The sequence below is a fragment of the Bombina bombina genome, chromosome 4, assembly GCF_027579735.1.
Source record: "Bombina bombina isolate aBomBom1 chromosome 4, aBomBom1.pri, whole genome shotgun sequence".
NCBI classification, from domain to species: Eukaryota; Metazoa; Chordata; class Amphibia; order Anura; family Bombinatoridae; genus Bombina; species Bombina bombina.
In genome coordinates, this window is record NC_069502.1 from 294,620,359 (window position 1) to 294,764,537 (window position 144,179).

Here is a 144,179-nt window from a genome sequence, read left to right on the forward strand (position 1 = left end):
CAAACAAACAACAGACAAGAGCATACCGCTTTTACACATGCAGCACTTGTTTATATGTTGATTTCTATGGCAGCACTGATTTCACGCATAATTTTTGCCCATTCCTTTCCATAAATTTCTCTTTAACTAAAATCACATACATTATATTTGATAAATATTTTAGATATATTTATTTTATCTTGGAGAGCAACCAGATAAAGTGTATGTGTCACCTTCTTAAAAGCATTAGAGCGTGTTCCATCAAGCCAGAGTAAGTTACTTTTGAAATGCATACAGTTATTGCAAACGCCACTTCTGTGTTTAGCAATGGCAAGATATGTAGGTAGTGTGCGGCCCACGTGAGTTGCACTTCTATGGAAAATGGCCCACGACTCAAATGTTTTTGACACCCTTGCCTTACACCATGGCCAAGAACATTGAAAATCAAACAATTTAAAGGGACACAAAACCCACATTTATCTTTTACAATTCAGATAGAGCATGCAATTTTAAGCAACTTTCTAATTGGCTCCTATTATAATTTTTCTTCATTCTCTTACTATCTTTATTTGAAAAAGCAGGAATGTAAGCATTGGAGCCGGCCCCTTTTTGGTTTAGCACCTGGGTAGCACTTGCTGATTGGTGGCTACTGCTCCCAGAGAGGCTAGACTGTGTCCTGAATAATTCAGAACCCTGACTAAGCTACCTGCTATATAGTAATTGTTTGATCAGTGCTGGATCTTATTTATACACAGCAAAGGCAATAAAATAAACAAGCTGAAGCAGTCTTTTCAAGGTTTATGTCCCTGAGCTGTTATAAGACAGTCTCAAAGTAAGTAGTGAGAGGGTGTGACTTGCCATTTAACATGGCACTTGCCAAATGATTGCCTTGCTAGTGATGCCGTCATGCTCTGCAGTCTCCTGATCTTCTCTTTCACAGCTGGGGAAACCAGAGCAGGATGGGGTCTGGTGTGGCTATGTAGCTGAAAGAGGGTTGCAGAGTTAAGAGTCAGATAGGATTAGGTGGTTGAGAAAGGGAGGCAGGGCCAAGAGACTGTTGTGGGTGTGTGACTGACAAAGTGTTAGGATCTAATGTATGCTGCTGATGGTGGGGCTTCAAGGCCAGTTGTCTGTTAATCGAAGCAAGGGGCTGTAGGTCCAGGGGCTGGATCTGATGTGGGTTTGTCTAACAAAATGGCTGCTGGTGGTCAGAAGCCTTTTCTGTTATGGTTATATCTGATAGAGGTCTGCACTTTCCTGGCCATGAGCAGAATACAACAGCATTAAATGGAGAGAATGATGTTCTATAACATCTCAATCTGGAATCAATGGCTGAGTATCCCTGCTTACCATAAATCCATATGGGGTATTGCAAGTAAAGCACTCAGTAACAAAGCAAGAGAAAAGGGTAAGAGAGTGATAATGACCAAACTGATTTAAAAAAAAAAAAATCATAGGAAATCTCATATTTTACACTTTCTTTATTTTGTACCACATCTCACACCATACCTAGACAACGTTTTTAAAGCAAATTGACCAGGCAAAACATGAGCATACAGAGTATATGATTCCTCAGAAATTCTATAATGTTGTTGGTGGTATTGAAAATGTACTATTCAATTGGGCATTATGGGTTTAGATGTGGCAGACAGTTGCAGGTGAGGAATCCAGTCCTACAATCTAAAGTTTACTCACCTGAAAATAATTAATGAAAATTAGCAAATATTATATAGTGTGCACTAGGAATATTAGATAAAACATGTGAGAGTCAGAAAGCATGCTGAGCTGCTGTCTAAAGGTTCTAAGCCTGTAAATTTGTTATTCTGCTTTTGAAATTTTGTAGTTTGTATGGAATACCCACTCAACTTCAGTTAGGACTTCTTCAAGGAACATGAAACCCAATTTTTTTCTTTCATGATTTAGATAGAGCATGTGCTTTTAAATAACTTTCCAATTTGCTTATATTATCTAATTTGTTGAAAAGGATACTTAGGTAGGCTCAGAAGCTGCTAATTGGTGGCTGCACTTATATGCTTAATTGTATTGGTTCACCCAATGTGTTCAGCTAGCTCCCAGTAGTGCATTGCAGCTTCTTCAACAAAGGATAGCAAGATAATTAAGCAAATTGGATAACATAAGTAAATTGAAAAATTGTTTAAAATTGTATTCTTTGTCTGAAACACAAAAGAAAAATGATGGGTTTCATGTCCTTTTATGTCCTTTTAATGGTGTTTAGTAAGTGGTATGGTGAACGGTTTTGTGTTTTGTTTATGTTAAGTTTACTTCTGCAAATTGTCTGTAAATTAACAGGCCAGCCCTTGTAAAGCACTGCAAGCTGACCCCAGGACAAAATCCCAAAGAGAGGGGTGTTTTTGTCACAGGTTATACATCAAGTGTAGAAGAATTCCTCGACTATAAAAAAAAAGAAACAAAAAATTCTGTCTATGGATAATTATAAATGATCTAACTTCTAGAGAAAAAACTATATAGTTGTCATAGATCTCATAAAGGTAACAAAAGCCACTTTTCAATGCTTGTTTTCCTGCTTAAAGGGACATTATACACTAGATTTTTCTTTGCATAAATGTTTTGTAGATGATCCATTTATATAGCCTATACAGCTTTTTTATTTAAAAAAATGGTATAGTTTTGCTTATTTTTAAATAACATTGGGCTGATTTTTAGACTATAACCAAGGGCCTGATCCGATATGCAGCTTCACCCGCAAAAGCCGGAGACGCCAAATTTTGCGCTGGTTTGGTATAACATATACGGCGTAACATAGAAGTTACGCTCGTATATTTCACCCTTCGGCCGTAGTTTTTTGGCCCATAGAGTGATATACCAAACCCGCACAGTTTGGTATCCAATATACAGCGTAAGGACTTACGTGGCAAAAATTGAGAAATCTTACTCCATTTTCACCTCGCCACAAAATGCAGGTGTAGTAAGCCTTACGCTGAGTATTGGAGCCCCGTAACTCCCTAAACTACCTGCAAAATAAAACCTAACGCATGCGCAATGTCTATCTACCTGGTGAACATGGAAGATTGGACAGATAAGGGGTTTAGATAGCACTCATTCTCACTAACTAGTATTAGAAATATAAAACAATTAAGCTTTATTATTACTTTTAAAAACCGGGATAAACATCCCTGAAAACGGTTAAACTACCCACAACCATTAAACCACTATCAACTTTAAAAGCAAAAAAAAAACGCAAGTCGCTCCTCTGTCTCCTGGCCGGGAACTGGAAACACCGGCGTCAGGTGACTAGAGTGACAATGCGGTAAAGAACTCTAAAGTGTATATAACAAACGCGTTTCGGCTACAAGAGCCTTTGTCAATGTTTAACTGAAAGGTTCAAAATTGAATAAGCCGAGGCTCTCGCTTGCGCGGCTATTTATTCAGTACAGATTCATGCTGTTAGCCAATCCGGTGGGAGCAGGAAGACAAAGCCTCACTCTGTATTAACGGACGTATCATCTACCTCTATTCATATGATAGGAGTGCCTGGATTGTTTCTAAGATGAATACTGATAGAATAGCTTATGCTACGATTGGTTTACATATTACTGGGTAATCTATGGCGGCACGGTCCTTCTCTCAATTACGAATGGATAATGTTTCAATGTCATTCAAAACTAATAATAAAGGGTTCCAGAATGCAAACTGAAATTTCAACAGTAGGCAGACAGAACTCCGCAGTGTTAGATTGTTATTGACGAGAGGTAACGAAACAAAAATCCATGATCAATTGTATGTTCGCATATATTGAGTTTATCATAAGATTGTAACTTCATAAAAGCAAATCATTAGCAGTCAGTCTCTAGTGCAAGACATAGTATTAATAGCCCTTCCTGGGCCTCAGTCACTATAAACCTAAACACTGGCTAAGATGAGTGGAAATCATATGTACATTCTTGGGTAGTATATACACATAGGTACAGTACATAATCAACCCTTATTCCAAAATGTATTAATAAATCAGGGTTATACACACGGGTGACTAATCCAGTGAATATCACTATCCAAAATTAAATATTAATAAAAGTATGGTTATATAATTTCCACGCTAATAAGCTTCAAGCCAACTCCAATAAAGTCGCTATGTTAAGTCCTCAAATTTTACTCACTGTTTTCATATCTTCATAGATAGCGCTAATAGGCCTATTTTAAGGCATAAAAGTCCTGAATCATTAATGGGATCCTAGTCATTTAGACCCAATATAAAATAATTCCTTTGACTTTGTGAAGAGCATATCTATGGGCTTTTTAAATAAATAAACAGCAATCTTACGCATATATGAAATATAACGTGACCAAATGTTATATAATACAGGTCACTATAGGTGGTCCTTAAAGATTGAGGGTTTCTTAAAAGACAAATAGACGATTGTAACTAGAGAATAGATTTGATACCTAGATATATACCCAGTAATTATTGTACTCATTCATACCATTGGGTATGACAGTGTTAAGATGGAAAACCCATTTATTTTCCATCTTTAACAGTCTTTGTTCCATATCACCCCCCCCCCCTTATTCCTGGTTTAAGCATCTCTAATCCCCAACATTTCAAAGCATTGGTTTTCCCACTATGACATTGTAGGAAGTGCTTAGCTACACTTGTTATCGTTTTTTTATCCTCAACATCTTTGTGGGCTGTCCTTATGTTACTCAAATGCTCAGTAATACGTTGTCGTTTACCCAAGTTACGAGTAGTCATACCAACGTAATACAATTTGTACCCAACAACAGTGCATTAACATTCTTGAATTTAGTATGCCAGGATATTCTTAGTATTCAAGGCAATATTGAAACCTCTAGCTTTAATTTAAGCAAAGAAGAAATTATAGCACTTAAGCAATTATCTGAATTGAAACATGTTCAGATAAAAAGTAGTGACAAGGGGGGAAATATTGTCATTTGGCCTGATATCATGTATAGAGAGGAGGCTCTACGCCAACTTAATAATCCTCTTAACTACAGAATACTTCTCTGCAATACAATGGATATGTTTCTTAACAGTTACAATAAACTTATCAAATCAGCCTTAGCCAATGGTACCATAGACCAGAAAGAATTTAACTTTCTAGAGATCACACAACCCAAAATAGCCACACTCTATTTACTGCCAAAAATTCATAAGGATACCATCAAACCACCAGGGAGACCTATAGTCTCGGGAATTGGTTCCTTAACTGAAAAGGCCAGTAAATATATTGATGCCCGGCTGAGATACATTGTGGAATCCCTACCATCCCATACCAGGGACACAATGCATCTTTTAAATAAAATAAATGATCTCCAAATTGAAACTGATGCTCTGTTGGTAACCTGTGATGTGGAATCGCTCTACACCAGTATTAAGACAGAATGGGGGTGTAGAGCGACCACATACTACCTCAACAAGAATACCAATATGACTCAAGAGGTGAAGGAATTTGTGTTGAATATGTTGAGGTTTATACTCACCCATAATTTCTTCATATTTGATGACAAATTCTATTTGCAAACCTGTGGCACAGCGATGGGCACATCGTGTGCCCCGACATACGCGAATATATATCTGGGCTGGTGGGAGGAAACAGTGGTTTTCAACGAAAAACATAATTTATGTAAGAACTTACCTGATAAATTCATTTCTTTCATATTAGCAAGAGTCCATGAGCTAGTGACGTATGGGATATACATTCCTACCAGGAGGGGCAAAGTTTCCCAAACCTTAAAATGCCTATAAATACACCCCTCACCACACCCACAATTCAGTTTAACGAATAGCCAAGAAGTGGGGTGATAAGAAAGGAGCGAAAGCATAAAAAAATAAGGAATTGGAATAATTGTGCCTTATACAAAAAATCATAACCACCACAAAAAGGGTGGGCCTCATGGACTCTTGCTAATATGAAAGAAATTAATTTATCAGGTAAGTTCTTACATAAATTATGTTTTCTTTCATGTAATTAGCAAGAGTCCATGAGCTAGTGACGTATGGGATAGTAGATACCCAAGATGTGGAACTTGCACGCAAGAGTCACTAGAGAGGGAGGGAAAAAATAAAGACAGCCAATTCCGCTGAAAAATAAATCCACTACCCAAATCAAAAAGTTTCAATTTTTATAATGAAAAAAACTGAAATTATAAGCAGAAGAATCAAACTGAAACAGCTGCCTAAAGTACCATTCTACCAAAACTGCTTCTAAAGAAAAGAAAACATCAAAATGGTAGAATTTAGTAAAAATATGCAAAGAAGACCAAGTCATTGCTTTGCAAATCTGATCAACAGAAGCTTCATTCTTAAAAGCCCAGGAAGTAGAAACTTACCTAGTAGAATGAGCCGTAATCCACTGAGGCTGGAATCAACCCGACTCCAAATAAGCATGATGAATCAAAAGTTTAACCAAGATGCCAAAGAAAAGGCAGAAGCCTTTTGACCTTCCTAAAACCAGAAAAGATAACAGACTAGAAGTCTGTGTGAAATCTGAATAGCTTCAACATAGGATTTCAAAACTCTTACCATATCCAAAGAATGTAAGAATCTTACCAAAGAAGTCTTAGGAAAAGACAATAATTCCTCCCTAATGTTGATAGAAATCACAACTTTAGGTAAGAATTGAAATGAGGATAGCAAAAACCACATTATCCTGATGAATAAATCAGAAAACGGAGACTCACAAGAAAGAACAGATAATTCAAAAACTGTTCTAGCTGAAGAGATGTCTAAAAAGAACAATACTTTCCATGAAAGTAAATAATGTCTAGAGAAAGCATATGCTCAAATAGAAGAGCCTGTAAAGCCTTCAGAACCAAATTAAAACTCCAAGGAGGAGAAATTGGCTTAATGACATGTTTGATAAGAACCAAAGCCTGAACAAAATAATGAATAACAGGAAGGAACACTGCCTTATCCTGATGAAAAATCAGAAAAGGAGATCCACAAGAAAGAGCAGATAACCCAGAAACTCTTCTAGCAGAAGAGATAGCCAAAAGGAACAATACTTTCCAAGAAAGTAATTTAATGTTCAGAGAACACAAAGGTTCAAACGGAGGAGCCTGTAAAGCCCTCAGTACCAAGTTGAGACTCCAAGGAGGAGAGATTGACTTAATGACAGGCTTGATACAAACCAAAGCCTGTACAAAACAATGAATATCAGAATGAATAGCAATCTTTCTGTGAAAAAGAAGAGAAAGAGTAGAGATTTGTCTTTTCAAAGAACTTGCAGACAAAACCTTATCTAAACCAACCTGAAAAATTGTAAAATTCTAGGAATTCTAAAAGAATGCCAAAAGAATTTATGAGAAGAACACCAAGAAATGTAAGTCTTCCAAACTCGATAATAAATCTTTCTAGAGACAGATTTACAAACCTGTAACATAGTATTAAACACTGAGTCAGAGAAACCTCTATGACTAAAAATCAAACGTTCAATCTCCATACCTTCAAATTTAATGATTTGAGATCCTGATGGAAAAAATGGGCCTTGAGATAGAAGGTCTGGTCTTAACGGAAGTGTCCAAGGTTGGCAACTGGCCATCCGAATGAGATCCGCATACCAAAACCTGTGAGGCCATGCTGGAACCACCAGCAGTACAACGAACGCTCCATTAGAATTTTGGAAGAACTAGAGGCAGAAGATATAGGCAGAATGATAATTCCAAGGAAGTGTCAATGCATACGCTACTTCCACCTGAGGATCCCCGGACCTGAATAGGCCCCTGGGAAGTTCCTTGTTAAGACGAGATGCCAACAGATCTATTTCTGGAGGCCCTCACATCTGAAAAATTGAAAAACATATCTGGGTAAAGAGACCATTCTCCCGGATGTAAAGCTTGATTAACAGAGATAATCCGCTTACCAAATGTCTATACCTGAGAAAAGGACCACAGAATTTAGATAGGAGCTGGATTTAGCCCAAGCAAATATCCGAGATACTTTTGTCACAGTCTAAGGACTGATAGTCCCACCCTGATGATTGACATACACCACAGATGTGATATTGTCTGAAAAAAACAATAAACGTCTCTTCTTCAAAAGAAACCAACTGAAGAACTTTGGGAATGCACAGAGTTCCAAAATATCAAATGGTAATCTCGCCTCCTGAGATTTCCAAACCCCTTGTGCTGACAGAGAACCTCAGACAGCCTCCCAACCTAAAAGACTCGCATCTGTAGAGATCATGGTCCAGGTTGAAAGAATCGAAGAGACCTGTAGAACTAAAAGATGGTGATCTTAACCACCGAATCAAAGATAGATAAACATAGAATTCGAAGATTTAAAAAGTGAAATCCTAGAATCCCTGCACCATTATTCAGCATAAAAAACTGGAAAGGTTTTCTATGAAAATGAGCAAAGGGAATTGAATCCAATGCTGCAGCCATAAGACCTAAATTTCCATGCATATATAGCAACTGAAGGAAATAATAGAGACTGAAGGTACCGACAGACGGAACCCAATAAAAATGTCACTTGTCTGTTAGAGACAAAGACAGTGACACAATCTATCTGGAAACCTAAAAAAAGGTGACCCTTGTGTGAGGAATCAAGAGCTTTTGATAAAAAGATCCTCTAACCATGTCTTGAAAAAACAAAGTGAATCATATGAGATTCCGTAGTCTCAGAAAATAAAAATAATCTGAATGAAAACAGAAAATGAAGATATGCATCTATTGTATCTAATGAAAACAAATAATGCTATCACTGACCAAAAAAAGGCAGAATAGACCATATAAATACCAATCTAAAAGATGGTACATTTATATAATAAAAAGATTTTCTATCTTTGGAACAATGAATAGTTTTGAATAAAACCCCAAAACCCAGTTCCTAAAAATGAAACTGGAATAAATACCCCAGAAGTTTCCAGATCTGAGCAGCGCTTGAGCCCCAACAGGTGATCAGCCGCACTTCAACATTATCCAAAATATATAGGACTGAAACACATTAAGGAAAGTGTTAGCCTTACTGGAATAGCTGGAATATAATAGAGAGAATAAGACTTCTCATAGACGGTTTTACTCTAAATTTTATTCTGTACCCAAAATCTAAGAAATTTGGACCGAATAGAACCAAACAAATTTCAAAAAAATCTTAACCTGCCCCTTACCAGCCAAGCTGGAATACGGCACATACATGCAAATTTAAGGAGCTGATTTTGAACTAAAAAACTTCCAATTAAAAACATGTTACTTGGGTAAGAATTTAGAATTTTGTTCCTTAGTAAGAACAACCAAACTAAAATAAGCTTAAAGTTTTAGTCTTAGAACTCAATCTTGAAGCCCAGAGTAACAGTTAAGAATTTAATCCAATATGAACCAAATAATTGATTATCTTGGAAAAAAAGAAATAAGGATTTTTTAGAAATCACAAAATTCTTCTAGCTAAAACAGCTAAAGACATAGATTAAACCTCATTTGTGAAAATATTCAATAAAATGAAGATACAAATGAAATTATTAGCATGTTATCCAGTTAAAGGACCAGTCAACAAACCGGACTTGCATAAACAAATGCAAGACAACAAGACAAATGCAACAGCACCCAGTCTGAACCTCAAATGAGCAGTAGACTTTGTCCCTTAACAATGCTAAATAAAACATAATCTGATACTTGATCTTAAAGTAAACAGAAAAATGAAGCAAATGCAACATCATCCAAATAAATCACAGGTCCAAGAAAAAGTACCTGAAAATAAATAATTTTCCTTAAATAAGATACAACCATCTAAAAGGAAAATAAATACTATTTTGCAATAGAAACAATAGCATATTTTAGCAGGAGTAGAGATAGCCCCATTAAATTGGAGAACCCTCAAAATTTAAATTAACTGCCGGCAAAGAATATAATTTAAAACCTTTGAAGAAGGAAGAAAATTCTCAGCCTATTCCATTCCCTAGTATGAAGAACTGGAAAAAACCTCTGAAAACACAGAAGATAAAATATGCAGAAATAAAAAGTTAGCTAGTCTTGAAAAAGAACTAGTTACCTCAATATCCAAAATAATCAACACCTTTTCAACAAAAAACAAATGTACTCTAAAAAAAATAAAAAAGTAGATTTGTTAGTGTCAATATCTGATGAAGAAAATTCTGAATGAGAAAAAACATCATCAGAGAAGGATAATTCAGTATGTTGTTGGTCATTTGAAACTTCATGAATTAAAAAAAGAAGTTTGAAAAAGACCTTAAAATTTTAATAGAAGGCACAAAGTCAGACAAAGCCTTTAACATAGAATCAGAAAAATATTCTTATAAATTTTCCAAGTATATCTTGTACATAAGATGTAAAAAGAATAGTAATACATAAAGCATAAATACTAATGGATTCTGCATGTAAAAGTTTATCATGATAACTTATTACAAACCATAGCTAAAGATAAACATTCATAACATTTAAAATAAATGAACTTAGCTTTGGTAGGACTTTTCTCAGTCAACAGGAATCCCTCAGTATGTTCTGATCCAGGAACAGTTTATGGAAAATCTTGCAATATGTAATAGAAAAAAACAACATATAAAGCAAAATTATCAAATTCCTTAAATGACAGTTTCAGGAATGGGAAAAAATGCAAAACAAACAAGCCTCTAGCAACCAGAAGCAACAAAAAAGTGAGACTTAAATAATGTGAGAAAAAGTGGAACAAGAATGACGCCCACATTTTTGGCGCCAAGTATGAAGCCCACATTATTGGCGCCAAGTATGAAGCCCATATTTTTTGGCGCCAAGTATGACGCCACATCCTCTGACGCCGAAAACGACGCCCACATTTTTTGGCGCAAAAAAAACGCCTGAACACACATGCGTCAAAAAAATGACGTAACAACGAACAACTTCCGGCGACAACTACGGCACCAGAAATGACAAAAATTTTGCGCCAAAAAAGTTCGCGCCAAGAATGACGCAATAAATTGAAGCATTTTCTGCCCCCGCGAGCCTAACAGCCCGCAGGGAAAAAAGTCAATTGAAAAATTTTCAAGGTAAGAAAAAAATATTTATTCATATGCATTATCCCAAATAATGAAACTGACGGTCTGAATGAAGGAATACTGATTATCCTGAATCATGGCAAAAATAAGTTTAAAGACATATATTTAGAACTTTACATATAAAGTGCCCAACCATAGCTTAGAGTGGCACAAAAAATAAGACTTACTTACCCCAGGACACTCATCTACATATAGTAGATAGCCAAACCAGTACTGAAACGAGAATCAGTAGAGGTAATGGTATATAAGAGTATATCGTCGATCTGAAAAGGGAGGTAAGAGATGAATCTCTACGACCGATAAGAGAACCTATGAAATAGATCCCGTAGAAGGAGACAATTGAATTCAAATAGGCAATACTTTCTTCACATCCCTCTTACATTTACTGCACTCTGAGAGGAAAACCGGGCTCCAGCCTGCTGCGAAGCGCATATCAACGTAGAATCTAGCACAAACTTACTTCACCACCTCCCTGGGAGGCAAAGTTTGTAAAACTGAATTGTGGGTGTGGTGAGGGGTGTATTTATAGGCATTTTAAGGTTTGGGAAACTTTGCCCCTCCTGGTAGGAATGTATATCCCATACGTCACTAGCTCATGGACTCTTGCTAATTACATGAAAGAAATCTAAATCATCTTACCAAATATGTCTCCCACTGGTTCAGATATATATAGATGATATCTTTTTCGTATGGAATGGACCACCTGACCTTTTGACAGAATTCATTACGGTTCTAAACGATAACCCCTTTGGGCTTTACCTCACATCTACTATAGAAAAATCAAAAAAGTAGAATGTTTGGACCTATATATCCTTAAAAATTATAATTTAATAGAAACATCGTCATACAGGAAACCGACTTCTACTAATAATATTCTATATGCTAATAGTTATCATCACCCAGCAACTATTAGAGGTCTCCCAATGGGGGAATATATACGTTTGAGACGGAACTGTAGTACTATGGAGAATTTTAAGATCACAGCAAGGGATCTGAGACAAAGATTGCTAGAGCGTGGGTACTCTAGAAAGTTATTAGCAAAGGCTTACAATCGAGCACTACTGAAAGATAGAAGAGAACTTCTAACTCCTAAATCTAAAGAATCTAATACCCCTCTTAGGTTTATTACTACATTCTCGCCACAAAGTGATAATATTACCAGTATTTTACGCAAACATTGGCATGTCCTTACCCAGGACCCACTATTAAAGCCATTGCTACCTGATAGACCGTTGGTAACATATAGGAGAGCGAGCAACATCAGGGACAGATTAATAACTAGTCACTATGATAGAAACGCTAAGAAAACTCCTATATACAAGGGATCTATAGGATGTGGACACTGCAAAGTGTGCCAACATATGGTTAAAAAACAGAAGATAGTGGACAGATTTAATAATACGTGGACCATTAAAGAACACATTAATTGTCAAACCTCAAACGTAATTTACTGCCTATCTTGCAGTTGCAATTTGTATTACGTTGGTATGACTACTCGTAACTTGGGTAAACGTATTACTGAGCATTTGAGTAACATAAGGACAGCCCACAAAGATGTTGAGGATAAAAAACCAATAACAAGTGTAGCTAAGCACTTCCTACAATGTCATAGTGGGAAAACCAATGCTTTGAAATGTTGGGGATTAGAGAAGCTTAAACCAGGAATAAGGGGGGGGGTGATATGGAACAAAGACTGTTAAAGATGGAAACTAAATGGGTTTTCCATCTTAACACTGTCATACCCAATCGTATGAATGAGTACAATAATTACTGGGTATATATCTAGGTATCAAATCTATTCTCTAGTTACAATCGTCTATTTGTCTTTTAAGAAACCCTCAATCTTTAAGGACCACCTATAGTGACCTGTATTATATAACATTTGGTCACGTTATATTTCATATATGCGTAAGATTGCTGTTTATTTATTTAAAAAGCCCATAGATATGCCCTTCACAAAGTCAAAGGAATTATTTTATATTGGGTCTAAATGACTAGGATCCCATTAATGATTCAGGACTTTTATGCCTTAAAATAGGCCTGTTAGCGCTATCTATGAAGATATGAAAACAGTGAGTAAAATTTGAGGACTTAACATAGCGACTTTATTGGAGTTGGCTTGAAGCTTATTAGCATGGAAATTATATAACCATACTTTTATTAATATTTAATTTTGGATAGTGATATTCACTGGATTAGTCACCCGTGTGTATAACCCTGATTTATTAATACATTTTGGAATAAGGGTTGATTATGTACTTTACCTATGTGTATATACTACCCAAGAATGTACATATGATTTCCACTCATCTTAGCCAGGGTTTAGGTTTATAGTGACTGAGGCCCAGGAAGGGCTATTAACACTATGTCTTGCACTAGAGACTGACTGCTAATGATTTGCTTCTATGAAGTTACAATCTTATGATAAACTCAATATATGCGAACATACAATCGATTATGGATTTTTGTTTCGTTACCTCTCGTCAATAACAATCTAACACTGCGGAGTTCTGTCTGCCTACTGTTGAAATTGCAGTTTGCATTCTGGAACCCTTTATTATTAGTTTTGAATGACATCGAAACATTATCCATTCGTAATTGAGAGAAGGACCGTGCCGCCATAGATTACCCAGTAATATGTAAACCAATCGTAGCATAAGCTATTCTATCAGTATTCATCTTAGAAACAATCCAGGCACTCCTATCATATGAATAGAGGTAGATGATACGTCCGTTAATACAGAGTGAGGCGTTGTCTTCCTGCTCCCACCGGATTGGCTAACAGCATGAATCTGTACTGAATAAATAGCCGCGCAAGCGAGAGCCTCGGCTTATTCAATTTTGAACCCTCCAGTTAAACATTGACAAAGGCTCTTGTAGCCGAAACGTGTTTGTTATATACACTTTAGAGTTCTTTACCGCATAGTAACTCTAGTCACCTGACGCCGGTGTTTCCAGTTCCCGGCCAGGAAACAGAGGAGCGACGCGTTTTTTTTTTGCTTTTAAAGTTGATAGTGGTTTAATGGTTGTGGGTAGTTTAACCATTTTCAGGGATGTTTATCCCGGTTTTTAAAAGTAATAATAAAGCTTAATTGTTTTATATTTCTAATACTAGTTAGTGAGAATGAGTGCTATCTAAACCCCTTATCTGTCCAATCTTCCATGTTCACCATATAATTATTTATAGGGGCAGCACCGGAATTCATATTCTTTATCTCACTATTTCCTGTGTAGTGCCAGTTTTAGTTTTCTTTTCTCCTATATTAATGTCTGTCTACCTGTCAACCGCAATCCCCTACCACAATCCCTAATAAAGTGTTTAACCCCTAAACCGCCGCTCCCGGACCCCGCCGCCACCTATATTATATGTATTACCCCCTAATCTGAACCCCTACACCGCCGCCACCTATATTAAATATATTAACCCCTAATCTGATCCCCCTACCCCGCCGCCACCTATTTTAACTATATTAACCCCTAATCTGAGCCCCCTACCCCGCCGCCACCTATTTTAATTATATTAACCCCTAATCTGAACACCCTACCCCGCCGCCAACTATTTTAACTATATTAACCCCTAATCTGATCCCCCTACCCCGCCGCCACCTATATTAAATTTATTAACCCCCTAATCTAATCTCCCTACACCGCCACCATCTATATTAAATATATTAACCACTAAACCTAAGTCTAACCCTAACACCCCCTAACTTAATTATTATTGAAATAAATCTAAATAATATTATTAACTAAATTATTCCTATTTAAAACTAAATACTTACCTATAAAATAAACCCTAAGATAGCTACAATATAATTAATAATTACATTGTAGCTGTTTTAGGGTTTATATTTATTTTACAGGTAACTTTATATTTATTTTAACTAGGTACAATAGCTATTAAATAGTTAATAACTATTTAATAGCTACCTAGTTAAAATAATTACCAAATTACCTGTAAAATAAATCCTAACCTAAGTTACCATTACACCTAACACTACCCTATCAATAAATTAATTAAATAAACTACAATTATATCAACTAAAATACAATTAAATACACTAAACTATATTACAAAAAAAACAAACATTAAATTACAAAAAATAAAAAAAGATTACAAGAATTTTAAGCTAATTACACCTAATCTAAGCCCCCTAATAAAACAAAAAAGCCCCCCAAAATAATAAAATTTCCCTACCATAAACTAAATTAAAAAAAGTAATCAGCTCTATTATCAGCCCTTAAAAGGGACTTTTGCGGGGAATTGCCCCAAAGTAATCAGCTCTTTTACCTGTAAAAAAAAGAACACCCCCCCCCATTACAACCCACCACCCACACACCCCTACTCTAAAACCCACCCGATCCCCCCCTTAAAAAATCCTAAGTCTAACCCCCAAGAGGTCCTTACCTGTCCTGAAGACCGGCGGAGAAGGTCCTGTTCCAGGCGGAGAAATCTTCTTCCAAGCGGCGACTTCTTCTTCTTCAAGGAACCAGCAGGCGCGGAGCGGAGGAGTTGAAGACCAATGACTGCGGAGCTGAAGACCGTCCACTTTAATTCTATTGGCTGATTTGAATAGCCAATAGAATAAGAGCTACTGTAATTCTATTGGCTGATTAGAATAGCCAATAGAATTACAGTAGCTCTTATTATATTGGCTATTCAAATCAGCCAATAGAATTAAAGTAGCTCTCATCCGATTGGCTGATTTGAATTTGAAGGCTCAAATCAGCCAATAGGAATTCAAGGGACGCCATTTTTAATAGCGTACCTTGAATTCCTATTCAGTGTACGGCGGAGATCATATGAAGAGGATCCTCCACGCTCAATGGCTCCGGTCTTCAGTTCCAGCGTCGCCGATCTTTAGTTCCAGCATCGCTGGTCTTCAGCTCCGCGGTCATCGGTCTTCAACTCCTCCGCTCCACGCCGGCAGGTTCCTGGAAGAAGAAGATGTCGCTGCTTGGGGGGATTGGGTGGGTTTTAGAGTAGGGGTGTGTGGGTGGTGGGTTGTAATGGGGGGGTTGTTCTTTTTTTTTACAGGTAAAAGAGCTGATTACTTTGGGGCAATGCCCCGCAAAAGGCCCTTTTAAGGGTTGGTAATAGAGCTGATTACTTTTTTAATTTAGTTTAGGGTACGGAAATTTTATTATTTTGGGGGCTTTTTTATTTTATTAGGGGGCTTAGATTAGGTGTAATTAGCTTAGAATTCTTGTAATCTTTTTTTATTTTTTGTAATTTAGTGTTTGTTTTGTAATATAGTTTAGTGTATTTAATTGTGTATTTAATTAATTTAATATTTTAGTTGAGATAATTGTAGTTTATTTAATTAATTTATTGATAGGTTAGTGTTAGGTGTAATGGTAACTTAGGTTAGGATTTATTTTACAGGTAATTTGGTAATTATTTTAACTAGGTAGTTTATTAAATAGTTATTAACTATTTAATAGCTATTGTACCTAGTTAAAACAAATACAAAGTTACCTGTTAACTAAATATAAACCCTAAAATAGCTACAATGTAATTATTAATTATATTGTAGCTATCTTAGGGTTTATTTTATAGGTAAGTATTTAGTTTTAAATAGGAAAAATTTAGTTAATATTTACCCTATATAAACATGCCCCCAATTTAGGGGTTTAGGTCTATGATTACGGCCAATCTGGCTGTAACGCGTAAGACTGTGTTTTTCTACCTTTGCTACATGCTGTGTTTTACATTTGGAGAGAAATGTCTGATAAATGCTACAATCCTATCGGCACGCAATTTATTAAACAAAGGATGGAAAGCCTTTGATGTACCTATCATTGCAGAATTGATAAGTAAAATGCATACTGAAATGACAACAATAGAACTATTTGATATAAAGTTTTTCTCTAAGGCTCCGTCTAGATCTTTTTTTATCAAATGGATAGGAATTATCTTATCTTGGCCAGTTACAATTTATCTCACTAATAGCTTAGTCACGTCTCCTTTTATTAGCTATTCAGGAAGGATTTCTGCCTTCGTATTGGATATCTACTGATAAGGGGCGTTGAGAGAGATTAGAGAGCATCATGAGTGAGGTCCAGGAGGGGTATGATGTAGTTTATTTTAGTATATGTTGGAGTACTGTTGTGAATCAAAATAACAATGTTTATAGAGTTGGTTGATAATAACATGGAGGACTATTTTATTGTCTAATGTGTAATTGGTCTATATTTATATGGTAATCAGCCGTAGGCAAAACACACTATATATTCATTAATATATATAGACCTAGACAGTTAAAGGGACAGTATACACTCATTTTCATATAACTGCATGTAATAGACACTACTATAAAGAAGAATATGCACAGATACTGATATAAAAATCCAGTATAAAACTGTTTAAAAACTTACTTAGAAGCTGTCAGTTTGTCTCTGTTGAAAAGGTAGTTGGAAAGCCCACTGCAAGTGGCAAATAAGACACTCCCCCCCTCCCCCTTCTTTTGCATATGAAAAGACCCTTTACACAAACAGGAGCAAGCTGGAGTAGGTAGTCGAGCGTATTCACATAAAACTTTGGGGCTTGGTTAGGAGTCTGAAAATCAGAGCAATGTTATTTAAAAATAAGCAAAACTATACATTTATGTAAAACAAAACTTTATGGGCTATATAAATAGATTATCTACAAAACATTTATGCAAAGAAAAAATGAGTGTATAATGTCCCTTTAATATTGCTGAAGCATCCAATTTTGTTTACTTGGAATGGGAAAGGTATTCTTCCTCTTTTTTTTTTGTGTGGGATACCAGAAATGTCTCTAAGGTTAAGTGGGTACTGTATAATTGTCATTGTTATTGCATTTATGATTAATCATGTGAGTAATCTTATTGTACTGTTATCTTCTTATAATAAATAAATAAATATAAAAAACAAAACCGTTTCTAAGGTATCATTCCCAAATCTGGAGGGTAGATGACATGACCGACAGAAGCATACGTGCTACAACTTATGTTAGTCATTTTTATAAAATAAATTTGAAATGCACTAGACATCACAAGGAATATACCAATTAGATTTATCCATTGTAGCAGTATCCACTTAGATGATCCATTCAGCGAGGCTGCTTTAATTTGTATACTATGGTAAAGTTTAGTATATTTATTAGTAACAGAGAAACAGCTTTTCCTCTTTCTTCCATAGTAGTTGTGCAGGACGCTTTAAATGTTGCTATAACAACCAATGACAATGGATCTTTCTTTAGAGAGTACTGAGGGGCAGTATTGGGTTTCGATTGACAGCTAGCAACTGGCACAAGTTTTCAAAAGCTGTGCGTAGCTAGATACTATCAGTAATGCACATGTTCAGACTCACATCTCGATCGGGCGACCTGGACGGTCATTAGGAACTGAATCGACTAATTTAATGGGCAATGGAAGGTACATACGTTTTTATTAAAAATATATTTTTAACAAGATTATAGATTTAATTGGTATATATTTGAAAAATGTTATGCACATTACAAACTATTGTTTAATTCTTTCATTGAAAACAATTACAATTACCCTTGTACACACTTTTGAAAGTAGTGCTCACTGTGAATCCTGGATCATGTTTAATATTTTAGCTTTCTTTTATGTTCTTTTTCCAATGACTTAGTAAGCTGATACAAAAATCAAGAAGTTTATTGCATTTACCATTTCACAGAGCCAATATTAAGTATTAGTACAAAAGATTGGGCATGTTTAGCATCTTGGTCATCCTCCAAATATGCATATATCATTGTTTTCTTGAGAAATGTGGTTTCGTTTACAGAAAAAGTTCAATACAACAGAGCTTTCGGTTGCTGCCAACTTTACTTTTGTTTAAAGTACACAAGTACCGGTACTAATTATCTTTTAAACAGCAGTATGGTTTGTACTTGTAGCTAAAAACAACCTATATAAATAGTATATACAGATTATACAGGTTATCTTAAAGGTAATATTTTATTTACACTCAAAAGACAGAAAAAAGAGAGAAGATTCCACAAATAAGTGCAATCTTAAAGTCTAGGATCCTAGACTTTAAGATTGCACTTATTTGTGGAATCTTCTCTCTTTTTTCTGTCTTTTGAATATATAGTTTTCTAGGTTGCACTATAGTTACATTTATTATTTCAAAGGAGAGCTTTACTAAATAGTTTTTTGTGTGAATATTTTATTTAGATGACTAACAATGCCAAAATAAAAATAAAAAAAATGAAATGGAAAAAAATAAAAGTAAAAGAATGAAGACGCAGAATAAGATACCTGAAACTGGTCTGCACATACAGTATCTACTCTGCAATCACACAAGAGAAAATATTTCTTCCTTTATCTACACAGGTTCATGAAGCCATAAAAATAGATCAAAAAACAAAAAAAGGGTAAGGACAAAATATAGAACACTGACAGTGTAACAAAGTATGGTCGATGTCTAGTGCTACAGACCCCCCTTAAAATTTAAGAGTATAAACCAAAGGAATGATGGGAGTCTTAATGGTGCACAATACTATTAAACATTAACCCCTTAATGACCACAATGTACCCTGTATGTCACTGGTCTTTAAGGGTTTTTTCAGGACATAATAGCACAAGTCCAGCAAGAACACGCTATTAATTCCCTCCCTCCAGCAGGCTTTGTGGAATAGAGCAGTCTCAACGCTGGTGGCAAGACCACGCTATAAAACAATCAAGTCCCAAAAAAAGGCCAGCGACATACAGGGTACGTCGCTGGTGGGACATGAAACTATAGAAGATTGGTTACTACTCACTATTTGTTTTTGCTCCTGTACCTGCAGGAATCTGTTCTTATTAAGCCCATTACAGAAGCCAGTTGATAAAGCTCTGCATCTTTTATACTGAGTGCCAATATCTTGTAGCATTGTATGGCAGAAGCAGTTCGCTTTCACCGATCAGGAATGTTACTGGCTTTTGGCCAGCTCTACCTTGCACTTTAGCTTGCACAATAGAAAGTGGAAGCTTCACATTTCTGCAGATAATTTACACATTTTAATTAATTAAGAAATATAAAAAAGCCCTCAGTAATAATATAGAGCAATGCAGGCACTGCAAAAACGTACAGCTCCTGCTCTGTATTGCGCACGTTAAGCTGAGGTGCATGATATGGTTTTTCAGACGACACTAATCTTTGAATGTGTCGTGCTTCTGTGACAGGGTGCAAATATTTCAAGATGGCAGTTCCTAGTGTGGTGATGCAGAGCTTTACTAACCAGCACTTGTAAAGGATTAAAATAAGAGACGGGTGAGTTGTAACCATGGTACTGCAGTTGTTCCCAGAAGTTTATTGTCACTTTAAAAAATAACTTTTATTTAATTTGTTTAAACATTATTAAAAATAATTGTTAATGGTACAAGGATTTCAAGAAGTATGAAAATGTTCTACATAAGAGCTAATCACAGATGTCCCTGCCTTTTGGCTGTTAGCTGGTTATGTCAGCATCATGTGGTGATCTGCTTACTCTTTTCCTCAGAAAAGAGAATATAAAAAAAGGATCATGTTTTGGCCCACAAATGAGCTTTTTTAAAATCCCACATTCCAAAAAAAATAATCACATGCTCAATTCCGTTATTTAAAATTTAAAAACACCAATCAAAAAATATATTTTTAATTCCCTGACCTCTAACTGGATAATGCATAAATTGACGAATTCTATTGGCTAATCAATTACTTGTTTAATTTTCTGATAACATGTTACCACAAATGGGCATTTTAGATTGGTGACTTTATTAACCAATCACTGATGTTATTACCCCAGTGACGTAACTGCTAATGAACCAATTGTTTAGCATCTATGTTATGTTATGGTATACAAGTTAGCTCTCAATCATGCGGTATAGGATAGCAGCTTTTCAAGTCCTCTATTTTTTAAAGTGATAGCCATACACAGAAAAACAAGTTTCAATAAAGGATTATATATATATATATATATATATATATATATATATATATATATATATATATATATATATATATACGCATATAGAATTACTAGGGCTGCAACTAACGATTATTTTCATTATCGATTAATCGGCCGATTATTTTTTCGATTAATCGACTAATCGGGTAAAAAATAAATAATTTTTTCATATATTTCAAATAAAATCCACATACTGTTACAAATATAAACTTCAGACTAAAATGTTACAACTTTACATTAACACAACTATTGGTCCAATTTTTAAGCAGCAGAACAACTTTTTATAATTAAGCAAAATAAAACCACAAACTATTTGAAAAGAGGTAGAACTAGTAATAGGTAGACTACCAATGCTTATAACATTCTGTTATTCACTCTTTCAGAAACTTTGCATTGAAATGCAAAAATGTCACCATGTCCACATGCTCCTGGCTGAGGCTGGCTCTCTTTTTTCAAGCTATTTTGCATGCAGCAGAGAAGAGGCGCTCAGATGGTGTTGAGGTGGATGAGATGCATAAGTAGGGTTTTTGCCAATTTTACCAAGGTGGGCTATTTATCTTTGTAGCTCTCCACCATTGCAAGGGGCCTCTTAACAAAGTAAGCCTGGACTTCATTCTGACATAAAAATATCTTGAATATCTATATGCAATGGTAAACAACCAGCTATAAGGTTAGGGGAAAAAAATATTTAGTCCACTCTTAAACTAACAGATAAATACTTACAGAGGTTGAATTTGGTACATATTCCATTAATTAAAAATATAGAAAAAAAAAGGACACACAGGTAACAGGACACAGCCTTACACAATTATCTATAGAGTACAAATAATCAGCAATAGCAAGCGATCCGCTAATAATTGTGCAAACAGGTAATAGTGACATCAATCCATATAACAAATCCCATCAATCTAGGGCTAGGTGTAAATAACAAGCTGGGCACTATATCATGCAAAGCATAGTCCCAAATCACCTGATTTAATATCAACAATCCAAATGATAACTCCTATTTTTTTCTGGGTTGTATATAAGCCAGGAGTAGTTGTAAGCTTAAATAAAAACTGATAGTGTCCTGAAAAAGTGAAACATAAAATGTATGTAGACGTCCTTTAGGCTAAGGACATAACCATAAAACACAATACCATGTGCAGGAGCTCATCGGAGTGAAGCAGCTGGTGCGGTGCACAGACCAACTATATTGCTTGCAAACTTATTGAAAGTATTTTCCAAGCTTGCTAGCTTCATTGCTAGTCTGTTTAAACATGTCTGATACAGAGGAATCTGCTTGTTCATTATGCTTAAAAGCCGTTGTGGAGCCCAATAGAAATATGTGTACCAATTGTATTGATGTTACTTTGAAAAATCAATCTGTACCGCTTAAAAAATTATCACCAGACAACGAGGGGGCAGTTATGCCGTCTAACTCTCCTCACGTGTCAGTACCTTCGTCTCCCGCTCGGGAGGTGCGTGAGATTGAGGCGCCAAGTACATCAAGGCCCTTACAAATCACTTTACATGATATGGCTAATGTTATGAAAGAAGTATTATACAATATGCCAGAGTTAAGAGGCAAGCGCGACAGTTCTGGGTTAAGGACAGAGCGCGCCGATGACACGAGAGCCATGTCTGATACTGCGTCACAATTTGCAGAACATGAGGACGGAGAGCTTCATTCTGTGGGTGACGGTTCTGATTCGGGGAGACCGGATTCAGAAATTTCAAATTTTAAATTTAAGCTTGAGAACCTCCGCGTGTTGCTAGGGGAGGTGTTAGCGGCTCTGAATGATTGTGACACGGTGGCAATCCCAGAGAAATTATGTAAGCTGGATAAATACTACGCGGTGCCGGTGTGTACTGACGTTTTTCCTATACCAAAGAGGCTTACAGAGATTATTAGTAAGGAGTGGGATAGACCCGGTGTGCCTTTTTCCCCTCCTCCGATATTTAGAAAAATGTTCCCTATAGACGCCACCACACGAGACTTATGGCAGACGGTCCCTAAGGTGGAGGGAGCAGTTTCTACTTTATCCAAGCGTACCACTATCCCGGTGGAGGATAGCTGTGCTTTCTCAGATCCAATGGATAAAAAATTAGAGGGTTATCTTAAGAAAATGTTTATTCAACAAGGTTTTATATTACAGCCTCTTGCATGCATTGCGCCTGTCACTGCTGCAGCGGCATTCTGGTTTGAGTCTCTGGAAGAGGCGATTCGCACAGCACCATTGGATGAGTCTCTGAGCAAGATTAGAACCCTTAAGCTGGCTAATGCGTTTGTTTCGAATGCCGTAGTGCATTTAACCAAACTTACGGCAAAAAATTCCGGATTCGCCATACAGGCGCGCAGAGCGATTTGGCTTAAATTCTGGTCAGCAGATGTAACTTCTAAGTCTAAATTACTAAACATTCCTTTCAAAGGGCAGACCTTATTCGGGCCCGGCTTGAAGGAAATTATTGCTGACATTACTGGAGGTAAGGGCCACACCCTTCCTCAGGACAGGGCCAAAACGAAGGCCAAACAGTCTAATTTTCGTGCCTTTCGTAATTTCAAGGCAGGAGCAGCATCAACTTCCTCCGCTCCAAAACAGGAAGGAACTACTGCTCGTTACAGACAGGGTTGGAAAGGCAACCAGTCATGGAACAAGGGCAAGCAGGCCAGAAAGCCTACTTCCGCCCCTAAGACAGCATGAAGTCAGGGCCCCCTTTCCGGAGACGGATCTAGTGGGGGGCAGACTCTCTCTCTTCGCCCAGGCTTGGGCAAGAGATGTACAGGATCCCTGGACGCTGGAGATTATATCTCAGGGATACCTTCTGGATTTCAAGACTTCTCCTCCACAAGGGAGGTTTCATCTGTCAAGGTTATCAACAAACCTAGTAAAGAAAGAGGCATTTCTACAATGTGTACAAGACCTCTTAGTGATGGGAGTGATCCACCCAGTTCCATGGACGGAACAGGGGCAAGGGTTTTATTCAAATCTGTTTGTGGTTCCCAAGAAGGAGGGAACCTTCAGACCAATCTTAGATTTAAAAATCCTAAACAAATTCCTAAGGGTTCCATCGTTCAAGATGGAAACCACTCGGTCCATCCTACCCATGATCCAAGAGGGTCAATATATGACCACAGTGGATTTAAAGGATGCCTACCTTCACATACCGATTCACAAAGATCACTATCGGTACCTAAGGTTTGCCTTTCTAGACAGGCATTACCAGTTTGTAGCGCTTCCCTTCTGGTTGGCTACGGCCCCGAGAATTTTTACAAAGGTTCTGGGCTCTCTTCTGGCGGTACTAAGACCATGAGGCATAGCGGTGGCTCCGTACCTAGACGACATTCTGATACAAGCGTCAAGTTTTCAAAATGCAAAGTCTCATACAGAGATAGTTCTAGCATTTCTGAGTTTGCATGGGTGGAAAGTGAACGTGGAAAAGAGTTCTCTGTTACCACTCACAAGGGTCCCTTTTCTAGGGACTATTATAGATTCTGTAGAGATGAAGATTTACCTGACGGAGTCCAGGCTATCAAAACTTCTCAATGCTTGCCGTGTCCTTCACTCCATTCCAAGCCCATCAGTAGCTCAGTGCATGGAAGTGATCGGCTTAATGGTCGCGGCGATGGACATAGTGCCATTTGCGCGCCTACATCTCAGACCGCTGCAACTATGCATGCTAAGTCAATGGAACAGGGATTACTCAGATCTGTCCCCTTTGCTAAATCTGGACCAGGAGACCAGAGATTCTCTTCTCTGGTGGTTATCACGGGTTCATCTGTCCAAAGGAATGTCCTTTCGCAGACCAGATTGGACGATTGTAACAACAGATGCCAGCCTACTAGGCTGGGGAGCAGTCTGGAACTCCCTGAAGGCTCAGGGATCGTGGACTCAGGAGGAGAAACTCCTCCCAATAAACATTCTAGAGTTAAGGGCAATATTCAATGCTCTTCTAGCTTGGCCTCAGTTGGCAACACTGAGGTTCATCAGATTTCAGTCGGACATCATCACGACTGTGGCTTACATCAATCATCAAGGGGGAACCAGGAGTTCCCTAGCGATGTTGGAAGTCTCGAAGATAATTCGCTGGGCAGAGTCTCACTCTTGCCACCTGTCAGCGATCTACATCCCAGGCGTGGAGAACTGGGAGGCGGATTTTTTAAGTCGCCAGACTTTTCATCCGGGGGAGTGGGAACTTCACCCGGAGGTATTTGCCCAACTAATTCTTCGTTGGGGCAAACCGGATCTGGATCTCATGGCATCTCGCCAGAACGCCAAGCTTCCTTGTTACGGATCCAGGTCCAGGGACCCGGGAGTGGTGCTGGTAGATGCACTAGCAGCTCCTTGGGTTTTCAACATAGCTTATGTGTTTCCACCTTTTCCGTTGCTTCCTCGTCTGATTGCCAGGATCAAACAGGAGAGAGCATCGGTGATTCTGATAGCGCCTGCGTGGCCACGCAGGACCTGGTATGCAGACCTAGTGGACATGTCTTCCTGTCCACCACGGTCTCTACCCCTGAAGCAGGACCTTCTAATCCAGGGTCCTTTCAACCATCCAAACCTAATTTCTCTGAGGCTGACTGCTTGGAAATTGAACGCTTGATTCTATCAAAGCGTGGGTTTTCGGATTCGGTTATTGATACATTAATACAGGCTCGGAAACCTGTTACCAGAAAAATTTACCACAAGATATGGCGTAAATATTTATATTGGTGTGAATCCAAGAGTTACTCATGGAGTAAGGTTAGGATTCCTAGGATATTGTCTTTTCTACAAGAGGGTTTAGAAAAGGGCTTATCCGCTAGTTCACTAAAGGGACAGATTTCTGCTCTGTCTATTCTTTTACACAAGCGTCTGGCAGAGAATCCAGACGTCCAGGCTTTTTGTCAGGCTTTGGCTAGGATTAAGCCTGTGTTTAAAGCTGTTGCTCCTCCGTGGAGCTTAAACTTGGTTCTTAAAGTTCTCCAGGGTGTTCCGTTTGAACCCCTTCATTTCATTGATATTAACCTTTTATCTTGGAAAGTTCTGTTTTTGATGGCTATTTCCTCGGCTCGTAGAGTCTCTGAGTTATCTGCCTTACATTGTGATTCTCCTTATCTGATCTTTCATTCAGACAAGGTAGTCCTGCGTACTAAACCTGGGTTTTTACCTAAGGTTGTTTCTAACAAGAATATCAATCAAGAGATTGTTGTTCTATTCTTATGTCCTAATCCTTCTTCAAAGAAGGAACGTCTTTTGCATAATCTAGATGTGGTCCGTGCTCTGAAGTTCTACTTACAGGCAACTAAAGATTTTCGACAAACTTCTTCTCTGTTTGTCGTTTACTCTGGACAGAGGAGAGGTCAAAAGGCTTCGGCTACCTCTCTCTCTTTTTTGCTTCGTAGCATAATACGCTTAGCCTATGAGACTGCTGGACAGCAGCCTCCTGAAAGAATTACAGCTCATTCCACTAGAGCTGTGGCTTCCACCTGGGCCTTTAAGAATGAGGCCTCTGTTGAACAGATTTGCAAGGCTGCAACTTGGTCTTCACTTCATACTTTTTCCAAATTTTACAAATTTGACACTTTTGCTTCTTCGGAGGCTGTTTTTGGGAGAAAGGTTCTACAGGCAGTGGTTCCTTCTGTTTAATGTTCCTGCCTTGTCCCTCCCATCATCCATGTACTTTAGCTTTGGTATTGGTATCCCATAAGTAATGGATGACCCGTGGACTGAACACACTTAACAAGAGAAAACATAATTTATGCTTACCTGATAAATTTATTTCTCTTGTAGTGTGTTCAGTCCACGGCCCGCCCTGTCTATTTGAGGCAGGTTCTAAATTTTAAATTATAACTCCAGTCACCACTGCACCCTATAGTTTCTCCTTTCTCGTCTTGTTTCGGTCGAATGACTGGATATGACATGTGAGGGGAGGAGCTATATAGCAGCTCTGCTTGGGTGATCCTCTTGCAACTTCCTGTTGGGGAGGAGAATATATCCCATAAGTAATGGATGACCCGTGGACTGAACACACTACAAGAGAAATAAATTTATCAGGTAAGCATAAATTATGTTTTTTTTTTTTCATACGTGATTTTCCTGAGGAGAACATATATGTATAATATAATTGACAGCCTGCCACAATCAGCAGAAATGGAGCATTGCTGCATGAAATTACACTCTGAGCCTTCACTCATTCTACACTCATTTCTGGACACGTCGCCTTCAGGATGATTGGGGCGCATACGATTAAATCTTTCCTCCAATGCACGTGAAGAAGGGAGCGCGCACAAGGATCATTAATAAGCAGATTAGCAAGGCACTCGCTATTTAGAATTGGTGGCTGTTATTTTGACAACCTACTTTGGAGGGCTGTCATTTGACACGATTTCTCTAGAAATAAAATATATTTTTTATATGTTCAAAAGTTTTGTTTTTGAGAAAGAGTAAGTGCATTATAATTGTAATAACATGACACATGAAAAAAAAAATGTTTAAAATTATTCTTTTTTGTACAGTTTTATAATCCTGTAACACTCAAACACCACTTGAGCTTGATTTAACAAAAAACCTAGCATGAATTCTCCAATGTTTCTGGATTTGTATATTTTTATAAAATGACCGAAAGTATTAGAAACACGTGTATGGAAATAGACTATGCAGTTTTGAAACCGTGGGAATGATACACAGTTTATAAATGTTGCTAAGCAATGTCTATGCTAACTATAATACTTGGCTGGAGACGCCTCAAACTTTCAGTATTAACCCCATCCCGCTACAGACAAAAAAAATCCATTAGCATTTCCACAGGAAAACATCATATAGCAGTCTGGATTTAGTTTTGTTTTTTAAGTCATTCCAATTCAAAATAGCTGCTGATTAAAGGGATACTGAACCCAATTTTTTTTCTGTCATGATTCAGACAGCATGTAATTTTAAGCAATTTTCTAATTTACTTCTATTATCAATGCAAGCTTTGGTTCAGCAACTGGGTAGTGTTTGCTGATTGGTGGCTAAATGTGCTTGCTGATTGGTGGCTAAATATCTGTATCATGAAAGAGAAAAAAATTGGGTTCAGTATCTCTTTAAAGTAAGAAACTACATTTGGAAATGATATAACAGTAAATATATAAATGATACAACAGTAAATTATAATTAAGCATATGAACAACTTTATAAAACAAGTGTTATAAGCTAAACTGAAAGTAAAGGATACCTATAATTCAATATGGATGAAGACTGCTTTAAAGGGACAGTCTACACCAGAATTTATGTTTGTTTAAAAAGATAGATAATCCCTTTATTACCCATTCCCCAGTTTTGCATAACCAACACATTTATATTAATATACTTTTTGCCTCTGTGATTGCCTTGTATCTAATCCTCTGAGGACTGCCCCCTTATTTCAGTTCTTTTGGCAGACTTGCATTTTAGCCAAACAGTGCTGACTCCTAGGTAACTCCACGGGCGTGAGCACAATGTTATCTATATGGCACACATGAACTAATGCCTTCTAGTTGTGAAAATTTTCAAAATGCATTCAGATAAGAGGCAGCCTTCAAGGGCTAAGAAATATGCATATGAGCCTCCTAGGTTTAGCTGTCAACTAAGAATACCAAATGAACAAAGCAAAATTAATGATAAAAGTTAAATGGAAAGTTGTTTAAAATTGCATGCCCTATCTGAATCATAAAAGTTTATGTTTGACTAGACTGTCCCTTTAAGTGTTTAAATGTATTTATTTACATAGCTTTTAAAAGTGTATTCTGAGCTTTTTAACCTTTTTATTTTTAAGAAATGTGTTTATTAAAATGTGAAGTGAGGATGCACAGGAACTGTAAGTTGCTGTACACCTCCCAACCCTCACGCATCCTGCAGTATTGTCCCGAAGAGGTGTGTCCGGCGTCTGCCAACATATTTTAAGGGACTGACTATGCCCCCCAAGCCCATTGGTGGTTCTACCTCAAAACACATGTAGCACCACTGTTGAGCTGCAAATGGTTTGATATATTATGTGTGCTTTGTCTTCACCACTTTTGTTACCCCATTTTTATTCTAGAACTGTCACGGCCCAAGCACTGCACAGACATGCTTATGGACCTCTGGACACACACACATGTCTTCCAGCCACACCACTTACCAGCCTTATCCCCACCTATCCACGCATAACCCCATCCTTCCCACACACAGCCCTGCCCGCAAATACAGGACCAGTAAATACAGTAAATTTGCATAATCAACACGTACATGATAAAAAGACAATGCAATGGCACTTAGTCTGAACTTCAAATGAGTAGTAGATTTTTTTCTGACAAATTTTAAAGTCATTTCTCTTTCCACTCCCTCTGTATCATGTGACAGCCGTCAGCCAATCACAAATGCATATACGTATATTCTGTGAATTTTTGCACATGCTCAGTAGGAGCTGGTGAATCAAAAGTGTAAATATAAAAAGATTATGCACAATTTGGTAATGGAAGTAAAATGGAAAGTTGTTTAAAATTGCATGCTCTATCTGATTCATGAAAGTTTAATTTTGACTTGAGTGTCCCTTTAACCTCCCATATCCAGTTTTGCATAACCAACACTATTATATTAATATACTTTTTACCTCTGTGATTACCTTGTATCAAAGTCTTTGCAAACTGCCCCCTTATTTCAGTTATTTTGGCAGTCTTGTGTTTTAGCCAATCAGTGCTCACTCATAAATAACTCCACGGAGTGAGCACAACTCTATATGACTCACATGAACTAGCCGTGTCTTACTGTGAAAAACTGTAAAAATGCACTTAGATAAAAGACAGCCTTCAAGGACTTAGAAATTAGTATATGAGACTACCTAGGTTTAGCTTTCAACAAATAATACCAAGAGAACAAAGCAAATTTGATGATAAAAATACATTGGGAAGTTGTTTAAAATTGCATGCCCTATCTGAATCATGAAAGTTGAATTTTAACTAGACTTCCCTTTAATAAATGGAATGCTGGTGTGTAAATGTCGCCTCGCAAGTTATGCATTACTAATTGATTGGAATTGAGGTATTAATGTTCCTGTGAGTAGAAATAAGGCCACATTTAAAAATGCTTTTCTAAAGATTCAAAATCAGCTGATTATATATTTAACACCCATGCAATTATTTTTTATGACTGCCAGTGCCATAAACTCTCTGCAATAAAACTATTAGCCAATGCATAATAAAATACACCTACAGCACGCATCAAAGAAGTTCTATATCTTTTGAAATACTAACCTGCTCTTACAGACACTAAAGTCATTTATATATGCATCACATATATCTGCAATTAAGCACTGAAATTAGAAGGATCCTCTTACAAAATAAATTATTTAAAATAATTTAAAAATATTATTTAGTTGGAGAATTTGCACTGTTTATCCATCACCAGTCTTCTTGAATGTTGTTTATCTTATTTCCTCTGCTATCGCCATTTAGGGTGCCATGTATTAAATGGCGTGCGGACAGCTTCTCAACTTGAGATGTTGTCCACACGCCTTCACTGGATCTGTTTGTCCACTGGCCCGTATGCAGCATTACACACTCCGCTGAGTGTAATGCCCGCCCCTTAACTCGCCTGGAAGGGACTGTCAATCACCAAGAGCACGCGAGCGAGCTCTCTATGAATTCTCTAATGACCGCTGCTTCTTATATTGCGGGAAGCAGGCTCGCATATGCAAACATGCCCCACAAGGGCTCCGGAGCAGCTTACATGGAGCCATTGGTGTCAGATATAAATTAGCTCCTGGGTTTATCTAACTGTGTAGCATGTTGTAAGGTCATTTTATGAGGTCTGTAGCATTTACTACAGTGTATTTAGGGGCTATAAAAATTAGCATTTTATTCAAATGGAATTTACCTATAAAAGCTAATTCAACAAACCACGCTGATCTGCTACTAAGTCTCCTATTATTGCATATACACAAAGATCTTTCCTAGTAATAGCCCTTCTTCATAACCTCACTTGCCATGTCTGTTAGCCTAATTGATCTCATGTTTCTTTTTATCAGACATAGCCCAACATTACCCTCTGTACGTCATAATCTCCCTCCTTGTTTCCTTTTAACATGGTAACCAAATTATTAACCACATCAGTGCTTTTTTATAACAGCTACGCCTGGTATCAGTGTAGTCTTCCCTCCCACCTGGCTAACTTATAACTTGTGGGCAACTCCCACGTGTGTCCTGTTTGAGTTATAGCATTGTTTTTTCCTAACTGAAAGCTTTAACAGAGAAGACATCTACCAGGTACAGAAGTGAGCACCCAACAGAGAGGTAAGTGGGGTTTTATGAGGGTAAAATTAAGTTTTGCTGGTGGTGTGGCATTAGAGAAAACATAGGGCAACTTGTTATGTGTCCTAGGAATTAACTGGTGAGATTAATTTGAAGCACTCATTAATACTGGTTAGATGTTAAATACATTGGCATGTTTTAGGAATAACTACACTGCTTATTAAACAAATAGAAAGATAGTATCTGTAATACAAAAAGGAATATGATTTAACTATTTAAAATATGTACTTTTTGCATTTGAATATTTATTTGAATAAACTCAGAAGGTTAGATACAGCTGCAAGTGAAACTTATCAAGGTTGCTTCTATAAAATTTAATACAAGTCTAACATGTTATTGTAGACAAAACATAATATTAAATGTGCTGGGTGTTTGTTTATATGTTTAATATACAAATACATTAGTTTAGATAAGCAACTTTTACATTTTATTATTGTAAGGCACAATAATTGTCTTTTAATGTAATGATTTTATTTAATTGGTTACAAACTTTGTCTTCCAGATTTGATTTTATTCATAGCAGTGTAAGCATGACACATTGTTTGAATTATTCACTTGCATAAATGTTTTTGTTCTGGTAAACACTGGTGTAACATTTTGCTACTATGGCAATATGCTTTTAACTTTGGAAATCAAAGGGATATGGCGCTTAAAAAAAGTATGTAACATTTAACTTCTGTTCTTTTATACACAAGTACTTTGTAATGAAAAAAAGTTTAAAGGGACAGTCTACGCCAGAATTTTTATTGTTAAAAAAGGTAGATAATCCTTTTAATACCCATTCCTCAGTTTTACATAACCAACATGGTTCTATTGATATACGTTTTACCTCTGTGATTATCTTGTAGCTAAGCCTCTGCAGACTGTCCACTTATTTCAGTTCTTTTGACAGACTTGCATTTAAGCCAATCAGTGCTGACTCATAAATAACTCCACAGAGTGAGCACAACACTATCTATAATGGCACACATGAACAAGCCATGCCTTACTGTGAAAAACTGTTAATATGCACTGAGATAAGAGGTGGCCTTCAATGGCTTAGAAATTACCATATGAGCCTGCCTAGGTTTAACATTCAACAAAGAATACCAATAGAACAAAGAACATTTGATATAAGTAAATTGGAAAGTTGTTTAAAATTGCATGCCCTATCTGAATCGTGAAAGTTTAATTTTGACGAGACTGTCCCTTAAAGTAAAAGCTATTTGTAGCTCCCTATAGTAATAAGCTATCTCTGATACTCGCCTGTGCACCAGTATAAAGCTCACAGATCTGTCAGTGGTGTGTATTGTGCCTGTGAAGACAATTTAAAGGGATGTTAAACAGATTGTTTCATTGCTGTATTAAAAAAGCACTAATAGTTGCTTATACTTAGTAGAAATCATTGCAATATGTATTATTAATCTATTTAACTGGATTTTACCTTTTTATTTATTGTTTCTTACACTACACATTTGTACTTTCTGTCACAGCCCTACATGGAGGATGAGGCCTTTGCAGGAAATTTTATCTTAGCCTGAAGTCATATAACTTCTAGGCTTGTGAATAAATAAGGGAGTCAAATTTGCTCATGCCCAGAACTGACAGAATTATATCTTAAATCCTCTGCTCTTAAAACTCTGAGGGCAGTGGCTACACTGAGGATTTTGCTAATTTTGCAAGAAAACAAGTACATTATTTTGCTGTTTTTTACACAATCTTTTTCTTTTTATATTTACTTTAATATATATATATTTTCTTTTTATATTTACTGTTTAATATCTCTTTAATTAGTGTCATGTTTGAATACTAAACGGGCACTCACAGCATATGTGCGTTTGACAAACTACTAGAAGCATTTTTGCTAAAGGAAGTATTTTGCAAAAATGTTTTGTTTAACATTGAAATGCACCTATGCATATTTCAATTTTGACCCCTCTATGCCTTTAAAATTTTGTTATCCAAACTTGTAGAGATTTGCTATTGCAGCACAAACCGAGGTGTGCTTGGGATCCATTTTCAATCAGGTGCTTTACAGAAGGAATGGCATGATGAATTTTATAACCTCTCTGTACTTTTCAGCATTCATGATCCCATCAATTCAGACAATATCGCCAACGCCACTTGCAGAAATGCAGCCCCAAACCAGGACAGACCCTCCACCATGTTTCACTGAAGGCCGCAAGCACTCCCTAATACCGCCTACACCTATGCCTTATCTTAGCTATGCTCCCCTGAAATGCCCAGTTAACTCCGGCAGACCGTCTACGTCATGTTTTCCTTATACTCCTCCTGTAACGCCCGGCTAACTCCCAAAGAAAGACTACACAATATCTGCAATCTGCCTGACAAAAAACCCCATAAATTATGCTTAACTGATAATTTTATTTCCATCGTGGGGAGGAGAGTCCACGGCTTCATTCATTACATTTGGGAAATAAAGAACCTGGCCACCAGGAGGAGGCAAAGACACCCCAGCCAAAGGATTAAATACCTCCCCCACTCTCCTCATCCCCCAGTCATTTTGCCGAGGGAACAAGGAACAGTAGGAGAAATATCAGGGTATAAATAGTGCCAGAAGATAAATTAAATTTAGGTCCGCCCACCTGAGATGCGGGCAGGAGCCGTGGACTCTCCTCCCCACGACGGCTACATTCATTACTTTTGGGAAACATATACCCAAGCTTTAGAGGACACTGAATAAAACCAGGAGAGTAAAAAGGCAGACCCTAATCTGAGGGCACCACAGCCTGTAAAACCTTTCTCTCAAAAACAGCTTCCGCAGAAGCAAAAACGTCAAATTTATAAAACTTTGTAAAAGTGTGTAAGGAGGACCAGGTAGCCGCGTTACAAATCTGCTCCATAGAGGCCTCATTCTTGAAGGCCCAAGACGAAGCCACAGCCCTAGTTGAATGAGCCGTGATCCTCTGAGGAGGCTAATGTCCCAATGTCTTTTGGAGAAAAGACAGAATCCTGGATATCTTCACCTTATGCCAAGGACATCCGTGCTTCTCACACCAGGACAAGTAAGTACTCCACACCTTATGGTAGATGCGACGAGTGACTGGCTTCCTTGCCTGAACTAGATTGTCAATCACACTTTCAGAAAAACCTCTCTTGGCTAAGACTAAGCGTTCAATCCCCACGCAGTCAGCCTCAGAGAAACGAGATTTTGATGTTGAAAGGGGCCAGGCAGATCCCAGCGACAGGGTAACCTCCATGGTGGAGAGGATGACCTCCCCACCAGATCCGCAGCCACGATGGAGCAATCAAGATGGCCGAAGCTCGCTACTGCTTGATGCATGCCACTAAAGAGGTAGAAGTGGTAACGGTGGAAAAATGTAAACTAGGCTGAATACCCAAGGCACCACTAAGGCATCTATCAGCTCTGCCTGGGGATCCCTCAACCCGTATCAGGGTAGCTTGCAATTGAGTCTGGACCCCATGAGATCTATCTCCGGCATTCCCCATCTGAGACAAATCTCTGCAAACACTTCGGGGTGAAGAGACCATACCCACAGATGGAAGGATTGCCTGCTTAGAAAGTCCGCTTCCCAGTTGTCCACACCTGGAATGTGGATCGCTGAGAGAGAGCAGCTGTGGGACTCCGCCTACTCCAAAATCCGAGACACCTCCCTTATTGCTAGGGAGCTTTTCGTTACCCCGATGGTTGATGTAAGCCACCAAGGTAATGTTGTCGGTCTGGAATCTGATGAAGCTGAACGACCCCAGAAGAGGCCATGCCCTAAGAGCGTTGTAAATTGCTCGAAGTTCCATAATATTTATTGGAAGGAGAGAATCCTCCCGGGACCATTTTCCTTGTGCCATTCTGGCACCCTTAACAGCACACCATCCGGCCAGACTCGCGTCCGTGGTCACAATATCCCAGGACGGTCTCTAAAAGGATGTCCCCTGGGACAGATGCTCCAGACAGATCAGCCAAGAGAGGGAGTGCCTAGTCCAAGCATCCATAGATATCCTCTGTGATCTCAATGATCGGCGTTCCACTGTCTCAACGTGCACAATTGAAGAGGTCTGAGATGGAACCTGGTGAAAGGGATGACGTCTATGCTGGAAACCATGAGCCCGATCATCTCCATACACTGAGCCACCGAAGGGCTTGAGGAGGACTGAAGGGCAAGACCGGTGGACGCAATCTTCCTGCGTCGTTGCTCTGTGAGAAATATCTTCATGGACATAGAGTTTATTATCATGCCCAGGAACTCCACCCATATGCAGGGAACCAGGGAACTCTTTTCTGGGTTGATCTTCTAAACGTGAGATTGGAGCAATAAAAGAAGTGCCCTCGAATGATCCTCTGTGAGGCTGAACGACGGGGCCTGGACTAGGATGTCGTCCAAATAGGGTGCCACAGCAATGCCCCTGGATCTGACCACTGCAAGAAGCACCCCCAGAACCTTTGTGAAGACTCTCGGGGCCATCGCAAGACTGAAGGGTACTGGTACGATAACTCCTAAAGAGGAGAGATCCCTCACACATTCTAGAAAGGCCTTTCTCTTTTCCAGTTTTGAAGACAGGTTTGACAGGAGGAATCTGCCCCTGGGCGGATTGGACCTGAACCCTATCCAGTAACCCTGGGCGACAACCTCCAGAACCCAAGGGTCCTGAATATCCTGCAACCAGGCTTCAGAGAAGAGAGACAATCTGCCCTCTACTTGGTCCGGAGACCGGTCGGGGGCCGCAGTGGTGTCACTAGGAGGGTGCGGGCCGCACCCGGGTGACACCCTCCAGGGGGTGACACCACCAAAAAAAATATTTTTTTTTTTTAAATTCAAAGAAATACAATGTAGAGATACATATATTTTTTATTAGAGGAACCAGCATTTGTGAACATTAGAGGGACTGGGAAAGTTGTAGACACTTCATTTTTTTGCCCCTTGAGCCAGCGCTGCAATTTCCACAAATAGTTTTCCCGGCTTCTTTTGCTTGTTTGTACTTTGAACCTCCCCTGCCCAATTTCACTATGAATGTTGTGGGCGTTCCGTTGGGCTTGCAAAGTTGCGCTGCTAGCCTAAACCTACCTGCCTGCCTATCTGTGCTCACTGCTCAATGACGTGTGGAGTAGTGGAGTCACTCACTGCTGTGCTGTCTCTCTAAATGGGAACTGGGAAATCATAAGGGGGATGTCTGGCACCTGACTGCATGACTGTCTGACTACTGTCTCTAAAGTGAAGGAGCCACGTATGATGCCCACCAGACCGGTACAGTTACGGTACACTAAGTGCACACTGAAGAGGTAGGAGGGGAGGGTGGACGGGGTCTGGGGGTGGGCAGAGAGCAGAGGTGCTTGGCCATAAGAAGCGGTAGGCACGCGGCCCGGGGCTGTGCACTGACAGACTTGGAACAGAGTCAGAGAGCAGAATTTTCATAGTTTGCACGCCTAAACGTGTTTATCTTTCATTTGATGCTCTGCTGAACCAGGGAGCAACTCTAGGCATGAGCTTTATAATTAATGCAGTGCAGTTTACATATTTTGTATGTGTGTGTGTCTGAGTTTTTGTGTGTGTGTGTGTGTGCCTGAGTGTTTTTGTGTGTGTGTGTGTGTGTCTGTCTGAGTGTTTTTGTGTGTGTTTCCGAATGTTTGTGTGTGCATCTGAGTGTGTTTTTAAGTGTGTCTGAGTGTTTGTATGTGTGTGTGCCTGTGTTTTTGTGTTTGTGTGTGTCTGCTTTCTGGGGGGAGGGGGGTGACACCATAACTTACCGCACCGGGTGACACCAACCCTAGTGACGCCACTGGGGGGCCGCCCCTTCATGCCGATTTAGTCTTGGCGGGCTTCTTGTTTTCCTTGGACTTGTTCCAAGGCTGAGCAGGCCTCTGTTCGCTGGGACTGATCTGCTTTCCTGTCAGGCTGCTGGCGCTGGGCTTTTTCCACATGAAAGGGACAAAAAGTAGATCCTTTAGGCTTAGCTTTCTTATCCTGCGGTAGGAAAGCTTCCTTACCTCCCGTAACTGTAGATATGATCGAATCCAAACCTGGACTGAACAAAATCTTTCCTTGAAAAAGCAGGGACAACAGCCTCGACTTAGAGGTCATGTCCACAGACCAAGACTTTAGCCACAGAGTCCTGCGAGCTAAAATGAATCCTGAAACCTTTGCGTTCAGGCAAATAATTTGCATATTGGCGTCACAGATGAAAGAATTGGTGACCTTCAACACCTTAATCTTATCCTGTATCTCGTTGATGGAAGTCTCCCTCTCGACCATATCACACAGGTATTCACACCAATATGTTGCAGCTCTGGTTGAAAAGCAAACCCTGTGTGCTGAAACATTTTCCTTAACATGTTTTCCAACTTTTTATCCATGGGCTCTTTAAACAACAAACTATCCTCTAGAGGAATAGTCGTCCGCTTCGGGAGCGTAGAGATAGCACCATCCACCTTGGGGACAGTCCGCCACAGCTCGAGCTGAGAGTCCGGAACGGAGAACAGTTTCTTAAAGGAAGAAGAAGGGGAAAAGAAAGAACCTAATCGCTCCCATTCATTCTTAATAATATTAGAAATACTATACAAAGTCACTATGTATGAGTATTGATAGGGGGCACTAAAGATGGTGGCAATGCAACTGTAACAATAAACCTGTATGAAAATATAATATTAAGGTTTGATACTACCTATAGAAATAAATGTTCATGCCATTCATATTATAGCTCGGCATAAACAAATGCAATAATAGTCGAGAGTCCCTTTATGTAATTTTACACTTGTATCAGAAAGTCCACCTAATAGGACTCCAATTGTACCGGTATTTGATAGAAGGCTGCTCTCTCCTCACAAGTAGATGTCATGAGATGTGGAAAAATGTAGAGAACAAGAGAGGCGCATGTGTGTTCCAGTAACAGAATGGCAATAAGCCAATAGACGCCCTAATCAGGGTACTCACATTTGTGAGGAGCAATAATACAGTGCTATTGGAGGCAGGCTGGATGTTTGGCAGTGACCCAGCTCACTGTTCAGTCTTGATATACAGGAACACAGGATCCCAATATCTGAATATGCAATGAAAAACAGAAGGGGCACCTGTGTGTACCAGTAGTGTAATATGGTATTAAAAAAACCTAATCGGGGTACTCATAGACAGTGCTTTTAGGAACAGGTTCTATAGTTGGCAGCAACCCAGCTTACTGGTCACCATGGTAGGCCAAAACTCAGGAACAAAGAACCCTGATGGTGAAAAGATAACAATCTCTGCAGAAAAAACTCCCAAAGGGAGTGATGGAATATGGTAGGCTAATTGACTAAGGTTCCAAAAATGTTGCTGATAATAAAAAACAATTTATTAAAAAATGGATAAAATAAATAAAAATACAATGGAACCCTAAGGTTAGATATGCTAGCTGCCCACCTTAGCTTTATGCAACGTGTTTCTCAGCATGTCAAACCCTGTTTTCATCAGGCATCAAATGTGAGTACCCTGATTAGGTTTTTTTAATACCATATTACACTACTGGTACACACAGGTGCCCCTTCTGTTTTTCATTGCCTATTCAGATATTGGGATCCTGTGTTCCTGTTTATCAAGACTGAACAGTGAGCTGGGTCACTGCCAAACATCCAGCTTGCCTCCAATAGCACTGTATGAGTGCTCCTCACAAATGTGAGTACCCTGATTAGGGTGTCGATTGGCTTATTCCCATTTTGTTACTGGTACACACATGCGTCTCTCTTGTTCTCTATATTTTTAGTAGAGAAACTAATTGATGGTTACAGGAAGTGACTGATTTCAATTATTTTTTCCAAGAGGTGTGCTACCAAATATTAAATTGAGGGTGCCAATAATTTTGTCCAATCCATTTTTGGAGTTTTGCGTGCAATTTGTCACATTTGCTTTTTTTCTCCAATAGAAATAAACATTAGAATGCCTAAACATTTGTAATTGCAACAGTTTTCTGGGTGAAGTGGTACATTATCTGACAGAAATGCAGGGGTGCCAATATTTTTGGACAAGACTGTATATGTCTGTAAATACAAATATACACATATAAACATAAATACATATATACACACAAAGTTTTTATATATATATATATATACGCACACATACATTTTTAGACATGTATATGTATGTATCTCGATGTTAAAACCCATTGCCTGCCTTTTTTTCTAACACCTGAGACTTCATATCTTTGAGCCCTTATAACTTTTTTGTGCAATATTTTTTAAATAATTTTTTTCAGATAGTGTTATTATGAGTGTAACTGTACTTTGTAATGTATTTTTGATGTGTTTTGTAAAACTTTTTTTTTTTGCGAAACAGTTAATCAGAGCTTTGAGGTCGCACTAACCAGACACGCGTTAACTTCAATTCCGCTCAAGCGATCGTGTTTACTTTCAACTTGGTACATGAGAGAAATACCCGATGCGCACAAACACCCACGATAAACTCCTTTACGGTTGTGCATAACAGTTAGCGCTCCACTCATAATATAGCCATTTATGCAGACATTTTGTAATACAGTGATTTATGTTGCACATATATCACAAGATACTGGAACTACATGTACATGATACCACTCTATACTTACTGAATATATACCTGTTATTCTTTCTAAGTAATGCATTCAATTCATTGCTTACTTAAAGGGACAGTCTACACCAGAATTTTTATTGTTTTAAAAGATAGATAATCCCTTTATTACCGATTTCCCAGTTTTGCATAACCAACACAGTTATAATAATATACTTTTAACCTCTGTGATTATCTTGTATCTAAGCCTCTGCAAACTGCCCCTTTTTTCAGTTCTGTTGACAGACTTGCAGCCTAGCCAATCAGTGCCTGCTCCCAGATTACTTCACGTGCATGAGCACAGTGTTATCTATATGAAATATGTGAACTAACACCCTCTAGTGGTGAAAAACTGTTAAAATGCAATCTGAAAGAGGTGGGCTTCAAGATCTAAGAAATTAGCATATGAACCTCCTAGGTGAAGCTTTCAACTAAGAATACCAAGAGAACAAAGCAAAATTGGTGATAAAAGTAAATGGGAAAATTGTTTAAAATTACATGCTCTATCTGAATCATGAAAGTTTATTTTGGCCTAGACTGTCCCTTTAAGGTCTGTGCAATTTAGGAGAAAGCTTGCCAAAATACCATACTATCCTTTATAAAATACACAAACCAAACAATTATGAGAAAAAGCCCTCTTCTAGCTTTAACGTGCATTGAGAATTGTATTTAAAACAAGCCCTGTCAGGTTCTAATTTATGTTTGTATAGTAAAAAATTATTTTCCTGTTTTTACTGGCATAAGACATGTTTGATCTTTGGAATCCTTTTCAAATAATTTCTCATGATAAATATATATATATATATATATTTTATTTTTTTTCAGATTTAATATAAAGTTGAAAGATGGAAATGAAAGGTAATGTGGAGTCTTTGTCACATACATTTTTATATCAAATATCACTAATTAAAAAAAGTACTCGTGTTTATAGCTTTATTTGCACTGACAGTTGCAAAAAAATAAAGGATAGCTTTCAGTGGTAGATTCCATTCCAGTTGAAATCGTGCCACAACATTTATCTCCAAAATCACTTAAAGGGTCAGTCTGTCTACTCTGGAAATGTATTGTAAAAAAAATTTAATCCCTTTATTGCCCAGTCCGCAGTTTTGCATGGCCAACATGCTTATATTAATATACTTTTACCTCTGATTACTTTGTAACTAAGGTCTCTGCAGACTGCTTCCTTATTTCAGTTATTTTGAGATACTTGTATTTTAGCCAATCATCGTTGACTCAAAAATAACTCCATGGGAGCAAGCACGTTATCTATATGACACACATGAACTAGCACTGTCTAGCTGTGAAAAACTGTCAAAATACAGTTATAAGAGGCGGCCTTCAACGGTTTAGAGATTAGCTAATGAGCATACCTATGTATAGCTTTCAACAATGAATACCAATCGAACAAAGAAAATTTGATGATAAAAGCAAATTGGAAAGTTGTTTAAAATTGCCCTATCTGAATCATGAAAGTTTTATTTTGACTTAACTGTTCCTTTGTTTTATTTCTTCTACAAGATATGACGAGTCCACGGATTTCATCCTTACTTGTGGGATATTCACCTCCTGCTAACAGGAAGTGGCAAAGAGCACCAAAGCAGAGCTGTATATATAGCTCCTCCCTTCCCTCAACCCCCAGTCATTCTCTTTGCCTGTGTTAGTAATAGGAAGAGGTAAAGTGAGGTGTTAGTTTAGATTCTTCAATCAAGAAGTTTTTTATTTTAAAATGGTGCCAGTGAGTTCTATTTTTCTCAGGGGGAAATAGTCGGTCTATTGCTTCCCAAGAGGAGTGGAGACATCTTATTTTCTGCCCTGATGTTGATGATCTTAGCGAACATTATCTAAGATCCATGATGGTTCCCACAACACAGCTGAAGGTAGTGTGAGAAAATCTTCAGTGTGGAGAACGGTGTCTTGCTACAAGCAGCATTGAGGTATGTTCAGTCTTTTGTTTCTGGGGAGACTTGATGCATCAGAACAGGCTGACATTGTTCCCTATATGGGGAAGGGTAAGCAGTATGCACTATATGAAAAGAAATGGTGTACCTGAAATCCCTTTATTTTATTTTATTTGCCAAAGTATGTAAATATACCTTTGAGGCTTATATAGGGGTGGACGCTGGGAGTTGCGGTTTGCTTAAGGGCTGTTAACTTGATTGCTGGCATGAAGGAGTGCAGTGTTACGATGTTGTCTGCATATACAAGAGGGCACATGGCTTATGTTTTTTATTACATTCATCATGGTGTTTGTACTTGCGACCCATGCGGGTCTTAGTCAGGATTAGAGTAACGCCCACGGTGGGGCCTATTTTCGCGCGCTCAGATGCGCAGTATCATCCGAATCGCATAGCAAGCAGAGGCTGGGGCTCTGGTGGGGCCTAAGTTGTCTACAACCTATCGAAAGGTCTTTTCAAGCTTATCAGGCTACAGCAAGTGCATTCCGGGGGCAGGTAGGCGCCTCAGAAGAGCTGTGGCGTGGTGCAAGGGCCATATTTAGATAATAAATAAAATCCTGTTATAATCGATATAAATTGTCTTTTTACATATCTAAGCAAGTGGATGCAATATTAAGAGAGTATTTTGGGCACTTTAAAATAGTTTTTTCTGTTCCAAACACGTTTTTGCAGATATCAGAAAAATAGTTGCGCTTTTAAATTTAAAGGCGCAGTACAGTTTGTTTGTTTTTTTACATTAATTTTTTGCATACAATTGGAATTCAGAGCTCAATAGTTTAAGCAGGGTACGACTATTATTAATATTGCTAGTCTGTTTAACATGTCTGACACTGAGGAGGAAACTCCTTGCTCAATGTGTTTAGATGCCACTGTGGAACCCCCTCTGGTTTTTTTGTCCCTCGTGTACTGAGAGGGCCTTACAATGTAAAGCACAAATTTTATGTAAAGAAAATGTGTCTAAAGATGATTCTCAGTCTGAGGAGAATCAGGGAATACCAGTAACTTCTCCCCAAGTGTCACAACCTTTAACGCCCACCCAAGCGATGCCTGGTTCTTCAACCGCATCTAATTCATTTACTCTGCAGGATATGGCTGCGGTTATGTCAACTACCCTTACAGATGTAGTATCTAAGTTGCCAGTGTTACAGGGCAAACGAAGTAGGACAGAGGTCAATGTGAATGCTGAGTCCTCTGATGCCTTGTTAGCTATTTCCGATGTACCCTCACAGGGATCTGAATTGGGGGTCAGGGAACTTCTGTCTGAGGGGGAACTTTCCGATTCGGGAAGTGCGTTACCTCAAAAGGACTCGGACGTCATGTCCTTTAAATTTAAGCTTGAACACCTCTGTCTGTTACTTAGGGAGGTTTTAGCGACTCTGGATGACTGTGACCCTATTGTGGTACCACCAGAGAAATTGTGTAAGATGGACAAATACTTAGAGGTACCTGCTTACACTGACGTTTTTCCGGTTCCTAAGAGAATCTCTGAGATTATTAAGAGGGAATGGGACAGACCGGGTATCCCGTTTTCACCCTCTCCTAATTTCAAGAAGATGTATCCCATATCTGACACTGTTCGGGACTCTTGGCAAACAGTCCCTAAGTTGGAAGGAGCTATATCTACCCTGGCTAAGCGTACAACTATTCCTATTGAGGACAGCTGTGCTTTCAAAGACCCTATGGATAAGAAATTGGAGGGTCTTCTAAAGAAATTGTTTATTCATCAGGGTTTCCTCTTACAACCAACGGCCTGCATTGTACCAGTTACTACTGCGGCGGCCTTCTGGTTTGAAGCCTTAGAAGAGTCCCTTAAGACTGAGACTCCTTTTAGAGGATATTTTAGATAGAATTAAGGCTCTTAAGCTGGCTAATTCTTTTATTACAGATGCCGCCTTTCAGATTGCCAAGTTGGAGGCTAAGAATGCAGGATTTGCTATTTTAGCGCGTAGAGCGTTATGGTTAAAATCTTGGTCTGCTGATGTGTCATCTAAATCAAAGCTTTTGGCTATTCCTTTCAAGGGGAAAACCCTATTCGGGCCTGACTTGAAGGAGATCATTTCTGACATTACGGGAGGTAAGGGTCATCTCCTACCTCAGGATAGAACTGCTAAACTGAGGGGTAAACAAAATAATTTTCGTTCCTTTCGGAACTTTAAAGGAGTCCCCTCTTCTTCCTCTTCCTCCGCCAAGCAGGAAGGGAATTTTGCTCAGGTCAAATCCGTCTGGAGACCCAACCAGACTTGGAACAAGGGTAAACAACCCAAGAAGCCCGCTGCTGCTACCAAAACAGCATGAAGGGACGGCCCCCGATCCGGGACCGGATCTAGTAGGGGCAGACTTTTTCTCTTTGCCCAGGCTTGGGTAAGAGATGTTCAGGACCCCTGGACACTGGAAATCGTGTCCCAAGGGTATCAACTGGAATTCAAAAATTCTCTCCCAAGGGGGAGGTTTCTTCTTTCACGATTGTCTGTAGACCAGATAAAAAGAGAGGCGTTCTTACGTTGTGTAAAAGACCTCTCTACTATGGGAGTAATTTGTCCCGTTCCAATACTGGAACAGGGGCAGGGATTTTATTCAAATCTTTTCGTGGTCCCCAAAAAAGAGGGCACGTTTCGACCTATTGACTACCGTGGACTTGAAGGATGCATATCTTCATATTCCTATCCAAAGGGATCATCACCCGTTCCTAAGGTTTGCCTTCCTGGACAAACATTTTCAGTTTGTGGTTCTTCCCTTCGGGTTGGCTACAGCACCCAGGATCTTCACGAAGGTTCTTGGGTCCCTTCTAGCGGTTCTCAGGCCGCAGGGTATTGCAGTGGCGCCTTATCTGGACGATATTCTGATCCAGGCATCGTCCTACCATCTGACAAAGTCTCATACAGACATGGTTCTGTCCTTTCTGAGGACTCACGGGTGGAAGATGAATCTAGAAAAGAGTTCATTAATTCCACAGACCAAGGTTCCCTATCCATGAAAATTTTCTTGACAGAGGTCAGAAAGTTAAAGATTCTGAATACATGCCATGCCCTTCAGTCCAATCCTCGGCCATCAGTGGCCCAGTGCATGGAGGTAATTGGATTGATGGTGGCGGCAATGGACATCATTCCGTTTGCTCATTTTCATCTCAGACCACTACAGCTGAGCATGCTCAGACAGTGGAATGGAGATTATGCAAATTTGTCTCCTCAGATAGATCTGGATCAGGAGACAAGAGACTCTCTTCTTTGGTGGTTGTCTCAGGATCATCTGTCCCAAGGGACGTGCTTCTGCAGACCCTCATGGGTGATAGTGATGACGGACGCCAGCCTTCTAGGTTGGGGTGCAGTCTGGAATTCCCTGAAATCTCAGGGTGTGTAGACTCAGTCGGAATCAATTCTTCCAATCAATATTCTGGAATTGAGGGCAATATTCAATGCGCTTCAGGCGTGGCCTCAGTTGGCTTCGGCCCAATTCATTTGTTTTCAGTCGGACAACATCACGACTGTGGCTTACATCAATCATCAGGGAGGAACAAGGAGTTCCTTAGTGATGACAGAAGTATCCAAGATAATTTGGTGGGGGGAGGCCCACTCCTGTTATCTGTCAGCAATCTACATCCCAGGAGTGGACAACTGGGAAGCGGACTTTTTAACCAGACAGACGTTTCATCTGGGGGAGTGGGAACTCCATCCGGAGGTCTTTGCCACTCTGATCCTCAGATGGGGCAGACCGGAGTTGGATCTGATGGCATCTCGTCAGAATGCCAAACTTCCAAGATACGGATCCAGGTCAAGGGATCCTCAGGCCAAACTGATAGATGCCTTGGCAGTGCCTTGGTCGTTCAACCTAGCTTATGTGTTTCCACCGTTTGCTCTCCTGCCCAGGGTGATTTCTCGGATCAAGCAGGAGAGGGCTTCAGTAATTCTAATCGCGCCTGCGTGGCCTCGCAGGACTTGGTATGCCAATCTAGTGGACATGTCCTCTCTGCCGCCGTGGAAGCTTCCATTGAGGCAGGACCTTCTCATTCAGGGACCTTTCCAACACCCAAATCTAGTTTCTCTACAATTGACTGCCTGGAGATTGAACGCTTGATTTTATCTAAGCAGGGTTTCTCTGATTCGGTCATTGATACTTTGATTCAGGCACGTAAGCCTGTCACTAGAAAGATCTATCATAAGATATGGCGTAAATATCTTGATTGGTGCGAATCCAAGGGCTACTCATGGAATAGAGTTAGGATTCCCAGGATTTTGTCTTTTCTCCAAGAAGGATTGGAGAAAGGGTTATCAGCGAGTTCCTTAAAGGGACAAATCTCTGCTTTGTCAATTTTGCTGCACAAATGTTTGGCAGATGTTCCAGACATTCAGTCTTTTTGTCAGGCTCTAACCAGAATTAAGCCTGTGTTTAGACCAATTGCTCCACCATTGAGTATGAATTTATTTCTTAATGTTCTTCAAGGGGTTCCGTTTGAACTCATGCATTCCATAGATATCAAGTTGTTATCTTGGAAAGTTTTATTTTTGGTTGCTATTTCTTCTGCTCGTAGAGTTTCTGAGCTTTCAGCGCTACAATGTAATTCACCTTATCTATCTTCCATTCTGATAAGGTGGTTTTACGCACCAAACCTGGTTTCCTTCCTAAGGGTGTGTCTAATAAGAATATTAATCAGGAAATTGTGGTTCCTTCATTATGTCCTAACCCTTCTTCCAAGAAGGAGCGTATGTTGCATAACTTGGACGTGGTCCGTGCCTTGAAGTTTTACTTGCAGGCGACTAAGGATTTCCGTCAATCATCTTCATTATTCATTGTTTTTTCTGGAAAGCGTAGGGGTCAGAAAGCTACGGCTACCTCTCTTTCTTTTTGGCTGAAGAGTATCATCCGTCTGGCATATGAGACCACTGGACAGCAGCCTCCTGAAAGAATTACTGCTCATTCTACTAGGGCTGTGGCTTCCTCGTGGGCATTTAAAAACTATGCTTCTGTTGAACAGATTTGCAAGGCTGCAACTTGGTCGTCTCTTCACACTTTTTCAAAATTTTACAAATTTGATACTTTTGCTTCTTCTGAGGCTGGTTTTGGGAGAAAGGTTCTTCAAGCAGTGGTGCCTTCCGTTTAGGTCTCTGTCTTGTCCCTCCCTTTCATTTGTGTCCTGTAGCTTTGGTATTGTATCCCACAAGTAAGTATGAAATCCGTGGACTCGTCATATCTTGTAGAAGAAAAGGAAATTTATGCTTACCTGATAAATTTATTTCTTCTACGATATGACGATATGACGAGTCCACAGCCCACCCTGTCATTTTTAAGACATTTTAAGGTATATATTATATTTTTGTTAAACTTCAGTCACCTCTGCACCTTTGGCTTTTCCTTTCTCTTCCTAACTTCGGTCGAATGACTAGAGGTGGAGGGAAGGGAGGAGCTATATATACAGCTCTGCTGTGGTGCTCTTTGCCACTTCCTGTTAACAGGAGGTTAATATCCCACAAGTAAAAATGAAATCCGTGAAATCGTCATATCGTAGAAGAAATAAATTTATCAGGTAAGCATAAATTTCCTTTTCTCCTCTCTCCTAAAGGTTTTTTGCTGGCAAACATTCATATTGCTTTAGGCTGATAGGTGGATGTAGAATAGTCTTATCTATTAGCAAAGCCAGAAATACCTTCAAAGCACTTGTGCATTTGAAGATTTGTTACAGTCCATATATAGTTTTTCTATAGATAGTTTAGATTAAAAAAATAATATCCTAATGTAATACATTCATTTCATGTGGAACAAATAGCAATAAAACAAATTCATTATTCTCAAGGGCTTATTTTGGTTGAAGAAATGTATGTTTATGTTGAATCAATTTCTTACTGGAAAATGAATGGCATCTTTAAAGGGACACTGAATCCACATTTTTTCTTTCGTGATTCAGATAGAGCATGCAATTCTAATCAACTTTCTAATTTACTCCTATTATAAAATGTTCTTCATTCTCATGGTATCTTTATTTGAAAAGCAAGAATGCAAGTTTAGATGCCGGCTCATTTTTGGTGAACAACCTGGGTTGTTCTTGCTGATTGGTGGATAAATTCACCCACCAATAAACAAGTGCTGTCCAGGGTATGAACCAAAATAATGACTGGCTCTGTAGCTTAGATGCCTTCTTTTTCAAATAAAGATAGCATGAGAACAAAGAAAAATTGATTATCAGAGTAAATTAGAAAGTTGCTTAAAATTGCATGCTCTATCTGAATCACAAAAGAACAAAACTGGGTTCAGTGTCCCTTTAAACCTTATATAGAAATCATATTTCAGACAGAAGGTTATCAGATTATATGGAATACAAACAGGTATCCATATGCTTGTCATTTTGTATAACATTGTATTGGCACAGCTATGATTGCTCATAATCTTATATATTAGGTCCACAAGGTGCTTATGGAGGACCACATCCTGGCCAGCCAATGGGATCTGATGTTCCACCATCTGTCTGGATGCCAGCTCCTGTTCCAATCTCCAACTGCCCACCAGGGCTAGAATATCTAACACAGGTAATCTGGTGTCTGTGCTATAAATACACATTTGATTTGTTCTCTATTATTTTCCCCACAATATACAATTTTAAAGTAGGGTTTTGAAGGTAGTTGTGGTTTTTGCACCAGTGTTCTGCATTATTTTGCCTGTTCATATTAGTGCTTCCCCTTTCTATAAGTAAACAGAATTACCAATAACAATATCTTATGTCTTTTATTTATGCTTTTGAATTTTACTGGAAGTCTGGGCTAATGCTGTAATTCCAAGCACTTGTTTACCCAGTTTCAAGCTTCATACTGGTTCCACCAGTTTAACTAGTTATTGAACGGTTAACATAAGATGAAAAGACGTCCCATTTTTAATGGGATTGCCCCGTTTTTTTACACACTGTCCCCTTTGTCCCCAGAACTTTTGACTGTTTACTTATTTCATTTTTTTATCATATATATATATGTGATTATGCAACACTCACGCTGTATTATTTGTATGTCCATTGCAGCACTATCACATGCAATACCTGTTGCTGTTAGCTGCTCTGCAGTCGGGGCACTATAGTTCTCTGCATGCTGCAGTAGTGAGGAGGCAAGACAAGTTTGTGCACCTTTTTAGTGGTGTCTGGGAGTGGGGGGCAAAGAGATAGTTGAGCAGTAGAGACAGAGTTGATCTGTATAGAGAGAGAGAGAGAAATTGAACATCAGAGAAAGAGCTTAAAAGCAGACAAAGAACTGAACAGCAGAGAGAGAGTTGAACAGCAGAGAGATTACTCTAATTTATGGTTAATAACTACTAATGTATTTTATTATTAAGTGTTGTTAATATTATATTTATTTTATCAAATGTGTTGGGGTATGTGAGAGAAAAAATACCTTTCAAAATATAAAATAAAAAGAGTCCGGCCTAAGTTAAAAAAATAACCAGTTGCAACGGGTAGGAATTACAGTTAATTATGTTTTGTATATTTTGTTATCTGTATGTTTTCAGCAGTGCTCCAAGTGAAGTTATAATAGAATAATGGTGATAAAGATAGTCTAAGGCCATCTCTAGCTCAAAGGGCGCCTAAGCATGTGTGTAAGGTGTATGCAACATTGTTGTTAGTTAAAGGGTGGAGACATACCGAGGTTAAGAGGTGAAGATAACTTCAATTTGGCCTATTCTTTCTTTAGCGCCAATAAAGATGCTCGTTTTTTGGCAAAGGCTCAACCCAGGCTTGCTAAGTCCTTAGACAGTTAAAACAAATATTACTTAAAAACAGCATGCTGGATGACTCGCTGTTCCTAGCCATTGACAAGGGGAGTAATGCCTCCACGACTGGGCCTGGGGGTCTCTCCTTGGGTATGCGATGGGGCAAATAACTCATAACGATTGTAGTCTCTGTCAAAGGGCGTAGAAGTCAGACTCCGCTCTGTGTCACCTTGTCTAGGCCACTGACCATCAAGGCATGGGTTAATATTATTAATAGTTTAGTGCCGATTGCCACCACCTTTAAATTAAAGCTTTTATTACCTGATGTTGTTGTGTTGATTTTAATAAATGCGACCGTGTTAATGTGTTATTTGTTATACTAAGTTTTATGTAAGTTGAGCTTTGTCAAGCGAAGCTAAGGTAGTTTTAGTTTTTTTTATAGTTATATATTACTAATTAATAGGGCATGTAATCCCTTATAGTGGCAGCTATTATTTTCAATCAGTATTTAATTTAAAATTAAAGGATTGAAATGCCAAAACCTAGTCGACAATCCATCTTTTTCATTTTGAGTATGTTGCATGTCATCAATGAAGTGTCCCTTTTTTTCCCCCTCAGATCTGGTTAACATATAATAGAAACGTAACTACAAGGGCACTTAGAGACATGATACTCAAAAATCTTCTCTGGTCTATTTAAAAGTGAATGTTTTAAAATATATTACAGAGCTAGTGCATTGCTTTTCCTTCAATTAAGGATACCAAGAGAATGAATCACAGCTTTGATAAAGAAATAAAAAAAAGATATGATTCATGTCCCTTTAACTAATTCAATAAAATGTGTCACATTTTAATCACTAGCATTTTAGGTGTCAGCAGTGTTCCCTCTAAGGCCACATTTATATGAGCGGCCCAGAAGTGAAACTGTTCATTAGAGAACCACAGCCCAGTTGGCAAACACTATACAATGCAGACCACAAGGTATGGCTCCCTTATTAACTGTTTTACTGCTGAGCCACTCACAAAATGTAGCCTTAGAGGGAATACTAGGTGTCAGATAAGATAATTGTAAAGATGGTTTCAGAGGCTGGTTGATCAGACAGGAAGCAATTTGCTCAGTTTAATAGTGTGATTTCATTGATCCCCAGTGTGATCTGGAGACCAGGCTTAAAATAGTGTGTCACACTGTCTCATACTGTTACAGCTCTGCGACTAGAATACATTTGTGATTTACTTGTTCAGCAAGCCTATACACTGATATAGCAAGATAAGAGCAAATTTTCTTAACTTCCTGTCTGCAAATCTTGTTTACTTTATCAGTTGTTTACAATGTTCATGTAATATTTTACCCCTTGCTTTATATTTAATTACTGTGTACACTATTACACCCTGAAGATTATTTTGCTGATATGCAAATATTTGTGTTAGCCTTTGTCCCAACATTTATTACTATGACAATAATGTGACCTTTGTCATAAGCAGACCTATACATCTGAAATTACTATTGGGTACAATTTGCAAATCTTATGACACATTGTCAGTGTAAAAACTAAAATGTTACATATATATATATATATATATATATATATAGAGACTGTGTGTGTGTGTATATATATATATATATATATATATATATATATATATATATACAGGTGGCCCTCGGTTTACAACGGTTCAATTTACACCGTTTCAGAATAACAACCTTTTTTTCAGTCATGTGACTGCTATTGAAAAGCATTGAGAAGCAGTGCATTGATTAAAATAGCCAGTAGGTGGAGCTGTCCGCTTGTGTTGCAGCAAAGCCAAGCAAGCTGAAATTAATCAGTTTAACCAGACTTGAGCTATCAAGCAGATTTCAAAGGAACAAGATCTTCCTGTCTATAAATAAGTCCAGATTGGAATGCATAGAAAGAACTGTTTTCAGAAAAATGCAAGTAAAGTCTGTGTTGTGTGATTATTTTATTAGGTTTATAATGCTGTTTAGCAAATGTTTTTGTTCATTTAACTTAGTTTAATTATATATTCTGTGTTGTGTGATTATTTTATTAGGTTTATAATGCTGTTTAGCATGTAAAGTCTTCTTTTCAAAGCTTTAAAATAATGTATTAGGTGTTACTTATGACAATTTTGAGAGGGGCCTGGAACCTAACCCCCTCACTTCCCATTGACTTACATTATAAACTGGGTTTCAATTTACGAGGGTTTCGATTTACAACCATTCCTTCTGGAACCTAACCCCGGCGTAAACTGAGGGCTATGTGTATATGTATGTGTGTGTGTATATATATATATATATATATATATATATATATATATATATATATATATATATATATTGCCAGCATTCCACTGCTATAAAGTTTGGTCTTGGTATGGTTCACTTTTCTTCCGCCCTTGTCAAAGTTTCACAAAGTGCTTCACTATTGTTTTTATGGACCTGTGTGGGAAAATTTCACGAAAGTCATAATTGTTATATATTTATATACTGTATTTTATAAATATATATAAATATAAAATATATTATATATTTTATCTTTATTTTATATATATATATATTTAAAAGAAGTCCTGACTGACTCATCAACGCCCAGCTCAAACCGTTTAACATAGCAGCATGAAATTTGAAATGTAGGTTGTTTTTATGATGTAGGCACCCACCACTAAGGAAGGATTTTTGGAAATTACAACCCTAAGGAGGTGAAAAAGTGGGGTGAACTTTTTTAGGAGGATACCTATATCTCAAAAGCTGACAATGTTACAGATGTGAAAATTCGTATTTAGATTCTCCTTAACAATTAAAGATACACATGCTTTACCATTTCCCAAAAATACACTTAAGGGGGGTCAAAAGGGGGGGGTGATTTAGGTGAGAATACCTATAGCTCATAAACAAAAGATGTTAGAGTCGTGAAAATTGGTATTTAGATTCTCCTTGAAAAATAAACACATATTTCTTCTACAAGATACGACGAGTCCACGGATTTCATCCTTACTTGTGGGATATTATCCTCCTGCTAACAGGAAATGGCAAAGAGCACCACAGCAGAGCTGTATATATAGCTCCTCCCTTCCCCTCCACCACCAGTCATTCTCTTTGCCTGTGTTATACTAGGAAGACATGGTAAAGTGAGGTGTTAGTTTTAGTTTCTTCAATCAAGAAGTTTTTTATTTTAAATGGTACCGGTGAGTACTATTTTCCTCAGGGGGATATGGAAGAAGATTTCTGCCCTGAGGTTGATGATCTTAGCAGTTGTAACTAAGATCCATGCTGGTTCCCACAAGACTTCTGAAGGTAACCATGAGACATCTTCAGTGTGTAGACCGGTTCATGCTACAAGCAGCATTAAGGTATGTGCAGCCTTTTTATTCTGAGGAGACTTGATATATCAGAACTGGCTGGCATTTATTTCCCTGTATGGGAATGGGGTAAACAGTAATTCTATTTTATAAGAAGGGTATTACTGGAGTCCCTGGATTTTATTATAAATAGTTGACTTATGGGCATTATGTGACACTATGGGAATACATCAAGGTCCTTTCCAACATCCAAATCTAACTTCTCTGCAGCTGACTGCGTGGAGATTGAACGCTTGATTTTATCAAAGCGAAGATTCTCTGATTCTGTTATCAGTACCTTGATACAGACTAGAAAGCCTGTCACTAGAAAAATCTATCATAAGATATGGCGTAAATATCTTTATTGGTGTGAATCCAAGGGCTACTCATGGAGTAAAGTTAGGATTCCTAGAATTCTGTCTTTTCTCCAAGAAGGATTGGAGAAAGGCTTATCAGCTAGTTCCTTAAAGGGACAAATTTCGGCGGCTGCAATTTTGTTTCACAAACGCTTGGTAGATGTTCAGTCTTTTTGTCAGGCTTTAACCAGAATTAAGCCTGTATTTAGACCAATTACTCCTCCCTGGAGTTTGAATTTAGTTCTTCGAGTTCTTCAAGGGGTTCCATTTGAACCTTTAAATTCCATAGATATAAAATTATTATCTTGGAAAGTTCTGTTTTTGGTTGATATTTCTTCTGCTCGACGAGTTTCTGAGCTTTCAGCGTTACAGTGTGATTCGCCTTATCTCATATTTAATTCTGATAAGGTGGTTTTACGTACCAAACCTGGTTTTCTTCCTATTGTTTCAAATAAGAATATTAATCAGGAAATTATTGTTCCTTCATTGTGTCCTAATCCTTCTTCCAAGAAGGAGCGTCTGTTACATAATTTGGATGTAGTCTGTGCCTTAAAGTGTTACTTACAGGCAACTAAGGATTTCCGTCAATCATCTTCATTGTTCATTGTTTATTCTGGAAAGCGTAGGGGTCAGAAAGCTACGGCTACCTCTCTTTCTTTTTGACTGAGAAGTATCATCCGCCTGGCATATGAGACTGCTGGACAGCAGCCTCCTGAAAGAATTATGGCTCATTCTACTAGGGCTGTGGCTTCCACATGGGCTAAAAACGATGCATCTGTTGAACCGATTTATAAGGCTGCGACTTGGTCGTCCCTTCATACTTTTTCCAAATTTTACAAATTTGATACTTTTGCTTCTTCTGAGGCTGTTTTTGGGAGGAAAGTTCTTCAAGCAGTGATGCCTTCCGTTTAGGTCTCTGTCTTGTCCCTCCCTTTCATCCGTGCTGTGTAGCTTTGGTATTGTATCCCACAAGTAAGGATGAAATCCATGGACTCGTCGTATCTTGTAGAAGAAAAGTAAATTTATGCTTACCTGATAAATTGATTTCTTCTACGATACGACGAGTCCACGGCCCTCCCTGTCAATTTAAGACAGATTATATATTTTTATTATTTTCAACTTCAGTCACCTCTGCACCTTTTAGCTTTTCCTTTCTCTTCCTATAACCTTCGGTCGAATGACTGGTGGTGGAGGGGAAGGGAGGAGCTATATATGCAGCTCTGCTGTGGTGCTCTTTGCCACTTCCTGTTAGCAGGAGGATAATATCCTACAAGTAAGGATGAAATCCGTGGACTCGTCGTATCGTAGAAGAAATCAATTTATCAGGTAAGCATAAATTTCCTTTTTACCATTTCCCAAAAATCCACTTAAAGGGACATGAAATCCAAATTATTTATTTCATGATTCAGATGGAGAACACAATTTTAAACAACATTCCAATTTACTTCTATTATCGAATTTGCTTCATTCTTTAGTTATCCTTTGTTGAAGAAATCACAATGCACATGGGTGAGCCAATCGCAAGAGGCATCTATCTGCATCCACCAATCAGCAACTACTGAGCCTATTTAGATATGCCTTTCAAGAAAGGATATCAAGAGAATGAACCAAATTAGATAAGAGAAGTATACAGGAAAGTTGTTTAAAAATGTATGCTCTTTCTAAATCGTGAAAGAAAAAAATTGGGTTTCATGTCCCTTTAAGGGTGGTCAAAAGGGGGGCTGATTTTTTCGGATACCTATACCTCAAAAACCAAAGATTCTTCTTGAAAAATAAAGAAATACGTGTTTTAACATTTCCCGAAAATCCACTTAAGGGGGGGTCAAAAGGGGGGGGGGGTATGAGAATACCAAAAAAACTAAGATATTGCAGATGTGAAAATTGGTATTTCGATTCTCCTTTAAAAATAAAGAAATAAAACCTAGATTACGAGTTTTGTGTACGTGTTTTAACGCTGAATAAATGGTAATTTCAGCGTTAAAACAGCACCGCAGCCATTACAAGTCTTGTCAGTATAGCTGTAACGCAACGTCAGTCCCGTACTCGTAAAAATTAGGTTTTTTTCATTTGCCTTCCATAGCGCAGCCATTACAAGTTTTGCGGTGAGGCTAAAAAGCTTTCATTGCAGCCTATACCGACAAGGTCCGTTCCGCAATCTAAAAGCAGTAGTTATGAGTTTTACGCTACAAAACTGTTACATAAACCTCATAACTAAAGTGTTACAAAGTGCACATAACACCCATAAACTACCTATTAACCCCTAAACAGAGGCCCTCCCGCATCGCAAAACACTATTTTAAAGTTATTAATCCCTAATCTGACGCTCCCGACATCGCCGCCACTATTAAAAATGAACCCCTATTCCGCCGCTCCGACATCGTTGCCACTATACTAAAGTTAGTAACCCCTAAACCGCCGCCCTTCCGCATCGCAAACACTATTTAAATATTATTAACCCCTAATCTGCCCATATTGCCCCCACTATACTAAAGTTATTAAGCCCTAATTCCGCTGCCAGTATAATAAACCTATTAACCCCTAAACCGCAAGCCCCCCACATCGCAATAAACTAATTTAAACTAGTAACCCCTAAACCTAACCCTAACACCCCCAACTTTAACATATTTAAAATAGAGCTAAATTACTTTTTCCTTAGGATAGCCTTATGCATGTCCCAGGCATTTTTAAATTCCTTTACAGTCTTTGTGTTTACCACCTCAAATGGAAGTTAATTCCATGAATCCACCACCCTTTCTGTAAAAAAATGCTTCCTCAAATTTCTCCTGAATCTGCTACCCTCTAACTTTAGATTGTGACCCCTTGGAAGACTGCAAGAGTAGTGCCTATCCATAAAAGTGGTGAATTAACCTTGGTTACTAACTATCGCGCAATATCATGGCTCCCAGTATTGTCAAAAATCTTAGAAAAATGCATCCATACGCAACTATGTTCAATCAGGTTTTCGCCTGAATCACTCCACTACAACTGCCCTCCTAAAAGTTTGCAACGACATCCTAACAGGCATGGAACAAGGAGACCTAACTGGAGCAATTTTCCTTGATTTTGCAAAGGCCTTTGACACAGTAGACCACAACATACTACTGCTCAAACTAAAAAACTCAGGTATTGGTGATCGGCCACTAACCTGGTTTGGATCATATGTATCGGATCAATCACAGTATGTCTCCATTTCTGACAGCGACTCCCTCTCTCTCCCAGTCACGTGTGGTGTTCCCCAAGGTTCCATTTTCGGCCCCCTACTATTCACATTATTTATAAATGATCTGCCAAATGTCTGCAAATCCTCAACTGTACACATGTACGCAGACTACACGGTAATCTATGCAAACAAATCCGATCTGCCACAGCTTGAGGCAGTGCTCCAAGACCAGTTAACAGAGGTAGAAAAGTGGATCTCAAAAAACAAACTCTTCCTAAACACTGACAAAACTGTCACAATGATCTTTGGAACGGTACCTAAATTACACAAACTACAAAATTCCCATCCACTCATCAAAACAAAATCAAATTGCACACTGACCGCAGTCCACTCTTTCAAATACTTGGGTATGTTGTTAGACCCCAATCTACCTTTTGGCCTCCACGTAGAAAAACTTGCATCTAAACTCTATCCAAAACTAGGTGCCCTGTACAGAAACAAATCCTGCCTCAGCCCTACAGTAAAGGAAAAGATTGTACAGCAAATGCTGATGCCAATCATGGATTATGGGGATGTAGTATATGCACCTGCACCGCAAACTCACCTTAATAAACTTAATACATTGTATAATTCATTCTGCCGCTTTGTGCTACAATGTAACTACAGGACCCACCATTGTGACATGCTAAAAGAACTAAACTGGCTGTTGCTGGAATCCAGACGCACACCCTCCATCTTTCCAGCCTTGTGTTTAAGAGCTTTTCTGGGAAGCTCCCACCCTACCTGAGCAGAATTCTCTCCCCAGCTATTCCCACCTCCTATAACCTCCGATCCAGTACCAGCACATTATTTAGCTTGCCTCAATACAAAAAGAAAGCAGCTCGATCCTCCTTTTCCTACAGAGCACCGAAAATATGGAACGACCTCCCGCACACTTTCAAACCTTCCCCAAGCCTAAAATCCTTTAAGAGATCCCTCTCTACATATCTCAAAACAGAATGCACCTGTCATGGATGATTATATATTTTCTACCTGTTCTATGTTAAATTTTGCATATATTATGTATTAATATTGTTTTTGTATTTTATTGTACCCTATTGTATCAATGCAATGTTTTGTGGACCCAGAACATACATGAAAAAAATGGTAAAATATTTTATAAATAAATAAATGAATTGACTAACTACCTAGTTAAAATAAATACAAACTTACCTGTGAAATAAAACCTAAGCTGCCTTACACTAAAACCTACCATTACAAAAAATAACAAACACTAAAATTACTAAAAATAAAAAAAACTACCATTACACAAAATAACAAACGAAATTATTTAAAACAATAAAAAATATTCCTATTCTAATACCCTTTTAAAAAAAAAAAAAACACCTCAAAATAAAAAAGCCTAATCTAGAATAAACTACCAAGGGCCCTTAAAAGGGGCATTGCCCTAAATTTTAACAGCTTTTTTGCTACAAAACAAAACAAACACCCCGTAACAGTATACAACCCCCCAGCCCCCAAACCCACAAAATAAAACTAAAGTAAAAGCTAATCTACCCATTGCCCTGAGAAGGGCATTTCCCACCCAAAAACAAAAAAAATACATTACACAAAATAACAAATGATCAAAAATAATAAAAATGATTCCTATTCTAATGCCTATTAATGCCTATTAAAAAAAAACACCCCAAAATAAAAAACCTAATCTACAATAAACTACCAATAGCCCTTAAAATGGCCTTTTGTAGGGCATTGCCCTAAGTTAAACAGCTCTTTTACCTGAAAACAAATACAAAGTCCCACTAACATTACAAAACACCACCCCCCAAACCCACAAAATAAAATAAAAAAACTATCTAAAAAAACCCAAGCTAACCATTACCCTGAAAAGGGCATTTGTATGGGCATTTAGCTCTTTTGCATTGCCCTGGAAAGGGCATTTAGCTCTTTTATGAAAAGCCCAAAAGCTAAACTAAAAAAAAAAAACCCACCCAAAAAAAACCTTAAAAAACTAACTAACCCCCGAAGATCCACTTACAGTTTTTGAAGTCCCGCTTTAACGATCTTCATCCAGACGGCCTCTTCTATCTTTATCCAGAAGGCCCCTTCTGTCTTCATCCAGGTGGCATCTTCTATCTTCATCTCGGCAGCGCAGAGCGGGTCCATCCTGTAAACATCCGGTGCGGAGCATCCTCTTTATACAGTTGCCACCGTATACTGAATCTTCATTGCAAGGTATGTGATTCAAAATGGCCTCCCTTTGATTCCTATTGGCTGATTTGAATTTCCAAAATCAAATCAGCCAATAGGAATCGAAGGGACGCCATTTTGTGGGTTTGGGGGGTGGGGGTTGTATACTGTTAGAAGGTGCCGCCTGGATGAAGACTTCTCGCCGCCTGGATGAGGACTTCGCTGCCTGGTTGAAGATTGTTCAAGTGGGACTTCAAAAACTGTAAGTGGATCTTGTTTTTTGTTTTTTTTTAGTTTAGGGTTTGGGCTTTTCATAAAAGAGCTAAATGCCCTTTTCAGGGCAATGCCCATACAAATGCCCATTTCAGGGAAATGGTTAGCTTAGGTTTTTTTTAGATTGTTTTTTTTATTTTGGGGGGTTGGGGGTTTGTAATGTTAGTGGGACTTTTTTTTCAGTTAAAAGAGCTATTTAACTTAGGGCAATGCCCTACAAAATGCCATTTTAAGGGCTATTGGTAGTTTATTGTAGATTAGTTTTTTTATTTTTTTAATTTTTTTAAATGGGTATTAGAATAGGAATAATTTATTATTTTTGATAATTTGTTATTTTGTGTAATGTATTTTTTTCGTTTTGGCGTGGGTTTTTATTTTTATATTAGGGCTTGGGCATTTCATAAAAGAGCTGAATGCCCTTTAAGGGCAGGAAAAGGAGCTAAATGCCCTTTTAAGGTCAATGCCCATACAAATGCCCTTCTCAGGGCAATGGGTAGATTTGGTTTTACTTTAGGTTTATTTTGTGGGTTTGGGGGGTTGTAATACTGTTAGGGGGTGTTTGTTTTGTTTTGTAGCAAAAGAGCTGTTAACTTTAGGGCAATGCCCTACAAAATGCCCTTTTAAGGGTACCCAAAAGGCCCTTTTAAGGGCCCTTGGTAGTTTATTCTAGATTATGCTTTTTTTATTTTGGGGTGTTTTTTTTTTAAGGGTATTAGAATAGGAATAATTTTTATTGTTTTAGATAATTTCATTTGTTGTTTTGTGTAATTATAGGTTTTTTTATTTTTAGTTATTTTAGTGTTTGTTATTTTTTGTAATGGTAGGTTTTAGTCTAAGGCAGCTTATGTTTTATTTCGCAGGTAAGTTTGTATTTATTTTAACTAGGTAGTTAGTAAATAGTTAATAACTATTTACTAACTAAATTTTCATCAGGGACTGCCAATCCCAGTTTAGATATAAGAACAATAAATATTTTTTTTATTTTTCATAAGAGGCTGGATTCCATTGTCTTTCATTGCCTCATTCTCTTGGTATCTTTTGTTGCAGAAGCGGTGATGCACCACTAGCTGAATGCATTAGGTGAGTCGATAACTTGAGTCGATAACTTGAGACATATACGTATGTGCAGCCGCCAATCCGCAGCTCCTGAGCCTATCTAGGTATCCTTTTCAGTAAAGGATACCAAGAGAACAAAAAAGTGATTGCAGAAATAAACTGGAAAGTGAGTTAAAATCACATGCTCTATCTGAATCAAGAAAGAAACAAGTTGAGGTTCATGTCCCTTTAAGTGCTATCCTTTAAATGGCACTAAGCAACATAACACGTCTTTATACAACACGCCTACTATTTGGATGATACATTGAAATGATTTCATACATTGTTCTATGAAATGTTTCAGAATAGGGAGCATCAGTTTAACCCCTTAACGACCGAAGACGTACAGGGTACATCCTCCAAAAAAATACAGTTAACGCCTGAGGATGTACCCTGTACGTCCTCGGTCTTGGAAAGCGGTGGAAGCGATCCTGATCGCTTCTAGCCGATTTCCGGTTATTGCAGTGATGCCTCGATATAGAGGCATCCTGCAATAACCCTCCTTGGCCATCCGATGCAGAGAGAGACACTCTGTGGCCCTCTCTGCAGGGCCGCCACTAGAAATTTTGGGGCCCCTGACTTAACCATTGATCAGGGCCCCCCCCTCCTTTGACGTGCAATTTTTGACCAAGTGACTAAAACATATATGCACTTTTTTCTTAAGTGTCTATTTAAACTTGGAAATGTTGTAAAGGTAGTAACATACATTGAAACACACACACTCACACATAAGGATTCACATATAGACACTCTAGCAAACACGCAAAGAAACTCAGACACAGACACCAAAACAGACACTTAGCACTTGTTTACATTGACCTGACAAGTAATGAGGTAAACTACAGTTTTGTAAAAAAAGGAGATTTAGAAAACAAAATATGGAGTTCTTATTATCTTTTTGTAAAGGATGATGCCAACTAAATGATGACAACAGCATGCAGTAGCTGAAAGGAAGGGCCCTGAACTACCTAAACAATAATTTAAAGGTTAAATGGTAGATTGGTGACTTCCGGAAAGGTCTCATTAGTCTCAAAGTCTGTAGAAAGATGTGAATAATCAGTAGTAAGGTCAAAATGTCCTAAAAAGGAACAGACAATGGACACACACACACACACAAACTCAAACTTGCACATACACCCAAGGAAACACCAACAGAGACAGCCTCAGAAAACACACAAAGACATACACACACACACACAGAGACACCCACAGAAAACACAGAAAGACATACATACACACCCTCACTGAGACATCCACAGAAAACACGCAAAGACATACACCCTCACAGAGACACCCACAGAAAATACACACCCTCACAGAGACATCCACAGAAAACACAGACATACATACATACACACACACACACACACACCCTCACAGAGACATCCACAGAAAACACAGACATACACACCCACCCTCACAGAGGCATCCAGAGAAAATACACAAAGACAAACACACGCCCACCCTCACAGAGACACCCATAGAAAAAGCTCAAAGACATATGTACACACCCTCACAGACATCCACAGAAAATGCACAAAGACATACACACCCACCCTCACAGAGATACCAACAGAAAAAAATACATATACACTCATAGAGACACAAACCAAAGCACATAGACATAAACACAGACACCCACAGAAACACTCACAGGAGGAAACATTTATGCACCTTGCATCCCCTAAATCAACAGTGTGTGACATGCATGATAAAAAAAAAATGCAGAAATTAAGAGATCACTTTTTAAAGAATCATATTTATAAATGTGCAAACAAAAATAATTCTGTGAATTCAAAATTGTACATTAATGATCTGGGTAGATGGCTAGATGAAGAAAAGTACTTTTAAAAGGTTGACATGTTTGTTTGATATTTTCCCCAACCAAGAGCACCACTTCAAATATAGTGCACAAATGTTCCCATCTGTCAGCTGTACTTGTGCATTTTGAAAATGCTGTACTCTATATGGTCTTGGTGGAGCCATAAGCTGTGGTACTCATACCATTAGATCTGGTTATATGCAGGATTTAAGCTTGTTGGTATGCATTTCAAAATTAAGTCAGCTGTAGAGTAAACTGAACAGTTTTAAGTTAACCTATCTCATTTCCAACACTGAGCAATCTTAGTCTGAGAGTATAACATGTTATGCAGATGTAAAAATCTTAGATAAAATGCCTCCTTGTATCTGGAAAGTCCTTGCATAAAGGGGCAATAAACTGGAATGTAATATTTATCATTTGTGTATTGAGGAGGAAAAATTTCTGCATGGTTTTAAATATAGAATTTCTACAGCATTGTCAAATAATCATAAATACACTGCTGCTAAAAAATGTGTTTTTATGGACCCCTGGCCCCACTATACAACTACTACCACACTGAAGTTGCAATCTTAAATTGCACAAAGAAATAAAAAACATTTGCTAAGTAATTCCTACCTCCTCTGCAAATGAAAGTGATCAGCCGTCTGACTCAGGCGCACACGCTACAAACAAAGTGCCAAGTCTGTCTCACACTGTGCATAGTGGTTTAGTGCACACTCAGAAATCCTCTCAAATGCTAATACTTTTTCTCCTTGTAATAACATTTCCCATGCTCAATTAGCACTCTGCTGTAGTACCCACTGGTGGCTGCCAAATTTAAAAAAAAAAAATTAAATTTTTTTTTTAGTTCTTGCCTCATGGGCCCCCCCTAGCCCATTGGGCCCCTGACAGGAGTCATCCCTGTCACCCCTTGATGGTGGCCCTGCCTCTTTGCATCGGACATCAATTGCCGCAATCGTTGGTGGGTGGGAACCGAAGTGGGAGGCGGGTGGGCGGCAATCTATGGCTCTTGAGATGCAGAGGGGGGAAGGATCACGGGTGGGGTAACCGGGGGCGGGCACATGCACGGAGCGTGTGGGATCCGCTACACTACAGAAAATGTGTTGGGGAAAAGGAGGGGGGAGGCATTATAAAATGAAATAAATGACCTGGCAGGGGGTGAGGGGTTCATCTGTCTGGGGGGGGGAAGCTACACTACAGAAAAAAAAAATTAAAAATTTAAAAAAAAAAAAAAAAAATTTTGTTAACTGGGTACTGGCAGACAGCTGCCAGTACCCAAGATGGCTCCCAATAAGACAGAGGGGGTGGGTTAGATAGCTGTTGTTGGGGGGTCAGGGAGGTTGGGGGCTAAGGGGGGATCCTACACAGCAGCATATGTAAATATGCTAAAAAAATGTAACAAATAAAAGATACCTTTTATTTTAGTACTGGCAGACTTTCTGCCAGTACTTAAGATGGCGGGGACAATTGTTTGGTAGGGGAGGAAGAGAGCTGTTTGGGAGGGATTAGGGGTGTGATGTGTCAGGTGGGTGGCTGATCTCTACAATAAAGCTAAAATTAACCCTACAAGCTACCTAATTAACCCCTTCACTTCTACACATAATTCACGTGTGATGCGCAGCGGCATTTAGCGGCCTTCTAATTACCAAAAAGCAATGCCAAAGCCATATATGTCTGCTATTTCTAAACAAAGGGGATCCCAGAGAAGTATTTACAACCATTTGTGCCATAATTGCACAAGCTGTTTGTGAATAATTTCAGTGAGAAACCTAAAGTTTGTGAAAAAGTGAACAATTTTTTTAATTTGATCGCATTTGACGGTGAAATGGTGGTATGAAATATACCAAAATGGGGTTGTCTACTACACTACACTGAAGCTAAAATTAACCCTAGAAGCTCCCTACATGCTCCCTAATTAACCCCTTCACTGCTGAGCATAATACACGTGTGGTGCGCAGTGGCATTTAGCGGCCTTCTAATTACCAAAAAGCAACGACAAAGCCATATATGTCTGCTATTTCTGAACAAAGGGGATCCCAGAGAAGCATTTACAACCATTAATGCCATAATTGCTTAAGTTGTTTGTAAATAATTTCAGTGAGAAACCTAAAGTTTGTGAAAAAGTAAACAATTTCTTTTATTTGATCGCATTTGGTGGTGAAATGGTGTCATGAAATATACCAAAATGGGCCTAGATCAATAATATATACATGTCAAGGGATATTCAGGGATTCCTGACAGATATCGGTGTTCCAATGTAACTAGCGCTAATTTTGAAAAAAAGTGGTTTGGAAATAGCAAAGTGCTACTTGTATTTATTGCCCCATAACTTGCAAAAAAAAGCAAAGAACATGTAAACATTGGGTATTTCTAAACTCAGGACAAAATTTAGAAACTATTTAGCATGGGTGTTTTTTGGTGGTTGTAGATGTGTAACAGATTTTGGGGGTCAAAGTTAGAAAAAGTGTGTTTTTTTCCATTTTTTCCTCATATTTTATATTATTTTTTTTATAGTAAATTATAAGATATGATGAAAATAATGGTATCTTTAGAAAGTCCATTTAATGGTGAGAAAAAAACGGTATATAATATGTGTGGGTACAGTAAATGAGTAAGAGGAAAATTACAGCTAAATACAAACACCGCACAAATGTAAAAATAGCCTTGGTCCCAAACAGACAGAAAATGGAAAAGTGCTGTGATCATTAAGGGGTTAAAGAGAGGGTAAACACGAGATTGTAACAAAAAATGTAGGGCTAGATTACAAGTGATACAGTGAATCTTTTTTCGCAATTGTGAAAAATCTTATTTTGCACTAGCTTTAACTTGAAAAAGCTAAAAAATCCTAACTTGAGTTTTCACATGTACGCGCATGTATTCCCACATAGAAATTAATGGAGACAAAGAAGTGGGGGGAAAACTGGCACCCTACTCAGGCAAACTACATCGCATTTTACCACTCCCCATAGAAATCATTGGAGAAAAAAGTGAAGAAAACACTGTAAGCTTCTAGCCTAACTCAAGCCTGGATACGAGATGTCCCAGATCCCTGGACTGTGGACATAGTATCCCAGGGTTACAAATTGTAATTTAAGACTTTTCCTCCCAGAGGCAGATTCCTTCTCTCAAGATTATCTGCAGACCAGATAAAGAGAGAGGCATTCTTGAAATGTATACAACATCTTTCCTCCCTGGGAATGATAGTTCCAGTTCCAGTGCAGGAACAGGGTCTCAGGTTTTACTCCAACCTATTTGTGGTTTCCAAAAAAGAGGAAACTTTCCATCCCATTCTAGACTTGAAGTGTCTAAACAAGTTTCTCAAAGTTCCATCCTTCAAGATGGAGACTATACGCTCCATTCTTCCTTTAGTACAAGAGGATGATCAGTTCATGACAACCATAGACCTAAAGGATGCATATCTTCATGTTCCTATACACAGGGACCATCACACAGATTCCTGAGATTTGCCTTTCTGGACAAACATTTCCAGTTCATGGCCTTTCCATTTGGTCTAGCCACGGCTCCCAGAATTTTTTCAAGGGTTCTGATGGCTCTTTTGGCAGTGATCCGTTTTCGTGGAATTGCCGTGGCACCCTACCTGGACGACATATTGGTTCAGGCACCATCTTTTCAACTAGCAAAATCTAAAGTCTAGTCCTGTCTTTTCTTCGTTTCCACAGTTGGAATGTGAATCTGGAAAAAAGCTCCCTTTCCCGTGCTACAAGAGTAGTGTTCTTAGGGACCATAATAGATTCTCTGATGAAGATTTTTCTGACAGAGGTCAGGAAAAACAAAATAATTTCCTCTTCACTCTCTCTTCAGGCTTCTGCTCATCCTTTAGTGGCTCAATGTATGGAGGTAATCGGTCTGATGGTGGCTTCCATAGACATCATTCCCTTTGCTCGATTCCATTTGAGAGCTCTCCAGTTGTGCATGCTCAGACAATGGAATGGCAACCATGCAGATCTGTCTCAGAGAATAGAGTTAGATCATTCGTCAAGGGATTCTCTCCCGTGGTGGATTTCTCATGAACATCTGTCTCAGTGCACATGCTTTCGGAGACCTTCCTGGGAGATCGTGACCACGGACGCCAGCCTGCTGGGCTGGGGAGCAGTCTGGAACTTGTTGAAAGCTCAGGGCCTTTGGACTCAGGAGGAGTCTGCTCTTCCCATCAACATCTTGGAGTTGAGGGCGATTTACAATGCTCTATTGGCTTGGCCTCAGTTGTCCTCAGCCCAGTTTGTCAGGTTTCAGTCAGACAACATAACCTCTGTGGCTTACATCAATCACCAGGGAGGAACTCGGAGTTCCTTAGCCATGAAGGAGATTACTCGGATTCTTCAGTGGGCTGAGACCCACAATTGCTGTCTATCTGCCATCCACATCCCAGAAGTAGACAACTGGGAAACAGATTTTCTGAGCAGACAGACTTTTCATCCCGGTTCAAGGTCAAGAGATCTGCAGGCTGTTCTGATAGATGCTCTGGCGGTTCCTTGGGTTTTTAGGTTGGCATACATGTTTACCTGTTTCCTCCATTTGCTCTCCTTCCACAAATCATTGCTCTTATAACACAGGAGAGGGCGTTGGTGATTCTAATAGCCCCTGCATGGCCTTGTATGTTCTGGTTTGCAGATCTAGTGGAGATGTCATCTCTCCCACCTTGGAGACTACCTCTGAGGAAGGACCTCCTGCTTCAGGGTCCCTTCCTTCATCCAAATCTCATTTCTCTGAAGCTGACTGCTTGGAGATTGAACATTTTAATTCTGTCTAAAGTGGTTTTTCTGAGTCGGTCATTGAGACCATGATTCAGGCTTGCAAGCCTGTTACTAGAAAGATTTACCATAAGATATGGTATAAATATCTTTATTGGTGGGAATCCAAGGGCTACTCTTGGAGTAGAATTAGAATTCCTAGAATTTTATCTTTTCTTCAGGAAGGCCTGGAGAATGGATTGTTCTTAAAGTTTTACAGCTGGCTCAGTTTGAGCCGTTGCATTCCATAGACATTAAGTTGTTATCTTGGAAGGTTTTGTTTCTTGTTGCTATCTCTTCTGCTTGAAGAGTCTTGGAACTCTCAGCTCTGCAGTGCGATTCCCCTTACCTTATTTTTTATGCCGATAAGGCGGTTCTTCGTTCTAAGTTAGGTTTCCTTCCTAAGGTTGTTTCTAATAGAAATATCAATCAGGATATTGTTGTTCCCTCTCTGTGTCCTAATCCTTCTTCTTCCAAAGAACGATTGTTACACAATTTGGATGTTGTACGTGCTCTTAAATTTTACTTACAGGCGACTACAGATTTTCGCCAGTCCTCTGCCCTCTGTCTGTTTCTCTGGGAAACGTAAAGGTCAGAAAGCTACTGCTGCTACTCTTTCATTTTGGTTACAAAGTATAATTCGTTTGGCTTATGAGACTGCTGGACAGCAGCCTCCTGAGAGAATTTACGGCTCATTCCTCAAGAGCTGTTTCCTCTTCTTGGGATTTTAGAAATGAAGCTTTTGTGGAACAAATATGCAAGGCTGCAACTTGGTCTTCTCTACATACTTTTTAAAAAAAATTACAAATTTTATACTTTTGCCTCGGCTGCGGCTTCTTTTAGCAGAAAGGTTCTTCAAGCGATGGTGCCTTCTGTTTAGGACTGCCTGTCTTGTCCCTCCCTATTTATCCGTGTCCTCTAGCTTGGGTATTGGTTCCCAAAAGTAATTACTCAAGCCATGGACTCATCATATCTTAGGAAAGAAAAACTAAATTTATGCTTACCTGATAAATTTATTTATTTCCGGATATGGTGAGTCCACGGCCCCACCCTTTATTTTAAGACAGTTGTTCTTTTTTTTTTTTTTTTTTTTTTTTTTTTTTTATAAAAGCAGTTTTATTGAAAAAGAAAAGGGTATGATACAATTTGTTCAATGCCAAAAATACAAGTATATGTCTTTTCCATAATACATCTTATGTGCTCTTAATATACTGCTATTTAACATGAATATATCTGAACATGAAAACTAATATAACTTATACAAATTATACAATCTAGAATATTGATTTCAAATGACATGCTTACAATAATTGGATGTGCAGCAGTATAGACCCTATGATTTTAGCAGATGAGAATGTGACTTCCTGAGGTGAAATGTTGTTTTTAAACACTAAGTCATCCCTAATTGAGTGGGTGTATGGTCTTTGGTCTTTATGTGTTCTTCCCATAGTACCTTCATTTGGGTATAAGTATCTAATCTCTTATTGACTAAGTAAGTGTATTCTTCGAGGTCTAGAGTTTGTTTAAATGAGTGTAGCCATTGTGCTATACTAGGTATGTTTCTGCTCTTCCAATTCTTGGCCACCCATTGTTTTATGCAATTACTACCTATGAAGATTAGATTCCTCTTATCCTTTGGGGTCTTATTTGGGATAATATTGAATAACCAAATTCGTGGATCCGGGGGTAAAGCGATTCGCAATATCCCTGACATCTCTTTTGCTATATCTTCCCATAATTTTGCAATTGGAGGACATGTCCACCAGATATGTGACATTGTCCCTGGGTGTTCCCCACATCTCCAGCAGAGTTCACTACACGAAGGAAATAACTTGCTTATTCTAACAGGTGTGAGATACCACCTCTGGATTATTTTGAGGTTCAATTCGATTAGTTTGCTAGAGGCGGATACCTTAGTTACTGCTGAGAAAATTTGTTGTCTGTCTCTGTGTGTAAATTCTATTGCTAATTCTTTCTCCCAGCTATCAATGTAGTGAGGAATACTGCATGATGCTTGCAATATGGAGTATGTAAGGGACAGGGTTCTTTTAATGGGAGTGGTTGAGTTGCACAATACCTCAAAGGGGGTTAAGGAGCGTAATAAGTTGTTCCTCTCTTTATGTTTGTAAAGGTATGAATGACACTGTCTTAGGAAATACCAGTTATGAAATATGAGGAGCCCCTCCTCTATCAGTTCTTCACTTGTTCTCAAATGTTGTTCGTTCCCTAAATGTAACATCATGATGGGTCTCGGATTTTGTGACCTGTTGTGCGACTGTATTAAACCTAATCCTGGCTCAAAGTCTATATTGTCTAAAAGAGGAGTTAGTGGGGAGGCCCTGGATGATATGTGTGGATATTCTACTAGTATCCTGTCCCATACTTTAATAGTTTCCAGGATAGGTGCGTTTTGACTGATTTTATTTGACAGTGTTGTGCGTCTCTGCCAGCACAATGTACTTAGGTGTCTTTGCTCTGTGAGGTCATGCTCTAATCTTACCCACGCTTTGTATTCATAATACGTGGACCAGTCTACTACTCTTTGCAGAAAGACTGCTTGTCTATATTTTTTAAGATTAGGAACCCCCAACCCCCCTTCTTTAATACGAACACACATTAATTTTCTGTTTATCCTTGCTTTTTTTTTATCCCAAATGAAGTCGAACATGTTGTTCTGCAGATTAGTCAAAAAGTTTAGGGGTAAGGGGATAGGTAGGGTCTGTAAAAGATATAGAATACGGGGTAGGACATTCATTTTTATAGTATTGATTCTGCCTAACCATGTAATATGTTGGGAACGCCACGATGACATGTCAGCTATCAGTGACTTCTGTAGGGTTTTATAATTAAGCTCAAACATCTCCTGAACGGATGGCGCTAGCATAATCCCCAAATATTTTAGACTGTTTTTTTGTATACGAAATGTGCAAATATCTTGTGTTTGTTCAACTAGGGCCTTATCACATTGTAATGGGAGTAGCTCTGATTTGTTTTTATTAATTAGGAAATTAGATGCCACATGGAATTTGTCAAATTCTTCTAACAATCTGGGAACCGATTCTAAGGGGGATGTTAAAAAGAACAAGATATCGTCTGCGTACAATAAGGCCTTATGCTCTGTCTCTGCTATGTGGAGGCCTCTTATCCTATTGTTTGATCTTATTTTAGTCGCTAGGGTCTCCACTACGCATGCGAACAACAGGGGTGACAGCGGGCAACCCTGTCTGGTCCCATTTGATATATGAAAGGCCCTAGAGAAGATCCCATTCACTCTGACCTTGGCCGTGGGAAGCGTGTATAGAGCCATGATTTTTGAAATAAATGTTTCGCATATCCCAAATTTCCCTAGAACCCTGCGTAAGAAAAGCCAACTGACACGGTCGAAGGCTTTCTCCGCGTCAGTGGAGATCACTGCCGTTTGTATTTTCTTGTTTTGCAAATAGTTGATGAGATGTATAGCCCTGACTGTATTATCTTTTGCTTCGCGTGCTTGAATAAAGCCCACTTGATCACTACTGATGATGGATGGTAAAATCATGCCTAGTCTGTTTGCAAGAATTTTTGAGTATATTTTTAGGTCTGAATTCAATAACGAAATTGGCCGGAAGTTCTCAGGTCTATCTGGGGGTTTACCTGGTTTTGGGAGCACTGTTATATAAGCCTCTAGGTTATGTGTCGTGAATGGATACTTCTCTGTAATGTCATTAAAAAGTGTCAACATATGGGGGATCAATGTGTTTTTGAATTTTTTGAAATAACCATTGGAGAAGCCATCCGGCCCCGGCGCTTTGTTTGCTGGTAGTTGGGCTATTACGTCTTTTATCTCTTTGTGTGTTATCGGGGCTTTCAAAGTGTTGTTTTGATCTATTGTTAGTTGGGGCAAAGTTACATCACTCAAGTATTCCTGAATATACCCATTTTGATCTATGGGGTTTTCTATTTCACCCTTCAGATTGTACAATTGTTCGTAATACGCCCTAAAGGATTCTGCTATTTGGTCTGAGGTGTGTACTTCCTTATTTTGTCTATTACGAAGAGTGAGAATGTAGTTCCTATTTATTTTGCGTTTTAATTTCCTTGCTAGGATTGGGCCACATTTGTTGTCTCCCTCAAAGTACTTCTGTCTCAATTTAAAGGCACTAATTTTGCATTCTTTTCCCAACATGGAGTTGATCGAAGACCTACAGTCAGCTATTTTCTGTTGAATTATAGGGTCTGTGGGAGTCACTTCCCTTTGTTTCTCTAGTGTCTCCAGTAAAAGTAGTGCATCATTTAGTGTTCTGCTGGCTTGTTTGGCCTGGTATGATTGTATGCTGATTATTTCTCCCCTTAACACAGATTTATGTGCTTCCCATATGGATCTAATATCTAGTGTGGGGTTTGTGTTCGTGTTGATGTCAAAGTATTCTTCTAATAACTTTTCTAATTTCTGGAAATAGACCGGGTCCTCTAGTAGGCTCTCGTCCAGTCTCCATGTGTATTGTTTGCAGGGGATGTGTGGCCAATTTAGATCGCAACTGACTATTGAATGGTCAGACCATGAATTCGGAAGGATCTTCAGTCGTGTTACCCTGGAAAGGTTTGTGACATCTACCATGAAGTAGTCAATACGTGAGTGTCTATGGTGGGGATTAGAATAGAAGGTATACTCTATCCTGTCAGGGTATGTCACTCTCCAGGCGTCATGTAAGGCAAGGTCTCTCAAGTGTGACTTAACCATGTTGATCACTCGATGTGGTGTGGAGGAGGAGTGATTGGAGTTATCTAAAGTAGGGTTCAGGGTTAGGTTAAAGTCCCCTCCCATTATCACTGCTCCCCTAGCTATCTCTAAGAGTAAGTTAGAGAGTCTTTTGAAGAATATATCTTGCTTTATATTAGGGGCATAAACATTCACTAGGGTGACCATTGAGTTATACAATTTACCAATTAGAATTAGGTACCGCCCTGATTTATCTGCATGTTTTTTAATTAGGGTAAAAGGGATACCTCTCTTTATGAGGATACCTACTCCGTTTGTTTTAATGGAATTTGATGCATAATATGAGTTCCCAAATTTAAACGCAAAAGTTTTAGGTTCTCTCCCCTTGAGAAAATGTGTCTCCTGTAAATATATCACGTCACCTTTCTTCTGTTTAAGATCCCTTAATGCTATGTTCCTCTTGTATTGGCTATTAAGTCCCTTGGCATTAGCTGTGAGAAGATGAATGCTATTCACTGTGTTTGCCATCTTAGATAATAGTTAACTCTCCCTCCCAGACTAGGATTATTGTTTTAGGTAAACTAAGTTGAATTGCCTTAGTGTGGGGTGAGTCATTTCTGTGCAATATTGCCATACTAATATACTGTGCGGCTTCTGGGCCGGGTCTATTTTTGGTCCTAAAATCAGTGCCTATGTGTGTGCATCTCCAGCAAGTCACCATGTCAAATCTAGAGTGGTCATTTGAATTAAGTTGAAAACATAAACGATTACATAAACATAAAAGAAAAACAATAACAATAAACAAAAACAATAACAAATAACATTGCTCTTTGGAAGGAACTATCCTTCCGAGCCTAAACAACGTTAGGGAGTGTGTCCAGAGTTGCTCCCTTGTTGACATATTATCATCATTTTTTACTTTTCTTGAGGGGTTAGTGCAAACATACATTTGGAAATAACTTGACAATATAACAGTGTGGGCTATTGCCCTAAGTAAACTTCATACTAGGATCCCTGCAAATAAAAGTCCCGAACCTAGTTCATGTTTGTGCTCCAACATTTTTTTTTTTTTTTTTAGACAGTCTGAGTCCAACTGGAGCAAAATTTGAAAGGTGATAAGTATGATTCTGGTTTTATAGCATTTAACGTAATCTTACTGAATAGCAAAAGTTCCTATCTCATAAAAATAAACAAAGTAAACAGGAAAGATCTCACCCAGTGCTGGAGTCGTGTCTGTCTGATGTTAAATCAGGTCTCTGCTTCAGTTTCGGGCACGGCTTCACTACCCGACTCTTTCGTCTTCTTTCTTTTGGACGTAACTTTTGTCCATTTCTGAATGGATTCCTGCACGTTTTGACTGTGTTTGATGTTTCTTCTGTCCTCCAATCTCACATCAGATGGATGTGGTTGACGAAAAGCCAGATTCAATTCTTCTGTCAAGGAGGGTAAATCTTGTTCCGTTTTGTAGGTGATTGTGCGCCCTTCGTGTGACACAATTAGGCTAAAGGGGAAGCCCCATCTGTATTTTATTCGGTGTTCCTGTAGTACTTTAGTTATGTATCTAACCTCTTTTCTTCTTTGTATTGTGGCGGGACTAAGATCTAGGTAGATCTGAATGTTGTGGTCGACATATTGTATGGTGGGAGTAGAGCGTGCTGCTTGCCAAATTTTTTCTTTCTCTGTGTAGCGTAGGAACCGAATGATTATGTCCCTAGGCGGTGCATTTGGAGGGGGTGGAGGTCTTAGGGCTCTGTGTGTTCTGTCTAGTTCAATGTCAGGTATAGCCTGATCCTTAGCTATGAATTTAAATAGTCCTTGAAGATAGTTATGTATGTCTGGTTGTGCTATTGATTCGGGTATACCCCTTATCCTCAGATTATTGCGTCGCCCTCTGTTATCTAAATCCTCAATTTTGTCTTGTAGAGATTCCAGCTGGGCTTGATGTACATTAGTCTGTGTTGTTACTTCATCGAATAAGGTGTTCATGGTCTCTTGTGTCTCTTCTACACATTCAATCCTCTGCCCCATCTCGTTTAAATTTCTTTTCATGTTTGCTATATCTGTGGTTATGAGAGCTTTGAGGGCATCAAAATCCGCCTTAGTGGGTAGATTAGCTAAGTCAGCTTTTATCTGGGATGCGCAGGCTTCAGAAATAGCCATGGATAGAGCATTTGGGGCATCTAAACTTATTGAGCCTTGGGATGGAGTTTCTGCTTCAGATTGAGAATTTGCAGCGCTCTGAAAAAAGGTGCACACTGAAGCAGGTAGTTGGTTTTGGCTTTTAGGTGCCTTGTCTCCCTTGTTCTTAGCTTTGGAAGTCATCTCTGCAGTACTGTTAGACCAGAGCAAAGTATAGGGCTATAATGGCAGCGTGTTTAGGTATAGATTTTTGTGCTTTTAGTGTCTTTTGCCTCCACACCCTGTTAGTTAACTGATATGTCTCCAAACTAATGATCTTCCCGCCAGGCCGTTATAGCAATAAAAAACTGCCCTTTATTTTCTTAACTCCATGCGTGTGTTTTATTTCCTTGTCTTTAGCATATATAGTTCAGCATTTTAATAATATGTAGAGTAGGTACCTCTGGGTTTATGTTCGCACGCTATAGCCATCTGCCTGGATTCAAGTTTATCCTTTCTCATATGTGTCCCGGTTCACCTGCGGTCTAGGCCCTAATGGCGTCATACAAAATTTACATCTCTTCTCTGTTTGCAGTTAGAGCCGTGTAAAGGAGCGTCTGACTTAGCGACTGTAGTGAGCCACCTAATAACGCTTCAGCCTCTTTTGTAGGCTATTATGTTAGAAAGTCGGGTCTTACCCCTGATATGGTCCCCGAGGCCATATGTCCCAGCCGGTATCTTGCGATAGCTCTGTTGCGGTTCCCGCTCTGATTTTCACATTGTCCGGTGTCTGGGAGATGTGTATGGGATTAGCACCTCTTGACTGTATTGGGGATCCAAAATTTTTAAATAATACCCTCTATTATGGGCTATCAGGAGCAACTCTGGTGCCGGAGCTTCACACAGCAGCGGCCATTCACCCGCACAGCCAGGCTCCGCCCCAAGACAGTTGTTCTTTTGACTATAACCTCAGGCACCTCTACACCTTGTGTTACTCCTTTATCTCCATTTCCCTTTGGTCGAATGACTGGGGGTTGTGGGTAAGGAAATGATAGACAGTTTAACTGTGGTGCTTTTTGCCTCCTCCTGTTGGCCAGGAGTGATATTCCCCAACAGGCTGTTCTGATAGATGCTCTGGCGGTTCCTTGGGTTTTTAGGTTGGCATACATGTTTACCTGTTTCCTCCATTTGCTCTCCTTCCACAAATCATTGCTCTTATAACACAGGAGAGGGCGTTGGTGATTCTAATAGCCCCTGCATGGCCTTGTATGTTCTGGTTTGCAGATCTAGTGGAGATGTCATCTCTCCCACCTTGGAGACTACCTCTGAGGAAGGACCTCCTGCTTCAGGGTCCCTTCCTTCATCCAAATCTCATTTCTCTGAAGCTGACTGCTTGGAGATTGAACATTTAATTCTGTCTAAAGTGGTTTTTCTGAGTCGGTCATTGAGACCATGATTCAGGCTTGCAAGCCTGTTACTAGAAAGATTTACCATAAGATATGGTATAAATATCTTTATTGGTGGGAATCCAAGGGCTACTCTTGGAGTAGAATTAGAATTCCTAGAATTTTATCTTTTCTTCAGGAAGGCCTGGAGAATGGATTGTTCTTAAAGTTTTACAGCTGGCTCAGTTTGAGCCGTTGCATTCCATAGACATTAAGTTGTTATCTTGGAAGGTTTTGTTTCTTGTTGCTATCTCTTCTGCTTGAAGAGTCTTGGAACTCTCAGCTCTGCAGTGTGATTCCCCTTACCTTATTTTTTATGCCGATAAGGCGGTTCTTCGTTCTAAGTTAGGTTTCCTTCCTAAGGTTGTTTCTAATAGAAATATCAATCAGGATATTGTTGTTCCCTCTCTGTGTCCTAATCCTTCTTCTTCCAAAGAACGATTGTTACACAATTTGGATGTTGTACGTGCTCTTAAATTTTACTTACAGGCGACTACAGATTTTCGCCAGTCCTCTGCCCTCTGTCTGTTTCTCTGGGAAACGTAAAGGTCAGAAAGCTACTGCTGCTACTCTTTCATTTTGGTTACAAAGTATAATTCGTTTGGCTTATGAGACTGCTGGACAGCAGCCTCCTGAGAGAATTTACGGCTCATTCCTCAAGAGCTGTTTCCTCTTCTTGGGATTTTAGAAATGAAGCTTTTGTGGAACAAATATGCAAGGCTGCAACTTGGTCTTCTCTACATACTTTTTACTTTTTTATACTTTTGCCTCGGCTGAGGCTTCTTTTAGCAGAAAGGTTCTTCAAGCGATGGTGCCTTCTGTTTAGGACTGCCTGTCTTGTCCCTCCCTATTTATCCGTGTCCTCTAGCTTGGGTATTGGTTCCCAAAAGTAATTACTCAAGCCATGGACTCATCATATCTTAGGAAAGAAAAACTAAATTTATGCTTACCTGATAAATTTATTTATTTCCGGATATGGTGAGTCCACGGCCCCACCCTTTATTTTAAGACAGTTGTTCTTTTGACTATAACCTCAGGCACCTCTACACCTTGTGTTACTCCTTTATCTCCATTTCCCTTTGGTCGAATGACTGGGGGTTGTGGGTAAGGAAATGATAGACAGTTTAACTGTGGTGCTTTTTGCCTCCTCCTGTTGGCCAGGAGTGATATTCCCCAACAGTAATTACTCAAGCCGTGGACTCACCATATCCGGAAAGAAAGAAATTTATCAGGTAAGCATAAATTTTGTTTTTTATTTATACTACTCTAATGCACCCCCCAAAAAAAAACAAAATAAGAAAAAGCCCTATTCTAAAAATCTTTAAAAAACGAAACAAAAAAAAAAACTAACCCTTTTAACATTACAACCCCCCAAAAGAAAAACCTAACTAAAAAATCCTAAATTACCAATTGAAAACAACAAACACAAATGGAGTCCAGCCATTGTCAGTACCAGGTTTATTGATTGTAGGGCATACAATCAGCAGAAATAATCCAAAAACACTGATGCGTTTTGGGCATGCGCACATTCTCTTCCTCAACTGACAACTCTTTATATCTATGAGTAACCAATGATTGAGGTCAGTACTAAGCACACTCCTCTTGTCTAATCCTATCTCATTGGTCATTCTTTTAAGTAATATAATCCTTAATGATTGGTTACTAGGACATAAGTATAATTTTCTAGCAGATAAATAATGAAACATGGTGATACTATATGATGGGGCATTCAGCTCTTTCGCTGGTCAAACAGTAAAAAATATCTAACACTTACCCTATAAAGATACTCACCAATGATAATGATGGTGGTGCTCCATCTTCTTCATCCAGGCTGCGGTCTATTTTCATCCAGGCGGCAGTCCATCTTCTTCATCCAGGCAGCGGTAGCGGCAGCAGTGGTCATCCTCTTGCGAACTTCAACATGGAGATCCTCATCATACGGTCTCCAGCTGCACTCTGAATAGTGAATGTGAGGCACCCCTTTTATATGGGGTACCCTTGCATTCCTATTGGCTGATTTGAATCTTCTTTTTCCTTTAATTCTATTTGATAATTTGAATTTGAAGATTTAAATCTGCCAATAGAAATGCAAGGGTACCGTCATATATAAAAGGGGTACCTCACATTCACTATTGTGTGTGAGGCTGGAGACCGTGTGAAGAGGACCTCCGTGTTGAAGCTTGCAAAAGGAGGACCACTGCCGCCGCCACAGTCGCCTGGATGAAGAAGATGGACCGCTGCTATCATCATCATAAATGGTGAACACCTGTATGGGGCTAGTGTTAGGTTTTTTGTTTTGTTTTGTTTTTGTTTTGTTTTTGTTTTTTACAAATTATCTTTTTTTTTTTTTTATTATTTGGGCAGCAAAAGAGCTGAATGCCTATCCAAATACCCTTTTCAGAGCAATGGATAATTTTAGTTTTTTTATTTTGGTGTTTGGGAGGTGTAATGCTAGTGGGGGGTTTCCTAAAATATCTGATCGCTTTAGGACAATGCCCTACAAAAGGCCCTTTTAAGAGATATCAGTAGTTTATTTTTAGAATAGGGCTTTTTCATTTTGGGATGTTTTTTTGGGGGTATTAGAATAGGATTACATTTTTTTGGTAATAACTTTTTTTAATTTCTGTAATGTTAGACTTTTTTATTTTTTGTAATGTTATTTTTTTTATTTTTTACTAATGTTAGTTGTTTTTTTAAGTTAAGATTAGGTTTTTATTTAATTTTACAAGTATTTTTTTTTTTTTTTTTAAATGTAGGGGTATTTTAATTTGGGTTAAATTAGGGGGTGTTTTTGAAGCTTGCAAAAGGAGGACCACTGCCGCCGCCACAGTCGCCTGGATGAAGAAGATGGACCGCTGCTATCATCATCATAAATGGTGAACACCTGTATGGGGCTAGTGTTAGGTTTTTTGTTTTGTTTTGTTTTGTTTTTTTACAAATTATCTTTTTTTTTTTTATTATTATTTGGGCAGCAAAAGAGCTGAATGCCTATCCAAATACCCTTTTCAGAGCAATGGATAATTTTAGTTTTTTTATTTTGGTGTTTGGGAGGTGTAATGCTAGTGGGGGGTTTCCTAAAATATCTGATCGCTTTAGGACAATGCCCTACAAAAGGCCCTTTTAAGAGATATCAGTAGTTTATTTTTAGAATAGGGCTTTTTCATTTTGGGATGTTTTTTTTGGGGGTATTAGAATAGGATTACATTTTTTTGGTAATAACTTTTTTTAATTTCTGTAATGTTAGACTTTTTTATTTTTTGTAATGTTATTTTTTTTATTTTTTACTAATGTTAGTTGTTTTTTTAAGTTAAGATTAGGTTTTTATTTAATTTTACAAGTATTTTTTTTTTTAATGTAGGGGTATTTTAATTTGGGTTAAATTAGGGGGTGTTAGGTTATGGGGTTTAGATATTAGTTTATTACTTTGCATTGCGAGGGAATTGTGGTTTAGGGGTTAATATCTTATTTATGAGTATAAGTCTACTTTCGGAAACCATTTAACCACAGCTCTGAGATCGCAGTAGGGATTGAAGCGTACAAGTCGCAATCGACTTTGGTTGGTTTTCCATGTCTGAAGATTGGAAGTGCACTCTGCAGACTTCACATACCTAACTTCATGACATAATCTGCCCCCAATTATAGCTTCAGCAGAAATGATAAGATAAGGAACTGAAAAATAATGGACTTTTTGCTAACAAAATGTCAATAGCTAGCTGTTTCTTCTCCAGATTGGCTCCTGTAAATAAAACAAGTGTAGGGTGGACTTTTGAAAAACAATTATAGTAAAGAAGGTATTAATGCATTCAGCTAGTACGTTTATTGCAACAGTGCAGAAAAGTCTTGTAATACAAGGTGTTTACTGTCCCTTTAAGTGTTGTTGATTGATGTGATGTAGCTTGTTGTCATAACAAAGTAACAGTGTTTATCTTATTTTTGTAGATTGACCAGCTTCTGGTTCATCAGCAAGTTGAGTTACTTGAAGGTATGTACTTGTAGAGCAATATATACAACATCTTTCCTAGATCATATGGTATGATGTACAAATATGTCTGTGCTAACAGTAACACAAGACTTCAAAATGTTAATTAGAAGGAAAGATTTGTGATATAGATTCAAGTTAAAGAGTATTATATGTCTAATCTGATGTCATTTTAGCTATGCAATCATTCTTATAAATTATGTGTTCTTAAATCTATGCCAGTAAGCCCTCAAGATGCAACACCGCCCCTTTACATATAGCTGCACGGTGGTAAAATAGGAATCCACTGTAAACCCTTTATCACAAAAACCACCAGGATTTGCTAAAAAAAAAATATCTAAAGATTTGTTATTAAAAAGGCACTTTAAACACTTTGAGATGGTAATATAAAATGATTAATTGTGTGTGTGTGTGTGTATATATATATATATATATATATATATATATATATGTATGTGTGTGTGTGTGTGTGTGTAAATAGATAAATGTAAAATTACAGGAGAAAATAAACAAAGCTATCCAAAATAAAAAAATTAAACCTAAACTAATACCCCTATAAAAATAAAAAATCCCCTCCAAAATAAAAACACCCCCTAATATATCAATAAACTACCAATAGCCTTTAAAAGGGCCTTTTGTAGGGAATCGCCCTAAAGAAATCAGCTCTTTTACATACAAAAATTACAAAGTACCCCCTAACAGTAAAACCCCTTACCCAACCAACCCACTAAAATAAAAGTCTTAAAAACCCTAAGCTACCCATTGCCCCTAAAGGGGCATTTGTATGGGCATTGCCCTTAAAAGGGTCTTCAGTTCTTTTGCTGCCCTTAAAAGGGCAATCAGCTCTTTTAAAGCCCGAAAAACCCTAATCTTAAAAAAAAAAAAAAAAGCCACCCCAAAAAATTAAAAATAAGACTAAGCTGCAAATAGGTACTCACCCTTCCTGAAGTCCAGCGGTGAAAGTCTTCTTTCAGGCGGCTCCATCATCTTCTATCTTCATCCGGAGCGAAGGCGGCAGGGAGTGGTCTTCCCCGATGCGCGGATCCAGAGCTGCGGCCTCAGCAGCGGTCTTTAGCAGCGGCGAACCTCAGTGGCGTGGAGGCTCCTCTTCATCCGATCTCCGTCGTACACTAAAAATTGAATAGAAGGTACCACATTAAATTTGGGGTACCTTGCATTCCTATTGGCTGAAATTTTGAAATCAGCCAATAGAATTAGAGCTACTGAAATCCTATTGGCTGTTCAAATCACCCAATAAGATTTCAGTAGCTCTCATCCTATTGGCTGATTTCAAAATTTCAGCCAATAGGAATGCAAGGTACCCCAATAAAAATGCGGTACCTTGTGTTCAATCTTCAGTGTGCGGCGGACGATCGCATGAAGAGGAGCCTCCATGTCACTGAGGACACTGCTCCGGATCTGCGCATTGGGAAAGCCAGCTCCGCACCTCCGATCCACGTCGCCTTCGCTCTGGATAAAGATAGAAGATGATGGAGCTGCCTGGAAGAAGACCTTCTCCGCCGGACTTCAGGAACAGTGAGTACCTATTTGGGGCTTAGTCTTAGGCTTTTTTTTTAATTATTGTTTGGGGTGATTTTTTTGTTTTTTTTAGATAATGGTTTTTCGGGCTGTAGAAGAGCTGATTGCTCTTTTAAGGGCAATGCCTATACAAATGCCCCTTTAGGGGCAATTGGTAGTTTAGGTTTTTTTTAGTGATAGGTTTTTTATTTTGGGGGGTTTGGTGTGTGGAGGGTTTTACTGTTAGGGGGTACTTAGTTTTTTTACATGTAAAAGAGCTGTTTAACTTAGGGCAATGCCCTACAAAAGGCCCTTTTAAGGGATATTGGTAGTTTAGTTTAGATTAGGGGGTGTTTTTTATTTGGGGGGGCTCTTTATTTTCATAGGGGTATTAGAAAAGGTTTAATTTTTTTATTTTTGATAATTTTGTTTATTTTTTTCTGTAAATTTAGACTTTTTTATTTTTTGTAATTTTATATTATTTTTTGTAATTTAATGCTAGACAAAACATTTGTTCTCCACTTTCAATACTCTTCTCCGCCCTCCCCCACCTCCTAATACAACTTCTCTGTCAGCTCAAGACTTTGCCAACCACTTCAATAACAAAATTGACTCCATCAGAAGTGAAATCGGCTCTCAATATAATTCCATTCTCTCACCCCCTCAAATGCTCTCAATCAACCACAACCCACATAACCTTAAGCTTAGCTCATTCTCCCCTGTTACTGAGGAAGAAGTTTCGGCAATTATACTGCGCTCTAACCTCACTACCTGTCCCCTTGACCCTATCCCCTCACAGCTACTCCCCTCCCTCTCTGCCACCCTTACCCCTATACTCACACACACTTTCAACCTCTCCCTCAGCACCGGTATATTTCCCTCATCGCTGAAACATGCACTGGTCACACCTATCCTCAAAAAACCTTCCCTTGATCCTACCTCCCCATCCAACTACCGCCCTATTTCCCTCCTCCCTCTTGCATCAAAGCTTCCAGAAAAACTAGCTTATGCATACCTATCCCATTTCCTTACAATAAACTCCCTCCTTGACCCATTGCAATCTGGATTTTGTCCCCATCACTCCACAGAAACAGCAATTGTTAAGGTTACCAACGACCTACTTACAGCAAAATCAAAAGGCCACTTCTCTCTGCTTATCCTCCTTGATCTGTCCGCAGCCTTTGACACTGTTGACCACCCTCTCTTGCTCCAAACCCTCCAATCCTTCGGCATATGTGACATAGCCCTCTCGTGGCTCTCTTCCTACCTGCCAAACCGTACCTTTAGTGTAGCCTTCTCTGGGGCCTCCTCTGCCCCATCACCACTTTCTGTCGGAGTACCGCAAGGCTCTGTCCTCTGTCCCCTTCTCTTCTCAATCTACACATCATCACTAGGTTCCCTAATAAAGTCCCACGGTTTACAATATCATTTGTATGCCGATGACACCCAAATCTACTTCTCTGCACCAGACCTTTCTCCTTCCTTGCTAACCCGTGTCACTAACTGTCTTTCTCACATCTCCAACTGGATGTCCTCTCACTACCTCAAGCTAAATCTCTCCAAAACTAATGCTCCTTATTTTCCCCCCTTCTTCTAAACTCTCCACCCCCAATCTCTCTATAACTGTCGACAACTCCATCATTACCCCTACCCCGCATGCCCGATGTCTCTGGGTCACATTTGACTCAGATCTTTCTTTCACTCCTCACATTCAGTCATTGGCTAAAGCCTGCCGCTTCCACCTTAAAAACATCTCTAAAATTAGACACTTCCTTACACAAGACACAACTAAGATTTGAATCCACTCTCTCATTCTCTCCCGCCTCGATTACTGCAACTCTGTCCTCTCTGGTCTCCCCACCTACCGCCTAGCTCCTTTACAATCCATAATGAATGCCTCTGCCAGACTCATCTTCCTTACACGTCGCTCTTCATCTGCTGCACTTCTCTGCCAATCTCTTCACTGGCTTCCTCTTGCCTCTAGGATCAAACACAAAATTCTCATTCTGACATACAAAGCCCTCAACTGCACTGCTCCTCCCTATATATCAGACCTTGTCTCCAGATACTCTCCCTCCCGTCCCCTTTGCTCTGCTCACAACCTCCTACTCTCCTCCTCTCTTGTCACCTCATCACACTACCGTTTACAGGACTTCTCCAGACTGGCTCCCATCTTGTGGAACTCTCTGCCTCGCTCCACAAGACTCTCTTCTAGTTTTAGGTGTTTGTTATTTCCTGAGGGGGCTTAGTTTTTTTTTTTGTTAAAGGGACAGTCTACACCAGAATTGTTATTGTTTTAAAAGATAGATAATCCCTTTATTACCCATTTCCTAGTTTTGCATTACCAACACAGTTATATAAATACACTTTTTACCTCTGTGATTACCTTGTATCTAAGCCTCTGCAACTGCCCCCTTATTTCAGTTCTTTTGACAGACATCCATTTTAGCCAATCAAAACTTGCTCACTGGAACTCCATGTGCTTGAGCACAGTTATCTATATGATAAACGTGAACTAACACCCTCTAGTGGTGAAAAACTGTCAAAATGCCCTGAGAGAAGAGGCGGCCTTCAAAAGCTTAGAAATTAGCATATGAACCTCCTAGGTTTAGCTTTCAACAAAGAATACCAAGAGAACAAAGCAAAATTGGTGATAAAAGTAAATTGAAAAATTGTTTAAAATTACATTCTCTATCTGAATCATGAAAGTTTATTTTGGACTAGACTGTCCCTTTAATACTTCGTACGGGTTAGTTTTTTTTTGTGTTATACTTCTTTCCAGCGGTTAGGTTTTTTTATTATTTCGTGCGGGGTATTAGGTTTTTTTGTTATTTCGTGCGGGTGGTTACGTGTTTTTTGTTATTTAGTGCGGGTGGTTGCATGTTTTATTTTCTTAATGCTTTGTTTGCCTACGCTGCATCCAAGTGGATTCTTTTGGCTGCACACGCAGCCAACATTCTTTTGGCTGCCTCGCGCAGCCAACATTTCTTTGAGGATGCGTGCGCAACTGGCGACAGACGCGTTACAAATGCGATTATAGTATAGATATTCTGTATATATATCCGCAATATACTTTCATAATTTATTTTGTCCACTTTTCCGGTAATTCCATTCTGAAATTGTGAGCTTTTCAGTTAGAAATGGAAGTGCAAAACACTGTTATATTCCACACAGCCATTGGTTGCACACTCTAGTGACCTATTTATAACTGTCTGTAATTAGCCACAGCAGAAAAGGTAACCTAAGTTACAACATAGCAGCTCCCATTGTCTTATAGACACTAAAACTTTGCACTTATTTTGTCAATATTTAAACAGCAAATTAAACTTTAAAAAATATATCTACCTGTTATTCTCAGACTAATCTTTTCTTTGACTGCATCATTCTATCTAGCATTTGTTTAGTGTTTAATGTCTGTACAGCTTAGGGTTCAAAAGAATGGTGACATTTTAGGTTATCTGCCACTAATCATGTCATGCATTGCATACACTATTTCATTTTCTTATACAAAACTACTAAGCACTAAACAATAAAGAGGTGAAACACCATAAAATCACATATGCTGACACCAAGTGGCCACACTTATTATTAAAGGAAATAATTATTTGTTAAATAGAAATGACTGCACAATTCTGTCTTCATAAATATTTTGTGTTGCTGATGTTTATTTTAGCCTTGACGGGATTTGAAACAAATAACAAATATGAAATAAAAAACGTCATGGGTCAAAGAGTCTACTTTGCTGCTGAACAAAATGATTGCTGCAATCGCAACTTCTGTGGATCTGCCAGATCGTTTACCATAGTAATTATTGATAACACAGGCCGTGAAATTATTAGAGTGCAGAGACCCCTCAGATGCTCTTCCTGCTGTTTTCCATGTTGCCTTCAGAAGGTAAGTATATAACAATGGTGGTTTAATCATTTAACCAATGCTGTGTTTAGTTTGTGTGCTGTCTTAGGCTGTCCCCAAACTCCCATTTTAATAAATAAAACATTTGGAGAGTACAGGAGAAGACAGCCTCATGCCATAAACTACTCTTCAAAATGTGCTCCCTGTTTTAAATCCTAATGCCCTAGGCACAAGCCTAGCTGGTCCAGGCTAAAATGCGCTCAGAATACAATAATACCTATTTGTACATAAAATTACTTTTAAAATGTTCAAGCAAAGATTGTGATGATAGAGCATATTATTTGAGTGTTCTACAAGCTTTACTGAGGCAATTTCATTTTACCTGCTTGCATCTTTTATATACGTTATTATTTAGTCATTTGTTTTTTTGCCCTGAAGAGCGTAGCCAATTAGAATTCAAGAAGGTTTATGATGTAATAATATTCTTTAGATTGTAAATGCTCCATCAATGTATGAAAACATATATTTTGATGGCAGATAACTAATATAGCTCAACAAGTATGTCAGTATTTCCTATAAAGTAAAAATCAGTTTGTAGCAGGGGGAATTTTATTTAAATCATGATTTAAATCACTAATCAGTAAGACCCAATTTAAATCAAAAGGTTTCGTTTTTTTTGAATAGTAATTTTTCAGATTATTTTTCTAGTTATATCAGAAAATGACTGATTTAGTTTTATACTATTAGAAATACATACACCTAGATTACAAGTTTTGCGTTCGGGTTTTAATGCTGAAAAAATGGCCATTTCAGCGTTAAAACAGCACCGCAGCCATTACAAGTCTTGTCGGTATAGCTGTACCGCAAGCCTTTTAGCCTGTAACGCAACGTCAGTCCCGCACTCGTAAAAATTAAGTTTTTTCATGGGACTTCCATAGCGCTGCCATTACGAGTTTTGCGGTGAGGCTAAAAAGCTTGCGTTACACCCTATACCGACACGATCCGTTTCGCAATCTGAGACCAGTAGTTATGAGTTTTACGCTACAAAACTGTTACATAAAACTCATAACTAAAGTGTCACAAAGTACACTAAACACCCATAAACTAACCCCTAAACCGAGGCCCTCCCGCATCGCAAACACTGTTTTTAAGTTATTAACCCCTAATCTGCCGCTCCCGACATCGCCGCCACTAATAAAATTTATTAACCCCTATTCTGCCACTCCCCGACATTACCACCACTATACTAAAGTTATAAACCCCTATTCCGCCGCTCCACGCCACCCCCCCTAACTTTAACATAATTAAAATAGAGCTAAATTACAGTATCAGTTATTAACTATATAATACCTATTTAAAACTAAACACATACCTGTGAAATAAAACCTAAGCTAGCTACAATATAACATATAATAGTTATATTGTAACTGGCTTAGGTTTTTTTTTATTTCACAGGTAAGTTTGTATTTATTTTAGCTAGGTAGACTAGTTAGTAAATAGTTATTAACTATTTACTAACTACCTAGTTAAAATAAATACAAACTTACCTGTGAAATAAAACCTAAGCTGCTTTACACTAACACCTAACATTACAAAAAAATAAAAAACACTAAAATTACAAAAAATAAAACCCCTAAAATTACAAAAAATAAAAAAACCTACCATTACAAAAAATAACAAACAAAATTATCCAAAACAATAAAAATTATTTCTATTACAATACCCTTTAAAAAAAAAAAACACCCAAAATAAAAAACCCTAATCTATAATAAACTACCAAGGACCCTTAAAAGCTCTTTCTCTTGTAAGGTGTATCCAGTCCACGGATCATCCATTACTTGTGGGATATTCTCATTCCCAACAGGAAGTTGCAAGAGGACACCCACAGCAGAGCTGTCTATATAGCTCCTCCCCTAACTGCCATATCCAGTCATTCTCTTGCAACTCTCAACAAGCATGGAGGTAGTAAGAGAGAAGTGGTGAAATGTAGCTGTTATTTTGCTTCAATCAAGAGTTTATTATTTTTAAATGGTACCGGAGTTGTAGTATTTTGTTCCAGGCAGAAAAATAGAAGAATCTGCGTGTGATTTCTATGATCTTAGCAGGTTGTAACTAAGATCCATTGCTGTTCTCACACATGACTGAAGAGAGAGATAACTTCAGTGGGGGAATGGCGTGCAGGTTATCCTGCTATGAGGTATGTGCAGTTAAGATTTTTCTAGAAGATGTGAATGCTAGAAAATGCTGCTGATACCAAATTTATGTAAGGTAAGCCTGAATACAGTGATTTAATAGCGACTGGTATCATGCTTACTTTCTGAGGTAATACTCTTTTATATTTACAATATAAAACGTTTGCTGGCATGTTTAAACATTTTTATATATACTTAGGTGATAAAACTTTATTGGGGCCTAGTTTTTTCCACATTGCTGGCTTAAATTTGCCTAGAAACAGTTTCCTGAGGCTTTCCACTGTGTTACTATGAGTGGGAGGGGCCTAATTTAGCGCTTTTTTGCGTAGTAACTTTTACAGACTGAGACATCCAGCTTCCTCCAGGAGTCCCCTGAATGCTATAGGACATCTCTAAAGGGCTCTTAGGCTTTCCAAAATCGTTTGTTGGGGAAGATAGGCCCACAGCAAGGCTGTGGCAGTTTGGTGTGACTGTTAAAAAACGTCTATATCGTTTTTTTGATCCGTTTTTTGAACTAACGGGTTAATCATCCATTTGCAAGTGGGTGCAATGCTCTGTTAGCTTATTATACACACTATAAAAATTTTGTTTGATTTACTGCCTTTTTTCAATGTTTTTCAAATTCGGACAAAATTTGTTTCTCTTAAAGGCACAGTACCGTTTTTTATATTTGCTTGTTAACTTGATTTAAAGTGTTTTCCAAGCTTGCTAGTCTCATTGCTAGTCTGTACAAACATGTCTGACATAGAGGAAACTCCTTGTTCATTATGTTTAAAAGCCATGGTGGAACCCCCTCTTAGAATGTGTACCAAATGTACTGATTTCACTTTAAGCAATAAAGATCATATTCTGTCACCAGAGGAATCACCAGAGGAATCTGACGAGGGGGAAGTTATGCCGACTAACTCTTCCCACGTGTCAGATCCTTTGACTCCCGCTCAAGGGACTCACGCTCAAATGGCACCAAGTACATCTAGGGCGCCCATAGCGTTTACTTTACAAGACATGGCGGCAGTCATGGATAATACACTGTCAGCGGTATTAGCCAGACTACCTGAATTTAGAGGAAAGCGAGATAGCTCTGGAATTAGACGAAATACAGAGCATACTGACGCTTTAAGAGCTATGTCTGATACTGCCTCACAATATGCAGAAGCTGAAGAAGGAGAGCTTCTTTCTGTGGGTGATGTTTCTGACTCAGGGAAGATGATGCAACCTGATTCTGATATCTCTACATTTAAATTTAAGCTTGAACACCTCCGCGTGTTACTCAGGGAGGTTTTAGCTGCTCTGAATGACTGTGATACAATTGCAGTGCCAGAGAAATTGTGTACACTGGATAAATACTATGCAGTGCCGGGTTGCACTGATGTTTTTCCAATACCTAAAAGGTTTACAGAAATGATTACTAAGGAATGGGATAGACCAGGTGTGCCGTTCTCTCCCCCTCCTATTTTTAGAAAAATGTTTCCAATAGACGCCACCACACGGGACTTATGGCAGACAGTTACTAAGGTGGAGGGAGCAGTTTCTACTCTAGCAAAGCGTACTACTATCCCTGTCGAGGACAGTTGTGATTTCTTAGATCCAATGGATAAACAGTTAGAGGGTTACCTTAAGAAAATGTTTATTCAACAAGGTTTTATCCTACAGCCCCTTGCATGCATTGCTCCTGTCACTGCTGCTGCAGCGTTCTGGTTTGAGTCTCTGGAAGAGGCTTTACAGGTAGCGACTTCATTGGATGACATACTTGACAAGCTTAGAGCACTTAAGCTAGCCAATTCTTTTGTTTCTGATGCCATTGTTCATTTGACTAAACTAACGGCTAAGAATTCTGGTTTTGCTATCCAGGCGCGCAGAGCGCTATGGCTTAAATCATGGTCAGCTGACATTACTTCAAAGTCTAAGCTGCTTAACATTACCTTCAAGGGGCAGACCCTATTCGGGCCTGGTTTGAAGGAGATTATTGCTGATATCACTGGAGGAAAAGGTCATGCCCTTCCTCAGGATAGGTCCAAATCAAGGGCCAAACAGTCTAATTTTTGTGCCTTTCGAAACTTCAAGGCAAGTGCGGCATCAACTTCCTCTAATGCAAAACAAGAGGGAACTTTTGCTCAGTCCAAGACGGTCTGGAGACCTAACCAGACCTGGAACAAAGGTAAGCAGGCCAAAAAGCCTGCTGCTGCCTCTAACACAGCATGAAGGAACGGCCCCCTATCCGGTAACGGATCTAGTAGGGGGCAGACTTTCGCTCTTCGGCCAGGCGTGGGCAAGAGATGTCCAGGATCCCTGAGCGTTGGAGATTATATCCCAGGGATATCTTCTGGACTTCAAGGCTTCCCCCCCAAAAGGGAGATTTCACCTTTCACAATTATCTGCAAACCAGATAAAGAGAGAGGCATTCTTACACTGTGTACAAGACCTCCTAGTTATGGGAGTGATCCACCCAGTTCCAAAGGAGGAACAGGGATAGGGATTTTACTCAAATCTGTTTGTGGTTCCCAAAAAAGAGGGAACCTTCAGACCAATTTTGGATCTAAAGATCTTAAACAAATTCCTCAGAGTTCCATCATTCAAGATGGAGACTATTCGTACCATCCTACCTATGAACCAGAAGGGTCAATCACATGACTACAGTGGATTTAAAGGATGCTTATCTTCACATTCCGATACACAAAAATCATCATCGGTTTCTCAGGTTTGCCTTCCTAGACAGGCATTACCAGTTTGTAGCTCTTCCCTTTGGGTTAGCTACAGCCCCAAGAATTTTTATGAAGGTTCTGGGGTCGCTTCTGGCGGTCCTAAGGCCGCGGGGCATAGCAGTGGCCCCTTATTTAGACGACATCCTGATTCAGGCGTCAAACTTCCAAATTGCCAAGTCTCATACGGACATAGTGTTGGCATTTCTGAGGTCGCATGGGTGGAAGGTGAACGAGGAAAAGAGTTCTCTATCCCCCCTCACAAGAGTTTCCTTCCTAGGGACTCTGATAGATTCTGTAGAAATGAAAATTTACCTGACGGAGTCCAGGTTATCAAAACTTCTAAATTCCTGCCGTGTTCTTTATTCCATTCCTCGCCCTTCGGTGGCTCAGTGCATGGAAGTAATCGGCTTAATGGTAGCGGCAATAGACATAGTGCAGTTTGCACGCCTACATCTCAGACCGCTGCAACTCTGCATGCTCAGTCAGTGGAATGGGGATTACACAGATTTGTCCCCTCTACTAAATCTGGATCAAGAGACCAGGGATTCTCTTCTCTGGTGGCTATCTCGGGTCCATCTGTCCAAAGGTATGACCTTTCGCAGGCCAGATTGGACAATTGTAACGACAGATGCCAGCCTTCTAGGTTGGGGTGCAGTCTGGAACTCCCTGAAGGCTTAGGGATCGTGGACTCAGGAGGAGTCACTCCTTCCAATAAATATTCTGGAACTGAGAGCGATATTCAATGCTCTTCAGGCTTGGCCTCAGTTAGCAACTCTGAGGTTCATCAGATTTCAGTCGGACAACATCACGACTGTGGCTTACATCAACCATCAAGGGGGAACAAGGAGTTCCCTAGCGATGTTAGAAGTCTCAAAGATAATTCGCTGGGCAGAGATTCACTCTTGCCACCTATCAGCTATCCATATCCCGGGTGTAGAGAACTGGGAGGCGGATTTTCTAAGTCGTCAGACTTTTCATCCGGGGGAGTGGGAACTCCATCCGGAGGTGTTTGCACAATTGATTCATCGTTGGGGCAAACCAGAACTGGATCTCATGGCATCTCGACAGAACGCCAAGCTTCCTTGTTACGGATCCAGGTCCAGGGATCCCAAGGCAACGCTGATAGATGCTCTAGCAGCGCCCTGGTCTTTCAACCTGGCTTATGTGTTTCCACTGTTTCCTCTGCTCCCTCGTCTGATTGCCAAGATCAAGCAGGAGAGAGCATCAGTGATCTTGATAGCGCCTGCGTGGCCACGCAGGACCTGGTATGCAGATCTAGTGGACATGTCATCCTTTCCACCTTGGACTCTGCCGTTAAGACAAGACCTTCTACTACAAGGTCCTTTCAATCATCCAAATCTAATTTCTCTGAGACTGACTGCCTGGAGATTGAACGCTTGATATTATCAAAGCGTGGCTTCTCTGAGTCAGTCATTGATACCTTAATACAGGCACGAAAGCCTGTCACCAGGAAAATTTACCATAAGATATGGCGTAAATATCTTTATTGGTGTGAATCCAAGGGTTACTCATGGAGTAAGGTCAGGATTCCCAGGATATTATCCTTTCTCCAAGAAGGTTTGGAAAAAGGATTGTCAGCTATTTCCTTAAAGGGACAGATTTCTGCCCTGTCTTTTCTTTTGCACAAGCGTCTGGCAGATGTTCCAGACGTTCAGGCAAGCCTGTGTTTAAACCTGTTGCTCCGCCATGGAGCTTAAATCTGGTTCTTAAGGTTCTTCAAGGAGTTCCGTTTGAACCTCTTCATTCCATAGATATCAAACTTTTATCTTGGAAAGTTCTGTTTTTGGTAGCTATTTCCTCGGCTCGTAGAGTCTCCGAGTTATCTGCTTTACAATGTGATTCTCCTTATCTGATCTTCCATGCGGATAAGGTAGTCCTGCGTACCAAACCTGGGTTTTTACCTAAGGTGGTATCTAATAAGAATATCAATCAAGAGATTGTTGTTCCATCTTTGTGTCCTAATCCTTCTTCAAAGAAGGAACGTCTATTACACAATCTGGACGTGGTTCGTGCTTTGAAGTTTTACTTACAAGCTACTAAAGATTTTCATCAAACATCTGCTTTGTTTGTTGTCTACTCTGGACAGAGGAGAGGTCAAAAGGCTTCGGCAACCTCTCTTTCTTTTTGGCTAAGAAGCATAATCCGCTTAGCCTATAAGACTGCTGGCCAGCAGCCTCCAGAAAGGATTACAGCTCATTCTACTAGAGCTGTGTCTTCCACATGGGCCTTTAAAAATGAGGCTTCTGTTGAACAGATTTGCAAGGCGGCGACTTGGTCTTCGCTTCATACTTTTTCAAAATTCTACAAATTTGATACTTTTGCTTCTTCGGAGGCTATTTTTGGGAGAAAGGTTTTACAGGCAGTGGTAACTTCCGTTTAAGTACCTGCCTTGTCCCTCCCTTCATCCGTGTACTTTAGCTTTGGTATTGGTATCCCAAGTAATGGATGATCCGTGGACTGGATACACCTTACAAGAGAAAAACATAATTTATGCTTACCTGATAAATTTATTTCTCTTGTGGTGTATCCAGTCCACGGCCCGCCCTGTCATTTTAAGGCAGGTATTTTTTAACTTTAAACTACAGTCACCACTGCACTGTATGGTTTCTCCTTTCTCTGCTTGTTTTTGGTCGAATGACTGGATATGGCAGTTAGGGGAGGAGCTATATAGACAGCTCTGCTGTGGGTGTCCTCTTGCAACTTCCTGTTGGGAATGAGAATATCCCACAAGTAATGGATGATCCGTGGACTGGATACACCACAAGAGAAATAAATTTATCAGGTAAGCATAAATTATGTTTTTTCTACAAAAGAAAAACAAACACCCCCTAACAGTATACAAACCCCCACCCCCCAAATCCACAAAATAAAGTAAAACCTAATCTACCCATTGCCCTAAAAAGGGCATTTGTGTGGGCATTGCCCTTAAAAGGGAATTCAGCTCTTTTGCTGCCAATTAAAAATAAAAAATGGCTATTCTAAAAAGAAAAACCCACCCCAAAACGCAAAAATACATTACACAAAAACAAACAAATTATCCAAAATAATACAAATTATTCCTATTCTAATACCCATTTTTAAAAAAACACCCCAAAATAAAAAACCTAATCTATAATAAACTACCAATAGCCAAACGGCTCTTTTACCTGAAAAAAAATACAAAGACCCACTAACATTACAACCCCCCCAACCCACAAAATAAAAAAACTATCTAAATAACCTAATCTACCCATTGCCCTGAAAAGGGCATTTGTATGGGCATTGCCCTTAACAGAGCATTTAGCTCTTTCTCTTGCCCTGAAAAGGGCATTTAGCTATTTTAAGAAATGCCTAACCCCTAATCTAAAAAAAAAAAACACCCAAAAAAAACCTTAAAAAAACCTAACACTAACCTCTCTTTAAAGGAACTTTTACAGTTGCTCAAGTCCAGCTTGAAGGATCTTCATCCTGTCGGCTCCATCTTCATCCAGGCAGCTCCATCTTCATCCATCGCGGGACCGGCATCTTCTTTATCCCTGCGGAGGCGTCGATGCGTGGAGGTCCAGACGGAGGTCCAAGGCGGAGGTCCATCAATCCGACGTTGAGGTCCTCTTCATGCAATCGTCTACCGCACACTGAGGATTGAAATGCAAGGTACCCCTTTTATACTGGGAGTACCATTGCATTCCTATTGGCTGAAAATTTTGAATCAGCCAATAGGAATTAGGGCTGCTAAAATCCTATTGGCTGTTCAAATCAGCCAATAGGATGAGATTTACTGAAATTCTATTGGCTATTTAAATCAGCCAATAACTTTTTAACCATTTGTTCCAGAATTGTTTTAACTTTATGCTCTTGTTAAAGGCTTCTTTTAGCCGAAACGCGTTGAGCTGTATTTTAAATAAAACCTGAAGCTGCACCTGAAGACACCTTTGCGGCGGCTGTAATTTTAGTTTTTTGTTCTTCTGGCACCTTTTTCACCCTGATATTTCTCCTACTGTTCCTTGTTCCCTTGGCAGAATGACTGGGGGATGAGGGAAGTGGGGGAGGTATTTAAGCCTTTAGCTGGGGTGTCTTTGTCTCCTCCTGGTGGCCAGGTTCTGAATTCCCAAAAGTAATGAATGCAGCTGTGGACTCTCCCCGTCTGAAGAAAGAAAATTATCAGGTAAGCATAATTTAAGAGGTTTTTTTTAGATTAGGGGTTGGGCATTTCTTAAAAAAGCTAAATGCCCTTTTCAGGGCAAGAAAACGAGCTAAATGCCCTTTTAAGGGCAATGCCTATACAAATGCCTTTTTCAGGGCAATGGGTAGATTCGTTTTTTTAGATAGTTTTTATTTTTTTATTTTGTGGGTTTGGGGGGTGGAGATTTATAATGTTAGTGGGTCTTTGTATTTTTTTTCAGGTAAAAGATCTGTTTAACTTAGGGCAATGCCCTACAAAAGGGTTTTTAAGGGCTAATGGTAGTTTATTATAGATTAGGTTTTTTATTTTGGGGTGGGTTTTTTTTTAAATGGGTATTAGAATAGGAATAATTGTTATTATTTTGGATAATTTGTTTGTTATTTTGTGTAATGTTTTTTTTTGTTTTGGGGTGGGTTTTTCTTTTTAGAATAGCCATTTTTTTATTTTTAATGGGCAGCAAAAGAGCTGAATGCCCTTTTTAAGGGCAATTCCCATACAAATGCCTTTTTCAGGGCAATGGGTAGATTAGGATTTACTTTATTTTTATTTTGTGGGTTTTCAGGGTGGGGGTTTGTATACTGCTAGGGGGTGTTTGTTTTTCTTTTGTAGTTAAAGAGCTGATATCTTTAGGGCAATGCCCTTTTAAGGGTCCTTGGTAGTTTATTATAGATTAAGTTTTTTTTTTTTTTTTTTTTTTAAAGGGTATTAGAATAGGAATATTTTTTATTGTTTTGGATCATTTGTTTGGTATTTTTTGTAATGGTAGTTTTTTTATTTTTTGTAATGTTAGGTGTTAGTGTAAGGCAGCTTAGGTTTTATTTGACAGGTAAGTTTGTATTTATTTTAACTAGGTAGTTAGTAAATAGTTAATAACTATTTACTAACTAGTCTACCTAGCTAAAATAAATACACACTTACCTGTCAAATAAAAATAAAACCTAAGCTAGCTACAATATAACTATTAGTTATATTGTAGCTAGCTTAGGTTTTATTTCACAGGTAAGTATGTATTTAGTTTTAAATAGGAATTATTTAGTTAATAATTGTAAGTTTAATTTAGGTCTATTTTAATTATGTTAAAGTTAGGGGGTGTTAGGGTTAGGGTTACGTTAGGTTTAGGGTAAGGTTTTGGGGTTAATTGCTTAATTTAGGTTGTTGCGATGTGGGGGGCTGGAGGTTTAGGAGTTAATAGGTTTATTTAGTGGTAGTGATGTGGGAGTCCAGAGGTTTAGGGGTTAATAACTTTATATAGTGGCAGCAATGTCGGGGAGCGGTGGAATAGAGGTTAATAGATTTAATATAGTGTGGGCGATGTTGGGGTGCAGGGGAATAGGGGTTAATAACTTTAGTATAGTGACTGCAATATCAGGAGCGGCAGATTAGGGGTCAATAGATTTATTTAGGTGGCAGGGATATCGGGAGCGGCAGATTAGGGATTCATAGATTTATTTAGATGTCGGCAATGTCAGGGGCAGCAGATTAGGGGTGTTTAGGCTTAGGGTTTATGTTAGGGTGTTAGGTTTAAACGTAACTTTTTTTTTTTTCACCATAGACATCAATGGAGCTGCGTTATGGAGCTTTTCAATCCGCAATCGCAGGTGTTTTTTTATGACACTCTCTCCCCATTGATGTCTATGGGGAAAGCGTGCACGAGCACGTTAAAACAATGCTTGTATTTTGTGCGGTATGGTGCTTAAAACCACCTTATCGCACGCACAAGCCGGCTGTTTCAAAACTTGTAATGGCTGCGCTATAGAGGATAAAATAACAAAACTTTTGTTGCGTTCAATAAATTCCCTATAGCGCGCATAACTCGCAATCTACCTGAATGATAATTATGTAATTATTGGGAGTAAATTATCTGTAATTATTCATATTCAAACAACTTTTCAGCTGTACTTTGTGTCATATTGGGTTGAGGGGTTAAGAAGAACTGAATTTTAAGACCAAATTCCTAATGTGTTTCAACAGCTAAAAGTACGTCCCATATGGAAACGTGAACTCTGTAACAAGAAATTGTATTTTGACACGTTTGTAATTATTTACATGACCATTAAAATTATTCAAATAATCAGAGGGATCAAAAATGTTCAAGAAAGCTCATTTGCGTGTGTGAGAGACATTGTACCAAAATGAAAACATTTTCACTAAATCTTTTCATTAACATGTATTTATCTGTATTTACTCCAGCTTGAAGTACAGGCTCCTCCAGGGACTCCTATTGGTTATGTTATTCAGAACTGGGATCTCTGCATGCCCAGATTTACCATTCAAAATGAAAAAGAGGAGGATGTTCTCAAAATCGATGGTCCTTGTTGTCCTTGTGCCTGTTACTCAGATGTACACTTTGAGGTAGGAAATCATTTGTATGCTCATTTGTTTGCTGTATTTATCAATTTGCGACAGAATACATTTGTTTAACCTACAATTTGTTTGCTGCTACAAAGTGTTTTATTTACATTACTTTAAAAAGAGAGTGCAAATAATTAGAAATGATAAAGAGTGGGGATGTGCACTGTTTGAAATGCTAGACAATAAAACTAGAGGTGTAACTAGAATCCACATTGCCCAGGTGCAAGAATCTAAGCTGGGCCCCCACCCTCTGGGGCCCGGTCGCAGTTGCGACCTCTGCCCCCCTGTAGTTCCGTCCCTGAATAAAACCATATTCATTTGTTAAGTTCATTTTTATGCCAAATTGTCTAAAGTGACATGAAACCCAATACATTTAGTTCACAGTTGAGATATAAAACAAAGGAACAACCTTTGAATTACATTTTATGAAAAGTTTATTATCTCATTAAGACTTTATTCAATATTATTAAATATTTATGTGCAATTATGTTATCTGCCATATAGAAATATATTTATTTTTCCCCCTAGTTAAAGTCACTTGACAAAACTTCTGTTATTGGAAAAATTTCCAAGCAATGGACCGGGCTTGTAAGGGAATTATTTACAGATTCTGACAACTTTGGAGTCCAGTTTCCTCTGGATCTTGATGTGAAAATTAAAGCAGTTGTACTTGGTGCTCTATTCCTTCTGGTAAGTTAAAAAAAAATTGTGATCAAATGATAGAAGACTACATTAGTATATAAATTAATTAATGAGGAAATCAGGGAAAACAAAGAACACACACAAATGTTCCCTGGGATCCTCTAGGAGGCGCTAGAAGTGATAAAAATAACAAACCAAGCACACAATGCAATATTATAAGGTAATGTCTAAATAACACATAGACTAAATGTAATTCTCATAAAATAAAAATAGCTGGAGTATAAGCTGATATATTACCACTGGTACATATATGAGGGTAAGAAAGTCCAAATAAATATCAGCTTAGATCCTTGATGTTGGGAATGTGTGTTTGATTGTAGAGAAGATCCAGGAGGCAGCTCTCTAACAGCATACAATGATGGACAATATGTTATAAAGATACAATAGATAGAGTCGCCAATGGTGCAGATCAATGAGGAATCTCAAGAACTACCAGTAAGAGATATGCACAGGGTGCTCACTTGTAGCAAAGGCACTCAATTATGCCCATAGAAACAGGCTGGATTTTTACAGCAGTCCAGCTAGCTGATCAAGGCCCCACGGACAACTCCAAGGTGCAGGGGATCATCAGGTCCAAAGTGTAAACCAAGAGGTATACAAGCAGGATAGTAGGGTTAGGGACTCACACCCTAATAGTAGCGTAGCACCAAGATATAGTGGACACTTAAAGTTGGTAAAATAAAAACAAATTTATTTAAAAATTGTAAAATACACAACTCATTCTTGTGCCAAATAAAATCTTGGATAAGAGGAGAAACAATGCAACGCGTTTCTCAGTAAGAACTGTTTCATCAGGCATGTCTCACATCAGTTTGTTTGATCCTTATATAGGGCTACGCTACTAACAATTCCCCTAATCCCACCCCTCTCAATACAAGTAGAACAACCAATCAAACCCCTTCATCTGCACACACACCCTTGCTGCAGTGTTGTTTGGGCCATGTATATATGAAAGAAATATATGCTGAATGTTTTTTCATTAATGATAGTGAGCCCTATGATGTGCTCTATTGATAAGTATAATGATGGTGTTTGCGCTTGTAGTTTTTAATATCGCAAGTGGTTAATTTATAAATTTTCCCTTTCTTTCGTAATTTGGGCCTGCTGATAGGAGGATAAGCCTGTCAATCATAAATGCCGATGATGGATTGCTCGGTTAGCCAATCCTATCTACCGCAGTCAATATTTTTCATCATCCACTTAAATTAAGGCTGGAGGACAACACCCGATATTTAACCAATCGCTTGAGTCAGAGGGAGCATGGGCAGTCGACACTCTCCCTGCTAGTGGTGACGTTAATCACGTCACATAGAGACAAAGGAGCTTTGTAATGTTGTTAACAACCGCAATGTTGCTAGCAACCGCAATACACCCTGCGGTTTAGATCCTTATCTGACAAGCATGCATACTATGAGATCGCCGCAATAGGAACAAAATATAATGACAACAACATGTCTATGGCGATCTAAATATATAATATAACTGATGTTACTATTAGGAAATAACAAGTGTTAGAGTGTGACGATATCTAACTGAGTGCAGACGCAAGGAATAACCTATTTCGGAGCTTATGCAGATTTAAAATAATCATGATTGTGTCATATTGAATGTGAAAAAATGACAATGTTAAAAGCCTACAGACATCAAGAATGTAAACTATAATAAATATGTGAATGCCTGTTTATTGGCATATGAAATAAAGCATTTCAATGCAAATATATTAAGTGCCTAATAAATTACCTATTGTCTAGCATCTGCAACCCAATGTATAAGTGAAAAAAAAAAAAATATATATATATATATGTACCAATAGACAATGTAATATTAATGTAAATACTAATAAATAATTCTAATAAATACAGAAGAGCTCCGACCCTAAAGCAAAAACTAGCTCCCAGTAAAGTTGTGATGACTAAGAAATCTTTTAAACCACAGAAAATAAATTGAGAAACTTAAATAATAATGGTACATTTAGATGTGGCAATAGGCGTTGCAACATGTGTAAATTTAGTACGCATGGAACGACCTCTATAATTTCACATACAACAGGTGAACAACATCATATCTTGGAACACCTGTCATGTGACTCCAGTTATGTGATATATGCCCTCACATGTCGATGTGGGATTCAATATATCGGACGCACATGTAGGAAGGTCAGAACAAGATGGGGTGAGCATATGAGGAATGTTTTGAAAAAATCTTCCAAACACAGTCTCTCAAGACATTGTTGTCCAAATTACATTCTAGGTAAATGCCATTTTAGGATTACCCCCATAGAGAGTGTTCCCAATAGTCAAAATTACAATAGGTTCACATAACTTAGACAAAGGGAGACCTATTGGATTTTTAAATTTCAAACTCTTTTTCCAATGGGGTTGAATGAAGTTCTAGATTCTTCTGCCTTTGTCTGAGTTGTTTGAGCTGCCTCATGATATCTAGTTGTTAGTAACATGGATATAAGGAACCATTATTATCTGCTTTATATGTTTGCACATGGACACTTTTTGCATTTTTTATGCATGTGGATCTATATACATTAGCGTATGTATATATAGGTCCTTATTATGTACACCGGAATCTGCAGGAACCCACCTTGCTGCACTCAACCTACTCGAAGCAAGTACAATTAACTCCTATTTTTTCTATTTATACATTATATAGATTGGTCTATATTATATATATGTATATCATTAGTTCACTTGTCCCTTATATAGCACTAGTATACATACCAATCAATATTCATACCAGATTGGCATGCACCAATTTATATATAATTTTCTTCTCACTAGTGTAGGTCATGCACAGTCAATATTATTTTAATTTATTTGCCATTATTGATATTAATATTACCCTTTAATTGGCACGTATTATTTTCACTTCCTCTTAAATTTGTAGATCTCACATATATGACATGTACCAAGTGATTCATTTTGATTTTATATTAGAGGCTTTCTCACATGTCATTATTAGGCACGTACACATTAATTATTTATTAGTATTTACATTAATATTACATTGTCTATTGGTACATATATATATATATATATTCACTTATACATTGGGTTGCAGATGCTAGACAATAGGTAATTTATTAGGCACTTAATATATTTGCATTGAAATGCTTTATTTCATATGCCAATAAACAGGCATTCACATATTTATTATAGTTTACATTCTTGGCTTTTAACATCGTCATTTTTTCACATTCAATATGACACAATCATGATTATTTTAAATCTGCATAAGCTCCGAAATAGGTTATTCCTTGCGTCTGCACTCAGTTAGATATCGTCACACTCTAACACTTGTTATTTCCCAATAGTAACATCAGTTATATTATATATTTAGATTGCCGTAGACATGTTGTTGTCATTATATTTTGTTCCTATTGCGGCAATCTCATAGTATGCATGCTTGTCAGATAAGGATCTAAACCGCAGGGTGTATTGCGGTTGCTAGCTGCCCATGCTCCCTCTGACTCAAGCGATTGGTTAAATATCGGGTGTTGTCCTCCAGCCTTAATTTAAGTGGATGAGGAAAAATATTGACTGCGGTCGATAGGATTGGCTAACCGAGCAATCCATCATCGGCATTTATGATTGACAGGCTTATCCTCCTATCAGCAGGCCCAAATTACGAAAGAAAGGGAAAACTTATAAATTAACCACTTGCGATATTAAAAACTACAAGCGCAAACACCATCATTATACAACACTGCAGCAAGGGTGTGTGTGCAGATGAAGGGTTTTGATTGGTTGTTCTACTTGTATTGAGAGGGGTGGGATTAGGGGAATTGTTAGTAGCGTAGCCCTATATAAGGATCAAACAAACTGATGTGAGACATGCCTGATGAAACAGTTCTTACTGAGAAACGCGTTGCATTGTTTCTCCTCTTATCCAAGATTTTATTTGGCACAAGAATGAGTTGTGTATTTTACAATTTTTAAATAAATTTGTTTTTATTTTACCAACTTTAAGTGTCCACTATATCTTGGTGCTACGCTACTATTAGGGTGTGAGTCCCTAACCCTACTATCCTGCTTGTATACCTCTTGGTTTACACTTTGGACCTGATGATCCCCTGCCCCTTGGAGTTGTCCGTGGGGCCTTGATCAGCTAGCTGGACTGCTGTAAAAATCCAGCCTGTTCCTATGGGCATAATTGAGTGCCTTTGCTACAAGTGAGTACCCTGTGCATATCTCTTACTGGTAGTTCTTGAGATTCCTCATTGATCTGCACCATTGGCGCCTCTATCTATTGTATCTTTACATTAGTATATAAGTATATACATTTATTTAGGCTTGTTTTTTCTGACCATATTTATCAAAACCAGGGGTCAACATTTTTCCATAAAGGGCCAGATAGTAAATATTTTAGGCTTTGTGTGCCAAAGAGACTAAATTGAGGATATTATGTAGGTACTTTTATAACAAAAGAGAAAACAAAATTTCTACAAAATTTCTAACAAAAATAGTGTGTCAAGTATTTGAAAAAATCTCCCCAATTAGTGAAAAGATGGTATAGGAGAAATAAATAATTATAGGCAACAGTTTCTCATGTGTATCCAATTTGATCCCTGTAAGTCAGTTTTCAGAAGTTCCTCAAATAAAACACAGAGAAGGGAACACTATTCTCATAGTGTTAAGTTCTATTAAAAGTGATATTTGATAGAAGGTGAAGTCAAATACTCAAATTTACTATAAATAAGACCAACTCTGGGTATGGAAGGCTCTATAAATTACCGCACAGGCAAAAGAGGATCTCTTCTTGTTAAAAGCAATTTACTGTATAAAACACAGTTTAAAATCAACAAAGCAACTGTGTCACTCAGAGACGAAACAATGGACTCTGGCAAAGTTGTGAAGTAGCTTTTAGGCTAGGTGAGCATCCACATAAATAGTTATAACATGCTGACTTAAAGGACCAGTACACTCAGTGAAATAAACTCCAGTATCTACAATTGCGCAGTTGTCATGACTATAAAAATGTATACTGATGAATACATTTTTTAAAATTCTGTATAAATTTACCTTTTGTAACACTGCTTGTAGTTGCAGCTTGAAGATTGTGGAACACCCAAGCAAAAGGGCTGTACTTCCATGCTACTTTACCACGCCCCACAGCCTATCCAAACCACTTATCTAATGATATGCAAATAATTTCCCTTAGAAATGCTCATTCTGTATTCAGCCACAATCTCCAAGCAACAAGCAGGGGGTATAGAAAACAATTGTATTTTCTGTGTAATTGTATGGGTGATTATTTATAAATAAAATAACCAAATTATCAGTACTAAAAAAATATTACCATCAAAATTCATAATTGTTTTCTATAACCCCTGTTTGTTTCTTGGAGATTGTGGCTGAATACACAAACAGGGGTTATAGAAAACAATTATGAATTTTGATGGTAATATAGTGTGAAATAAAACTGAAATAAAACCAAAAGCAGAAATAAAACCAAGATTAGAGCATTGTATACATTCTAACAGCTAGATGTGTTGGCATACATTTGCAATGTAAACAAATTTGATGTTGCTATTCCAACTCCAAAAATAAATTTGATGTTGCCATTTCAATACCAAAACTAAATTTTAAATGCTATGTTGCTATTTCAACACCAACTCTAACAGCTAGATGCGTTGGCATACATTGGCAATGTAAAAGTTAAATAATTGGGAAAAAAAATTATGTTGCTATTTCAACATCAAAAATACATTTGTCAATTTTATGTTGTTATTTCAACACCAACCAATTCTAACAGCTAGATGTGTTGGCATACATTTGCAATGTAAACAAATTTTATGTTGCTATTCCAACTCCAAAATTAAATTTGAACACCAAAATTAAATTTTCAATTGTATGTTGTGATTTCAACACCAACTCAAATGTATGCCAACACATCTAGCTGTTAGAGTTGGTTTCAAAATAACGACATATAATTTAAAATTTTATTTTTGCTTTTTAAATAACAAAATTTATTTTTGGAGCTGAAATAGCAAATACATTTTCCAGTTTTTACTTTGAAAATGTATGCCAACACATCTAGCTGTTAGAGTTGTTTTTGAAATAACAACATACAATTTAACATTTTATTGTTGGTGTGTAAATAGCTACATACAATTTATTTTTGGAGCTGAAATAGCAACTTTTTCTCTTGTAAGGTGTATCCAGTCCACGGGTTCATCCATTACTTGTGGGATATTCTCCTTCCCAACAGAAAGTTGCAAAGAGGAGACCCACAGCAGAGCTGTCTATATAGCTCCTCCCCTAACCCCCACCTCCAGTCATTCTCTTTGCAACTCTCGACAAGATAGGAAGTATAAAGAGATATGTGGTGACTTAGTGTAGTTTTGCCTTCAATCAAGAGTTTGTTATTTTTAAACGGTACCGGCGTTGTACTGTTTTACTCTCAGGCAGAAATTAGAAGAAGAGTTCTGCCTGGAGGTTGATGATCTTAGCGGTTTGTAACTAAGGTCCATTGCTGTTCTCACACATAACTGAAGAGTATGGGATAACTTCAGTTGGGGGAACGGTCTGCAGATTACCTGCTTTGCGGTATGTTCAGTACTTTTATTTCTAGAGAAAGGATAAGTTCTAGAAGATGCTGACAGAACCTTGTGTATATTGAGGTAAGCTAGATGCAGTGATTTTGCAACGACTGTGATCATGCTTACAAAATGGGGTAATACTCATGTTAATACTCATATTAATTAGTGACAAAACGTTTACATGTTTTCATAAATGGGACGTTTTTTTCTCTGAGGGTGATAAGTCTTTAGTTGGGGCCTAGTTTTCCACATGGCATAGTCAGATACTCCTAGGAGTATTTCCTTTAGGCCCCTCTGACATCGAGTACATGGTGGGAGGGGCCTATTTTCGCGCTTTAGTTGTGCAGTTTCTTTCAGACTGAGACATCCAGCTTCCCTAGAGGAGTCCTCTTGCATCTGAGGACCACTGTAGAGGGTTTATTTCTTCCCTAATCGTATTTGAGGGCAGGTAGGAGCCACAGCAGAGCTGTGGCAAGGTGCTTAACTGTCTTACCGGTGGTTGATGTTTTTTAAATCCGGTTTGGGGGCTAAGGGGTTAATCATCCATTTGCAAGTGGGTGCGATGTTGCTTTAGTCCCTTACTCACACTGTAAAAATTTCAAAGTCTTTACTACATTTTAACACTTTTTTGCAGTTTAAGTGCTAGTTTTTTTTCTCTTAAAGGCACAGTACCGTTTTTGTTTAATTGCTGTTTCACATTTATTAAAGTGTTTTCCAAGCTTGCTGGTGTCATTACTAGTCTGTTAAACATGTCTGACATAGAGGAAACTTTTTGTTCAATATGTTTAGAAGCCATTGTCGAACCCCCTCTTAGAATGTGTACCAAATGTACTGAAGTATCTATAAACTATAAAGACCATATTATGGCTTTTAAAGATTTATCACCAGATAATTCTCAGACTGAAAAAAGGGAAGTTATGCCATCTAGCTCTCCCCATGTGTCAGAACCTATAACTCCCGCCCAAGTGACGCCAAGTACATCTAGCGCGTCTAATTCTTTTACCTTACAGGACATGGCGGCAGTTATGAATTCTACCCTCACAGAGGTATTGTCCAAACTACCAGGGTTACAAGGAAAGCGAGACAGCTCTGGGGCTAGAACAAATACAGAGCTTTCTGACGCTTTAATAGCTGTGTCCGATATACCCTCACTAGGCTCCGAAGCCGGTGCAAGGGAGTTTTTATCTGAGGGTGACATTTCAGATTCAGGGAAGGCTTTACTTCAGTCCGATTCGGAAATGACAGCTTTTAAATTTAAGCTTGAACACCTCCGCTTATTGCTCAGGGAGGTTTTAGCGACTCTGGATGACTGTGACCCCATTGTAGTTCCAGAGAAATTGTGTAAAATGGACAAATACTTTGCAGTGCCTGTTTACACTGATGTTTTTCCAGTCCCTAAGAGGTTTTCGGAAATTATTACTAACGAATGGGATAGACCAGGTGTGCCGTTCTCTCCCCCTCCTGCTTTTAAAAAGATATTTCCCATAGATGTCGCCATACGGGACTCGTGGCAGACGGTCCCTAAGGTGGAGGGAGCTGTTTCTACCCTAGCTAAGCGTACAACTATCCCTGTCGAGGACAGTTGTGCTTTCCTAGATCCTATGGATAAAAAATTGGAGGGTCTCCTTAAGAAAATTTTTATTCATCAAGGTTTTATTCTCCAGCCTCTTGCATGCATTGCTCCAGTTACTGCTGCAGCGGCTTTTTGGTTCGAGTCTCTTGAGGAGGCTCTACAGGTGGAGACCCCGTTAGATGATATCTTAGACAGGATTAAAGCTCTTAAGTTAGCTAATTCCTTTATTTCTGACGCCGTTTTTCATTTAACCAAGCTAACGGCTAAGAATTCAGGTTTTGCCATTCTGGCGCGTAGGGCGCTATGGCTTAAGTCCTAGTCAGCAGACGTTACTTCAAAGTCTAAGCTTCTTAACATCCCCTTCAAAGGACAGACCCTATTCGGGCCTGGCCTGAAGGAGATCATCTCTGACATTACCGGAGGAAAAGGTCACGCCCTTCCTCAGGATAGGTCCAATAAATTAAGGACCAAACAGAATAACTTTTGTTCCTTTCGAAACTTCAAGGGTGGCGCAGCTTCGGCTTCCTCTAATGCAAAACAAGAGGGAAATTTCTCCCAGTCCAAACCAGTCTGGAGACCTAACCAGACTTGGAACAGAGGGAAGCAGGCCAAAAAGCCTGCTGCTGCCTCTAAGACAGCATGAAGGAGTAGCCCCCGATCCGGGACCGGATCTAGTTGGGGGCAGACTTTCTCTCTTCGTCCAGGCTTGGGCAAGAGACGTCCAGGATCCCTGGGCACTAGAGATTGTTTCCCAGGGATATCTTCTGGAATTCAAAGGTTCATCTCCAAAGGGGAGATTTCAACTCTCACAACTATCTGCAAACCAGATAAAGAGAGAGGCATTCTTACGTTGCGTTCAAGACCTACTGGTTATGGGAGTGATTCACCCAGTTCCAAGAGAGGAACAGGGGCAGGGTTTCTATTTAAACCTGTTTATAGTTCCCAAAAAAGAGGGAACTTTCAGACCAATCTTGGATCTCAAGATCCTAAACAAATTTCTCAGGGTCCCATCCTTCAAGATGGAGACAATCCGAACCATCCTTCCTATGATCCAGGAGGGTCAATATATGACTACCGTGGACTTAAAGGATGCTTTTCTCCACATTCCGATTCACAGAGAGCATCATCAGTTCCTCAGGTTCGCCTTCCTAGACAGGCATTACCAGTTTGTGGCTCTTCCCTTCGGGTTAGCCACGGCGCCAAGAGTCTTTATGAAGGTTCTAGGGTCCCTTCTGGCGGTTCTAAGGCCGCGGGGGCATAGCGGTGGCTCCTTACCTAGACGACATTCTGATCCAGGCGTCGACTTTTCAAATCGCCAAGTCTCATACAGACATTGTTCTGGCCTTTCTGAGGTCTCACGGGTGGAAAGTGAACAGAGAAAAGAGTTCTCTCTCTCCTCTCACAAGAGTTTCCATCCTAGGAACTCTGATAGATTCAGTAGAAATGAAAATTTTTCTGACAGAGGTCAGGATATCAAAGCTTCTAACTTCCTGCCGTGTTCTTCATTCCACATCTCGGCCGTCAGTGGCTCAGTGTATGGAATTGATCGGCCTAATGGTAGCGACAATGGACATAGTTCTGTTTGCTCACCTACATCTCAGACCACTGCAACTTTGCATGCTCAATCAGTGGAATGGGGACTACACAGATTTGTCTCCTCTTTTAAATCTGGATCAAGAGACCAGGGATTCTCTTCTCTGGTGGTTATCTCGGGTCCATCTGTCCAGGGGAATGAGTTTCCGCAGGCCAGAGTGGTCTATAGTGACGACAGATGCCAGCCTTCTGGGCTGGGGCGCAGTCTGGAACTCCCTGAAGGCTCAGGGTTCGTGGACTCAGGAGGAAGCCCTCCTTCTGATAAACATTCTGGAACTCAGAGCGATATTCAATGCTCTTCAGGCTTGGCCTCAGCTAGCTGCGGTCAGATTAATCAGATTTCAGTCGGACAATATCACGACTGTAGCCTATATCAACCATCAGGGGGGAACAAGGAGTCCCCTGGCAATGATGGAGGTTTCCAAGATAATTCTATGGGCAGAGGTTCACTCTTGCCATCTCTCAGCTATCCATATCCCAGGAGTAGAGAACTGGGAGGCGGACTTTCTAAGTCGGCAGACCTTTCATCCGGGGGAGTGGGAACTCCATCCGGAGGTATTTGCCCAGCTGATTCAACTATGGGGCAAACCAGAACTGGATCTGATGGCGTCTCGTCAGAACGCCAAGCTTCCTTGTTACGGGTCCAGGTCAAGGGATCCCCAGGCAGCACTTATAGATGCTCTAGCAGTGCCCTGGTCCTTCAGCCTGGCTTATGTGTTTCCACCATTTTCTCTCCTTCCTCGTCTGATTGCCAAGATCAAGCAGGAGAGAGCTTCACTGATTTTGATAGCACCTGCGCGGTCACGCAGGACTTGGTATGCAGATCTGGTGGACATGTCATCCTTTCCACCATGGACTCTGCCGCTGAGGCAGGACCTTCTACTCCAAGGTCCATTCAAACATCCAAATCTAATTTCTCTGCGTCTGACTGCTTGGAGATTGAATGCTTGATTTTATCAAAACGTGGTTTCTCCGAGTCGGTCATTGGTACCTTGATTCAGGCTCAAAAGCCTGTCACCAGGAAAATCTATCATAAGATATGGTGTAAATATCTTCATTGGTGTGAATCCAAGGGTTACTCATGGAGTAAGGTCAGAATTCCTAGGATTTTATCTTTTCTCCAAGAAGGATTGGAAAAGGGATTATCAGCTAGTTCCTTAAAGGGACAGATCTCTGCTCTGTCAATTCTTTTGCACAAGCGTCTGGCAGATGTTTCAGGTGTTTTTGTCAGGCTTTAGTTAGAATCAAGCCTGTGTTTAAACCTGTTGCTCCGCCATGGAGTTTAAATTTAGTTCTTAAAGTTCTTCAAGGGGTTCCGTTTGAACCTTTGCATTCCATAGATATCAAGCTTTTATCTTGGAAAGTTCTGTTCTTAGTAGCTATCTCTTCGGCTCGAAGAGTTTCTGAGCTATCTGCCTTACAGTGTGATTCCCCTTATCTGATCTTCCATGCAGATAAGGTAGTTTTGTGTACCAAACCTGGGTTTCTTCCTAAGGTAGTATCTAATAAGAATATCAATCAGGAAATTGTTGTTCCGTCACTGTGTCCTAATCCTTCTTCAAAGAAGGAACGTCTGTTACACAATCTTGACGTGGTTCGTGCTTTAAAGTTTTATTTACAAGCTACTAAGGATTTTCGTCAAACATCTGCATTGTTTGTTGTCTACTCTGGGAGGAGGAGAGGCCAAAAGGCTTCGGCAACTTCTCTTTCTTTTTGGCTGAGAAGCATAATCCGGTTAGCTTATGAGACTGCTGGCCAGCAGCCTCCTGAAAGAATTACAGCTCATTCTACTAGAGCGGTAGCTTCAACAGAGGCCTCATGTTTAAAAGCCCAAGTGGAACAGATTTGTAAGGCGGCGACTTGGTCTTCGCTTCATACTTTTCTAAATTCTACAAATTTTATGCTTTTACTTCCTCAGAGGCTATTTTTGGGAGAAAGGTCTTGCAGGCAGTGGTGTCTTCCATTTAAGTTCCTGCCTTGTCCCTCCCTTCATCCTGCCTGTGATGTCTGAGCAGAGGAACTAGACATATGAACTGCCTGTGATTTCTGAGCAGAGGAACTAGACATACGAACTGGAACTAGACATACGAACTGCCTGTGATATCTGAGCAGAGGAACTAGACATATACGAACTGCCTGTGATGTCTAGGCAGAGGAACTAGACATACGAACTGCCTGTGATTTCTGAGCAGAGGAACTAGACATACGAACTGGAACTAGACATACAAACAGCCTGTGATGTCTGGGCAGAGGAACTAGACATATGAACTGCCTGTGATGTCTAGGCAGAGGAACTAGACATACGAACTGCCTGTGATGTCTGGGCAGAGGAACTAGACATACGAACTGCCTGTGATGTCTGAGCAGAGGAACTAGACATACGAACTGCCTGTGATGTCTGGGCAGAGGAACTAGACATACGAACTGCCTGTGATGTCTGAGCAGAGGAACTAGACATACAAACTGCCTGTGATGTCTGAGCAGAGGAACTAGACATATGAACTGCCTGTGATGTCTGAGCAGAGGAAATAGACATACGAACTGCCTGTGATGTCTGAGCAGAGGAAATAGACATACGAACTGGAACTAGACATACGAACTGCCTGTGATGTCTGAGCAGAGGAACTAGACATACGAACTGGAACTAGACATACAAACTGCCTGTGATGTCTGGGCAGAGGAACTAGACGTACAAACTGGAACTAGACATACGAACTGCCTGTGATGTCTGGGCAGAGGAACTAGACATACGAACTGGAACTAGACATACAAACTGCCTGTGATGTCTGAGCAGAGGAACTAGACATACGAACTGGAACTAGACATACGAACTGCCTGTGATGTCTGAGCAGAGGAACTAGACATACGAACTGGAACGAGACATACAAACTGCCTGTGATGTCTGAGCAGAGGAACTAGACATACGAGCTGGAACTAGACATACGAACTGCCTGTGATGTCTGAGCGGAGGAACTAGACATACGAACTGGAACTAGACATACGAACTGCCTGTGATGTCTGAGCAGAGGAACTAGACATACGAACTGCCTGTGATGTCTGAGCAGAGGAACTAGACATACGAACTGGAACTAGACATACGAACTGCCTGTGATGTCTGAGCAGAGGAACTAGACATATGAACTGCCTGTGATGTCTGAGCAGAGGAACTAGACATACGAACTGCCTGTGATGTCTGAGCAGAGGAACTAGACATATGAACTGCCTGTGATTTCTGAGCAGAGGAACTAGACATACGAACTGGAACTAGACATACGAACTGCCTGTGATGTCTGAGCAGAGGAACTAGACATACAAACTGCCTGTGATGTCTAGGCAGAGGAACTAGACATACGAACTGCCTGTGATTTCTGAGCAGAGGAACTAGACATACGAACTGGAACTAGACATACAAACAGCCTGTGATGTCTGGGCAGAGGAACTAGACATATGAACTGCCTGTGATGTCTAGGCAGAGGAACTAGACATACGAACTGCCTGTGATGTCTGGGCAGAGGAACTAGACATACGAACTGCCTGTGATGTCTGAGCAGAGGAACTAGACATACGAACTGCCTGTGATGTCTGAGCAGAGGAACTAGACATATGAACTGCCTGTGATGTCTGGGCAGAGGAACTAGACATACGAACTGCCTGTGATGTCTGAGCAGAGGAACTAGACATACAAACTGCCTGTAATGTCTGGGCAGAGGAACTAAACATACAAACTGCCTGTGATGTCTGGGCAGAGGAACTAAACATACAAACTGCCTGTGATGTCTGAGCAGAGGAACTAGACATACAAACTGCCTGTGATGTCTGAGCAGAGGAACTAGACATACAAACTGCCTGTGATGTCTGAGCAGAGGAACTAGACATACGAACTGCCTGTGATGTCTGAGCAGAGGAAATAGACATACGAACTGGAACTAGACATACGAACTGCCTGTGATGTCTGAGCAGAGGAACTAGACATACGAACTGGAACTAGACATACGAACTGCCTGTGATGTCTGGGCAGAGGAACTAGACATACAAACTGGAACTAGACATACGAACTGCCTGTGATGTCTGGGCAGAGGAACTAGACATACGAACTGGAACTAGACATACAAACTGCCTGTGATGTCTGAGCAGAGGAACTAGACATACGAACTGGAACTAGACATACAAACTGCCTGTGATGTCTGAGCAGAGGAACTAGACATACGAACTGGAATGAGACATACAAACTGCCTGTGATGTCTGAGCAGAGGAACTAGACATACGAGCTGGAACTAGACATACGAACTGCCTGTGATGTCTGAGCGGAGGAACTAGACATACGAACTGGAACTAGACATACGAACTGCCTGTGATGTCTGAGCAGAGGAACTAGACATACGAACTGCCTGTGATGTCTGAGCAGAGGAACTAGACATACGAACTGGAACTAGACATACGAACTGCCTGTGATGTCTGAGCAGAGGAACTAGACATATGAACTGCCTGTGATGTCTGAGCAGAGGAACTAGACATACGAACTGCCTGTGATGTCTGAGCAGAGGAACTAGACATATGAACTGCCTGTGATGTCTGAGCAGAGGAACTAGACATACAAACTGCCTGTGATGTCTGAGCAGAGGAACTAGACATACGAACTGCCTGTGATGTCTGAGCAGAGGAACTAGACATACGAACTGCCTGTGATGTCTGAGCAGAGGAACTAGACATACGAACTGCCTGTGATGTCTGAGCAGAGGAACTAGACATACGAACTGGAACTAGACATACGAACTGCCTGCGATGTCTGAGCAGAGGAACTAGACCTACGAACTGCCTGTGATGTCTGAGCAGAGGAACTAGACATACAAACTGCCTTTGATGTCTGAACTAGACATACAAACTGCCTGTGATGTCTGAGCAGAGGAACTAGACATACGAACTGCCTGTGATGTCTGAGCAGAGGAACTAGACATACGAACTGGAACTAGACATACGAACTGCCTGCGATGTCTGAGCAGAGGAACTAGACATACGAACTGCCTGTGATGTCTGAGCAGAGGAACTAGACATACAAACTGCCTTTGATGTCTGAACTAGACATACAAACTGCCTGTGATGTCTGAGCAGAGGAACTAGACATACGAACTGCCTGTGATGTCTGAGCAGAGGAACTAGACATACGAACTGCCTGTGATGTCTGGGCAGAGGAACTAGACATACGAACTGCCTGTAATGTCTGAGCAGAGGAACTAGACATACGAACTGCCTGTGATACAGTGGGGGAAAAAAGTATTTAGTCAGCCACCAATTGTGAAAGTTCTCCCACTTAAGAAGATGAGAGAGGCCTGTAATTTTCATCAAAGGTATACCTCAACTATGAGAGACAAAATGTGGAAACAAATCCAGACAATCACATTGTCTGATTTGGAAAGAATTTATTTGCAAATTATGGTGGAAAATAAGTATTTAGTCAATATCAAAAGTTCATCTCAATACTTTGTTATATATCCTTTGTTGGCAATGACAGAGGTCAAACGTTTTCTGTAAGTCTTCACAAGGTTGTCACACACTGTTGCTGGTATGTTGGCCCATTCCTGCATGCAGATCTCCTCTAGAGCAGTGATGTTTTGCGGCTGTCGCTGGGCAACACGGACTTTCAATTCCCTCCAAAGGTTTTCTATGGGGTTGAGATCTGGAGACTGTCTAGGCCACTCCAGGACCTTGAAATGCTTCTTACGAAGCCACTCCTTTATTGCCCGGGTGGTGTGTTTGGGATCATTGTCATGCTGAAAGACCCAGCCACATTTAATCTTCAATGCCCTTGCTGATGGAAGGAGGTTTGCACTCAAAATCTCACAATACATGGCCCCATTCATTCTTTCATGTACACGGATCAGTCGTCCTGTTCTCTTTGCAGAGAAACAGCCCCAAAGCATGATGTTGCCACCCCCATGTTTCACAGTAGGTATGGTGTTCTCTCTCCTCCAAACACGACAAGTTGTGTTTCTACCAAACAGTTCTACTTTGGTTTCATCTGACCATATGACATTCTCCCAATCTGCTTCTGGATCATTCAAATGCTCTCTAGCATACTTCAGACAGGCCCGGACATGTACTGGCTTAAGCAGGGGGACACGTCTGGCACTGCAGGATCTGAGTCCCTGGCAGCGTAGTGTGTTACTTATTGTAGCCTTTGTTACGTTGGTACAGCTCTCTGCAGGTCATTCACTAGGTCCCCCCGTGTGGTTCTGGGATGTTTGCTCACCGTTCTTGTGATCATTTTGACCCCACGGGGTGAGATCTTGCGTGGAGCCCCAGATCGAGGGAGATTATCAGTGGTCTTGTATGTCTTCCATTTTCTAATTATTGCTCCCACAGTTGATTTCTTCACACCAAGCTGCTTGCCTATTGCAGATTCAGTCTTCCCAGCCTGGTGCAGGTCTACAATTTTGTTTCTGGTCTCCTTCGACAGCTCTTTGGTCTTCACCATAGTGGAGTTTGGAGTGTGACTGTTTGAGGTTGTGGACAGGTGTCTTTTATACTGATAACAAGTTCAAACAGGTGACATTAATACAGGTAATGAGTGGAGGACAGAGGAGCCTCTTAAAGAAGATGATACAGGTATGTGAGAGCCAGAAATCTTGCTTGTTTGTAGATGACCAAATACTTATTTTCCACCATAATATGCAAATAAATTCTTTCCAAATCAGACAATGTGATTGTCTGGATTTGTTTCCACATTTTGTCTCTCATAGTTGAGGTATACCTATGATGAAAATGACAGGCCTCTCTCATCTTCTTAAGTGGGAGAACTTGCACAATTGGTGGCTGACTAAATACTTTTTTCCCCCACTGTATCTGAGCAGAGGAACTAGACAAACGAACTGCCTGTGATTTCTGAGCAGAGGAACTAGACATACGATCTGCCTGTGATATCTGAGCAGAGGAACTAGACATACGAACTGCCTGTGATGTCTGAGCAGAGGAACTAGACATACAAACTGCCTGTGATGTCTGAGCAGAGGAACTAGACAAACAAACTGCCTGTGATGTCTGAGCAGAGGAACTAGACATACAAACTGCCTGTGATATGTGAGCAGAGGAACTAGACATACGAACTGGAACTAGACATACGAACTGCCTGTGATATCTGAGCAGAGGAACTAGACATACAAACTGTCTGGGCAGAGGAACTAGACATACAAACTGCCTGTGATGTCTGGGCAGAGGAACTAGACATACGAACTGCCTGTGATGTCTGAGCAGAGGAACTAGACATACAAACTGCCTGTGATATCTGAGCAGAGGAACTAGACATACAAACTGCCTGTGATGTCTGAGCAGGGTAACTAGACATACGAACTGCCTGTGATGTCTGAGCAGAGGAACTAGACATACAAACTGCCTGTGATGTCTGGGCAGAGGAACTAGACATACGAACTGCCTGTGATGTCTAGGCAGAGGAACTAGACATACGAACTGCCTGTGGTGTCTGGGCAGAGGAACTAGACATACGAACTGCCTGTGATGTCTGAGCAGAGGAACTAGACATACAAACTGCCTGTGATATCTGGGCAGAGGAACTAGGCATATGAACTGCCTGTGATGTCTAGGCAGAGGAACTAGACATACAAACTGCCTGTGATATCTGAGCAGAGGAACTAGACCTAGAACATTTGTGTTATAGCTACTTTTAACACCGGATATAGTAAAGACAGCTGCAATATAAACAGCCACCCCTATGCCCTGCTGCATGCTATGTTCTTACCCCTGTGACATTGCTGAGTTTGCATTGTGGCCGTCGTGACATTGCGACTGCGACAGTTTGTCATCTGCAATACTGCCATCACAGTGTTATTCACACATTGAAACGATAGAGGCCTTTGTACAGGCAACCCTGGTAGAGAGCATTGGAAATCGATACCTAAACAGTATTCAACAGGCTGAGTAAAGAGACAGACCGTATACCTTTAAGAAAATACTTTATTTGTATATATCTTTATTTATTCCAAATATATTTTGGCAAATAATTTGATCCACAAAATTATATATAGTGCTAGAATGTGGCTCAGCGTAATAAGGAGTTGCAAGTCTAAACTGCATGACATTGTCTTCAATGACCAAAGAATCTGCAAAACGACGGTCTGGAAGCCAAGAGGTTACACAGACACCATCACAAAGGTGAACGACTGTTGCAGATGCAGACACCACTGAGTTCACCCCCAAATGCCTTCCCTGTGTGTAGAAGAAAATCACTGCTTCAGGCTAATTGCTACATGAAAATAACTTCACCCGGATGAAAACTCTCGTTCAAATACACGTCCACGACTAGGGAGAGAGTAGCGTAGCATAGAAATAAACACACCTTGCACCTCCTGAAGTTGCAGCTTCTTGAAATCTGGGCTGTCTAACGTTATCAGTCTTCTGCAGCAGCCAAAATCTGGCTGCAGCACCAGTTTTAGAATCGGTGGTCGAGATGGGATGGGAGTGTGATGCTAGGTTCATGTTGAGGGCGGGTCACAACAGCAATGAAAGGGCTAAACGTACGTATTAATTTGGCAAGCAAGGGTATAGACAAACCTGTTAAATTCATTGTAGTAAAAAAACAAATACAATTTTTTTAGGCAAACTTTCTTATTTATTGTTTCAGTCTGTCATATGCTAATTATAAATTACTTTCAATTAAAAATAAAACATTATTTGGGTGAACTGTTCCTTTAAGCACCTGCACTATGTGGTAGGCCTGTGACGAACTCACACTGGGTGTAATTGTGTTACTACTCAATACTTTCTCCTGTGAAGGCAAAGGGAGGGGTTTTTAAGGGCTCCTAGAGTTTTGTGAATCTTTGCCTCCTCCTAGTGGCCAGGAGTAAAATCCCCAGGAATTATGACTCATGGAGTCTCACCACCTTTATGAAAAACAGCACATTTAATTCCTAAATTAGTTAGCATGGAACCAATACATAGATTTAAATGTAAGGTAAATGATCTAATATCTGGAAAACAACTCATCACTAACCAAATACAAAGCATGGTTTAGGGCAGCCTTTTCCAATCCAGTCCTCAGGACACATTACCCGGCTATATTTTCATGCTATCTGTACTAGAGCACAAGTGAAATAATCAGCTGATAGGTGAGAGCAGGCTAGTAACCATGGTTACTGAGAAGCTGATTATTTCACCTCTGCTGTAGTTCTGATATGAAAATCTAGCCGGTTGATGTGCTCTGAGGACTGGAGTTATAGGGACATCATTTAGATACAGAATACAATTTCAAATAGGCTTCCAATGTACTTCTGTTATCAAATTTGCTTTCTTCTAATGGTATTCTATATTAAAGAGAATATGTTGATAGGTAGTGTGCACGTGTCTGGCGCACTGTATCTAGTGCTCCTGCAAATGAAGAACACTGTTAAAAGCGTTCTTGCAAAACTGCTGCCGCATAGCTTACCTATCTGCTTTTTAGCAAAGGATACCAAGAGAACAAAGTAAATTTTATAATAGAAGAAAATTGGAAATTTTTATTTTAATTTTACATTTTTATCTGAATCACAGAGAAAGCAAAATGTGTTTTTATCCCTTTATTGTATCACAAAAGCTGTGTAAATCAAATATTAATGTAATATATAGCAAGGATAAAAATGCAATAAGAAAATGTTCCAATGCTTAGAACATTGAGCTATGGTTTAACCCCTGCAAAGTACATCCCTGCCCCAGAGCGGTCTTTAACTGTGTGTTTAACCCCTTTGTAGGTGGTAAACACATTTATATGTTAGCAATAGCGCATTGAGAAGAAAATGCTCTGCTGAATGACTTTCACTTTCAATTCACTTCTAATTTTCCAATTTTGTATATGAATGACTAATCAGAAAAAGCATAACCAAATGTACACCCCTGTGCAATATCACTTAAATGCAGGGTTTTTGAGGCCAGGTGCAAGATAAATGCAAGACTCATAAAAGGGATAGAAAAGTGAAAATTAAACCTGCATGATTCAGATGGAGCATGTAATTTTAAGACACTTTTAAAGGACACTCAAGTAAAAATAAACTTTTATGATTTAGAAAGAGCATGCAGTTTTAAGATACTTTCCAATTTACTTCCATAATCAAATTTTGCACAGTCTTTTTATATTCACACTTTTTGGGGGACAAGATGCTACTGAGCATATGCTCACAGGGTATACGTATACTAGTCTGCGATTAGCTGATGTCTGTCACATGCTACAGGGGTCCAGAAAATGGGAGAAAAAATACATTTGTCACAAAAAAAATCTATGTTTATTTGAAAGTCAGGTATTAAGTCATTGTCTTTTGATTATGCACTTGTTAATTATGCAATTCTACTGCATTGAAGAGTCCTTTAAATTCACTTCTATTTTCAAATGTGCTTCGTTCTCTTGGTATCCATTGTTGAAACTCCCCACTTGCTGAGAGACCATACTTACTTTGCCTCAGTTGTTGACATTTAGAGGGCATACAGTCTATTTGGCGCAATGATTGTCTAATTCTATCCATATGCAGTGTCATTAAAACTTGTTTTGTTTACTTTGTGTAATTCCTTTATCTGTTCCTTATTTGAGATTGTATTTATGGAAGATATTCTTCTGAGCAGGTTTCATTACCATAAAATGTATATGTGCCTTTAAATTGAATCTCAATAAAAAAAAAAAAAAAAAGTAATCACACGGCCTTGATTTAAGCATCAGTACCTGCCGGTTTGTGGAGGAGTAATTGCCCCCCTTGCCCACTGATACTAATGGGTTTTTAAATGCCAATAGTGGCTATCTTGCCAGGTGGAGAGTCATTACTACCTATAGTCAAGGCAGTAAACATATACAATCATTTTGCATAAACACTGGGCAGTTTTAAAACAGATCCTATCTTAGGGGAATGCATAGGTGAGAGACCCACAATCACCTTTAAGAAAAACAGCGACTGGAAAAATATCTTGGCACCCTCACAATTACGCCCTATTAGGAGAACACTCATACCTGCAACAAATTGGCTTTCTAGACCAAATGGCACATGAGGATGTGGTATTTCAAAATGTGGTATGTGTAGTCATATACAGAGACACATTCAAAAACACTGATGTTTCATGATGTAGCTAAAGGATCAAGCATAAATGCAGCTGCAATACAATATTATGGGGGCAATCACATATTTTGTGATGGGCGCAAAACCAGGCGTCGCCAATATTTAGTCGAACCGAGCGATCACATATACGGCACAGCAGACAAGTTAAGTCGGCTGCAGTTTTTACTCCCATGAACTAACATAGAACTGGCGTCGCAAGTTTGTATCACATATTCAGCGCAAGGACTTACGCGCACAGAATGAAGATATTTTACTCCATTTTCACCTCGCCACACATAGGCAAGTGCAGCAAGCCTTGTGCTGAGTATCGTAACTCCCTGGAAGCCTTAACAAACACCTAACACATGTGAAATATCAACCCTTAAACCACAAACTATTTACCCCTAAACCACCAACCCCCCACAACGAAAAGTACCTAATAAAACAATTAACACCTAAACTGCCAACCACACACAACGCAAACACCTAATTAAACTATTAACCCCTAAACTGCCAACCCCCCACAATGCAAAGTATTAACCTAATAACTAAGCTCCCTACCTAACACTGCCTAACTTAAAAAAAGTTATTCCTAATCTAATTTTCCACCCCAAAATGAAAAAAACCCCTAATCAATCCAAAAACTACCAATAGCCTTTTGTAGGACAGTGCCCTTAAGTTAACAGCTCTTTTGCAAAAAAAATAAACAAAGTAAGCCCTAACATCCCAAAATAAAAAAAACTAACTTAAAAAAAACCTACCCATTGCCCCGAAAAGGGCATTTGTATGGGCATTGTCATTAAAAGGGCATTGAGCTCTTTTGCAGCCCATAAAAAAAAAAAAAAACCTAATCTAAAAAAAAAAAGCCACCCCAAAAAACTAACACTAACCCCAAAATAGCTACTCACCATTGCTGAAGTCCCCCTAAAAGGTGTTGAGGAGATTAAATTGATGGAGGCACCATGAATGCCTGTGAATATACCTAAATACTGGCTGATTCGATGACTCCCAGTCTCCAGAAGCTTAGCAGAAGAGGAATATTCCAGCAGGATAATGATACAAAGCACACTACCAAAAATACAAAAGAGTTTCTAAAGAAAACAAAACTATGACCTGGCCAAGTATGTCGTCTGACTAGAAAAGAAAATTGTCTTTGAAGAATGTCAGAACATCTCTCCAGAAATGTGTGCAACACTGGTATCCCCCCTATTTGAAAAAATAAAACATTTAAATCTCAGTAATGAAAGGTGCACTGACTTTTGTTGCATTGAGTTCCTACTGTGGGGCCGGTCTTTTTAATAAAGTAAATCTAAACTGTTCGTTTTTAATTTTACATAAGAGCAAATACCCTACTGTAAAACTTAGAAGTAATTACATTTCTGTAAGGTGATATACTTTTGAATCATTTGACATTTAAGTGATATTGCACATTGGTGTTCTCATTTCTGTTGTATAATATATATATATAGATAAATAGATAAATAGATATAGTTAGATATACACATTATATATATATATATATATATATATATATATATATATATATATATATATATACATATACTGTATATATGTATATATATATATATATATATCTCAAACCCATTGTTTAAAAATTAATTAAACTTAAACATGCCTTTATCTTAATGTCTCTCTTCTTTCTCCCTCCCTCGATCTATCTAATCAATCAATAAAATATTTTGTTATTAATTGTGATTTTAAATGTCTCTTACTGATCCGTCTCTCGCTCTTTTTCCCACAGGATTTCATGTATTTTGAACATGATGACTAATGTACTGAAGACTTACTACTAATGTTCTTGAATACGAATGGGAAATTATTTTATCCCATTTTATAAAACAAGACCAAAATGTGTTTTGTATTCTATTAATAACTTTGTAGGTCCCTTCATAGTTGGAAAACATGAATAACTTCACATCCAATATGTGTCACAAAACTGTACAGATAATCAGCCTCATTTTGATACATTAACATGTATTTACATTTCTGCAGTGGTTAAAGGGATACTTAATCTATTTTTTTTTCTTCCATGATTCAGATAGAGCATGCAATTTTAAGCAACTTTCTAATTTACTCCTATCAATTTTTCTTCATTCTCTTGCTATCTTTATTTAAAAAGCAGTGATTTAAAGCTTAGGAGCCAGGTTATTTTAATTTCAGCACCCTGGATAGTGCTTGCTTATTGGTGGCTACATTTAGCAAACCAATAAGCAAACATAACCCAGGTTCTCAACCAAAAATGGGTCGGCTCTTAACCTTTACTTTGCTGTTTTTGAAATAAAGTTAGCAAGAGAACAAAGAAAATTGATAATAGGAGTAAGTTAGAAAGTTGCTTAAATTGCATCTGAATCATTAAAGAAAAAAATTGGGTTTAGTGTCCCTTTAAGTTTCTTTAAAACAAAAAGTACAACTTTCACTATAGTACTTTTTTCAACCACTGAAATCAGTTTTACATTTAATAAAATAATGTAGTGCAGCAGTTTTTTCATAAAGTATATTAAAATGTAATATGTAAAATTGAGATTAGTGGACTTTACTTTTTCAAGAACAAAGTGAAAACCATATGTCCCCATTGTCAACTGAATCCATTTGTTTACTAATGTAAGTTGCTAGATTCTCTTATATTCTGATTAGATTTTCTTTATTTATGTTTAATAAATGCACCATTTGTCAAAATGTTTATTTTTTTACTGCTTAATATTGTGGGGTCAATCACAATATAGTTTATAAGAGTTTATTCAATGATTTTCCTACAAAATTTACAATTAAAGGCTACAGGGAATATTGTTGAAAAATACCTGGATAAGCTATTTTAAAGGATCGTCCCAATGTGCTTGTTAGTAATATAATTCATGGCTTAAAGTTACTTAGTTTTGAAGTGTCTTTTTTTCTCAAATTAAATAAAATGTTATGCTTTGTTTTTTTATATGGTGTAATTGAAAATTATAAACCAATACTTGAAATATGAAATTGTTTCTTATAACCAAGGCATTTCTCTATAAAACTTTTCAAAAAAGTAAAAAAAAAAAAGTTTGAATAAAATATACATAAGTGTCACTCTGAACTTATTACTACTAATAGACATGGCAATTTATTGTCTGTGCATGATTTTTTAAGATTCTCTTCAAAGATTATGTGGTTATTAATAGCGCAGGACCATACTAAGATTAACGCAATCTGGTATTAGTCTATGGTAAAACTGAATAATCAGAGAATGTTTAGCGCGGCCGATATCTTATGTAAAACAAAGTATTACACAAGCACACACACACACATATATATAGGCAGGAAATGAGGATGCACTTGCCAGGATTTTTCAATATTACCATTTAATGTAACGTTTCGGGGTATTATCCCCTTCGTCAAACAAGACAAAATAACAATGTTCAAACATGCAAAATACAGTGCCTTTTAAACTAACCCCAGTGATACAGTCAACACCTGTGATGCCACTCCCACTGTATGTATATGTGTGTGTGTGTGTATATATATATATATATATATATATATATATATATATATATATATATATATATATATATATATATATATATATACACACACACACACACACATACAAACACATACTAAATGCCAGGCAAGTCCATGATGTAATTTAGTGAGTGCGAGGGTTAAAATGAAATTAGTTTCTGTCTACACTAGTGTGAGGGAGTTAGGTTGTGTGGAACTCAGAATGCAGGAACAGATAAACAGAATAATGAAGTCTTTTAAAAGCTTTACTGATTGATAAGCAAAAGAACAGTTGGTAGTTCAAATTGAAGATCACAGAATCAGCAATGCAGAACACTAAAGTCCAATGCAAAGTTCAGAAAATGTAAGTAGGTTGCAGTAATAAAGTCTGATGAACACTGGTGCTTAAATTGTGAAGTAAGGGTGATACTGTCACAGAATACCTGGTAGATACAGCAGGCACAACTTGGTTTGAGGAAGGCTGCTGCTGGTATAATAGACACAGGGTTCTTAGCAGGCACAGGATACCCAGCGGGTACTGTTGGTGAGACTGTCACGGAATAGCAGATAGATATAGCAGGCACAGGTATCAAGCAAGACTGTTTGACTTTCATGAACCAGGTTAGCATATGCATGTGCGAAGTAAGTATACTTGGTCTCTAAAGCTAGGTGAGCATACGCAGGTATCAGGTAAGTATGCTTGGTCTTTGGAACAAGGTGAGCATATACAGGTACAAGGTAAGTATGACTGGTCTCTGAAGCAAGGTGAGCATAAACAGGTATCAGGTAAGTATGCTTGGTCTCTGAAGCAAGGTGAGCATACACACGTATCAGGTAAGTATGCTCCGTTTCTGGAACAAGGTGAGTATATGCAGGTACAAGGTAAGTATACTTGGTCTCTGGATCCAAGAACATGGTAGGTAAGGCAATATCTCAACCCAGAATGATGGGCTGTGAGCTTTTATAGTAACACCTGAGTCCTCCAGTTGGGAGTTCCTGTAATTAGGACATGGCCCCTTTAAATTCTTCCAGTGTGCAGCCGCGCACGCCTGGGGAGCTGCAGGCTGGAGCAAGAAGACCAGAATTTTGTTTTCCTTCCACAAGAAACATCGAGATGGAAGCCAGTACTATTGGCACTTACTAAACCTATAAAATATGATTAAAAATACCCTTTTACGGCCACTCAAATTCTACTCAGTAAGCTTCCACCACCAGGACACTTTTAGTGCAGGGAGTCCTCGTTCGCCCCAACATAATAGATTTAACAAACCCTAAAATTAAATTTTGCAAAAATGTATATTAAAGCAATACTAATAACAGTCTATTCAGTAACATGAATCTTATATCAGACAAAGGCAGATGGGTAGATTCATTTTTTATTTTTTTTTGGGAGGTGGGGGTTGTAATGTTAGGGGGTTATTGTTTTATTTTGTATGCAAAAGAGCTGTTAGCCCAACAAAAGGCCCTTTTAAGGGCTATTGGTAGTTTATTTGTAGATTTAGAGATTTAAATCTGCGGGTAGATTTAGAGTTTGGCGTTAGCCGTCAAAAGCAGCGTTAAGGGGTCCTAACGCTGCTTTTTACCGCCCGCTGGTATTTAGTCAGGCAGGAAAGGGTCTACCGCTCACTTCCTTACCGCGACTCCAGGCTACCGCAGATCCCCTTACGCCAATCGCGTATCCTATGTTTTCTATGGGATTTGCCTAACGCTGGTATTTGGAGTCTTGGAAGAACTGAGCAGTAGAGCCTCTACCGACAAGACTCCTACCGCCAAAAAAAGTCAGTAGTTAAGAGCTTTATTTTTTAATATAAAGCTTCTAACTACTGTGCTATAAAGTACACTAACACCCATAACTACCTATGTACCCCTAAACCGAGCCCCCCCCCATATCGCAAACCATCTAATAAAATTTTTTAACCCCTAATCTGCTGACCGGACACCGCCGCCACCTACATTATCCCTATGAACCCCTAATCTGCTGCCCCTAACATCACAAACACCTATATTATATTTAATAACCCCTAATCTGCCCCCCCACAACGTCGCCAACACCCAACTACACTTATTAACCCTTAATCTGCCGACTGGACCTCACCGCCACTATAATAAATGTATTAACCCCTAAACCGCCGCACTCCCACCTCGCAAACACTATAATAAATAGTATTAACCCCTAATCTGCCATCCCTAACATCGCTGCAACCTACCATCAAATATTAACCCCTAATCTCCCGACCCCAACGTCGCCGCTACTATAATAAAGTTATTAACCCATAAACCTAAGTCTAACCCTAACACCCCCCTAACATAAATATAATTTAAATTAAACAAAATAATATTCCTATAATTAAATAAATTATTCCTATTTAAAACTAAATACTTACCTATAAAATAAATCCAAATATAGCTACAATATAACTAATAGTTACATTGTAGCTATTCTAGGATTTATATTTATTTTACAGGCAACTTTGTATTTATTTTAACTAAGTACAATAGCTATTAAATAGTTAATAACAGCAGTACACAAACAGCAGTACACAAAAATACAATTAAAAATACAATTAAAAAATGGATAAACTCAATTATGGATCCATAATTTTAATGAGAAACATTGTCCATGATGATGTCCAGTTGAAAGTGTCCAAAAGGTCAAATAAATATCCAATAAGTCTCCAAAAGATAATAATACCAAATTGTGTTGATGTGGTGAAGTGAAAATTAAAAAATTAAAAAAGTCTTTGTGGAAAAGTCTCTGTGAAAATAAGTCTCTGTGAAAAATAAAAATATAAAAATGTGATGAATGGATGCCAAAAACAAGAACAAAGTGTGTATACACAAAAACAATGAAAAAGGATGAAAAATAAATTTATGTGCAATAATCCTTTAATGTGCTCCTAGTAGTGTTCTGTGTCCTTGTGATTAAGGTTCTGAGAATCCTATAAAAAAAATTAAAAAAACATAGTGTAGGACGTACAAGATAAATAGAAATATTAGAATTGTGCTTACCAACTGTCGTTAAATTAGTAAATAGAGTGTTAAAAATTAAGAATTAGTATCTTTGCTAGGGTATTCAAACAAAGGCTATGTATGGAAATATTAAAAATGTAACGAAGTTAAGAATCAGTCTTAAAACGGTTATTGTGTCTAGTATTTGGTTTCGTTTTCAATGACGTCACTTCTGGTTTTTACAATACCGGATGTGAACCTGCTAAGAAAAAAGTGAATCTATAAAAGGGGATTTATATCATATTGATGAAAACTTAGTGCATTCATAATCCTTTGGTATAGTTTCAAGCTTTATATTAAAGCTACTTGTGAAGGAATCATTTCAATTTTTCAGCGAACCGGAAGTACGAGTATAGCGTCACTTCCGGTTTCGGCGGTGGCATGAAAAGACTAAAAAGTATACAAGTATACAGGAGTATCTGAGTCATAATGTAGATAACATAGTGAGTTTGTTGTCTGTTTAGTATTGTCCCATATTCATGTCTATTTAAACTAGTTATGGGAAAAACCATTTACGACAAACCGGAAGTGAGAATATAACGTCACTTCCGGTTTCGGCATTATCGAGAGTGAGTCAGAAGGAGGAGAGACCATATATTATAGTGATTTGGTGACTTATTCAATAGTAGTTCCTTTTTGTAGTAATACTCTATCTGTAGGAATGTATGCTTGTTGTAATAAAACAGTTTCAAGTTACGGTAAACCAGAAGTGTAATTTTGATGTCACTTCCGGTTTCGGCAGTGATGAAAGTATCAGGAATATTATATATATTCCTATATAAATGTGAAATTTATACTCCTATATATAAAAAATGTAACAGTGTATAATTTAGAGAATTATATCATAGTGGGGTCAAATTTTGTTTGATTTAATCGGATCATTTCCAGATTTGAAAAACGGAAGTTGGTTATGATGTCACCCCCGGTCTCGACAACAACAGAAGTACTATAATAAATGTTAGTATTTCTGTATGGGGAAATAAATATGATGGCTTGATTTATTAAGACTTATATTCATATAGTCATATTTGTTGTGATGTCCATTAGGGATTTTAAATCTTTAGGCGATCATGTTAAGTCCCAATACATCGAGACCGGGAATGGGGTCATAATATCAATAACATGTGGAGACCAATCGGTCAAAGGTGTTAAATATATAAATCGATGATAATATGCATTGTCATTAAGCAATGACAGTTTACAACAATAATATTATTAATATACATTACCGCTGACATAAGGATATGACATTTAAATATATACAAAATATTAGAAAACGTTCAATTGTAATAAAGGCTAGATAATAACCACTGGAATTGCAATAAAGAAATTTAGGCATATAACATTTGTCAGTAATAGTGTCCTATATAAAGTTACAATTTATATTTTATGTGGACCTAAGTTAAAGATCACATGTGTCCCCATATAAATGTGTGTAATTACATCTCAGATGGATACTATGCAATAATCAGTGAATAAAAGACATGGTAAAGGTGGGCTCTTAAACATTAAAGCCACACCTGCTATAAAGAGAACATAATGGTATGGGACCAAAAATAACTATATCGTATTTCCAGGCAGTTAAAACCTATATATAGGCCATCCATCATTATGGCAGGGCTCAATAGATCAATTTAAGAATATTAGATGATCTGAATGGACAGTTTGGTAGTGACCAAGAGGGAATGGGTGGTTGGTGTCAATATAGGATTTTATCTGGGAGGAGAAAACTCATCTGGGTGAAAGATGTACAGGAGTAAGGTCTGGTAGACATAGGGATTGAGCTAGAAAAAATACAAATACATAGGGATCGAGCTAGATAAAAATACAAGCAGGACTAAGTGTCTGTCGAATAGTTAAAAAAACAGGATACTAGTAAGAATAAACATGTAAATTGGGTTTGACTATTAAAGAGACAGGTTCTATAATAAATGGATTACATCTTCTTTATTATTGAGTCCTTTCGGTGTAGGCAGTCTAACAGGAATATCCATTTGGATTCTGTTTTCAGAAGCTTTTTCTCATGATTACCGCCTCTCCAGTTTTTGCTGACCTTTTGAATGCCTATAAATTTTAGATCTTTAATGTTCCCTTTATGTATAGTTGAAAAATGTTTGTATAAAATAGTGTCCATATTGAGTTTTTCTATTGACAGTATATGTTCCCTTATCCTATCTTTTAAGGGTCTTGATGTTTGGCCAATTACTGCAGACCGCATGTACACTCAATTAAGTAAATAATATTTTTATCTTGGCATCTTATCAGCTCCTGGATTTGGTAAAGTTCTTTTGTATGATGTGATTGGAACGTTTAGTTTTTCTTCCACATTTACAAGCCTTACATTTCGGGCAGGGAAAGAATCCTCTAATTTTATTTCCATATACATTGTTTGTCTCAACTCTTTTTGTCCTTTGTAGGCTTGGTGCCAATCGATTTTCCAAATTGTTTGTTTTTCTATAAACAAACTTTGGATTTGGGGGAATTTTGTCTCCAATCAGATCGTCTTCTTTTAACAGGACCCAATGTTTCTTAAAGATCTTTTCAATTATATGTTTGTTGCTGCTGTACTCAGTTATCATGGGGACATTTATTGAAACGTCCCTGTCTGGTTTTCTTTTGTCTTTGTACTTTATCAGCTCTTGTCTTTCAATACCTCTTGTTTCTTCTATCTTGAGATCTAGTAGATCTTCCTGATAGCCTCTTTCCATAAATTTGTTTTTAAGTAGTAGTGCTTGTTCTTCCCATTTTTTGAGCAGTTTTTCCGGATTCTTAAAAACTGTCCTTTAGGGATATTTTTTCTCCATTTTTCATGATGGCAACTGAGATTATGGACATAATTGTTGCTATCGACCTCCTTAAAATGAGTTGATGTCTCCCATCCTCCATTCCTTACTTCTATCTTGAGATCTAAGCATACAATCTCCGTCTTGCTCCATAGGTGTGTGAATTTTAGATTTAGAATATTTTTTGTTCATGACTTCTATAGTGAATTCAAGGTCTTCCAATGTGCCCTTCCAGATAATCAAGATGTCGTCTATGTATCTACGGTATAGAACCAGGTCCGCGCCAGCAGGGCAGGAATCCCAATAAATCTTTTTCCATCTACCCATGTATAGATTTGCATAGCTGGGCGCAAACCTGGTCCCCATAGCTGTACCGCAGATTTGTTTATAATATTTTCCCTCATTGCAGAAGTAATTATGTTGGATACTGTCCACAATGAAGTCAGCTTGTTCTTTAGGCATCTCTGGATCATTATCCAGGAAAAAACTAACAGCTTCACACCCCTCCTTGTGGGGGATACCGGTGTTGCCAGTATGAATCCCTCTTCCCATGGGATTGACTCTAGTATATTCAAGACTTGTGTTGAGTCCTTCAAAAAGGAAGGAAGTTGCCTCACATATTTTTGCAATCGTTTGTCCACATACTCCTAGAGGTTGCTAGTTAGCGACCCTATCCCGGAGATAATGGGTCTGCCCGGAGGATTTTGGAGTGATTTATGGATCTTCGGCAGGTGGTACATTATTGGTGTAATAGGATGCTTGACATCTAGGTATCTGAACTCTTTTTCATTCAAAATTCCTAGTGTCTTCACATTTCTTAACAGATCTTTTAGTTCTTTTTGAAATTCTTCTCCAGGATTATTACGAAGTTTTAGATAATTGGGATAGTCCACCTTAAATGGACATGATACCCAAATGTTGAAGGACTTGAGAGTGGTGCAGCATAGCTAGAAAGCTGACTATCCCCTGAGCATCTCTATGTAAAAAAAAGTAAGACATTTACCTCAACATTTCCTACGTATTTATACCAAACTGTAAAGAGACTTTAGTCCCAGGACTTCCAAGGTAGTGTGCATCTGGCATCTGCAGGCACAGTCATGTTATTTTCATATTCAGTTTAAGGAAGTTTGCTGTGAAATCCCATGAGATTTAAGTGACATCTCATCAGATCACAGCAAAGTAATGCAAGACCTGCACTGCTGATGCTGATTGTCTGTTATGGATTTTTTTTCCCAACTTGCAGCTTTACAACAGCTCCAACTGTTCACAGAGCACTTACTCTGATGAGCTGAATACATTTAGAGGTAAAATGTTTTCCCTTTTTGACATAGAGATGTTCAGGTGATATTGTCATGTAAGCTTTTTAGCATATAAGTATTATGTCCGTTTAAATTTGGTAACATTGTAGTCACATGAGAAGAATCTAACCAATGGGGAATAAAGTATGATTTTAAAAGTTGTGTTCTTTTTAAGAGGGGTCCCGTCTATGATTAAGGCCTTAGGACCTCGCCATTTGGTTTTCTAACATGTGCAAATAAAATAATGTGCTTTTAATCAGAAGTGCCAACTGTTTTTCTACATTGTAGGTTTTCTTGGCCAATGCAAGTGTGCTCAATGACCAGAGGTAAATGATCATACCTAAGAGTCTTGGCAAGGCTAATGCAGCAAATTTCATGAAGTCTATTTTTTACTGTCTCTGGTACTCGGACCACATATAGGGGCTGATTTATCAATGTCTGTTCGACATGATACGCAGTTGCGTATCATGTCCGACAGACATCGCTTAATGCCGACAGCATACGCTGTAGGTATTTAACATTGCACAAGCAGTTCTGGGGAACTGCTTGTGCAATGCCGCCCCCTGCAGATTCGCAGCCAATCGGCCACTAGCAGGGGGGTGTCAATCAACCCGATCATATCTGATCGGGTTGATTGCTCTTAAGACCGCTGCTTCATAACTGCTGTTTCCGGTGAGCCTAAAGGCTTGTGTGGAAACAGGGGCATCAGGGGGCATTCGACCCTTGATAAATCGGCCCCATAGACTCTGACCACATATAGATCGTTCACTGGGTCATCCACCTTATTCTGTAAAAACTTGTTTGGCCAAAGTAGTTGTGACAAGGTATTTGCAGATTCTGCTTGCCGATCCTCAACATCAGATATCTGCTGCTTTGCAGCAGTGAGACGTGTAAAATACTCGTGGATTTCACTTGTCATAGTATCCATACCTGCTTGCAAAGTCTCCATTTTGGGGAGAAAAAAGGCTTTAAGTTCCTTTAATCAATTACTTGAATCTGACTGAAAAGCATCTGCTTCCCTGGGTGAAGGATTTTCTACATGAATTTAAGCCATATGCCTTAACTTTTTATCTGAGTGTTTCAGCTTAGAACCCATAGCTGGATTTGCTGTAGAAGGCAGCTTTTGGAAATACTCAACTTTCATGGAAAACAAGAAACAAATGTGTATCTATTTAAGCAGTCAATGGGCAATGTCGGGCAGCAATTCACACAAAGTGTATTCAGCTGAGAAACAAACGCATAGATTACGAGTTTGGCATTAGCCTTAAAAAGCAGCGTTGAGAGGTCCCAACGCTGCTTTTTAACGCCCGCTGGTATTACGAGTCAGACAGGAAAGGGTCTACCACTCACTTTTCTTCTGCGACTCGAGGCTACCGCAAATCCCCTTACGCCAATTGCGTATCCTATCTTTTTAATAGGATTTGCCTAACGCTGGTATTACGAGTCTTGGAAGAAGTGAGCGGTAGACCCTCTTCTGTCAAGACTCCTACCGCATTTAAAAGTCAGTAGTTAAGAGTTTTATGGGCTAACGCCGGAACATAAAACTCTTAACTAAAGTGCTAAAAAGTACACTAACACCCATAAACTACCTATTAACCCCTAAACCGAGGCCCCCCACATCACAAACACTAAAATGAAATGTTTTAACCCCTAATCTGCCGACCGGACATCGCCGCCACCTACATTATACCTATGAACCCTAATCTGCTGCCCCTAACATTGCCGACACCTACATTATATTTATTAACCCCTAATCTGTCGCCCCCAACGTCGCCGCCACCTACCTACAATTATTAACCCCTAATCTGCCGACCGGACATCGCCGCCACTTTAATAAATGTATTAACCCCTAAACCGCCGTGCAAACACTAGTTAATTTTATTAACCCCTAATCTGCCTGCCCTAACATCGCCGACACCTACTTACATTAACCCCTAATTTGCCACCCCAACGTCGCCGCTACTATATTAAAGGTATTAACCCCTAAACCTAAGTCTAAACCTAACCCTAACCCCCCCTCTAACTTAAATATAATTTAAATTAAACAAAATAAATTTAACATCATTAAATAAATTAATCCTATTTAAAACTAAATACTTACCAATAAAATAAACCCTAAGCTAGCTACAATATAACTAATAGTTACATTGTAGCTAGCTTAGGATTTATATTTATTTTACAGGCAACTTTGCATTTATTTTAACTAGGTACAATAGTTATTAAATAGTTATTAACTATTTAATAACTACCTAGCTAAAATAAGTACAAAATTACCTGTAAAATAAATCCTAACCTAAGTTACAATTACATCTAACACTACCCTATCATTAAACTAATTACCTAAACTACCTACAAATAATTACAATTAAATTCAATAAACTAAATTACGAGAAAAAAACACTAAATACAGGGGGGGAAAAATTACATGAAGTTTAAACTAATTACACCTAATATTAAGCCCCCTAATAAAATAAAAAAGCCCCCCAAAATAATAAAATGCCCTACCCTATACTAAATTACAAATAGCCCTTAAAAGGGCCTTTTGCGGGGCATTGCCCCAAAATAATCAGCTCTTTTACCCGTAAAAAAAATCCTCTTCTGCCCCATCGGATGAAGACTTCTGGCCGGATCGGATGACCACTTGTGCCCGGCTGGATGAAGACGGCTCAAGGTAGGGTGATCTTCAATGGGGTAGTGTTAGGTTTTTTTAAGGGGGTATGGGGTAGGTTTTAGAGTAGGGGTGTATGGGTGGTGGGTTGTAATGTTGGGGGGGTATTGTAATTTTTTTACAGGTAAAAGACCTGATTACTTTGGGGCAATGCCCCGCAAAAGGCCCTTTTAAGGGCTATTTGTAATTTAGTATAGGGTAGGGCATTTTATTATTTTGGGGGGCTTTTTATTTTAATAGGGAGCTTAGATTAGGTGTAATTAGTTTAAACTTCTTGTAATTTTTTTTTCTGTAATTTAGTGGGTTTTTTTTTTCGTAATTTAGTTTATTGAATTTAATTCTAATTATTAGTAGTTTAGGTAATTAGTTTAATGATAGTGTAGTGTTAGATGTAATTGTAACTTAGGTTAGGATTTATTTTACAGGTAATTTTGTAGTTATTTTAGCTAGGTAGTTATTAAATAGTTAATAACTATTTAATAACTATTGTACCTAGTTAAAATAAATACAAAGTTGCCTGTGAAATAAATATAAATCCTAAGCTAGCTACAATGTAACTATTAGTTATATTGTAGCTATATTATGGTTTATTTTATAGGTAAGTATTTAGTTTTAAATAGGAATAATTTATTTAATTGTAGTTATTTTATTTAGATTTATTTAAATTATATTTAAATTAGGGGGGTGTTAGGGTTAGACTTAGGTTTAGGGGATAATAACTTTATTATAGTGGCGGCGACGTTGGCGGTGGCAGATTAGGGGTTAATTAATTTAATATAGTTGCGGCAACGTTGGGGGGGTAGATTAGGGGTTTATAACTATAATGTAGGTGTCGGCGATGTTGGGGGCAGAAGATTAGGGTTTATAAGTATAATGTAGGTGGCGGCGGTGTCCCGGAGCGGCAGGTTAGGGGTTAATAGTATAATGCAGGTGGCGACGATGTCGGGGGCGGCAGATTAGGGGTGTTTAGACTCGGGGTTCATGTTAGGGTGTTAGGTGCAGACATATTTTTTTCTTTCCCCATAGGAAACAATGGAGCTGCGTTAGGAGCTGAACGCTGCTTTTTTTTGCAGGTGTTAGGTTTTTTTCAGCCAGCTCAGACACATTGTTTCCTAAGGGGAAATCGTGCACGAGCACGTTTAGCCAGCTTGCCGCTACCGTAAGCAATGCTGGTATTGAGGTGAGATGTGGAGCTAAATTTTGCTCAACGCTCAATTTTTGGCGGCTAACGCCAGGTTTAAAAAAACCTGTAATACCAGCATTGGCTTAAGGGAGCAGTGGAAAAAAAAAGGAGCGTTAGAGCCGCAAGCCTTACCGACAAAAACTTGTAATCTAGCCGAAAGTTAGCAAAGTCCCAATTCTAGCCTTTTACTTCTGCAGGAATAGAAATGTCACAAAAATGTGTGTCCTGTATCTAGTGGGCCACAAGACACTATAGTATTTGATTTGCAGCACGAGGCTCACCACTTTCCAATATTTTTTAAAAAGCACTCTTTAAATAGTAAAGGTCACAATACAAAAGACTCTAAGGGTACATATAGCAGGTGCTTTAGAGAGGTGTCAAACTCATGTAGGCACTCTTTGTGTTATTCTTTGTCCCCTATGGTAATATAAAGTAGGGTGATTTGCTGTGCTTTGGTACAGAGAGTCAATAAATCTCCCTTTAAAAAGTGGAATTATAGACCTCTGAAGGCTGAAGTCTCAAAAACATATGTCACAATAATCTTTCTAGTAATTGAATACATACACTATCAATCCTCTCACAGTCACAGATTAACCCCTGATGAGGGGAAGGCCAGGAAAAACAGCTGAGCTCACATGAAATAAAATTGTCTTACTTAGTTTGCACACCTAAACAGTATTGCATGCACTAACGTAGTACTTTACCCTTCTGTGATAACAGTCAGGCTCACTCTGACACACTGCTCCCTGCCTGGTCTTCTGGAGGGCTGATGGAGATAAGCAACTGCAGGAGACTGTTTACTTGGGGTCCTAGAGTGCAATAGGTTACCAGCAATTGATCCCTTGCAAATTTCAGGGGCAGTCTGGCCTGCCCAGGCTCCTGCTATAAACCTTGCAGTTCGAGTATTCCCAAGATGGCACTGATGTTCGCACACCTTTTGTGTACTTCACAGGGGTAAGGGCCAGATGGTAAAACACTTCACGCTGCTAAATATGGCCAAGGCAGGAGCCCTAGCAGATCCCAGCTGATGCTGGCAAATATAGGTGCAGGGGCTGCCAAGAATATGTTTAAAGCCTTCAAGACCACAATCAAGCTCAGAGCTTCGTTGTCCTACTGCCTCTTCGTCGCCCCCGTCACCTGAAGTCCTTGCAAGTAAACATTTTTCTTTCAAGTTATAACACGAGTGCAAGAAAAGTAAGCTATTGATTTAACTGTAGGTATTTATGTTTTTTTTTGTATATTAATTCTTCAATCACACTATGGCTCTCACACACCTCTTCTCCAAGAGACAAAACCTATTCATCTAGATGTCTGACATATCTGTCATGTAAACTACCATCCTGCCCCTTACTGCAGAGGTTCTATGACACCCCTTATGTACACGATGGGCTCATAGATAAGGATCTCACACTAAATACAAGTCCTCCCCGTTCCTCTGTATCCTATGCATAAGAGCAGCAGTGTGCAACATTCTCCCAGGGCCGGCCTTAGGCAAGGTGAGCGAGGTGGCCGCCTAGGTCTCTGCGCCTGGGGGGCACCGTCGCACCGGTTGAAATAAAATATATATATATATATTTGTGTCTTTCAATTTTTTTAAAAAATAGTTTTGTAATTTTTTGGCTCCATTTTTTTTGTTTTGGCGCAATTTTTAGCCCAGGAAAACAGCGGAGTGTGAGGAGTGGCTGGGCGGAGGCACAGGTAACAGGCAATCATCATGGGTGGCATCGATCTGAATGATTGGAGGATATACACTTTTATTCTCCAATCATTCAGCTAAGAGGTGGGTGGTATCAGGATTTTTTCCCTGATCTGGTTGCCATGTGCTGCTGGCAGCCATTTTACTCACCTCTCTTGCTACTCTGGTGCATACTGTGTGATGTTGCTCATTTCCTGCACTTCTTTTTATGGCCAGGCTGGTATACATCATCCGTGTGAGACAAGATGCAGTCTCAGAATTGTGATGTCATCACTTATTATTTAAAGGGTCTCTGTTCAGTATGCTTTGCCCTTGCGTTGTCTCAGACCTGTGTGAGAGCTCCTGTGTATTACCTGGCTGTCTGACGTCCCTCCTGGTTCCTGATCCCTGGCTTATTCCTGATTCTGCTGATCTCCTTGTTCCTGTTTCCGGCTCGTCTTACTATTCGCTTTGGCTCCTGACTCGGCTCATCTGACTACCAGCTCTGGTTTTGAATCCTGGCTTGTTATTTTACTTGTGGACTTTTTATTATTTAATTCTATTAATAAAGGTATGATTATATTTGCACTTCTCGTCTCAGTCTAATTCCTGGCACCCTGACATTACGCAAGGGCCATGAATCTTTTTTTTTTTTTTAAATCATTTTTTTATTCATTATTTGGTGCATAAAGAATAAATCATACAAAAAGGGAAAGAAAAAGAAAAAAAAAAACAGCATTTCGTACAGCTTGTCTGGAGACACAGCTCCACGTCGCTATATATCTAGTAAATCTGTACACATCTAAACAAATAATACATTAACATTGTGGAAATCATCAGCACTAATTCCAATCTTCATACAGACTGAATAGTTCTAAACAGCTACCAGCCTACAAATAATATGATTAATACTTCTATCTAAAATAACTAAAAAATAGACAGTTGTTGCCTTCCTTGGATAGATTTTCCTTACATTCCTTTCCATATTCCTTGCCTTCAGGAACAACAAAAAAAAAAAAAAAAAAAAAAAAAAAAGGAAAATACTAATATAAAAATCAATATTTCTCTCTGCCTCCCCACCCCCCCAGTACGCAACCGACCAGGGGACCCCTACCGTGTAGTAATCCATGTGTGTGGAAAAATATTAAGTAAAGTTAGTTCCGCAAAACTCACTGAAGATAGGAAAGAAGAGAGGATCCGCTTTTGCAAAAGAAGTGAATAAGATAGAATAACTGGCGTACATTTCCAGAGGAACTTCTTGATTCGTTTCTCCGAGGCTTCATAGAGATGGTATGATTCAAAAACAATTTGATCTTGTAACATTTTAAAGACCATAGCTAATCCCGGTAGACGCCTAGCTTTCCAGTTTTTAAGTAAGCAATATCTAACAGTCAAAATAATAGTATTTAAACTATTTATAATGATATCATTAACAGCCTCTTGTGGCGGAATTAAAAAAATGACATCTTCCGCAGCTAATCCAATTGTTGTTTTATAAAATTTATTGAACCAGAAAATAATCTTTAACCATAATTGTCTTGCCATAGGACATGTCCAGAACATGTGAATCAAATCTGCCCTCTCATGTGAACAACAAGGACATAAACTAGCCGAAGTCGGATAAAATTTAGAAACTTTCCACGGCGTGAGATAAAACTTATTGATCAATTTCATGTGGGATTCGTTCCATGATGTCGGAACTTTACACTTACGTAGAGAGTTAAAACTCTGAGTAATTTTTTCATGATTTACTGAGGGAATAACAGGAAGCCAGGCCTTACAAATATTATCCCTAAATAGGAGACTCTGCTTATTCAACATAATATCATACATCAGGGATATCGAAGAGTTTCCTGCAACGAATTTTTGTACAGCAAGCTTAATATCCGACCAGGCGGCAAAAGACGAGCAAGACCAACTATGTGACGAGATAAAATGGCGGATTTGAAAATATGCGAAAAGATTAAATCTAGGCAGATCAAATTTGTTAAAAATAACATCTGCCATTAATAATTGATCATTCTCATCAAATAACTGTTTTACATAGAGTAGTCCTTTATCAGCCCAGTCTTTGAAAACTTTTTGATAGAGACCTGGCAAAAAATTTGGATTATTTGCAATCGGAAGCCATTCAGAGAATGAAAAATCTATATCAATAATTGCACAAAACTTTTGCCAGGCGGAAACTATATTTCTAAAAGTGATAAGACAGCAAACATTCTGAGGAAGCTTCTGAATTGGAGAATGTAATATAGCTTTTAACGCGAATGGAGCAATCAAATAATTTTCTAACTCTTCTGATGAAACCAAATTGGTACCGGCAAGCCAATCTATTGCTGTTTTAACCATTGCAGCCAGATTATACAATTTAAGGTTAGGAAGCGCCAATCCCGCTGACCCACGATTTTGCATTAATTTTGCAAGTGCAATTCGAGGCCTTTTATTATTCTAAATAAACTTAGAAATTTGAGCGTTAAAGAGCTTTAAATCTTTATTCAGTAAGAATAAAGGTAGATTCTGGAGAGGATATAACAACCGCGGAAAGATGATTGATTTTATTAGATTAACCCTGGCTGTGATGGACAAAGGAAAAGCGGCTCAGAGAAGCAGATCCATTCCTATTTTTTGAAATATGGGCTCAAAGTTAGCTTTATACCAGAGTTTAGGATTTTTGTGTAAAACTAAACCTAGATACTTAATAAGCTCAACCTGTTTGAATGGGATATTAAGTCCTGCTAGCTGGGAATTATTTATACACATTAATTCACTCTTCTCTATGTTTATCTTATAACCGGAAAAAAGAGCTAAAAGTTTCCAGCACGTTAAGGATCAAAGGGATAGACTGCTGAATATTGGCCAAAAAAACCAACACATCATCTGCATAAAGCAGTGTTTTAAGGCGCTGTAGACCAAAAGGGACTCCTATCAAGACATCTCTGAATCGTATCGAGAGAGGTTCCAGCGCAATATTAAAAAGAAGTGGCGACAGGGGGCAACCTTGCCTGGTGCCTCTGCAATGTTATTTTAGGAGATAAAGATCCATTGATAAGTAAAAAGGAGATTGGATTACGATATAAACGCAAAATAAATTGTAGAAGTTCCCCTTTAAAACCAAACTTCTCCATCGCGCTAAATAGATATTCCCATACAATCGAGTCAAAAGCTTTGACCGCATCCAACGAAAGAATAGCAACGTCTTGCCAAAGTGGCTTCTTCCTAGCCTTATCCACATTCCATGCATAATCCAAAAAGTTAATCAGTTTACGGATATTTTTTACTGGATTTCTGGCAACCATAAATCCTGTTTGGTCTGGATGGATAATTTTATGTAAGCAGGTAGATAATCTTGATGCAATAATGGCCATTAAAATCTTATAGTCAATATTCAGAACCGATATCGGCCTATACGAGGCCAAATCCTCAGGGTTTTTACCTTTCTTTAAAATGAGAGATATATTGGCCGCCGAGAAGTAGCTAGAAATAGCATTATTTGAACTATAATAGAAATTGAAAAGTTTTTCTAATATTGGAAGTAAGACCTCCCCAATACATTTATAAAGCTCCGCTGGGAACCCATCTGGTCCAGGCGCCTTATTCAATTTCAGATGATCTATGGCTTTTCTAATTTCATCCGATGAGATTGGGGCATTAATCATCATTAAATCCTCACTACTTAATTGGGGAGTCTTTATCATAGACCAGAAAGTGTCTTGATTATCCTTATTTATTTCAACTCTAGAATATAGTTGTTGATAGTAAACAAAAAACGCCTCACTAATCTCATTAGTCTCCATATATCTTCCCTTATTGGTTTGAATCACGGGAATAACATTTTTCTTTTTTCCATCTTTGGTAAGTCTGGCCAGATATTTTGCGGAGGAGCCATGGACTCCTTTAAAGTGAAGATTTATTTTTGCTTCTTCCTCTAACAGTTTTTGTTTTAAAAATACATCTCTTTCCTTCCTATTATCTTGATACTTTTTCCAGTTTGCCGAGGTACGATTTACACAATATTTTCTATATGAGTCCCTAGTTTTATTCACGAGTTGTATTTCACGTACTCTACTCTTTTTCATAGCTATGCCAACATATGTCTGTATTTCCCCCCGCATAACAGCTTTAAAGGCTTCCCAAAAAATTTCCGGTTTGTTCCAGTAGCTTAAATTGTCGGCATAGTATCATTGCCACAAAGATCTTAAAAAGTTAACGAATTTGGGGTTAGTATATAGATGTCGGGGGAAGAGAAAACTAGACGATTGAGTCCTATTTTTAAAACAGGTGGGAAATGACAAAGAAATAATCGCGTGATCTGATATGATAATATCTCCGATTTCTGTTTCTAGTTTCTGAATAGCGAGTTTCTCTGTAATTAGAAGAAGATCTATTCTAGAGAAAGTAGCGTGTACTTTAGACTCACAAGAGAATAACTGTTTATCTGGATTTTTTAAACGCCATATATCTACTAATTTCAGCCTCATACAGAATTGTGATAAAAATTTTGCCTGTTTTTCGTAGACTGACCTATTTTTGTTAGAGAGTCTATCCAAAGCAGGACATAGAGTAGCATTAAAATCCCCCCCTATTATTAAATTTTCAGTGATAAAAGGAAATAATTTAATTTTTATATTTTCCCAGAATTCTCTAGAGAATTTATTTGGCGCATAGACATTACATAATACAAATTTAATATTCTTTATAAAGACTTGAATGAGAATATATCTAGCCGCAGGATCTACTTCTACCTTATCTATCTTATACTCCAATTCTTTACGAAAGAGAATAGCAACCCCACATTTTCTAGACACCCCAGTAGTCGAGACTACTTCCCCTACCCATTTTGTCTTCAATTTAAACGCTTCTTGCTCGTTAAGATGTGTCTCCTGGAGGAGAACCACATCTGGTTTATACTTTGCTAGGGTTTTGATAACTAATTTGCGTTTGATAGGGGAAGATATCCCCCCTATATTCCAAGATAGGATTTTAATTCCTTCTACTATCTAAACTCAGATGATTAGCCAATTTATATGGTACAACCCAGTCAAAATGCACCGAGGGCAAGCGGATTGCCGGGAGGGGTAAGCGGCGGAGAGGGGGAGAGAGAGAGAAAAAAAAAAAAAACTCACAAAAATAAAATAATTTAACTGTCCATAGACAACATCGCATGAGACCCAACAGTGTATTTACGCCTTTTAAAACACTTTCCCTCATAGCTTGATATTTAAATCAATACAGTATTGTCTAGCTTCTTGTTCATTAAGTAAAATATGTGAAGTATCTTCATCTTCTATTACTATTCTTGCTGGATAGATTAGCCTAGCCTTATGTCCAGCATTAATTAGCTTAGTGCAGTAGGGAGCCATAACCTTCCTACTTTGTGAGGTTTCGCTAGAGTAGTCCTGAAATATCAGGATTTTAGCCTCCCCTATTTGCACTGAGCCAATTTTCCTATACAGTCGCAGGAGAGTCATTTTATCCTGATAATTTTGAAATTTGATCATGATCGCTCTGTGATGGGTCCTTCCATTTGTTACTTTCTTATATGGACCAATTCTATGCGCTCTTTCTATAAGTAGGGGAATGTTTTGTTGTTGTAGCCCCAGAATTAAAGGTAGAGAGGTGGAGGAAAAAATGTAGAAGATCAGAGAACTCACTAGTCTCTGGGAGTCCTACTATCTTTAGGTTATTACGGCAGAGAGCGATCCTCAAGATCTGTCAGCCGGCCTTGTAAAGATTTAATCTGTTTAGTTTGCTCTAATAATTGAGAAGCTTGGCCATTTTAAGGTATCCTCTGTTTCAGAGACTCTGTTTTCAACTTCATTAAGTCTATCAGAGAATTGTCTTACCTCAACAGTAAGATTAGCCATCTGGGACTGTAACAGCTCAAATTGAGGAAGGAATATTTCTGAAAGCTGGCTCACTAATGGTTGAGTATCAGTATTAGAGGGCACCTTCTCTTTTACTATTTCGAGTGCAACATCTGAAATACAGTTCTTCTTATCTCTTTGTTTAACCGGCATGATTGGCGAATTTAAGTTTAGGAGCCGAAAGATATCTGTCCATATATAATACTCACTTTCTCCCTTAGTGCTCACACTATTACAAAGAAGTGCAACGTATAGTGGAAGAACCAAAAAACCCCAGTAGTGATACGATAACTATGTGAAGAAAGTGGAGGTAAATTCCTTGTGAGAGAGAAAAAAAAAAAAAAAAAAATACAAGTGCGTGACCAAATAAAGAATATAAAACTATTTGTGATTTAAGTTGGCGTCTTAGTCTTGTAACGCCTTTACACGTATATGTGTAAATAGCCTGAAACCATAGTTCAGAAAAGTGAATAAATTATCCCAGTGATAAAGTGAATACAATATAGGGGGAGAAAGAGGGCTCATTAGATACAAAGTATTCAGAGGTCGCCGTTTAATATGTAAGCTACAAAGGGTAAAATAGAGAAGGAAGTGCCACAAGGGACATATCTATGGAAATCACTATATGGTATAACTGTAAATGGTATTTAAACCAAGCTTATAAATGTCACTGTGGGTTACTGAAAAGAGAGCACTATAGATTTAATATTAACTTTTCCTAACAAGCTATATATCCTAGTAAATATTTCCCATAACAATTAGGGCTAGTGAATAAAGGATAATATGCCTTGACTCCTATCAAGAACAGGCTAGTTATTTAGTAATAGCCTATATATATGTAAAAAAGCAGAATGATATAACTGTAGTACCTAAGCATACACCAAACTTGATTAATTATCAAAAAAAAATATATGCACACAGAAAATAGGGATGCCACAGGGTTACTGTGAATACATCTATATAGCTGGATCTTACCAGGTTAGCAATAAGCTGCTTATATGTTATCCTAATGCCAATACAACAATAGAACATATCATATTGGCCAGCTTTCATATTGCACATGAAAATTTGTAGTGTGAGCAAGACTAAATTCAGCAGCCCCTAGACACCAATAATCATAAAGACTTTTCACAAAAAACACGCAAATTCTTAATAGCTTAGTATAACTTATTATAAGAAATTAAGTTCAGTGGATGTCCAGTCAAAAGAGAATTTTTCCAGTAGCTCTGCTCCAGACTTATCTCAGTACTAAATTGGCTTCTCTGGCCATGCCTAGGTAGTTTGCTAGGATAAGAGGCAGAGTATAGATATTGCTTTTACAGCCAAACACACGAAAAATGAAAATAATGTTAGTAAGTAATATGTACTCCATAGGGTATACACAATGGCCCTGAACTATGTTATGACCAGGCAGCCAAACGTGGATGGAGGGATCACAAGCTGGGACACTTTTTAAACAGGGAGAGGAAGATTGTAGATAGCTCAGTTAGTAAAGCCTTTATGAGATAACACAAATACTTGCGCTTTTGTGTCCCAGAGCCAACTTCGACTCGTTGTATTTGTCCTCTTTCCTTTCAAGATATCAGCACTTGCGAGACCACCCGAGATCCTTATGTGTAAGCTATTTTCCTGCTTATCTTCTGGCGGCGTTGCTCATTCTGGGCAGCGTCTCGGCAACTTTATAGAGCAGGCTTTATCCAAGGATCTCCTTTGTACAGGCATACAGCCTGTTGAAAGCACTGACCATTCCCGCTGCGCCTGTCTTGTCCGCCCGAATCGTACAAAGCACTGTGTCCCCCAGGGTGCAGCTCTCCAGGGAGATAACGGGCAGCCACAGGGGTATGGCATTCACATCGGGCCCGGCACAAATAGCCCTTCTTCCCTCCTGCTAGATAGAATATCCCTCAGACTCCGTTAGTTACAGCCTCTCGCGCGTGCGAGGTCAGAGTTGCACTGACAATACAGCTGATGGAGGCGCGTAGAGGGCGAGCACTAGCACGAACAGGTAAAACCTTTGTTATCCTTTAATCGGCCGAGAAAGTTCAGCCCCGGCTCACCACCCGGTCAAGATCCCTCAGACTCCGTTAGTTACCAGCCTCTCGCCCATGCGAGGTCAGAGTTGCACTGACAATACAGCTGATGAAGGTGCATGAGGGCGAGCACTAGCACAAACAGGTAAACCTTTGTTGTCCTTTAATCAGCCGAGAAGTTCAGCCAGGCTCACCACCCGTCAAGATCCGGCTCAATATAGAAAGCGCTCACTTTCGGCTCTAGGAACAGCCAAAGTCCCAGCTCATGCGGTGTGTCCATTTGCGGCTCTAGAAAACCGAGGCCGATGTTCAGCACCTTCGTAGGCTTCCTGCTTAGGCTAAGATGATGGTTGCCCAGCTCCCTAGGAATGCAAAGACCGCACCAGCAGCGGGAGAAAACAGCAGAGGGAGAAGTTTGAATTAGCGGCTGTCGAAGCACCACGCCAGCATTCAGCGTGTTCCACTCTCAGACAGCACCTCCCACCGGAAGCCAGGGCCATGAATCTTGATGGTGCTGATAATCCACCTTTACCTGCCATTATTGCCAGGATGGATGAACAGGATCACCGCTTGGATCAATTTTCACTAGCCCTGCAAACCCTGCTGACTCGCACTGCACATTTGGACCAAAGTGTCCCACAAGTTATGGCTGCTCCTGTTTCCGCTGCTGCCCCAAGTCCTACCAGGAGCATGTCCGGTTCTGCACCTCTACCTCAGCGATATGGAGGCGATCCTAATCAGTGCAGAGGATTTTTGAACCAGGTGGGCATTTACTTTGAGATGTTACCTCAGGCGTTTCCCTCTGACAGAGCTAAAGTGGGATTTCTCATCTCGTTACTCCTCTGACACAGCTCTTGCATGGGCTAATCCCTTGTGGGAGAGTAATAACCCTGTGATTTCAAATTACCTTGAATTTGTGGCCTCCTTTCGAAGGGTTTTTGATGTTCAGCTCGTTCCTCCTCTGCTGCTAAACGACTCATGTGCACTAACCAACATGAGTTATCTTAAGATGCATTATGTATTTATAATTATATTAATAATAGATGTAAATAATTATTATAGATGTATTATAATATTCTAAAAAATCCATAGACTATATGTGTCTATTTTACAGTATCTATAATAATTATTATTATTTTTACAATATTTAATGTTCACATAACACAAATTAAGATAACAAATTCTTCATGTGCGCTAACCCAACACAGACCTAAAGCATGCAACCCGAAGTATTTTATCATATTTTACATTCCAATGTTCTTCACATAGAAAAAATATTTTTTTATTATTAAAGGGCTTATAATACCCAAATGTTTAAACACTTGAAAGTGATGCAGCATAGCTGTAAAAAGCTGACTAGAAAATATCACCTGAACATCTCTATGTAAAAAAGAAAGATATTTTACCTCAAAAGTTCCTAAGTAGCCACATCCCATTGTAAAGGACTTCTAAGCCGCAAATCAGTATGTCTGTCCCGGGACATCTAAGGGATTGAGCCTCGTGAACTCTCATGTTATTTCCCCATTCAGTGTAAGGAAGTTTGCAATGAAATCTCATGAGAGTTAAGTCAAATCTCATGAGATTACAGTAAAGAGTTCATGACCTCAGCACTGCTGATGCGGATTGGCTGCTATTCATTCCTTCATTTCTTTTTACCTGCAGCTCGGAGCAGCTGAGTATAACTTTTTACACAGAACTTACTCTGCTGAGCTGAGGAGATTGTGAGGGTAAAATATCTTCCTTTTTTTACATATTTTTCTGTCAGTTTTTTACAGTTATACTGCATCAGTTTCAAGTGATTTTAGCATAATGAGTATTATGTCCCTTTAAATACCATATATATCTCTATATATATCTGATAATGTTAGTGTAAAATACTATATCTATACCTTTTTTATCTATTTTAATAGATATACAGGTAGAGGTATATATAGAAATATCTATTTATGTATGTGAAGAACATTGGAATGTAAAACATTAGTAACACCTGTCGGGTTTGTATATGAGCGATAAGTGTTAGTTTTTTTTTCTTTTGGCGCTCTCCATTGAAGCGAAGGGAGAATAATTTAGCGAGGTTGAGATATTTGAGGTCCTGAAGTTAGTGCTGTGTTTGGTTTTGCTTGTGCTTTAAAAAGTTTTACTTTCAACTTGTAATACACGTGCTAACTTGCAGTGTTATTACTCAAGTGAAATCGCTAAATAGCATGCCACTTGTAATCTGGCTCATAGTATCTAGTGTGAGTCTGGTTTATGATTTTCATTACTTATGTTTATTAGATTGATACATTTAATTACAAAGAGATAGATAAGGATATATAGATAGATAGATAGATAGATAGATAGATAGAGACACACAGATAGATAGATATATAGATAGACAGATAGATAAACAGTTAGATAGAGAGATAGATAAATAGATTGATCAATCAATGAAAAGATAGATAGATGATAGATTGATGGATAGAGATAAAAGATAGACAAAGCTAAATCCTATATTATAAAAGACAAGAGTTTGTCTGAAGCCGTCATGCGCAGTTCAGACAAACTCTTGCAGCTGATCGCACGCGCACCCACCCGACAGCAGCGCGAGGACCGGGCAGCAGAGCTGATCGCGTGCGCAGGGGAGAATCGGGCAGCAGAAGCTGATCGCGCGCGCAGGGGAGGAGAGAGAGAGAGAGAGAGAGAGGAGAGATCACACAACACGGCCCGTGTCAACGGGCTTTAGGACTAGTAGATAGATAAATAGATAGTTAAAGAGATAGGGAGTTAGATTGATTGATCAATGGAAAGATAGATAACAGATAAATAGATATATAAATAGATAGCTAGAATATATAAAGGGAGATATAGATAAACAGATAGATGGAGAGATTGATCAATGGAAAGATAGATAAAGATAAATACGATATATTAAATAGATAGCTAGATAGATAAAGGGAGATATAGATAAACAGATAGATGGAGAGATATATTGATAGATAAAAAAGATATAGATAGATAAAACAGATAGATAGATAGATTGATCGATGAATGTAAAGCTAGATAGATAGCGATAAAAAGATAAAGTTAAATAGATATATAAAGAGATAGATAGATATTAGTCTTTAAGGTAGAAGAGAAAGAGAGCACCTCATAGTGTAGATATCACTGTGCAATTGAATGGTGAAGTGTAGTGTAATCCAGTGGAAAGGTACTCACAAGTGAGGTGGCACTTTTCGCTAAAAAAGTGCAAGCAGGCAGGCTGACATTAACAGCAGCTCAGTACGCTGACCAAAAGGTGCAGTGGAATCTGGTTGGGCGTCTCACTGTCGGGATATCGTCAGACAGGACCTGGTGGTGTTTGGAGCCGTGCTCCATGGAGGTCTCTCTTTGTCCGAAT

At 38.8% G+C, this 144,179-nt stretch overlaps 1 protein-coding gene across 1 annotated transcript; it reads left to right on the top strand.

Moving 5' to 3' along the window:
* Window positions 1-40,483: 40,483 nt before the first annotated feature.
* LOC128656217 (phospholipid scramblase 1) lies at window positions 40,484-119,338 on the top strand. The gene is made up of 7 exons (XM_053710006.1): window positions 40,484-40,518; window positions 48,003-48,130; window positions 78,479-78,521; window positions 83,710-83,930; window positions 95,156-95,317; window positions 95,846-96,007; window positions 118,561-119,338. Exons 1-7 carry the CDS (start codon window positions 40,506-40,508, stop codon window positions 118,588-118,590), a joined length of 759 nt encoding a protein of 252 aa, XP_053565981.1. The 5' UTR covers window positions 40,484-40,505; the 3' UTR covers window positions 118,591-119,338.
* Window positions 119,339-144,179: the final 24,841 nt, after the last annotated feature.

Coding starts and splice junctions, on each gene's coding strand:
- LOC128656217 (XM_053710006.1), top strand. Junction 83,931..95,155: donor TTCCATGTTGCCTTCAGAAG/GTAAGTATATAA, acceptor TATTTACTCCAG/CTTGAAGTACAGGCTCCTCC. Junction 96,008..118,560: donor TTGGTGCTCTATTCCTTCTG/GTAAGTTAAAAA, acceptor TTTTTCCCACAG/GATTTCATGTATTTTGAACA.